Source organism: Histomonas meleagridis, assembly GCF_020186115.1.
Source record: "Histomonas meleagridis strain 2922-C6/04-10x chromosome Unknown contig_63, whole genome shotgun sequence".
NCBI lineage: Eukaryota > Parabasalia > Tritrichomonadida > Dientamoebidae > Histomonas > Histomonas meleagridis.
The window spans coordinates 1-144,179 of record NW_027150905.1 but is presented as its reverse complement, the minus strand read 5'-3'; the positions used below and the strand labels follow the sequence as shown (position 1 = coordinate 144,179).

Sequence of the window (144,179 nt, the reverse complement as noted above, 5' to 3'; positions counted from 1 at the left end):
TATTTACTAATTCAATTCTAGATAAATTATCGAAGATAGTATCTGCCGAATGTTTAAGTAATGTAATTTGTTTACTTCTTATTTCTTCAATAACTTTATAATATTCTTCATATTTGGTTGATATTTCATTCGAAATACGATTCTGGAAATCTTGATAAATCACAAGTTTTTTGACTGATTCTGGAAAACTTTCCATTTCATGAAATGCAGCATCACAAATATTTTGTTTAATTTCGATTTGTGGTATTTCAAAGAAGGGATTCTTTTTAAGTTGATCTTGTAATTCTTTAATTGATTTTTGAATAATACTTGTTTTTGATTCAATAATTCTATTGACATCGCCTAAACAAAGACGTTCTGCTGCTGATAATTCTCCGTTTTCAATTGCTTTCTGAACAAGTTGTTGAAGATCTTGATCTTCTGTTCTTTTAACTAAAGTTTCAAACATATTATAAGCTGATTCTGCATCAATAATACACTTTTGACGTGACTCTTCAAGAGAATTTAATAGTATTTTTGCAAATTCATTGAAACCATCGTTAAATTTCTTGTCCTGATTTAAAATATCATATCTCGGATCAAAGAATGGAAGAGGAATAAAATCTTGAAGTTCACTCTGCTCACCAAATCTCTTTCGCATGATTTTTGTAACTTTTTGGCGCATTTCATCAAATGGATCATCTTTAATTATATAATTTTGAACAACTCCTAAGAAATGCGTATCAACTGTTCCTTTTCGAACTTCTCTAATAATTCTAAAAAGAGTTCCATTTGCTTGGACTTCTTGTAACCTAATATTTTTATCCATTAATGTAACAAGTACATTTGATAGAGCTGCATATGGTGCAATAAGTTGACTCAGAAGGAATGTGTTTGCTTCGACATTTGTATCTCCTGTGTCAAAACCATTACATCCTTCTGTATCAACAAAGAAAATTTGGGTATCATTATCTTGAACTTCATCCATTCCAAACCTTTTCCGAATATAATTGTATGGAAATGGTCCATATACGTAAGCACCTTTTGTTTGCTCTTCCGAACCATTTCCAATTTCAACGCTTTTCTCTCCAGAAAGCTTTTTTATTGTTGATGATTTCCCAACCTGAAATGATCCGCACATGGTTATAAAAAGAACTGGTTTACCATTCGCTTCATTAAGAGCTCTTTTGAAAACATTAAGATCTGGTCGAAATTCAATGATCTTATTATCTTTCTTTATCGTTATAGTAGTTCCAAATTTCTTGTTCTTGTTATCATCCAAAGTTGTTTTGGATTTCCGTGAGTTAAAAGATTTGGATGGGTTGTATCCACCTGTAATTTGTCCTGTTGATGAAGATGATGGATTGTGTCCACCTGTGCTTTGTTTACTTTGCTGTGCAGATGGATTAGTACTATGTCCACTTGTAATTTGTTTACTTTGCTGTGCAGATGAATTGGTTATTGACGACCGTTTATATGTCAAGCCTATAAAAATAATTTCCATCTGAGGAAAACGAAAACGATTCAAAAAAGGTAACAACCAACCAACAAAAATAGTCACATATAACTTAAGTATATCATAATTAAATTGGGAATTTTTCCTTACCAATTTTGTAAATATTATTTCAAAATGTTATTTGGTGATATTTGTAAGTGAAAAAATACTTTTAGCACCACTCTGGATTGTTCGTTTTGGAATATCCACTATTTTTTAACTATAAAAAAGATTGTTAATCAAATCAAAGATAATATTTCTTAAAATGCATACAAGAAATCGAAGTTGGCTTGCTCACTTACTTTGTGCCAATATTGCTCAGGTAAATTAGTAAGGAAGAAAATTATTTTAAAATCATTTTTCAAAACCGTTTTGCAACCCTATCGTAACTTTACATTTCTTCGACTTTATACCTGAACTTAAACATTATATAACATTTATTAGAAGAAACAACTACAAAGCAAGTGAAAAAAAGAAATATTTATATTAATTATTATTTTTTTTTTTTGGTAATCATAATATTATTTTATATTTTGGTTTGAATATTGTTTGATATCATTTAATATAATTTCCTTAACTAACAATATGCATGTTCTTATATTTTGGTCCCTAAAATGAATTTGGAAAGCTTCAAAAGAGTCATTTTTCATAAAACAATAAATGCCACATCTTCAAAAAAATGCCACCTTATGATATGCTTGTGAAAATGATTTCGATGTTTTCTGGACTTGGGCCATGGCCCCCTACACGATAATGATAGCATAACCGAAATAATTTGTTGAATTTCAGCACAAAGTATACGTATTAAAATGCCATGCATTATTTTGTGGCATTTATTTTAATATATGCAGAAGCAAAGAGTACTTGTTATTGGTCCTTTGTATGAACAAGTCATCGGGTGTATTACACGAAAAAATAAAACATGCAAAGTCGACAATAGTTTTGAAGTTTATCAAAACGAAAGTTTTTCATATGATTTTGTGACATTTAAATATCATTTTTCACAAATGAAACAGAAGTATCCACTTCTTAATCCTAAATGTCAATTTTGTTTGTTTATTGTTTCTTGTAAGCCACCTTTTAATCTTAGTTTTTCGAAACAAGTTTACAAGTATGTTTCAGACGAAATGCCAATTATTATAGTTAGTCTTGGCACAGGCAAAGTTGATAAGTTAGAAGAAGAGTTAGCACAACAATTTGGTGTTCAAACGAAAGTGAAAGTTTTAAGTAGTGTTTCAGAAACATCACTTCAAAAACTTCTTCAAGAAATCAAAGTTCAAGATCCTAAAGCTCAACCAAATCCAACACCCAAGCCTTCAGCTACATTAAACAGTGGTTCAATATCTAACCCACCTAACCCGCCAATACAATCTCATGGATCTAAAACGCCACCGCCTTCATCATCAAGTGTGATATCTAATGATAGCACGAAAGGGATTCATCAAAAAGAAACGAATTCTAGTAATATTTATACGAGCTCATCACAAGGTGCATTTCATGGAGTGAAATTGAGACCGATTGACGGATCAGGTTCAAAACGACCCCCATCACGTCCTCCATCAGGACAATTCTCTACCGTACATAATCCTAATCCATCTGCACAGCATAACCAATTCAACTACAACAATTCTGGGTCATCAACATCAAGTGCGACATCTAATGATAGCACGAAAGGAGTTCATCAAAAAGAAACTAATTCGAGCTCATCACAAGGTGCATTTCATGGAGTGAAATTGAGACCGATTGACGGATCAGGTTCAAAACGACCCCCATCACGTCCTCCATCAGGACAATTCTCTACCGTACATAATCCTAATCCATCTGCACAGCAAAGTAACCAAAACACAGGTGGACACAATCCATCATCTTCATCAGCAGGACAATTTACAAGTGGATACAATCCATCATCTTCATCAACAGGACAATTTACAGGTGGATACAATCCATCATCTTCATCAACAGGACAATTTACAAGTGGATACAATCCATCATCTTCATCAACAGGACAATTTACAGGTGGATATATTCCTAATCCATCTGCTCAGCAAAGTAAACAATTCGGCTACAACAACTCTGGTGGATCTTCTCATCCATCTAATTCATCAGGCACACAAAAATCTTCTCCTCAAAACCAATCAATATATAATTTCACCACATGTTCTATTACAAACAAGGAAAATAAAACTATAGATTATGTTCAGGATCCGAAATTTTTCAAAAATGCATTAGCACCATCGAAAGGAAAGCGTGTAATTTTTGTTACATTATGTGGTTCTTTCCAAACAGGTAAATCATCAACTATTAAAAAGTTAACAGGTGACAGAAGTAATTCAATTCAAATTGGTGATGGAATACGTGAAACCACACGCGGTGCATTTGTTTATGGACCATATTCATATAATGGTATTCGAACGCGATATGGAATTGATGTCATGAGTGAAGATTTAGATACATATTTTGTAGATACTGAAGGGTGCAATGGCTTTTTAACAGGTGGTAATAATGCAGAAGCGAATACATTTCTTTTAAGTCAACTTATTGCACCTTATGCAGCACTTTCTAATGTACTTATTTCAATACTCAAAACATCAACGACGAGTCAAGAAGTGGACGCATTAAGTACGATGTATGGTATTATTGAAAGTATTCGACAAGGCACAGGAAGAGATGTCACTCGTTTAATGGGCGTTGTTACAAATGTTGCTGGATATGATCCACATATTAATTTTGAAAATATGCAAAATTATGTATCAGCGATGATGCGTGAAAGATTTAAGAAAAATTTGGATCTTCATGAAATCATTCCACTTCCTCAATTTAATATAAATAATGACATCTTTCATCAGTCAAAACAATTTGATGATGCTTTTTATATCTTTGCACAACATTTAATTCAACAAATTGATGAATCCCTTAAAACGTCGATTCTAGATGCAGAAGCTGTTTGTAAGATGTTTGAAGCATTAATTAAACGAACAAAGAAACAAAATCTTACGGAAATTGCCGAAAAAGCAATGGAAGAAGGAAAGAAATCATCAGCAGAAAGAATTTATTCAAGAGATGTTGAAGAAATAATTAACAACAAAATTAATTATATTCAAAATATCATTGATGATTGTCAATGTCATATGATTCAAGATTCATTTATTATTATTCCTTCCATAGATCAAGCCGCTGTTATAAAAGATGCAGTTCAAGAAATTAATCAACTTATACCTGATCAATTGAAGAAACATATTTTGAAAATATTTACTGATAAAGCTGAAAAATAAATAACATATAAATATAGAGAATTTTGTGCTAAAATAAGTGAAATTCAAAAGAAAATATTAGAAAATCTTCGGAAAATTATTCAAAATATTATATCGAGTAAGAAATTAGAAATCAAACAAAATTTAGAACAAAATAATATCAAAAATATAAATGAATTTTTAAATATTAAAAAGAATGAAATATATCAATCGATTATATCACAACTTTTACAAACAACTCCAATCAAAGATTTACGACTTAATAAAACTAATGAAAATGTTGAAGAAATTATTCAAATAATTTCACAACTTAAACTTAATAATGGTAATATAACTGAAGTTCGTCAATTTATTATGAAACAAATTTCATCATTTGATGATGAACTTCGCAAAAATATTCAAGCTGTCATAGAAGCCAATAAAAAGAAACAATATGAAACATCTAAGAAACAAGCCGAACAATTAATTACAATTGAAATCGAACAATTAAAGAAGAGAATTAATGAAAATTATCCTACACAAAAATTTGATATTGATAGTGAATTTAAAACAATCGAAAAGAAATGTGAAGAACAATTTTCAACACAAAATCTTAGTGAAGATATCAAAGAAAAAATCAATGCTTTAATTAAAGATCGATTAAATTCCAAATTGCCTGGTTTTAAGAATATGATGACTGAAAAAGAAAACACAGAAATGATGAAAGCACTTACTATAAGCTCAATTAAAACTTCGATTCTATCTCGAAGAAGTAAATTGGAAGAATCGATTAAAATGAGTACAGCAACTGAAACAACGCAACTATTTCCATATAATTCATTTGCTGAAGTCGAAAACAATTTGAAGAAAGAAATCAACAATAAGTTTTCAAATAATAATTCAGATAAAAAAGAATTATTGGATTATTTATCAAACCAAATATCAGATGTTAAATCTCAATTAAATGATTTAGCTAAAAAAGTTTCAACCGAAAATATTAATAAAAGAACTGAAATACTTAAGAATTATGCGCAATATATCATCAATAAAATTACTAGCAATTTAATAACAAATGTCGAAAACAAAAAAATATGGACTGATGTTCATGATGTTAAATTTTATGATAAATATCAAACAAATAAAAGTAACGCTTATGTAACATTGTTCAATAATTCAACGGGTAAAAATAACTTAGAACAATATATAAATAATAAATGGAATCATAAACTTGAAAAAGAAAATAAAAACGTGAAAATTTCGGAAAATATGAAACAAAACGTTAATACGTTTTTCAAATCATGTTTAAGCAAAACTCTAAGTGATACAATGAGAAGAATTTACGAAATAACTAAAAAAAACGAAGAAGAATTTACGAAATAACTAAAAAAAACGAAGAAGAATTAACTGATATAATGCAAAGAGATATCGCACAAAAGATTGAAGATATTCGGAATGCATATTCTGATATAATAGATGACAAAAAGAGTAAAAAAGAAGAAGAAGTTTATTCGTACGCTGAAGGGAACAAGTTTAAGAAAGAATGTATTGATTGTGCAAAGAAAATCATTGAAAGTGGGGAGGTAAATAACAAGTTGGCAACGAAATTGGAAACGTTCTCATCAAAAATTACAAATGAAGCACATTTGCAGCTGAAAGAAGCCGCAAAATTAAGAGCTTATAATAATCAATTGAAGTTTTGGAATAGCATTAAAGACGATTTGAAGAAACTTTTGACGAGTCTATACCAGGGATTCATTCAATTGGCACCAACATTATTAGGAAAAAGATAAAAAATCTTTTGATAAATTTTAATTTTTTTCTTGAATAGAAAATGAGGATAACCGCTGTATTTGAAAAAAAACAATCGAACTATCGGATTTTTTGTGATAAGTAAACTCCTCAAAAAGTGAAGAGAATTGAGATTATTATATCGTTATACAACACACGATATGGGCTAATTGAGCGATTTTTGATCGTATTATCATTCAAATTTGAATACAGACGCATCGTTAACGATACGGGCTAATTGAATGATATTGAAATTTGCCATCCTACCACCAAACGAATTACCTGTAACACTTAACTCATTATACTAATTAATTCCATCAAAACGAATGACATATGACAGTCATATCAAAACTAGTATGTTTAATTCAATAATGGCACTGAAAAATTATCAAATTTAATCATACCATTATTATAAATTTCGGATTTGGCAACTCAAAAATTTAAAGACCAACCCATTATTTCAAAATTACATCATTATAGTAATCAAAATTATAGGAATTATAACATATTTCCCTATAGATATTAACAGATGTATTTGAAAGAAGTCGATCATTTTAAACTCAAAAGTTACATAAACTATTGAATTAAAAATCAAAAAAAAATTTAAAATATCTTAATATATAATATATTCAAACATAATAAAACAATGTTTTTAAATATTACAGATATAGTGTTATATATTCATATATTATTTAAACTTTTTATTGAAGAAATATTCTTCAGGTACCATTAACGTTTTTTGACACACCACATTCTTTGTTTACAGAAATCTCAAATGATTTTGGGATATTTTTTTTTGCCCTGGGCATTAAGTCGATGGATCAACAAACCATCATACTCAAATTGAAAATTATTGGTTACTTGCACAAAATTCAAACGAGTGTATGATATATTAAAAAAAATTTATTGTATTGTTTGATTATCATTACGCATGAGATAAGTTTTTCGTTAATAACTAATAAAATAAGAAAAAAGCATCAATGAAGTTTGGTGCAAGCATCAAAAAAAATGTATTCTTCTATGTTTTAGCATCAACAAAACAAGCGCCGAATGTAATTGAGGAGAGTTTGGATATCCCGAAAAAAAAAATGAACAAATGGATGAAATTTATTTAAAATTTATTATACATTTTATGAAATTTGATTATAAATCAAAAGACAAAAATTAAAGTAATTGATCTTCATCATTCAGAGGTATTTGGTTGCTATCCATATCATTTATTATATGTTTTGCTTCACCATCATCTTTATCACTTGAATTTTTTACTTTTCTCTTATGTATTATTACAAGAACCGCAACCAATATAATCAATAAAACTAAAACAATTGCACAACAAATAATTGTTATTAAAACTCCTTTTGAAATTCCTCCGCCTGTATCAGTAGTAAGTGTATTCGATACATAATATGTATTACTTTGTGAATATGTATTACTTTGTGAATATGTATTACTTTGTGAATATGTATTACTTTGTGAATATGTGTTTGATTGTGTATATGTTTCAGAAGGAGGTGGAAGACATTCAGTAATCATATCTTTGCTTATATTTAATTGACCAAATGTTACACCTTCATAAAGTTCATTTATCATCATAGTATCTACTTGAATTTGATCAAATGCATATATATCAATTTGTGGTTCTTTAGTTCCATTATAATAAACGCATGTTAAATTGCTTTGAGAAAATGCAAATTCTCCAATATGATTTAAGTGATCACTGAAATGTACTTCATATAAATTTATACAATTTGAAAACGAATATTTTCCAATAGTTTCAATATCATTAAAATCAAATGTTATAAAAGAACAATTATAAAATGCAAATGATCCAATTTCTTTAACATTATTTGTGATATTAATTACATTTAAGTTCAAACAATTATAAAATGAATAAGGTGCAATAACTTCAATTGTATCCAAAAGTTTTATTTCTTTTATGTTTTTACCAATTGGATAACAAATGATTTCAGTAAAATTATTATTATAAAGTATTCCATCTAAAGTTGCATAATTCGAATTATTTGTGATTTCAATCGAAGCCAAATTAATACAATTCGAAAATGATCCATATCCAATATATGAAACTGAGTTTGGTATTAAAACATTATGAACATTACATCCAAAGAATGAAAGATCACCAATACTTTCAAGATTACTATTAAAAGTTATATTTGTTAAATATTTGCAATTATCAAATGCATGTTTTCCAATACTTTTAACACCTTCAAATGAAATCTCTTTAAAAATACAGCCATAAAACGCATAGTTCCCAATGCTTTCGACTGTGGCTTTAATATATAATTTTGGAACAATACATTCATAAAATGCATAATCGCCAACTGCTTGGTAAAGACTCAATGTTAAAAATTCATGTGATAGACCTTTTAAATAAAAAAGAAATGTGCTATTATGTACAATGATTGAGTTGAGATTGTTCATTCGATGGGGATAATCAACATCTGCTAAGTTATTACAATTAGAAAATGCTCCAATTCCAACACTTGTAATCGTACTCGGAAAAGCAAAATATTTGAAAGAACACCCAAAAAACGCAAAGTTTCCAATTACTGAAACAGAATTAACGTTGACACTTAATAATTGGGTACATAAATAAAATGCATAATCTGAAATTACTTGAACATTAGCATCAAGGTTGTATTCTGTCATTTCTCTTCTATTTGGAAAACTGACGAGCGTGTCTTGATTCTTATTGTAAAGAACTCCATCAGCAGTATGCGAATAATTTTCATTTTCGTTATCAACTTCAAAATTTGTTAGAGAGCTACAACAGGAAAATGCTGCATTGCCAATGCTTTGAACCGATGGCGGAATTCTTATTGATTCAAATGAGCAACCAAAAAATGCAAAATTTCCTATTGAAGAAATATTTTGAAAATTAATTGTTTGTAAACAAATACATTCATAAAATGCATAATTTCCAATTTTTTGAACTGAATTTGAGAAGGAAATTGTTGATAAATTAGTACATCCATAAAATGCATAATCGCCAATCACTGTAACATCTTCTAGAACAACTGACAAAAGTTGCTTCCATCTATAAAATAATTTGTTTTCAATGTTATCAATTTTAGAAATTTGAAGATATTTTGTTTGAAATTTGTAATTTTGAATAAACGGACTTTCTTCATTAAAGGACAAAGTCCCATTGTTATAAAAGGTATTTTGAATAGCAGGATTTAAAAAAAGATAAATGAGCATGGGATTTATAAAGTTGTTTGAAATTGTGATTTTCCCACAAATTAAAGACGATAACTATTTTCTGTGATGTTTTTGATCAAAAACGTTTCCCTATGAAACATGCCAATTTTGAATTAAATCAATTCACGAAAAGTTCGAAAACTGTTCACATGTGTCTTTGAGGAAATTGCCCAGTAATTACAAGAATACGATATCAAAATTCTTGGATGAAATAATCGATAGCAAAATTGTTGTGTTAAGAAACGAAGCTAAACATATAGCTGAAATAAACAAACAAAATGGTTCAGTAATCGGAGATATAATTGATAAACTCGTTAGTTTGATATCAAATTCAAAGATAATTACTGGAATTAAAAAATTCTTTTCAACTTAGTGTCTACTTTCCAATCATTAAACCTTTTCATTCACATTTGAATTTTTATAATTTTGGTTTTAAACAAATAATTTATTTATTTAGAAATTGATTTCGTATTAAAAAAGATGTTTCATTTTGCTATAACTTTTATTCATAAAATTCTTTAATTTTCTTTTGAATTTTCATCATGTGTTCGCTAAGTTCGCGATATTTTGGTGAAATTCTTCTTTGAAATTCTTCAGCAAATTTGGTGATTTCGACATGTTCTGTGGTAATTGAACGAAGTTCTTGAACAGCGTCATTTGTAATTGAGTTCATATCAATAAATGGAACAGTAATACTTGAATTAGTGAGTAAACACAACTTACAATCATCAATTAAACTTTGGATGTATTTCACCTTGTTATCGATTATATCTTGAACTTGTTTCGAATAATTTGTTTCTGATGATTTCTTTCCTTTAAATGCATTTCGTACGACTTCTGTAAGATCTTCTTTCGATGTTCGTTTAATTAATGCATTAAATATTTCGCAGGCTGAATCAGCATCAAGAATAGATGTTTGAAGGGATTCATCAATTTGTTGAATTAAATGTTGTGCGAAGATATCAAAAGCATCATCAAATTGTTTTGATTGATGAAAGACGTCATTATTTATATTAAATTGAGGAAGTGGAATGATTTCATGAAGATCGAAATTTTTCTTAAATCTTTCACGCATTGTCTGTGATACATAATTTTGCATATTTTCAAAATTAATTTGTGGATCATATCCAGCAACATTTGTAACAACTCAATCCATTTCCACAATTAATATCCTCTGCACAGAACATTTCGCACTCATTAAAAAATATTATTTTGTGTTGTGTTTAGGCTTTGATGTGCTCTCTGAGTTTGATACTCCAAGCGAACAAGACGAATGCCAAAATCGTTGCGATTCCTTCGATTGGCAACTTCATCACCAATTCGCTGATTGACCTTTCGATGACTACTCTCTGTGTGTAGATTGGCTTCTCGTTGTCGTCCTCTCCGATTCTTCTCAGCTCTATTCCGCATGCGCCATTGAGTGCCTCAGTGCTGTAACTCAAACGACTTCCCCTCTTCTTCTGCGTGAGTGGAACTACGTCTACTAAGTCGCCCTGCTTGTCGTAGATGTTTGCCTTCAATGCGCCGCTTGGCAACTTCTTGTTGTCGACAATTATGTTGTAATCAACAATTAAATATTTTGCGGATTCGATGACTTTGGACTTGATGTCGATGCTGCCGATGACTTTGACTTTCGATTGGTATAAACCTGACTCAGTGTTCACTGGAACGAGTTCTTTGCCTTTACGTATCATTATCGCAATGGTTATTTCACCTGACGGAATAGCACCGGTGATTTGTGCCTTAGCGTTATACTTGTCGTCAATTAATTTGGCCTTCTTCTCAAGTAACACGTTCTTAGTCTCTGGATTTAAGATGACAATGACTGGATATGCGTATGTTGACGTGAGTACTTTATCATTCTCTTTATCTTTGAGAACAAATTGTAACTTAAGTTTGTCGCCATATTTCAAGTCATTTGTTACAATTTTGTCGCCTTCAGCAATGATTGTTGTGCTTACTTTGATGAAGCATTCCTTCTCTTGCTGTAATAAAATTGGTTCATTTGATTCTGAGTTAAACAAGAAGTCAACTGTGAATCCGGTTGCGATATCTAAGTTCTCGTCAACATTACTTTCGAATTCGACATATAATTTCTTTTCTTTATCAACTTTAACATCACCGTCAATAGTTTTAATGACTGAATCGCCAACTTTAATACGCATCTTATATTGTTGTGTTTCGGATGATGTCTGTGGATAAAATGCTTCGCCTGATGCATCTGTTAATTCTCCTTTAATGATTTCTTCATTTTGGAATGGTACAAATTCTTGTCCAATCTCTAATGCCGGTGTCATCTTAACCTTAAGGACATCACTTAGCTTAAGATCTGTTGGTAATTCGACGTTAATTGCGGACATTGTACCTTCGACTTTATAAGAGAATTCTTTATGCGTATGAATGCCATTAACTTTATCACCGATTTCAATAATCACCTTTAAGTTACCAATTGGTATAGCTAATGATGGTAATTGGTATGTAAACTCAAGTTGTGTCTTGAAGTCTTCATTCTTATGGTATAAAATTGCGCCGGCGGAATCTGTGATTTGGAATGTGACTGCTGTTGTTGGTTGAACTTCAATTGAGTCATCGAATTTGCCTTCGATTTTAACATTGAAGTTAACTCCGGGTGAAACTACGCCACCAATTGGAATGATCTCATCTGCTTGGAGATATGCTTCGCATGAGACGTAGACTGGTAATGAAACATGCGCACGGACAGACTTCGTGATGACAAGTGGAATGCCCATCTCTGTTGTGAACCATGCAACAACATCAATTCCCATTTGGCCAAGTTTGTTAACTGATGCAAATCGTTGGGCATTGTAAAGACCGGTCTTATAATCAATTTGTAATGTTTCGGTGTATGGGGCTTCATCACCTAAGAGGGTGGTGACATTAACACGCATTAATGGATTGACAAATCGACCAAGCGATGTGACGGCAATGACTGGATGAATGACTTGTTGGACTTTGACGCCTTCTTTTTCGATATCAAACATGTTGCCTTCTACTGATCCACATAATACTTTGATCTCAAAGAACTTAGAGATTTCACCAGAGGCTGAAAGAATGACATTGGCATAGTATAAGTCGGCAAGTGAACCACTTAACTTCACTGCATGGACAAGTGAAATTGGAAATGCTTCTCCACCAAGGAAATAAAGGAAACGTGCACCAGCTGCAGCTTCTTCATTGTCAAGTTTTCCTTCTTTGATTTGGGAATTTAACTTGGAAATGACATATTCGGAAATACGATGATATGGAATTGAAAGAGAAATGAACTTAGCAATGGAACCTGCATAAAGCTGAGCTTTGATTGGTGAAACACCTTCGATTTCAAAATGATCTTCAACAAGGAGATCTGTAATGAAATTCTTTGTGGCAAATGTGTTGAGCCAAGTGGTATCAGAATCATGGAACCTTGAAAGAAGTTGGTAAGCATAGTATGTGGCTTCAATTGATGGTTGTGATTCTGGTGTATCCTTGAATAAGCCAGAAACCATATCATAGTTTGAATGAAGATAATCAATGATACGTTGGATATCAATTGACTCTGGTGCAATCATGGTGGACATAACAAAATATAAGTATGTGCCATAAATTGATGATTTGGATCCTGGAGTAAGTGATGCACCTCCATCACGATTGTGGAGAGTTTGAATCCAGCGGAAACAAGTTTTGGCTTCAATATATGGGAAAGCACCATAGGTAGCGGCAAGCCAAACAGCGCGATATGTATCACGCGCATTTGCTTCACGTTCGGTGTCGTAAAAGCCACCGGTTTGATGCTGGAAACGAATTAAATCAGTGATCTCCTTTCCCATTGTGTATGCATCGATTAGGGATGATGCAAGAGTCAAAAGACCAAAAAACATTTCTGTCACTTTTCACCGACCGTATTCAGTGAAAAATTGCGGTTTGTCGTCAAGAAGTAAATATAACGATAGCAACATTGAATTCAATGATTTTTCAATCATCAGCGTGTGGACAAAGATCTCATTTATAAGATTGTTCCATAATGCAGATTTAAAAAATAACTATTTTATAATGAGTTCGATAATTATTGAGCTTTCATTTAAACAGTATTGAATTGCTGTTGGGAAATGATAATCAATTTGTAATGTTGACGTAATGTAATAGATAATTTTTAATACTTTCGACAGATAAAACTGTAATTTCATATTAACTCTATCAATGATATATATAGTTGCTAAACTATATAGCAAAATCATCGTCACCATTTTTTAATAAAAATTTAGTGATACAAATTTTTAGATTCGTTTTTGGATTTGTCAAGCATTGGGAATTTGGTTAAATCTAATTACATATGATATGTATTAAATGCTTTCTTAGGTAGAAATATAATGTTAATTTTTATCTTTACAATAAATTTTTAAGATTAATTTAAGGATTCCCAATATATGCAAAGTCTACGTTTTGATCTGATGATTATTTTGCTGAATCAAATAAATATAAATATCAAACATTCGTCTGTTTATTTAGAAATATGACATTCTTAAGTAACTTCTTGTTAACATTAAGTATTAAGTTGGGAAATACATTCGCAAAGAAAATATTTTGAAAAGATGAATTCGAATTTTTTTCATTTTCCCAACTTCATACAAAAATCTGTTTATTTATTATTTATATCACAATTAACTTCTTTTATACACATGCACATTTGCGTTGTTCGACACCGCGATGTCATCGCCTCTCGACTCCACTGCGTGCACGCAGCATTCCTTTGCTTGCGACGACTTTTTCTTAGCGAAGAAGTTGAAGCTTGTTTTCGGCTTCTCCAAATTCTCTGTTGCGTACTTTGTCATACGCAAATTATTTTTCAGCGACGCAATGTATATTGAGCTCGCGTATGAACCAGTTGCGACGCAGTCATTGTTGACCCAGCAACTGCGGAACAGTTCGGAATCGCCGCAAACATCATGTTCGTGCTCGTGAGACAATGTAACGTTTAAAAGACAATTAGACGTGTTACGTAAGTCCCAAAACATGATGTATCCGAAGTGGCGAGTGAAAAATTTGGTGCCATCGGATGAAAATCGGCAATCTAAAACTGATCGAGGTTTCGTGGTAAGGACTTTGGATGGCATGGTACGTCGCGAAGGCACGCTCTGATGTGGCTGGATGCGTGTGTCAATGATATTTCCAAATCCAACTTCATCGCCAACAAGAATAACTTCGGAATCTGTCGGACTGTAGTCAAGACGTGTAAGACGGGCTTCCTCGGATGTGTAGACTTGAAGAGAGGGATTGAGGTGTTCAATTCTACGAACTACGATGTAGGTACTTTCGGTATATGAAAAATCAATTCCATTGGGGGAACATTTAAGTGAACTAAAATTACAGCCAATGCGTGGATTACAACGAGTTACTTCATTCATTGAAAATAATTGCTGAGTTTGACTGAAAATGGGAAATTCCATCCCATTAAGCTGGAAATCTTCATTAACTAGAGGGATTTCATGGTTAGATATACTAAGAATTCTAATTTCTTGGCTTCCAAGTGTAAGTAATAAAGGACAATGTCTTTTGATTGGAATAAAGTCTAAGTCATATACAGGCGAACGTGTAACATCTCTTATACGTTCATCAATAGAAAGTGATGTACCAACAATTTTATTAACTTGGCTCCAGCTATTTTTCTGATTGAAAAGTAGAATATCTCCTTTTGATGTACCCGCAGCTAAATAATCATTTCCCATGGAAAATGATAGACATGTTATATATCCAGTCTCTGGATCATTTTGAAATGTGAAGTTTGGGCTCCACTTCTCCATCCCAATTGGGAGAAGGGGTTAAACCTATCGTCCGGATGGGTTACAAACCGTTAATTCTATATGGGAAGCTCAAAAAGTTTTGGTCTCTAAAAAAGGTACTCATACAACTTTTAATTAACAAAAACAATGTTAAATAACCAAGCTCTTTCTATTAGTGTTGTATTGCGACTTACTCTTTTAATTTAAAAAAAACATTGATTAATCAATTAAAATTCTATTTTGTTGAAGAAAGATTATTTTAAAGAGTGAGAATTGAAAGAAAAACAAATTTACTCAGCGTTAAACTTGGCAACAGCTTTACCACCTTCTGAAACAGCATGTTTGGCAAGATCTCCTGGAAGAACAAGACGAACAGCTGTTTGGATTTCGCGGGATCCAAGTGTGTTACGATCATTCATATCAACAAGACGAGCTCCTTCACGTGCAATACGTTCGAAGATATCAGTGACAAAGTTGTTCATAACTAACATGGCTTTGTTTGAGATACCAATATCTGGATGAACTTGTTTAAGTACTTTGAAAATGTAAGATGAGAAAGATTCATTCCTCTTCTTATGACGTTGCTTCTTTTCCTTTTCAGTTTCAGCTGGGGCTTCACCATCAACAGCTGGCTTCTTTTCTGTTGGTGTCTTTGAAGCTGGTTTCTTAGTCGACATTCTAAAAAATGACCAATTTATTTTTACCTCCAAAAATGTTCAAAAATTAGAAATGTCGTTTTGATACAACAGTTTTTGTATTTAGAATATTCACTGAATATTAATGTCGTCATGATCCTATTAAATTATATAGAAAAAAATTGAATTAAATTCTCTCAAAAATAATGTCGTTTTGTTCCACTAAAATTTTAATGGATATAATTTATTTTAACCCCGCTATTATTTATTGTCGTTTTGCTCCCGCATTATTTGTGAGAATGAAATGCGCTGCTTTTTGAGTGAATAAAAAATCCATTATTTTTTTATGCCAGCCAAGAAAGGTGTTAAGAAAACAGTTACAAAGACAGCAGTTGATGGAGAACGTGCTCATCCAAAGACAAGGTCAAGTCGTGCAGGACTTCAATTTCCAGTTGGACGTCTTCATCGTTTCCTTCGTGAAGGTCGTTATGGTGACCGTGTTGGTGCAGGCGCTCCAGTATTCATGGCAGCAGTTCTCGAATATCTTACAGTCGAAGTTTTGGAACTTGCCGGAAATGCAGCACGTGATAACAAGAAGACAAGAATTTCGCCACGTCATATCATGCTTGCAATTCGTAATGATGAAGAATTGAACCAACTTCTTTCTAATATCACAATTGCATCAGCAGGTGTTGTTCCACATATCCACAAAGTTCTTCTTGGACAAACAAAGAAGAAGGAAGAGTAAATATATTTCTCGGGTATATTTAAATAAACTCTATTTTATCGATTTAATTTTTTTACAGAAGAAAATTGTTTTAACGATAGCGAATTCTGATGTTCATGCACTCAAAAAATCTATCGTTCAAAAAAAATTCCGAATATATTCATTTTATTGAGGTTAACTTCCTTTTTACAAGGATTCGTTACTTGATGGACCAAATGTAAAGTTTGATAATTGGAATTCTGGATCTTTTGTCATTAGTACAGAATCTTGTGGAGTTTCTCCTGTAAATGCAGAACAAAAGTTTTCCGGATCCATTTCATCAACAGCCTTAAAATCTTTTGGTTTAATTTCACATCTTAAAACCTTCTCCCAGTTCAATCCATGGAAGAATTGATGTGCTTTAATCTGATCACAGTCAGGTCTTTCGTCAGGGTTTTTCTTTAGCAGGCACCTAATCAAGTCCGAGCATGCCTTATGACTATGTTTAGGTATTTCTGGTTCCATATGTAATATATTGTCAAACATCACGTTTTGATTCTCATTATAGAAAGGAGTTTCTTGGAACATGATCTCATATGTAAGTATCCCAAGAGCCCACCAGTCTACTTTAAAGGTATAAGGCTTATGCAAAACGATTTCGGGCGCTAAGTACTCAGCGGTTCCGCAAAAAGTGTCGGTGTTTTCTGAGTCAACTTGTTTTGAGAGGCCAAAGTCGGTTAGTTTGATGTGGCCCTCTTTGCTGAGGAGGATGTTCTCGGGCTTTAAGTCTCTATAGATGATGTTGTTTTTGTGGAGGTGTTCTAGGGCAAGGATGATTTCGGCAAGATATAAACGAACATCATCAATTGGAAGAACACTAAGATTAAAAAGATGATGAAGAAGTTCCCCACCTGGCGCATATTCAAGACCAATGTAAAACTTATGAGCAGTTTGAAATGCAAATTCAATCCGAACAATGAATGGATTTGGTTCAAGTGAATATAAAAGATTACGTTCGGCTTGAACAGTGGATTCTTGTTTCATTTCAAGAATACGCTTCTTGTGAATGGTCTTGATAGCATAGAGTTTACCAGTGTCAAGTTTTTCAACAAGCATAACTTTCCCATAAAAGCCACGACCAAGAACACTGATGATTCGAAATTGATCCATGGAATATGACTTAGACGTGGATTTGCATGTCCTAAGTGCAAAGACCCAATTGAGAACTTCAGGAAGAATACCCGCAAGGACAATCTTCTTATTTGCTGTCTCAATGGTAAATTGAGATTTGTTATCTTCAAGTTTTATTTCTGTGTTGTCATCTATTTTTATAAATTTGTAGTGATCAGCAAAAGAATTTGTTTTTGAAACATAAAGCTTTTTGCCTTTTAACCAATAATAGCGTACACGCCAAATACCTAAAGCTCCTCTGGTCTTGAGTGGACCAGATATTCTTGGTTCCTCTTCTTTCTCTGCTTCATCTTTTTGCATTATGAATTCAGCAAAAATGAGGTTAAATTCGACCAATTTATATCACAAAAAGTAGATGAGCAGTTTGATTTTGTAAACTATTTATTATTGACCGCTCATCAACTTTTTCAATAAATGTCCATTCGAATTAACGTACAAGCTTTGTAAAGAAAGCTTTCAATTTTTTTGCCGATTGTACTTTTGTGAAGGCGAACGTTTGCATTTGAAAAAAACGTTAAAAAAATGAACAAAACAAAAAATCAATTGTCTAAAAAAAGAAGGATTTATATAAGTTTATTAAACATATATTAAATTTCAATCAAATCCGGCTTGAAATCTTTTTTTACGTTCAAAATTTCATTCTTGTCTATTGGGTTTACCTTTGGAAATATAGATCCATATCCAATCAAACAAGTTCTTACTCTTGACGATTCCTTCACGTCAAGAGGGGAAAAGCTATCCATTTCAATATTTTCGTTCTCATCTATCCTAACAATTCCTGCGTTGTTGTACTTTCCACAATAATCATAGGAGCTAAAGACAGTAATTACTTTTTGATCATTTCCAAACATTGCTTTGCAACCAGTTTCGCAGAATTCATGAGCTCTAATTACCCTAATAAATCCACAACAATCCAAGAAATGATCCAATGCATCTGATCCAAACACACATCCAACTCCTCTGGCATTGGGTTCAAACCCATCTACATCTTGAGATGGATCGCTCCACAATAAATCTGTTTCAACGCCATCGATTTTTTCAATTTGAACTTTAGATATCTTACTAATGTCCTCAAGAGAGTTAATTTTGTTTGAAATTCCTCCGTGAACACAAAATGTTTTTCCTATTATTGCACATAATGGAATATATTGAAAGCTTTGAATAAATGAATTGAATAATTGCTCGTTAAGCTTAACAGCGCACTCTGATGCAAATCCGTATTCAGCGCACATTGAGAGAAATTCGTGGTTTCCACGAAGCATGAAAAGATTGTTTGGAAAAAGAGCTTTGAGGGAATAAAGAAGAATAAGCACTTCGCATGAACAACTTCCACGGTCTATATAATCTCCCAAAAATAGATAAGAAGTCTGAGGTGGAAATCCATATTTTTTTAAGATATAAATTAAAGATTTTATATTACCATGAATGTCACCAACTATAACAAATTTGCCTTCTAAGTGCAAAACAGTTGGTTCTTTTTGAAGTATTTTAGATGTTGTATCAATTAAATTTTGAATTTCTTTTTGCGTAAATTTTATACATGTTTCCTTTTCTGGGTTTAGTAAAAGTATCACTTTGTTGGCAATCTCTATCAAATCTTTTTCATCCATTTTTAAAAACTGAATCTGAGTTCTTCATAAGTTTTTGAAATAAAATTTTCATTTGATCAAATTAAATTTTGGAAAACTTGAATTCAATACACTGAAAATCTTTCAAAAAGTGCATTTCTGTGGGCGAAAAATGACAGAAAAAAAGCGAAAAACTTTGGGAAAATTTGGAACGTTTTTCTTTAAACAAAAGATCAAGGAAAAACTTTTGATAAATCACTACCTTGCATATGAATAGATATATGGTTTGATTTAATTATGTACATTCTGATCTTAATGAAAAATCACAAAAATATATTGTAGTTGAGTTGTTATGGCTTTATGTAACCAACTCCAACAAAAATAACATTTCTTTAGAATGGAAAATTGTTTCAAATCTTTTGGATAGGAAAAGTTTGTGCAAATGCTAAGAAAACTTTTGATTTTCTAACAATTTTGAAACCTTCTGCTTGCACTACCCTAAACGAAACATCGTTGTTAAAGCCAATATTGTAACTTAAACTAAATACCAGTAGAGGCAAGATCCAATTATTTTAAACCAATCATGTAAATACATTTTGATGGTAAGAGAATATGAAATAAAATTTATTTTTCCATGCCTACTCACATTTTAATATTGAATCATATTAAACAAATAATAATATATGTTGTTAACGGGAAAATGCTAATATTATTTTGTTTTTACATTTGTATAATGAAATCTGAAATTTATTTTTTTAATTATTTAATGTCTAAGTCACTGCCTATGACTCGTCTTTTGATGAATTCTGGTAGACTTGCTTCATAGTGATCCACAATGATAATGCTATCCAATTCTTCCAAAGCTTCATTTATTTCCATTTCTTTTTTAAATTATACAATGAAACAAATTCTTCAACATTAAAATAACTTCTTTCTTGATTAAGTAATTGAATAATTTCTGTTTTATTATTTTTCTTTGCTAAAATAGCTGCTGTTTCAAATTGTTTCTAAAAATTCCAAACATAAATATGAAACATAAAATTAATAAAATAAAATTTAAACAAAATGAATAAAAATCTTTAACATTAATGTCAATATGTTTTTGACTAAGGAGCAACTTTACTATTTCGATATTACCATTAAAACATGCTTTCATGAGTGCTGTATCAAACAAAATAAATGAATTCCAAATATTATTTTGAAACAGGTAAAAATTATAAAAACAAATTTTAAACAAAACAATTGAATATTATGTGCATTAATATCAATTCCTTTATGTTCAAGAAGCAATTTAACTATTTCTGTGTAACCATACATAGATGCTAAGATAAGTGCTGTATCGTATAATAAAAACTATTTCCAAATACTATTATGAAATATCGTTTTATTAAAATAATTTTTTTTTGAAATAAACAAATATTTTTAATATTCACATTTATTCCTTCTTGTTCAAGAAGCAATTTAACTATTTTTGTGTAACCATTTGTAGATGCTAATATAAGTGCAGTATTAAATAATTTATATAATTTTCAAGCATTATTTTAAAATATCAATTTATTAAAATAAATTTTATTTGAAACAAATAAATATTTTTAGCATTAATATTAATTCCTTTATGTTCAATAAGCAAATTAACTATTTGACTGTAACCATTTGTAGATGCCAATATAAGTGCTGTATCATTGATTTAAAATAATTTTCAAACATTATTATTAAATATTATTTTATTAAACAAACAAATATTTTTAGAATTAATATCAATTCTTTCTTGTTTAAGAAGATATTCAACTAAATCTATATGACCATATAAAGATGCTATCATAAGAGCTGTTTCAAATAATTAAAATAATTTCCAAATATTATTTTGAAATACGAAATCATTAAGATAAACTTCATTTAAAAAAATAAAAATATTTTTAGTATTGATATCAATTTCTTTATTTTCCTTTATATATTTAAATAGCTCAATATTTCCTGATTCTGCCACGAACAATAATAAAACATTTGGGATCGAGTTTTCTTGAATAAAATCTTGGATAAGAAATATATTACCAATTCTTGCTGTTTCATTAATAATTTTATCATTGATTTCAATTCCTTCTTTTAATAAAAATGATAAAACTTCATAGTTATGATGTAAAACACATTTCTTTCCTAATTCTTCTAAATTAGTACTTTTATCCAGTTTATTTTCATAAATATATTTAAATATATCATTCCGATGAAACATAATTGCTGTTTCATATGCACTTTTAAAAGTTGAATGATTTTGTTCACATAAATGAATGATTTCTTCATTTCCACCTGCAATTGCATATTTACCTGTGTTATTTACTTTTGCATTATTCATAAGTAAATATTTAAAACATTTAACTGAAGAAAAAAATGCTGCATAATCAATTAATGTAACATTATATTGAATAAATGAGCATCTTTCATAAAGTGATGGTTCAATTGTTTGATTGAAATCAAAATTATTTTGTAATGATATTTCTTGAAGTTTTTCTATTTCATCATTTCGAATTATTTTCGATATTTCGTTTGGATTATTTCCTTCTTCAATTAATTGTTTATGAAGCTCCCAATTGTTCTTTGATAGTTTTTCATAATTTTCAATAATTTGTTTCATATAAACATTATTACTTAATCTTTGCATCTCTATTTCAGACATGTAATGAACAAAATATGGATTTGTTTGAATCTGCTTCGTTTCTAATCCACAAAAATTTCGTTCAATCATTTTCTCAAGAAAATAATATGATTCTTTAGTGTTTTTATTGAGGAGAAATTGTTTGCATATTGTAAAAATGTTGGGTCCGCCATATTTCTCTTCCCATTTCTCGATTTTTATTATTAAACTCAAATAAGCATCAAAATATTTTATATTTATTATAAGAAATTCATACGCCATTTGGCATACAATAAGGTTGAAAGAATAAATATAATCATAATCAATTATATCGATTAATGAATTAAATGACTGTGTGATATTTTCATTGTTTAAATTGAAAATTATTTGTTTAATAGATGTGAGTGTTTTCCATTCACTTTGTAGTTCATGGTTTATCATTTTTTTTTATCTTTTTATTACAATGTGTGAAATTTCACATAACATTTCATTGAAAGAGAATAACCGTCACAGATTTTGCAATTTATATAAAAATATTTGTTTATTCACATATCACTTTATTTCCAAACGTATAAACAGTCATGAATGATGGCTCGGAGTTATTCATCTCCAAGGTCAATATCATCAATTTGAAAATCATCAAACTCGTCAACATCAGATATTTGTTCGTGATCTATTTTCGTATTTTCCACATCAAAATCATCTTCGTTGTCAATTTCATCGAGTGTATTATGTTCTTCACTGTAATTTTCATGTTTTCCAAATGTTACAACAAAATCTTCTTCTTCGTGGTTTTTATAATGGAGCTCTACTGGTGACGCATTTGCTTTAGCAAACGGTTTACTTGCTTTTTCTTTTGTTTTCATAGGTGAATCGTAAGTTTTGATTGATTTGTTTCGACTTGGTAATATAGAGTTGTATGAAGGGTTATTTTGCACTTCGTCAAGGTGCTCTTCTTTTACAAATTGTTTAACTTTGGTATCAAAAGATTCTCTGGAGTTAATTTGTCGATGAATTAAATCCGCCAAAAAATTGGAAGTTTTTTGTGTTCCAATAAAACTGTTGTTTAAATTAAATTTTCTTTTTGCTGTTTCGCATTGTATAGTTTCGAGAGTTGTGTTCATTTGGTATTGTTGAAGATATTTTATTGCAATAATGAAAGCTGTATTCCATGAATTTGTGTTCCTTTGCTTGACTTGAGGTTGTATAGATTTAAAAACGGGATTCTTTGATCCGACAACATTTTTCGAAATCTCGCATGTATACATTGCTTGAATTGCATTACCTACTCCGCATTCAGCTACACGCTCTTCTGTTCTTTCATTTAGTTCTTCTTCAGGAACTTTTGGGGCAAATTTTTTGCCTTTCGGGATGTTTAAACGCTTCATTTTCTTGTTTTTTGTACGTTTAAAAATTTAACGTTTTTCATTTTATCAAATTTCTAATGTTTTTTAAGAAAAACCCTTCTAAAAATAAAAAACAATTTAAGGATTTGATATTTTGGGAATTTCCTTAGAATAAAAAATTTTGCTTTAAGTTCTATTTTTATTTACTTTGGTGTATATTGCTTTAAGAATTTGAACATTTCTAACACATTATTCAAATTTCCTTTATTCCAATTGCTTGCATCGAATTCATTAAAGAATTCATAAAAATCATTTATCTTTATATAAACAGGTTCAATTTTTTCATAAGTTTTTATTTGATCTGAATCTATATTTCTTAATCTAGCGAATTCTCTACAAGAAACCAAATCATTATACATATCATCAGGATTATAATTTTTTAATATATAAATCACATTATTGATATTTAAATCAGGACAAATATTTTTAATTAAATCACTATCATTTGGATCTTGCGAAATATTTGGTGCCATTACTAATGTTGAAATAATTTGTTTTATTCTGATTAAATCTATTTTTTTAAATGCCTCAAATGCAGTTATAAAAGAGTTCCATATAATCGAATTCCTAAATGAAAATCTTAATGGATTATTAAGAATTTTATTTGATAATTCCACGTCAAGAAGTGACATTAAAACTTGAAACAAAAAAATACAAAATGATTTTGTATATGAAAAAGTCATACAAATACTATTAATAACTTGTTCAAAGTCACATAGAAGTGGATCGACATCAAATTTAGCAGTACTAAATCTATTAAAAAGTATACGAAAGTTTGAAAGAAGTGGGCGAACAATTTCTCGAGTTTGATTATTTAAAAGAATACAAAGTTTATCAATAAAATAATTTACATGTTCTTGATTTTGGATTTCTTTTTGTGGGTTTTCTTTTATTAAATATATTAAAATTATTATGTTTATAAATCTCATTTCATCGCTACAATTTGTACAGAGTGGTGCATTTGATAAATGTGCAAAAAAGTTATCTGAAAATTCAATAAATTCATTTTCATTTGCAGATGGAAGCAAAACACCTGAATGAAGAATAAGAGAATATATAGGAAATACAGATGGTGGTATTTGTAAAGAATGTGATGAATCAATAAAAACAGGTTCATTAAATATTGGGAATTCAGTAGAGAGAATTTCTTTTGTAAGTTCAAAAAGTGTATTTAAATCATCTTTTTTGGGCTCATTTGGAATTGAACGGATTTGAGGTTGAGTTATATTGCTTTTATTTTGTTTATATCGATGTGATTTTCGGAGTTTAAGAAATTCCCCATCAGATGTAATTTCGGTTTGATCCCAATCAGAAAAATTTACTTTAGGAAATTGTTCGTCAAAAAGTGATGGATCATTTTTATCATTAGTTGGATTGAGAAATTCGGAATTAGGCACTATTTTATAAGTATATTTGAGAATAGGAGCAATTGAACGGCCGCTTTCCATTTCAACTTCTTCATTTACAACAACACCAAGCTGATAATTTTTGGCTAAATCAATTGCGATTTCTCCATAAATCTTACTGTTGTTAGGTGAAGAAATTCTGTGAAGAAGAATTTGCATCTTTTTATGACGAATTTTCTTTGTATCCTTATCTATGAATATTGTACACTTGATTTTAAATGTTTTGTCGAAGTGAAGACATAGATCTGAATCAGATTGAATTTTATTGGTTGAATATTTTGTTGATCCTCGTACAAAAGAAATATAAAATTTACTATCAATACTACGCTTTAGGTCGACAGTAAGAAATGTGAAGAATATATTCGCATTAATTTTCTCGTATTGTTGAAACATTTTTTTGGTGATTTGAAACAAACGGTTATAAACTCAAATTTCTGTTCGTTTTTTGCAGAAATCAGAGTTTTTAACGTACATTCTCTCAAAAGATTATATTGATTAATCCCAAGAACCCTTTTTTTAATCGAACCTTGTTTCTAAAGCAATTACAAAATAAAAGAACCCATTATTTCCTTAAAATTATTAAGAGGTATCAAGTTTTCAAATTAAAATTTTATGAACCTTGGGTACTAATAATTTCTATACTTATATTTATCATGCCAAAAATCTGAATATTATATAGAAAAATATTTAAATGCAAACGAATTTTTAACTCCACACATGCCTTTTAAATTTCATAAAAAAGTATTACAATTTTATTTATTCATTTGTTAAGAATTTTCTTAAGGAACGAAAAGTCTTTTTCTGATACTTCATTATATGTTGGAACTCTTCTGAAGTAACATTCTAATGACCTACATCTACAAGACTTTTTCATCATTGCATGATATCCGCATCCAACTTTTTCTGCTATTTTCTTTCCATGGTTTGTACACTCGCGTCCTATTGGTTGCATCTCTACAAGTGTTGCATCTTTAGACAAAAATAACCCATAAACCATTGTTGATAAATGACTACTTATAAAAACTTTAGCTGATGACATTAATTCTGCAATCTCAGCAACGTTTTCAGTTTTAGGGATTTTAACGACACTATAACCTGGGTATAATTGCTCAATGATGTTGGCATATTTTTTGTAACGGTCGACGACGATGATGTTTGACACTTTTGTGTTTGACGTAAATAAACTTCTGAAATGATGTATCAAATCTGGCTTCAAACTAAACAACCATTGATATTGCGAGCCAAAGGATTTAGATTCTGTAGTGTTATGACTTGAAACGTTTAGGTCAAGTGGAATGGATCCGGTTGAACGAATAAAATGACCTTCATCAAAACAACCTTTTGTATCATTTAACAAAATTGGTGATTGCGTAATTCTACCAATGCTTTGAAGAAGATGATTTTGGTTCCTGGTGAGATAGAGTTGTGGTATAGAATTTGTTGACCTCATAAAATGATAAATTGGTAAAAGAACATCAATGATTTGTCTCCATGGTTCTTTGTTGTTTGCTGTTATAAATAACGTAGGAACATGCTGTTTTGTGAAGTCTAGGTGTGTTGAAGCAAACACTTCTCTTGATGATTTGTCAACTTGAATTTGGATTGTGTCATTTTGAGCTGCTAAAAATGGCGCAAAAATTGCAATCGGCTGTGAGAAATAAATGATTGTATTGTTTGAATAACAAAAGTCTCTTAAATCTGCTATTGAAGTATTATTGCTTTTGAGAGATCTTGACCAACCAACAGGAAAAACATTCACATCATTGATAGTATGGTTAATTTCTCCAAGAACTCTTTGTTGACAAACAACTGATGAACGAACTTTGCCTCCCATTTGTGATAAGATGCAGAAAGAAATATTTTCAGTATCCGAAATTACATCCCAAAATTGTTCAGAATGATATTCAGATAAAGAAGAACCGACTAGATTAAAAATACGAAGTAATTTAAGAGCTGATGTTTTTGGAAATTGTGTGAAATTATTAACACGTAGTGATACATTAATTCTTGAGCCTTCTGATGATAATTTAACGAGTTCTATGTGGTTGCAATCGACAGTTGGAAATTGTGGATGAAGAGGCAATAAAGGTGGATCATTATCAAACACCAAAAGCAAAACAGCTATGACACCAACTATTATCATTGAGAGAGATGTTGTATAAAGATCGAGAAACCTGTCTAAATATGTTGTTTTCATTTGCTGCCGATTTGTATAAGAGCGGTTTTTTCATAAAACATTCAATTTTTGTTTGAACATGAATTGAACTTTTCGACGTAATCATGAAAGCAAAAAATAATGTCTAAATGCGATAATATACAGAAACGAAAAAATTTCAGGGAGGTACTATCAAATTACCATCAACCGCACAAAATTATAATCTTCAAAATTCGAAATTTTCCCTTATGCCTCAAGTATTTGACTTGAATTTTCATGTGATCAAACCCTAAAATAATAGGTCATTCGGCATATGTCCGGGTATGTTTGCTTCTCAAACAAAACAACACAAAACTTATTTACAATCTTTTTAGTGATGTGCTTGTTTCACATGTGATGGCGTCATTAAAATTAGCATAGGAATCTATAATTGACAATTTGTTATGATGACATAGCAGGGTAAGTTTATTATTCTTTTTGTAAGATAGTTAACATATTTTAAAAAAAAGTTATCTAATAATACATAATGTGCGAAAATAAATAAAAATTTACAAAAATTATGAGATCTTGGGAAAGTTAATCCAGAAGGTGCAGTCAAAAAAAAATCATGATTTTCTTTGCAAGTTTTATCTCATTGAGTTCGTAACTATTGCCACTTTTCATAAGTCTGGGAAATTTTCACTTTTTGAATATTACACTAAATTGAATATTTATTTGGGTAAATAATTATCGGTTTATTCAAATACAATTTTTCAATGCATCGTTTTTGCGCTTTTTGAATATGGCGCGCTGAAAAGCAAAACAGAACTTACAATGCTAAAACCCAGTGATAATACAACTTTGATATCAATTTTTCATCAATTAGCGATGACAGTGATTCTAGTTTGTAGTATTCATGCTTCTTATGTGATATATAATAAACATGAAATCAATTCAGATGTAAAATTTCATCAAATTCTATATAAAAAAATTACGAAGCTTATAGGAATACAGAACAAACATATGCCTTGTATGTTAAATAAATGGATATATCACAGAATTTTTTTTGTAACATCGAACATAGAGCACCAAACTTTTTACAAAGAACCTTTTATAATTAATGAAACCTTATATATAAATTTACATATTTATAAACAAAAGAACCTTATTTCATACATGCATTTCTTTGCTAGTTTTTCTTTCACAAAATTTATTTTGTTTTTATGTTCATCAATTTATATTTTGTTGTGTATACATAAATACATTTTCAATTTAATATCTTCAATGAATTATTCCAACAATAATTATAAATTTAAGACATTAATTTTTGTATTATTCTTTACAAATACGTTTCAATATTTTAATTATGAAACAGAAACACTTCTAATAACTCAACCAAGCGATTTTACAAATGATTATAAAAATGTTACCAAACATGTTACAATAAATAATGTACAAGAAATTAATGCCAGTGCATTTACCACATGGGCTTTATTAACAGCAACGATTGGAGATTCAGTCATTACAATTAATGAAAAAGCATTTTATCGTTGTTATCAATTATGTTATATTGAATTTGGGAATAATTTAGAGATGATTTCAAACAATGCAATTCAAGAGTGTACTTCATTAACAAATATTTCACTTCCAAGTTCAGTCACTAGCCTTGGTATGGGTGCATTTCGTGGGTGTACTAGTCTTGAAAAAGTAATTCTTCAAGAAGGCTTGGTTACAATTTCAGAAAGTGTATTTAATGGTTGTATTATGTTAAAAAGTATATCAATTCCAATTACAGTCACTAACGTTGGTAACAGTGTATTTAGTGGATGCACTGAACTTCAAACAGTAATTCTTGAAGAAAATTCGTTGACGACAATTCCTGATTCTTTTTTTGCTAATTGCGTTTCATTAGTAAATTTCACAATTCCTAAAACAGTCACTTCCCTTGGTCAGAATGCATTTTTAAGTTGTACTGGTATTGTAGAAATAACACTTGAAGAAGGTTTGGAGACAATTGGATTATATGCTTTCCAATCGTGCACTAGTCTATTGTATATCAATATTCCAAGCACTGTTACTAGTATATCAACAAGTCCATTTTCAGGATGCACAAATCTTAAATTTATTAATGTTAATAGTAATAATAAGAATTATGCTAATTTAAATAACGATGGAGTTTTATATAATAAAGATATCACAGAATTAATTAGTTATCCAGTAGGAAATTTAACAAAAACATTCAACATATCAAATACAGTAAATTCTATTAATTCACGATCATTTTTTTCAAGTCCGAATTTAGAAACAGTTTCATTTGGTGAAAGTGTTACTATAATTAATATTTATGCATTTTATGGAAGCACTAATTTAAAAACAATTTATCTTAATGCAAATGTTGATAGTATTAATGAACAAGCATTTGGAAATTGCAATTCTCTCACATGTATTTATTTTAGTGGAGAAAGTGCACCAAGAATAATAGCATCTGGTGCATTTACTGATGTTCATGCATCTAATGTTATGGTATCAGAAAAATATAGCGATGAAACATTTGGAATTTTTGATATATCATTAACAACTCTTGATGAATGCCTCCCGCCGACAATAACATTTACAGAATCAAAAACATTTTCAAACTCAAACACATTTTCAGAATCGAAAACTCATTCAAACACTTTTACTCAATCAAATTCATATACACAATCAAATTCATATACACAATCAAATTCATATACACAATCAAATACATATTCACAGTCAAATACATTTGTATTAACAGAATCATTTGATCTTGAAATAACTTATTCAAGTTCTTATATTTTAACACATAGTTTATCATTAACAGAAACAGTTGTTTACAGTTCGTTTTTATCAAATACATTTTTATTGACAATGAACGATTTGACGTATACTTATATTAATACATATTTTATTTATTATGAATTCACAGTAGTTATTTATTATTCTTATGTGGAATATTATTCCAACTTTTTCACTTTGTTTTATAAACAAGAAACGCCAAATGGAAATAGTAACACAACATTAATTATTATCATTGTTTGTGTTGTTATTGTTGTAATTATTGTTGTTTTGTTATTTATGATTTTTGTTATTATTAAACGTAATAAGAAACAAGCAAATGTCGAATCAAATAATGAAGCATGCGAAGTTGAACAACCTGATTATGAAATTAATCATTATAATAATAGTTCACTAAATAATATTGATGAAGATCCTTTCGCAGCAGACTTTAATGAAGATAATGTGTTGTCTAATATTTGAAATAGGATTATTTAACAAGTCATTCCAGGTGATACTTGAATTTATTATTTTGCTTTTCATATACCAAATAATAAAAATTGTATTTATTTCAAACTTTTCGTTTTGTTTTTAGTGAATTCAAAATTTGTGAATGATTTTTGTTTTTTAAAATCAATAGTTGGTTCAAATGCCTTATGTTTTCAAAATTAACATATAAATTCAATGACAATAAACAGAGAAAATATGTGAAATAACATATTAATACTATTATTGTATTTCATCATACAAAATATATTTATATATAGTGGTGTACTTTTCTTTGAAAAAAAAGTACTAGTAAGCTCTTCCCTATCAGTTTGCTTATTTATCCCTAAGTATTCTATATCATTTTGACAATCTGTTAATATTTCATCTAAATTTTGTGATAGGCTTATTGTTTGGAAAATAAGCCAGGAAAATATAAATGAATCAGTCGAATTAGTAAAAGGGTTGGTTGATCCAAATTTTCATCAATCGTTTATATTAATTTTAAGTAGAATTTTATATTCATCTTTTATTTCTCAAAAGAAAGACATCAATATATATATTCAATTTATTCAAACATTCTCAGTAAAGTTCTCTAAGCGAATAATCAATATTTTCGCAAATTTTCTTGTTCGTATTAAAACCTTTGAATCAGATTATCTTTTAGAAATGTTTATTGAACGAAATCATATCAATTCCAATTTTGTAAAAAACATAAAAAACTTATATTTTGCTCATTACAAAACAAATGATTTAATTCAATGTATTAAAACAGTACATTAGTTCTCTAAAAAATAATATTTATGATATATTATATGAAAAATTCTTTAGTAATATTAATGAACTATCAAAGAATGATTGGGAATTACATAAGAAATTAATTAAAGAAGGGCATAATCCAAGTGAAATTGCAAAAATAATTCGAAATGATGAAATAGAAAAACTTCAAGAAATATCATCGCAAACAAATTTTGATTTCAATCAAACAATTGAACGATCTCTTTATGAAAGATGTGATTTTATAAATCAAAGAAATGTTACATTAAATGATTATGCAGCATTTTTTTCATCAATTAAATGTTTTAAATATTTACTTGTGAATGGTGCAAAAGTAAAAAATACAGGTCAATATGCAATTGCAGGTGGAAATGAAGAAATCAATCATTTATGTGAACAAAATCAATCAAATTTTTATGAAGCATATGAAACAGCAATTAAATTTCATCGAAATGATATCTTTTATTATCTTTATGAAAATAAAATTAGTGAAATTAGGAATTTAGAAGAATTAGGAATTAAATGTGTAGCATCAGATAATTATGAAATACTTTCTTTTTTGGAAGGAAAAGGATTAAAGATGGATGATCTATTTTGTAATGCTGCTGAATATGGGAATATTTTTCTTTTTTTTATATATCTCTAAAGGAACACAATTTCCAAAACATATTTTAGTAAAAGCTGCACAATCAGGGAATATTGAATTTGTTAAATACATTCTTAAACAAGGAATTGATGTTAATATTAAAAATATATTTTTATGTTTTTTAAACTATATTTCTTTGGTTTATTGCTTAATAAATTATATTAGAAATTATTTTTTTAATTTAATACAGCTCTGATTGTTTCTTGTGGTGAAGGTTTTTATAATATTGTTAATTTTTTACTCAAGCAAAAAGGAATCAAAATAAATGGAAAAAATATTTTATTTATATAAAAATTAATTGTTTTTATTATTCAGAATTTTAAAGATATATTTAAAACATAATTATAAAATTTAATACAGCACTTTGATTAGCATCAAAAAATGGTCATACTGAAATTGTTAAATTACTTCTAAGTCAAAAAGGAATTGATGTTAATACTATAAATTTCTCTTTTTAAAATTGGATTTTTATTTTAATTTTTTAGAATTTTCTTTTAATCATTGGCGTTTTTTCAAATAATTTTTTTCAGCATTAAGATTAGCAGCTCAAAATGAATGTATTGAAATAATTAAATTGCTTCTTGTTCATAAAGAAATTGAATTCTCTTCTGGTGTTAAATTAGAAAATTTGATACATCACTAATTTGGGCAACAGAGTATGGTAATAAAGAAATAGTAAAATATATTATAAGTCAAGAGGGACTTGAAATTAATGCTCAAAATGATTTTTTGAATAAATAATTTGATGTTTTAAAATAAAACTTGGAAAATATTTTCATTATTTTATACAGCACTTATAAAGGCAACTGAAAAAGGTAATATAGAAATAGCTAAATTGCTTCTTGAACAAAAAGGAATTGATATCAATGCTAAAGATTTTTGTATAAAATTGGTTTTAAATATTTGATATTTCAAAATAATATTTGGTAATAATTTAGAATATTTTATACAGCACTTATGTGGGCATCTTATAAAGGTCATTTAGAAATAGTTAAATTACTTCTTGAACAAGAAGGAATTGATATTAATGCAAAAAGTATTAATTAGTTTTATTTAATATTTATTTCGATAATCCGATATTCCAAAATAATATTTAAGAATTATTTAAATTATTTAACACAGCACTTATTAGAGCATCTTTGAATGGTCATACAGAAATAGTTAAATTGCTTCTTGAACAAAAAGGAATTGATATTAATGCAAAAGGTATTTATTTGTTTTAGTTAATATTTATTTTAAGAATTTTATATTTCAAAATAATATTTGGAAATTATTTAAAATATTTTGGACAGCACTTATTTATGCAACTGCAAATGATAGTATAGAATCAGTTATATTACTTCTTGAACAAGAAGGAATTGATATTAATGCATAAGGTATTTATTTGTTTTGTATGATATTTATTTTAATCATTTAAAGTTTTATAATAGTTTTTGGAAATTATTAAAAATATTTTATACAGCACTTATTGAGGCATTTTCAAGAGGTCACATAGAAATATCTGAATTACTTCTCAAACAAAAAGGAATTGATATTAATGCTAAAGATATTTAATTATATTATATAAAATTTATTTTAACCATTTGATGTTTCAAAATAATATTTGGAAATTAATTAAATTATTTAAAACAGCATTTATTTATGCATCTGAAAATGGTTGCTTAGATTTCTTGACTTTCGAAAACTATAAATTACTTATTAGTCAGGCCAATCAAAAATCAAACAATGAAAGTTAATTGATTGAGATACATTTAACAACAAATTGGAACTTCAAAAATCAAAAATTTGATTGAAACAATACCTCAGTTTTCCCAGTAAAACAGAATTTTACTGAATTTTTTATTTAATCAATACTGAAAATCAGCAGACGCAAGTTTGGTAATGTTCAGGATTATGATGTGACTTCTCGACTTTTACAGCTGGACCAGTTGTAATTTTTCCTTCTTTTGCGGAATTAAATAATTGATGTGCAATTCTATCAAAAACTTCTCCAATGTTCTGACCTGAAACGGCAGATGTTTCAAGGTAATCAAGCATATTGGATGTGGCATATCCTTCAGCAGCTTCCCTTGTAACTTGTCTTTGATCTTCAAGATCAGCTTTGTTTCCAACCAATATAATTGATGCATTAGGATCTGCAAGCTGACGGAACTGGCCTAACCAAAAGGAAAGTTCATCAAAGGATTTTTGTTCGGTAATATCAAAAACTAAAATGCAACCTTTTGCACCACGAAAATATGTTTTTGCAATTGATTGATATGTTTCTTGTCCAGCTGTATCCCAAAGTTCAAGCTGAACACAATATTCATTGATTGAAAAAACGCATGGTCTATAATCGACGCCAACAGTTGTTTTAGTTTGTTCATGAAATTCATGATCGAGATATTGATCTACCATGGCTGTTTTCCCAGACCCGGCAGCACCAATTATGCAAACCTTGAACCTATAATCAGCGTTGTATTCCTTTACCATTTGTGAAATGATCGGATTTAGAAATTTAAGAGCGCATTCAAAATTTCTGTTGTTTTGATTGCTTTACAAACCTAAAAGTGTAAAAAATTAGCACCACCCCAAACGATGCGGTCATTATTTTTACGATACGATAATTTCAATTGTACAGATTTTGGTTCAATGAGGGATATTTAAATATCAAAGAATTTCCCACATATTCTTCCTAAAAAATTATACATTTTATCTTTTGTGATCGTATTATAGTTTTTCAAAGATATTATTGTACGTGTGATTCAAATTATGAATACACAAGCCAAAATCCATACATCACCTAAATTGATAAGCAATTCTCATTTTATAATATATCGAAATATTTTTAACAAGAAGATTCTCATCACAAATAAAATCCAATTGACTATAATTTTTACAAAGTAAAAAGAAATACTTAAACAAAAATAGGTTTTTCATATTTAAAACCTTTTATTTACCAACAATAACAACAATTTAATTAGTTTTAGCCTTCCTAAACACTCCAATGTCGCCATTCGAAGATCCAGCCACAATACAATTTAAAGGCTCTTGCACTGCCACGTCAAGGATTGGTCCCTCGCCGAAACTAAATCGCTGCTGGACTGTTCCTTCAGTCAGTTCCCATGCAAATACTTCTCCTGTTTCGGAACCAGACACGACAAGTGCTTCGTGACTTGCAAAATGTGATTTTATGTAATAGCTACTACAAAGATGACCTCCGTATGATGAAAGAACTTGTCCTTGCTGCTTAGTTACGAACAAAATTTGTGATTCGAGCGTTGTGATTAACATTGCTTGATGTTCAGATGTTAGTTCCATATGTACAATCGAGTTACATATATGGTCAGTGGTGAGACAACAGTTACGAATGTCATATATTCGAAGTCTACCATCAATTGAAGCAGTAAAGATTTCATATCGACTACATGAAACACATGTTATGGAGTCGGTAGAATCACTAAGAACTTGGACAGGACGTGAGGTATTGGATCGGCAATCCCAAATTTTGGCTGTAGTGTCTAAACTTCCAGAAACAACAACAGATGAATCTAAATTATAACATACGGAATTAACGCTTTCAGAATGTCCTCTAATTTTTTGAACCATTTCCCCACGTTGAACATCCCACCAACAAACAGAATTATCAGAACTCCCACTAAACATTTGTGAATCTGTAGAGTTTATTGCAAATGAGTTAACAGAATCGAGATGTCCTTGAAAGCAATTAATTTCTTTTCCTTTTTCTAAAGACCAAATACGAATTGTTGAATCTTGACTTGATGATATAATATAACGATAATCCTTACTAAAACGTAATGTTGTTACTGGGCCTTGATGTCCTTCAAACTTCTGTGTTAATTCTACTGTGGTCATAAGTAAGGAATTTGGTAATTTTGCAAAATTTGTCACTTTTTAGCTAAACAGATCAAAAAAATGTCTCTGAAGCTTGCTCGTCCAGATTTAGAAGCAGCTCTCCAAAAGGATGATTCTCATATTAAGAACGAAGTATTATCAATGATAGTTCAATATTTAGAAGATTCTGGATTGTATGCTTCAGCATTAAATTTAAGAGATGAAGTTAGACATAAAGTAGCAAGAAGTACATTAAGCAGAAAGCAGTTAGTAAAGTTAAGAGATGCAATAACTCTTGGAAATTGGGAAGAAATTGACCAAATCACTACAGATCTTTGTATGAAACCTACTCTATTATATTGCATTCTTAGACATCGCTTCTACGAGCTACTAGTTCAAGGTGATACAGTAACAGCTCTTCAATTTCTTGCAACCAGATTAAAAGAATTTCAATCAAAAGAAGATAAACCAGGCGATTTTGATCACCTCTGCGCTCTCCTCGTTGAAGCTTCATCTCCATCACAGTCAACACAACTACCAGATGTAGAACTTTCAAAGCAAGAAATTCTCAAAAAAATTGATACTGAACTCGGAAATCGAGCAGCTCCTTACATCGAAAAAACACTACCAGAACATCGTCTTATTGACGTTCTTCAACAAGCTGTCAAATTCCAATGTGGTGATTTTATTCCAAAAGATCCAATAGAATCACTTATCACAGATTTCCAACCCTCTGTCATTCCTGGTGGCCGTCCTATTAAACTTCCCATATATCATACATCCAATGTTAAAGCCTTAACTTTTGTTCCTGGGACTAATATATTATTATCTGGTTCTTCCGATAAGTCAATTCTGATGTGGAGTGCTGCTAGCAAGGAGAAGATAGGTGAGCTTAAAGGCCATCATGGACGCGTATGGGCTCTTGCAGCTAAAGAAGATTGCGCAGCATCAGCAAGCAGCGACGGGACCGTTAAATTTTGGACGGTTTCTCTCAAAAAGGAGGCTGCCAGTTTTTCGGGTCACAATGGGGATGTCTATAGCGTAGACATTGAAAATAGTCGTCAACACATTGTTTCTGGTGGCTATGATCAATCTGTTATTGTTTGGGATGCTTCTACTCAAATTCCAGAAATCACATTAAAAGGTCATACAGGTGCTGTCACATCTGTACTATTTAATCCAGATGGTAGAACAGTCTTATCTGGTGGAAACGATTTAACAATTCAATTATGGGATGTTAGAAGTTATTTAGCAATTGCACAACTTTCACCTGTCTTAGGAAGCGTGGCTTCTTTGTCAGCGGACTCAACTTTTACTCATATATTGGCAGCAACCAGAGATAGTACAAACAGAATTTGGGATTTAAGAAATCCAGATAATGTAATGGTATTAAAAGGTCACCAAAACTCCACCAGACACTTCGTAAGGGCTCACTTTGGCCCAAACGACAAGTCTGTGATAGGCGGATCCGATGATGGAAAGATATATTGTTGGGATGCATCCAACGGAAAAGTCATCGAAACGCTCGGAGCACATAATGCCGGAGTATTTGACGTGGTCTGGTCATCTCACGCGCATTGCTTTGCATCGTGCGGTAACGATACCTCTGTTTTACTTTGGGAAGCAAAGAAGTTTGAATAAGAAAATGTTCGAATTCAGAAACAAAAGCTAATAAAAATTTAAATGAATTATTTTTAGTATTTACTTGTAGTTGAAAATACTCCCTCTTCAAAACATTACAAGTTTCACTTGCAATTGCATATTTACCTGTATTTTAAACTTTTGCTCTATTCACAAGTATATATTTATTACATTTAATAGAAGAAAAAAATGCTGCATAATCAATTAATGTAACATTATATTGAATAAATGAACATTTTTCATAAAGTGATGGTTCAATTGTTTGATTAAAATCAAAATTATTTTGTGGTGATATTTCTTGAAGTTTTTCTATTTCATCATTTCGAATTATTTTCGCTATTTCGTTTGGATTAAGTTCTTCTTCATAAATATGATATTTTGCTTCATTTGTGGTAAAATTTGCCAAATGTTAAAAAAATCTTTTATTGTTCTTTTATTCAAAAACATTATCTTGATATAATTTAATAAATTATTATTAATAAAATTCTCAAAATTATTAAAAACAATTGTAAATATTTATTTTATAAAAAACAAATCAAAGTTTATTAAAACATCAATGGCGACAAGCTCCTATTTAATCTCTTTGTCTTTGGCGTTGTCACTATTTTCTTTGGCGATTCCATTTTTATTGAATTTTCTTTTTTCTTTCCGCGCGGTGACATTTCGCTTGCTATTTTCCGCTTCACTTCTGGACTCATTTTCTTAAGTCCTTCAGCAGCTGCAACCAATGAAGTGTTAAATGCTTCATCATAAAGTAAATCGGCTTCGGCAGATTTATTTCGACTTTTTGCATCAACTTGAAAATTCCTTATTAGACAACGAAGGTGTTGATGAAGTAGATCAAATTCCGCAAAGTGTCGTTTTGTCATTTGTTGATAACGTTTTGTAAATTCAATATCAATACGTTGTAACTCAGGTGTATTTTGTCCTTGTAAAAGTTGTACAGCTGAATCTTGCATGTCCTTGGCAAGTTGTGGTTGGTTACATACTTGTGCTAAAACTGATGCAGAAGAAATTGTTGTATTAGCTTGAGATAAAAGAAGTTCCGAATATTCTTGTCTTGCTTGCCTCCATTCATTTTCTAATTCATTAGCTTCATTTCGTTGTTTTTTCACGAGAATTTTACAATAATTTTGCCAAAGATTTGTAAATGTTAAAACATTTTCTTGATAATCTTCCTTTGCATTTACGATTTCTGTTGTATAATTGTTATAATTTTGTTCTGTTATAAATTCCAAATGGTCTTCAAATTTTTTTAATTTTTTAATATCATCTTTTTTTAAAATATTTTCTCTCATAGTCGAAGCTTCACTTGCTTCATCGAAATCAAAAACATTAATTGCATTTGCTTCTCTTAAATAAGTTTGATCAATTTTTCTTTGTTTTTTAGATTTCATTTTTTTTAACTAAATGTCATTACAATTTCAATGAAAAAATTTATGCCAAAAATTTGATGTTAAAATTATTTTGAAAACGCTTTAACATAATATTTATTAATGAAAGTCTTTTTTACCACCAAGGACACCATCCTTTATACATTAAACATAAATTTTTAGGATCCATTGCCGCCGACAATAATCTATGGATTTGTGCTTCTACACTTAACGGTTTTTCGTTACCGTATTCTACACCATTTAATTTATCCATAATTCTATCAATAATTTTTCTAGGTAATTCTTTATCTTTTTGTTCCCATTGTATTAAAGGGTCAAAAACGAAGGCCTCAAGGAAACCATAAATTTCAGTTTTTCTCTCTCTTAAAAGACTCATAATATTTTCACAACAAGTCTTTAAAGTACCTTCTATCCCCGATACTTCTAAAGCGTTTTGCATAATTCTCGTTAATCTAAATGGTACTTTTTCGGGGAACATATTTCTATTCATTGCTACTTCGAAACAATCACCGAAATCGATATGAATTAATTTCGATGTGAAATTATTCATCATAATATTACATAAATGTCGATCACCTAATCCTAATATATAACCAGCAATAGAAGTTATAGCTAAAGAAGTCGAATAATTTAACCTTCGATCAAGCCAATCATTTGAATCAGCTGAAGACATCAAAATAATTTTCTGAAGGTCATCACCATTTGATGAATTCAATGCCATTTTAAATGCTTCTAATTTTTCATTTAAAGAAAAAAATTCATATTTTGGATATTTAATTCGGATTATATCATGTTCTTTTTCTAAAGGTATTCTTTTAGCTTTTCTATATTGTACTAACAAATCATTTATAGTTTTACAATTATTTAACCAACCAATTAACCCAACTTTTGTAGTTAAAGGAACAACTTTATATGTCGTAATTAATAATTTATTATTTAAAGGGATATCTGAAATTGATATTGAATGAGAAATATAATCAAATAATTGCATTACACGTTCATCTAATCGAGTATCTTCATGTGCTTTTATTAAAAATGAATAAACTTTCCCATCGGAACCTAATATCGACATTTTTCGAGGTCGTTGTTTTGATTTAATAATTGGAAGTTCATTATTAATCGATTGAATGTTAACTAAATTCGATCCAAATAAATATGTTCCAGGTACTGTTAATTGACTATTATTTAATTTATATAAAGAAGGTGAAGCATCAATTAAATATAACTTATTAAAATTACTAATAAATGTTCGTGTTAATCGAAATATTTTTGTATAATAATTCCATGAATTATTAAAACATAAAATATTTCCATTTTTTATATATTCATTTAATAATTTTTGTCCATTAATAATTAAACCTTTATAATTAGTTATGAAATCAACTTCATATAAAGTTTCAGGTTTCTTTTTAATTGTTAATTTATATAAATTAGTAATTAAATTTTTCGTTATCAACAAATTATTCTCTTTAATTAAAGAACGTGATGCTTGATCTATTATCATATTCCATTGTTCCCAATATGTTGAAGCTATTCGAATTAATTCATTTGCAAATGTTAATATATCAGAAACAAATTTGGGGAATAAATTCATTAAATATTTAATAATTTCAGAAGAACGTTGATGTCTTTTAATGTTTTCACTATTATATGAAGCTAATATTGAATATAACACTGGATCTTTATGAGTTTTACTTATGAATAATAATAAGTCGATAATAATTTGTTTCATTTCATTATTATCTGTTTCAATTCGACTAATAATTTGTGGTAATAATGATAACCAGACATCAGAAGGTATTAATTTATAAGATCTTATAAAGATTGGAAATAAATTCGAATTATTATTTTGGAATAATGATGAAATGATACGTAATGTAAAAGGAAAATAATTATTTGTTGATTCAACTTTAAGTCCTTCTATTGAAGCATTAAATGAAACTTCACAAAAATTTGATGATTTAGTTTTCTCATATAAAATAGAATTAACTGATACCCATTGTAACCAAACTTTAGGATCTTTCGGATTTAATTCTGTTAATTTCTTTAAAGGTTTTAATGCTTTTTCATATTCACCCTTTTCATAATATAATTTTCCTGCGATTTTATTATATTGTAATGAATTTGGATTCCTTTCTAATAAATCTGATATATTATTAATTGCTTCATCTTTATTTTTATTATGATATAATATTAAAGTTTTAACATATTTAATTTCATCAGAATTATCATCTAAAAATGATAAAACATAATCAATTAATTGTGTTTTACCAAATTTACTACTATATTTTAGGAATTTAATATAATAAGGTCGTAATTCTTCTTTAGTTAAATATAATGATAATATTTTAATGGTATCATACATTTGAATTGGTGAATCTTTTAATTCATTAAATTTTATTTTCCATTGATTTTTAATTTTATTAATTTGATTATTATTATATTTCATTTTCTTTATTTGTATTATCTCTTCAATAATATATAATAAAGAAGATTTACATAATGTATTAAATGCTCGATCATAATCTTTAGATATTAATGGGAATATAATATTTTCGAAACTTTTTTGTAAATCTTCAATTAAACATTTATTATCATCCAAATTATTATTAATAATATTTAAAATAATTTTATAATATTTAACTTTTTCTTCATTATAATCATTAATTTCATTCATTATCTCTTTAAATTTATTTAGATCATTTAATCTCCAAGAACTACTTAATGAAAATAATGAAATTTCATCTTTAGACATTTCATATAAATCTTTAAATTGCATTAAAGCTTCTAAACATCTCATTTTACCTTCTCTAAGTTTATTATCATTTGGCGATTTCTTTAATTTCTTTTGATATGAATGTAAAGCTTCTTCCCAGAAACCCAAATCTTCAGCTAAACTTTCATGATATTTTAATAATTTTTTATCTTGAGCACATTTTAATATTCCTTGAGCACTTAAAGGTAAACTTAAATTTTGGTTTAAGAATATTAAATTCTCAGCAACTTCTGAAGATTTACTATTAAATAAAATATATTCGTAATACCGTAATGATTGTGCATATTCACCAATTTCCATAGAAATTAAAGCTAAATCTTGGTATTCAATATCTTTAATATCATCACCAGTAATTTCGAATAATTCGATTACATACAAAAATTGTCGCATTACTTTAATTGGTATATTTTTAATTTTGAAGAATTGTTTAAAGAAGTTATAATTTTCGATGTTATTCTTAATTAAATATGAATATGATAAAGGAAATAATAATGAACGAATATTAAAATTACGTTCTGCCAAAATTTTACATGATTGGATATATATTAAAGGTGATTTACTTAATGTTAAACTCACTAATTCATCAAACCAAAATATCCAATCAATAGAATCAATATTTTTACCATTTAAATTCGGTGGCTTTAATATTAATTCATTAGGAAATTCATTATTTTTATTATTATTATTTGTAAATATTATTGTACGTTGATCTAATTCAACTGGTAATAAAATAGGAGACTTTAAATATTGATGAACAAATTTATCCGGTGTACGAATTCCTAATTTATAACATTGAATAAGGATTTGATATTCAGTATCATTTAATAATTCGAACTTTTGTAAGATTAATGGTAATATTAAAAATATTTTATCTTTTAAATGTACAGTAATTACAAATATAATTTCTTTAATTTCATTCCATAAATTCTTATTATGTTTATTAATGATATTTAACGTTTTAATTATTTCAATGAAATATTTATCATTTTGACAATTTATTAATATTAATTTTAATATCTTTAAACATTTATTAGAATAATTTGTTTCATTTAAATGTAATTCTAACCAATTTAATATCGATGGTATTATTAAATAATCAACAGAATTAATATATTTACCAAATCTTAAAAATGTATCGAATACTAAAATCGAAATATTTAAATCTAAAATCGATAATGAATTAATTAATAATCGTGTAACTTTTGGTATATATTTAGAAAATATTTTTGGTATTAAAGTTGCCATTTGTTGAATTATCTTTAAGAAATGTTCTTTATTACCTTTATACCATTGTTGACAAATGTTTTCGACTATTTTTGGTACTAAAGGTTTAACATCATCACCGAAATAAGAAATTAAATGTGCGAAATAATATAATATAATTGAAGAAGTTTCATCGGAATTTGTAAGAATTGTTTTTAATTGTGAAATTATTAACTTATTATAATCTAAAGAATATTTATTTAAATTCTCGAATATATTCAACAAAGAATTTATTGCCATAGTATGTAATGAAGATAATGAATTATCATTAAGTGTTTCTAAGATAATTGATATTGATATTGATTCAGCAGATTTTATTAAATCATAAGAAAACTCGATTCGACGATTTGGTTTTTTCGTTTCATTATTCTGATATAATAATGAATGGAATTTCTTTTTTCGGATTGCACCGATTTGTGAAAATATTAATAATAATTTCCTTAAAACTAATTCATCTTCAATCCCTTTACTTAGTTCTAATAATCGAATTATTATTGAAGTTAATCCTATTTTAAAGTCCAAAATTTGTATTGATATTGATAATAAATTTAAAGCGGAGAATATAATTTTCGATGTTGATTCAATACGTAAATATTTTAATATTAAATCTTTCAATAAATTGATATTAATTGTTTCTGAAGTTTCTGGTATTACTATACTTAATAATAATAATGAATCAGAAGTTTGCGTATTAAATGATAATAATTGTTTCGATATGGAATTCGAAAATGGAATTATTAATTGGGGATAATATTTATTGATAATACATAACGATTTACATATTCGAATATTTAAGTCAACACTTTGATTTAATTGTTCAATGATTTCAATTGTGTAATTACTAATTATTAAAATCGATTGTTGAATATGACAAAGTTTATGTAACACATAATATACAATTTCATTCTGTTGATCATATAACAATGGATATAATGAATCAATCATTGACTCATGAATCAAATGAATTTGTTTCAATGTTTTCAAGCGTAATTTTTCATCATGTTCTGTAGAAATAAATGATATTAAAATATTGGTTAAAATTGGTGAATTCGTTTGTTGCGTTAATAGAAATTTAGATGACGATTTCCGTATTTTATATTCTTCGTCATACAAAAATTTACTGAATTGAATTATCAATGGCTCCGATATGTTTTTTAATGGAACTTTCGTCAAATAATTAAATGAATTAATTATCGTTTCTGTATCATTGGCAGAATATATTTTATGTGTCAAATATTGAAGAAATTTCTCTTTCATAACGTTCTCCTTTTCATATTTACAACAATATAAACAAATCCCATTAATTACTATTGAATTCATCGTGGAATTATTGAATATTTTATCAATGAAAGTATTCAATAGTTTATTCGTCGGATTGATTAAAGATAACAATGCAAAAATACATTCCGGTTTCGTGATATCTTTTGTCATTATCGTGGAAATAAGACGTTCACTTTTCATTGAAAATTCTGTTTGAATTCTGTTCCCAATCAAAAATGATAACTCGCCGATCGTGCAAAGTACTGAATCAGCCATATCGTTGTTCTGCTTAACCATGACATTGAATAATTCATAGAGACCGTTTATACGCGACGATGTAAACAAATCAGGTGAACAACGATACGCTAACGGGATTAACCGTAAATTCTCGGTTGAGTTTAAAGCAGCAAAAGGGACTTCTTTGAAGTTAAGATATGGCCCAAACTCCGGCGTTTGAGTTACGATTTTAGATATAGAATCAATTGTTGATACTGAAAAAGATGCTTTTCGATCATTAAGTCTTGTGGACAATGCGTCGATAATACCACGGATATGAGTAGAATATGCAAAGTGATTAAGAAGTCGGAACACTGAATGATATAACTTCACTGTCATCTTTTGGATTGATGGATAATTTGAATCAAGATGGCGAAGCAAAAGTGATCGTAAACTTTCGTAATCTGAGGATAAAAACGAAGGGAACTTACGAAGGAATATGTCCGTAAGCATTAACGAAGATAATGTCTTTTCTTCAGATTGAGCATTTGCCCATTTCCATATGTTCTCTCGAAGCGGCTGTAATATGTAATGAAGGGATATCTTGAGAGATCCTTCGAGCCAAACCAAAATCGATTCGAGGAATTTAAAAACTCGTTTATCACCAGTCGGAATAATTTCTAATGTCTCCTTGGCAATGCTTTGCGCCTTCTTGATGTTGCTTCCAAGATCTAAGTCGATTATTAACGTCAAAAAGAGTAGATGATGAAATATGTTATTGTCAAGTGATTTCATTGATATGTTAGTAAATATCTCTTTGAAGAAATTCCCTTCCATGTTCACTGTTGTTTTATGTTTGTATGTGGTTTGGACATAATCTTTAAAAGAATTTGCGGCAACGCGGAAAGAAATGCTGTGCATATCGTTGGAGTACTTTCGTACATTGTCAATATGCTTTTCGAGTTTGGACTTCTTTGAGATTTGTTTTTCGCCGCTTTGGCTCTGGCGCTTTTTCCCCATATTGGATGAAATGTTATATGAAAATTGTGAAAAACGAGGTAAAAGATGTGAATTGAGCATTTTCAAAAAGTTGTATCGTGCATCTATCGTTAGGTGTGTTATCGGTTGTAACGGGAAATGAATACTTTACGTCATCATAAAGTCACTTAAATATGCTTGAAAGCACGCAAAAAGTCAAACGTTTCCCTCACAAAATGAAGTGTTTCCATATATTATATCGAAATATAAAATATTTAGGGTAAGTTTTAAAATAAATGAGCATTTTGAGGATATGTATCAAATCTTAGACAAAATATGCAAATCTTTTTTGTTTAAAAAGTCATTTATCTATTTCTGTATCAGTGCTGATTAAATGAACACCTCAAAAAAAATTGTTTTTTAAATAAATCAACACAATATAATTCTTAGGAATTCCCTTGTTAATAAATTTCCGTAAAATATTGGGAATTAAGAGATTTTTTTAATAAACTTTTTTAAAGGATTGGCATATGAGATTTCTTTTATATTTGAAAACATCAACTCTTGATGACAAATTTATATTCCAAATATAATTAATAAAGATTAAATATCAATTGAAATAATTACAAAATCTCTTCCAAATATTATTTTGAAATACAAAATTATTAATAAAAATATTATATAAAATAAATGAACATTTTTAGCATAAACATCAATTCCTTTTTGGTCAAGAAGTAATTGAACGATTTCTTCATGATCATATTCAGCTGCAATCATAAGTGCTGTATCAAATGCTTTCAATATTTTCCAAATATTATTTTGAATTACAAAATTATTTAAATAAGTTTTGTTTTTGATATTAATATCAATATCTTTGTGTTCTAAAAGTAATTTAACGATTCCTATATTACCTTTGGAAGATGCATGAATAAGTGCTGTATCAAATAATTAAAATAATTTCCAAATATTATCATGAAATACCAAATTATTAAAATAAATTTTAAATAAAACAAATAAATATCTTTAGCATTAATATCAATTCCTTTTTGTTCAAGAAGTAATTTAACTATTTCTATACAACCTTTATTAGATGCTAAAATAAGTGCTGTTTTAAATAATTTAAATAATTTCCAAATACTATTTTGAAACATTAAATTATTAAAATAAATTATAAATAAAACAATTCAAAATCTTTCGCATTAATATCAATTCCTTCTTGCTTTAAAATATATTCAACAAGTTCAATATTTCCTAATTCTACAGAGTATACCAAAATATTGTTTGGAATTGGATTTTCTTTTAGAAGATGCTTAATCAGATAAAGATTTCCAATTTTTGTCATACTATTGATAATATTTTTATTGAGTTTCATACCGTTTTTCTGGAAAAACATTAAAATTTTATTATTCCAAAACATAATGCTTAGATCACATAATTCTTTGAAATCATTAATTTCAACAATTTTATTTTCATAAATATATTTAAAGATATCGTTCTGATGAAACATAATTGCTGTTTCATATGCATCTTCAAACAATGAATGATTTTGTTCACACAAATGATTGATTTCTTCATTTCCACCTGCAATTGCATATTTACCTGTGTTATTTACTTTTGCACCATTCACAAGTAAATATTTAAAACATTTAATTGATGAAAAAAATGCTGCATAATCAATTAATGTAACATTTCTTTGGTTTATAAAATCACATCTTTCATAAAGTGATGGTTCAATTGTTTGATTGAAATCAAAATCACTTTGTGATGATAATTCTTGAAGTTTTTCTATTTCATCATTTCGAATTACTTTTGCAATTTCATTTGGATTATGTCCTTCTTTAATTAATTTCTTATGAAGTTCCCAATCATTCTTTGATAGTTCATTAATATTTGCTCTGATTTCTTGAAAAGAATAAATATATTTTTGAATTTCTTCTTGAGGTATATAATGGATAAAATATGGATATAACTTATCTTTTAATATATTTAGATCAATAATATTATGTTCATACATTTTCAAAAGTATATAACTTATTTCTTGACTCTTAAGAATTCCTGAATGATAAAGAAAATTAGTAAAAACATCAAAAATTTTATATTTGACTTTATTGGTCACTTGAAATTTTTCAATTTCGTTCATAAAATTTAAATATATATCAAAATCATTCTTTGATATAAAAATACAGATAACAACAAAATGACTTATAACTACATTAAAAGAATAAGGATAGCTATAATCAAATATAGATGTAATTGATTGAATTGATTGAGGAATATTTTCCTTATTTAAACCAAATATGATATGTTGAATTGATTCAATGATTTCCATTCCTTTTGTTCTTGAACTTTGGTTATTTGAAGCAAAAATTACTGTGTCAGTTTTAACTCCTTTCAAAATCAATTTCTAACAAAACAACTGTCATTTTTAGACTTTTATAAATTGGCATAGCAGATATAAATCCACTTTTAAACAGTTTTTTTGACTGTTATAACATTTTCCACGAGAAAGATATTATACGAAATTTGGTGCTATGTAACTATATTATTTGTTACAATAAATAACACTTAGAGAAAAAAATTCAAATCAATCGATTGTTTCTATGAAAATCCAATGACAAAAATTAAAAAATGTTACAGCTTATAAGTTGTTAGTTAATCTTTATTTAGAAATTCCTAAAGTACGAAAACAAAAGTTATAGTAAAAATTTTACATATAATAAATAATGTATATTTAATTCGAAAATTGATTTTCTTTCTCTACGTAGAATGACAACAATACAAATACGATATATAAATTGCTTTCAGGTATAATACAAGTGATGACTTCCATTTGATAAAAAAGGCATTGGGCAGAAAGACAATTTTTCACCTTATATGGAAATAAAGGAACCACTTAAATTTCTCTACACTAAATCTTATGGAATGATTTTAATACTACAAAGTATCACAAGTCTTATACTTCGAAAAATATTTTATAATTTTTAATTTAATTATATACTTCAAAATTAACTGAAGAGCAGAAAAACCAATTAAAGGATCTTTTATAATAATGATTTTTTTTATATACCACTTGTAAGCATTTTTATTCAAAAGGCTTATAAATGTATACATCTAATATATTAAAAGCATTTGTCATAATGAAAATTTGAAAAATTACTGGATATTTGGTTAATATGGGCTTTTTTATATCTTTCAATTTTTGAGATATGTTTATTCAAAATTTCTGGGCATTACAAATTAATTGAACGTTCTACTGTAAAAACTGTATCGTTCGACCGATGGCAAATGACAGTGATAATTATTCAATTTATTGTCAATTCCGGTTTTTGACATTATGCTTTTTCTTTGCTTGCTATCAGAACCATTAGAGTTCCACCAAAACCATTTGGACCAACCCCAACAAAACCAATCAAGAAACCAATTTTCTTTTCAAAATCTGCCCAAGATAATGGTGTCATATCTGATCTCATTAAAGATGTCAAGAAAGCTTTAGAAACATCTACAGTTGTTTCCAAGGCCCTTAAAGATATTCCAAAGGTTAATGATGCTGATGAAGAAGAAGATTATGATGAATACTATTATACAATTGAAGAAGCTCCAGAATTAGGTGATAACAAGTTCAGCCTCAAGAAGATCTTCAAGAAGCTCGGTAAAGTTGTTAAAGTTGTTACAAAGGTTGTCAAGATCGGATCTCAAATCATCTCAGTTATCAAGAACGATGCTAACATTGTCCCAGAAGACATTCCAGATGTTTGCAAAGTTTGCAAGAGATTCAGGTCTGTCAAGTGCCCAGTAGTTTGCTATGCAAAGTAAATAACATTTGCAATATATTTTACAATATATTTGAGATATAATTGTTTAAAACAAAAATACGATCAAAACGTATTGAAAAAGATTCAGAACGATAAGACATTTGATTCATTTACATATTAAACGGTTTCTTCAAATCTCTCAGATATTCGAAGTAACTTTTTGTACCGCAGCTTCAATCGATTGGAAAGATTCCAATTGGAAATTAATTGTATCAAAAGATACATTTTTGTTTTTGTAATGGAAGTAAATTGGGAAAAAAGTAATTTGATTTTGTATCAGCTTCAATTCCGATGTTAAAATTATTTTGAACTTTTCAGGTTTTTTCATAGTTTTGATTGATCTCATTACTTCGAATTTCGGACTTGGAGAACCTAACAAGTTAAGTGTTGTATCGCCATAGTAATCATTGGATTTAATATAAAAGAAAACCATAACTTCTTTCGAATTGAACTGGCGATTTAATTTGTCAAGATGAATTCTGATAACATTAGTAAGACCTGTTGGTCCTAGAAAGCTATCATCGTTTGGGGAGCTACACCAGTTTTGATTAATGTTTAATGGATAACATGAAATCGTTTTGTCAGCTGTCATATCAACGATATAAGCAACTAAAGAAGCTGGTGCGTGTTCGCTACTAACAGGCGTTTGGTATGTAAGATATGAATAAATGACATTATAGTCCTTATGAGATGGGTCAGTTGGGAAATTTGTGGTTGGATTGCAATACCTTAATGTAATTGTGGGTGGTCCCTTTGTTTTATTGTCTCCAACATCAACAGGAAGAGTAAGGTTCTTTTTACAGTTTTTATAATTCAGATCAAGTTTAACACAACCAAGATAATCATCAGCTGCAACATCTTTATCAAAAATCTTTAATAATAAACTATTGGCACATACAAATGGTATTTTAAGTGGTTGAATATAATCTGGATCCCATTCTGGATCTAATGTTTTTTTAATGGTTTTTGTTTTGGTATAATAAACTTCACCTCCCCATGTAGTTGACCATAACATAGTATATGGATCTGAATATCCATTCAAATCTGCACTCGGAAGATTAGAAGCAGATGAAATGTAAATTTCCAGCATTTGTGGGAAAGTCAGAAAGAAGGTTTCTATATTGAAAATTGATGACTTTTTGATAATTTTTTCATGAAAAAAAAAAATTTGAAAGGGTGATGATTACAAAAAGAGCTTTTTGCTTACGAAATGATCTTTTCCTTATTGTTAATATAAACCGAAAGGGAAAACGAATAAGCACTTAGAAAATTCTCTAGTTAATGATAATATGAAATATAACAAAGTTTGTATATCTATTTTTAATTAAGGAATTCTGGTTATACAAATTTCATATTAATTCGATTCATAATCTTCATAAAATCATCTAAACTTAAGTAATATTAATAAATGTTGATTTCAGCTAATCATTTTTGTGTGTTATAATTGCTGCGTTTAATAGTGTTTGTTATTCTTGCTTTTTTGTAACACAAAAAACATTATGAACAATGTTTTTAAAATTTACTCTTTCTTTGATATAAATATTCGAATCATTAAATCTAATGAGAATGAACATTTCAATTTGTAGGTGATACCAAACACCAACAACTGTAACAGTAATGTTGAACACAATGTCACCAATTATCTTAATGGATGCATCACAAGACTTCAATTGTTACATCGAAAAAACAATTAAAGAATTTATTTTTTATTTTTATGTCGAGCTATAATACATAACTCTATTTGGATCATCGGCCATTACGTATCCTTCGTTTTGTCTTCTGCATATCATTGCTCTAAATGTGGTCATAATAGCATCTCCGACACTGCTCCAAAATTCCTCATTCGGTAATGCGATTGTACCCTTTAATATGAATCCTAATAAAGTACCAACAGACAAATACAACACAAATATCAAAAACACTATCAACAAAAATACTGATCCACCACTTACCTTAACTTTATCCGTAGGCTTTGGTGCAATCGTAGGCGAAGGAGCATAAGTTTCAGTGTATGTCGTAGTGTAACTTTTCGTATGGGTACGACTCGAACTTGATGTTGTGGCCGATGCAGTAATTGTATGGTTTACTTTGGGGCAGGCGAACGATGCACGCGCATCAACATGAAATGAGCCGCTGTCGCTTAAGTAGATTTCATTATCAAGGATTAGACTAGTCGCAGTGTCATCACAATTAACAGTAAATTGCGTCTTATAGTTAGAATATCCTTCGATTAAATATGTGGTAGAATCAAGAAATTCAGTTGAAAACAAATCGATATTATATTGATGATTAGCAATTGGATAACAATGTTCCATGAAACAGATCCAGGCATCAGCTGTGTCACTGATCTCACAGATACTTGTTGGACATCGTTTTGGATAAAATGGGTAATAACTGAATATGCCTTGAATCGACTTGGTTCCACTTCTAATTGTGACATTGTATACATTGCCTGCTCCCTCGAACATGTCACGCATGTCAAACTCTACATATTGACCATTCTTCTCGCGATGTATATAATATCCTGGTGCTGGCGCTGGTGATGGCATTACTGTTGGCTTTGGTGTTGGTGGATACCAGGGAGGCTCTCCTACGCATAACTCATTTGCATACGCTGTGATCTCCAAATTTGACCAATTGATAAGATTGACATTTCTGTTAATTCGTAAGTTTTGTTTTGGCTGCAACCAATCGCATGTTACAATCAAATCCGAGCTAAGCTTATGTCGTCCAGATTCACTGATGTAATGGATCTTAATACCATTTTCAATTCCATCATTTGTCAAAATAGTAATTTGTTCTGCAAAGTCTCCGTATGGATCACAGTTGCTTGCTTGTCCTCCATCGACTGTACATAGCCATACAGTAGCACCATTTGGATCATCGCATTTGGCCCCGGGGCAGTTCAAACCGCCGCACGGTTGTAAAAACAAATTGTGTTCAGAACCGGTCGCGCTTGGATTGAGTTGAATGTTACGATAGATACCGTTTAATTTGTTAAACGTTCTGATGTCAATTGTTTTTTGTTCACCTCCATAAGGAAATGTTGCAGAACATTCTGCTGGATTAGGTGTTGGTGATGGTTGCATACATAGGTCAGGGGATTGTGCAACAATATAACCTTCTCCATGTTGATCAACTTCAAATTTACTAATATGAATCATACTACTAGTTGTGGTTTCAGAATGAAGTTCAAAATCACAAGTGAGGTGCATGTTTGAAGCAATGCTTTGGCCACTTTCAGTTATATGAGGATCATATGATACAATAATTCCTTCATCAGTATTTTCGGTACGTTCTGCAATACCAATGTGTTTACGTGCACTTCCAAATGACATGCATGTATTATCACTAGTACAAACCCAAATTGAAGCATCTGTAGAATCACATGTTTTACCAGGTGGACATTTACTAATGCCACATGGATTAACAAGTACAAAAGAGGAAGAATTTACTTGATGAGGAATTCCATATGGTATTGCATAATTGAATTTGCTTAGATCGATATCAATTGCATAAGGATAAACAACTTGTGATTTGGCAAAATATGTACAGTCAGTTTCAACTGTTGGATCTGGGTCTGGAATATGTCCTCTTCCTGTTGGACATCCATATTTGTTGGAATAATGAACTGAGATTGAGAAAACTCCATTGTTATCAGCAGTGGTAATTGATTCAACAGTGAAGTCTGTTTTTGTTGCATCACATTTAACAACATGAATTAATTCAAAAAGATTGAAATCTTCATCTTCATTGTAATTTTGTGCTTTTTGAATCATTGTAATTCCATCATTTGGTTGTGTCTCTGAAGTTACGAAGTCATAGTCTTGTGTTGAGTAATATGAGATTACTTCACATTCGGATGGATTTGAAATTTTGCAACGAAATCCTGAGACACCATACTGGTATGAGAGGCCTTGAGGAAAAGATTCTTGTGGAAGTTCTCCGCAAAGTTTAAATGTATATTTGTAATCATTTAAGTTATCATTGTAAACGATTGGATCTAATTCACTTGAGTCACTCAGATTGTATAAATAACTGTAGAGATTAGCTCCACAAGCATACCGCTCTTTAAGACTTTGAATCCCCAAAAAGAGAACGGCTACAAACATCTGACAAAAGTCCTGAACGATGATCACGAGAACGATAGAGAAATAGGGGTGGCCCATGTTACAGTTCTTTGCAAAGAAGTAAAATAAAACATATGAATTCTTGCGATTTTTTTTTTAAAATACCTTAATACATTGATTAACGTGATTTATATACGTTAGATATTATGCTTGTTGTTTCATGAAGAGCAAAAGCTTTTTTTCTATTTCAAGAACTTGTTAATGGCAATTCTTGTGGCGGTTTTAATATTCTGTAGTTTACGAAAAAGGGAAAATTTGTTTTCTGCATTCCCAAGAAATACTGAATGATTTAAATCATTAAAAATTATTAAAATAAGGAATGGAACTCGATTTGCTTCATATAGAATTCAATATAATAGTGATTTTTTTGTTACTAAATCATATGAAAATTTTAAATTAAATGATTCAAAATAATATCAATCATAGTATTGAATATGTTGTCAAATGCTCTAGGTTTTAGATCATTTTTAAAATCTTGTTCGCCTGTCATACTCTCAAGAGAACATTAAAAAAACAAAATTGTTTTGAATTATTGAATTCAGTGAATTATGATCGGCTGACCGAGTTAAAAAAGTGACTTGTATCGGGCATACAATCGCCTGTAACTATTGGTAATTATTCATCTTTTTGGTTAAAATCATGGTTTTCTTTTCTTTCATATTTTCTCTTTATACTCCAGAACCAAGTATTTCTTTTTCGAAATGCAATTCGAGCATATTTGAATTAGAAAAATTTTTTCATTTACCAACATGGAAAAGAGGATATCGAGAATGTACATCACCAAAAAGCGAAATTAGTTGTTCTTTATTATTTCGTGCCTATGATACAATTATTGCTTGGGAAAATGAAGTAAAAGACATTCAATTTATGGATAATAAAATTGTTGATGTTTCAATGAAGAATGGTATGGGAAATGCTTTTTATCATCAAGTTAGCGGTGCTGTCATGGCTCTTGCTCTTAATCGTTCCATTTTTAGTCGAATCAATTTAACTGATTCTGGATTATTATTTCCTGAGTCTCTTAAAATCCAACCAATTCCTGAAGGTTATACGCGCAAATCCAAAAATGTTTTTACATTAGAACATTGGATAGATTTTAATTATCAAAAATTATTAGAATTAGAAAAGCCACTTAAAGCCACGTTAGTATATCCATATTTTCTTCTTACAGAGTACGACATTAATAAGTTTGTTCGTACCCATTTTGGTGTTCATTTTGTATATTTTTTATCCAATTATTTTGCATATTTTAGTGAATCCACTATTGACTATGTAAAAAAGCAATTCAAAGCAATACCTAAAAGTTCGAAGGTTATAGGAATTCATATTCGGAAATTTGATGATGATCAATGTTTCACAAATAACCTTGATTTTCTAAAACGAGTATTAGTTCCATTTTTAGATCATTATATCATAGAAGAAAAGCCATATATATTCTTCTCATCGAATAATGGCGGATACACATATTATTTCCAACAAAAATATCCAGATCGTTTATTCGTTTCTAATACTACTAAAGTTACAGATGGAAAACGAATTGACGCTTTACGTGATATAGCTTGTTTGACAATGTGCGATATATTAATTGGTACATTTAGATCAACTTTCTCCGGAATTGTTGCAGCAAGAGCTATGACAAATGCATATTTTTTATCAGCGGATGTAGATTATGTTTTTAGATTCACTTCTTCACAATTGAACATGTTCTCTATGATTTATGACACTGTTGATTGGAATTATATGTCTAATACAAGGATTTTGGCTTCAGAAAACTATGAAAATGGAGCAAGAGCATTTTATTATTATTTTGGAATTTGACGTGTTTCGGTTTTCGATCATTTTCAATTCAAATATCAATATCGGCATATTCATCAAAAATGATTTTACAACATTAGATAATATCATTTTGTTTTCTAAATTTAATTTCCAAAAATCGGTAATAATTAAGACATAAAAGTGTAACATTGTTTTGTTAATATTAATTTTGGGTAAAATGTATTTTGTTTTCTGGTTTTGATTACTTTTTTTATTGCATTCACCGTTAATAATAACTTTAATATGAATAATGAAAAGGCGTTTCGAAATCTATTAGAAAAATATGGTCCTGGCTTAATATATGGGCAAGACACAATACAAGAATTTTCGGAAGAATTAAATATAATTGATAATGTTACATATAAAAAAATATTTCATATCAATGAAAGTTCGTTTGAAGAAGAACGAATTCATGATATAGATGAATTAAAAGATATAAATGAAATACGTACTATTTTAAAAGAATATTATAAACATACTTTTTCAAAATCGCAAAAAACCTTTCCGAAAGTTGTTAAATATTTTATACCAGAATTAACGCCACCATTTTTCATAGTAAAAAATGTGTTTATTCCAATTATCGAATCCACTTTAAAACATAAACCTGAATTAATAATACAAATAATACCGAAATTAACACAATTTTTAATACATAAAAAGCATCCGAATATGTGGGATGTACCACCGATAACAGAAAAAGTCATCAAATGGATTTATAATGCTACGCCATATTTTAAGAATTCTATTGAACAAATCAATATAATTTTTGATTTTTTGTTTACTTTTTTAGAAATTCGTTCTAGAACAGAAGATTTGTTAGAAATATCAATGATATTAACACAAATAAAAACTACGGACTTTATAAAGAATAAAACGAAAATGTTATTAGAAAAAATTAATGAAAAAATACCAAAAGTTTCATTTTATTCATTTATAAATACATCAACAAAATATAAATTCTCGTGTCATTTATTACGAAGTAATTGGTTAATACCACAAAATCATGATGATTTTACACCACGGAAAATTGCTTCATATTGTGGTATATTATATATATTAGATCCATCAATTGGATTATATAAAATTGGTACTGGTTTATGTGGTACTACATTGAGTTCTATTTTAATGATAAATGAAAATTTTATGTCGAAAATACCTATGTATATGACAATATGTAATAAAGAATTATATATTAAATTCGAAAATGAACAATTTATCCAAATAATTGATTTAAATTCATTGAAACTTGTGGATAAAATACAAATTAATGAATTAAATGATAATCCTTTTATATGTTTTAAGAATAAACTTTATGTAATATTACAAAACAAAGTTTTAATATATAAAATTAAAAATAGGAAAACAATTTTAATAAAAGAATTAATGTTAAATTTTACTTCTGGTTCAAGAGAAGGATTTATTAAATTATTAAATATTAATTCATCAATTGATTTAATTTCGGATGAAAATTTAATAATTTTATTCGATAGAAATTCAAATATTTATACAATTTCAAAAAATAATGGAACAATTGATTCGTTTCATATATTATTTATATCGAATTGTGTAACATTTGATGAAATTAGTGAATCATTTATTCGAATTAATGCTAAAGATAAAGTTATCATTTATCCATATTTATCATTTTATAGACTAATTACAATAAACAATAAAGTAAAAACAAAAAATAATTTCATTAAATTATTATATAAAGTTGGAATTAAAATTACTTATGATGTATTATTAACTAATACATTAGATATGAATTCGGAATATACTATTATTAATCGAAATTCACTTTTGTCGTTAATTCATTATTCATTATTAAATTATAATAAATTTCTTGAACCTTCTTTGATATTAATGATAATACATTATAATTTACATATGTTTCAAGAAAATGATATTGATTTAGATTTCGATATTATATTAAAAATATTAAATTGTAAAAAATTACCTTCTTATATTAAAATCGAATTTATTTCTTCATTATTATTACAAAAGAAAAATTATTTCGATACATTAAAAAAAGTTGATTTAATTTTATCCGAATTAAACATAAATGAAATTTTATCAATATTTGGAAGAGGTTTTAATAATAACTTTTTATTTTGTACAACGATTTTATCGCCAAAATATTTATATATCATTGAAAACGCTGTAATTAAAAACAATTATCGATTTTTAAGTTCATTAATATATATTATTAATCAAGGAATATTTTGTGAAGAAATTTATTCTTCGTTTTATATATTACAAATTTTACCATATTTAGAAAGATGTAATGAAACTGTTTTGTTAATAATCATTCCATTAATTATATATCCATTAGAGATTTGTATTTCTTCCAATATAATTGATAAAACTTTTAATGACATTGTTATGCCATTTTTAAATGTAATATTAAAATATACATCTGAGTTAAATTTAAAAGATTTTGCTAATAAACATAAAGTCGATAGAAAGCCTAAAGTTATTAAACATATGTATATCGATGAAATTAAACGTCCGAATGAATTTAATGGTACATATAATAAAATATATAAATTTTCTAAAGCAAATATTATAACAATTGATTTTGATCCACAAACTAAAAAAGGTGAAAACATTATAATATATTTAGATTCGAAAATGACGAAACCTGTTTTAGATAATTGGCAAGAACATATGATATTCAATTCGAAATGTATAGCTATAAAATATAAGAATAATCATAAAAAGAATTGTTATGGTTATAAAGCTACAATTACTTCAACACAAATACAATCATTACCTTATTTAACTCCTTATTCTTTTTATGATTATAGTAATATATTATTTGAGTGTATATTTAAGAAAGCATTAAAAATTAATAATATGAAAAAATATATTTCTCTTTTGATACCTGAAAACGTTTTGAATAAAAAAATTGATAAAAATGAAAAAAATGAAATTCTTTTACAAATAAAAAAAATTTATAACTCGAAAAATGAAAGAAATTTCATTAAAAAAATATTTATATCAAATTCAATATCGAAAAATGTTTTTATTGTTATGAAATATATAATAAATTCGAAAGTTATTTCTGATTTAACATTTAATGAATTTATAGATATAACAAATAGACCACAAAATCTTATTTCATCTTCAATCAACAAAATAAAATTCTTTAAACAAATTGGACCTTTGTTAATATTTCATCCAATTTCACATATAAAATATAAAAACTGTAAATTTATCATTGAACTTATTAAAGATTTAAAGCAATCTAAAGAATTTATTAAAAAAGTTATACCAAATTTAAGTAAAAAAGTTATTTCTGATAATAATTTGTTATTACAAGAATACGCAGAAAATTTTTTATTAGCATTAAGATTTAATGTTAATATAAACATTAAAACTTTAATGAAATTTTATCGTAAATTTTCTTTGTTAACAATTCCTTTAAGTAATTTATATTCAGAAGAAATTATAACAAAATCATTAAAAGTGTTTAAGAATTTTCCTGATGAAAATAAACTTTTTTCATATTTTGTAACAATTTTAGAACATAAAAAAATCAACTTAACAACAATACAAATTCCTTTTTTAAATTTTGTATTGTTATCTACAAAATATATGAAAAGAACTAATGAAATGTTAACAAAATTGAAACATTTAATAATAATTTTATTAAAGTTTAATCAATTAAACTTATTTTTACATATATTACAAATCATTGATTACTTTGAATTAAAAGCTAATGTTAAAGAGTTAATTGGAATCGAAAACGCATTAAATTTAATTGGAAATGATTATTTAGAAGAAATCCAAAACAAAAACGATAAGAAAATGAATTTTATGTCAATCTCAATTATTAAATCATATATATTACGTCTATTAATTCAACCAAACTCATTAACAGAATTAACAAAATATATTAAAAATCAAACAAATGAAACACTTGGAGCGTTATTAATATTATCACAAAGATTTATGCCATTTCATTTATATCAATCGATTCAAATTATGAATGATAATGAAACATATCGAATTATTGGAATTGATTATTATAATTATTATTTCATTACAAAATATGGAATTAAATTTCATTTGCCTTCATTAAATAGTATACATATGAAATATTATAATACGCAATTCGTACCAATTTTACCCGATTTTATACCTTCTCAATCAAATAACTTAATTGAAGTAGTAAAAGATTCATTAAATGGACCATATTCTAAAATAGCTGAATTTGCATTAGTTGAATTAAGTATTAATAATAATATTAATATACATAAAATCCCAAAAATTAAAATAAAACAAAATTTTATAAATTTAATTTTCGATGGGAAATTTATTGGACAAAAAACTAAAAAGAAAATTTATCTTTTAAATGATAATATTTTAACATTTAAACCAGAGCCAAATTCTTTAATAGGATTTATACAAAAGTCAAGTTGTAATACATATTTTATTCAACTTGATAACACATGTAGTTTTAAATATGAAAACAAGAAAATTCCAATAAAAAATGGAATCATAACTTTAGGTTATATTAAGAAACTTAATCAATCATTTATAAAAACAGGTAATAAAATATATTTTTTGAAAACAAACTTTTCCATTTTTGGTGAAATAATTCCTTTCATATTATCAAGGAATCCACCATTAATCATTAAAACTAAATTACCTTTATTCTTATTAAATCAAAACAATTCGAATTTTTCACATTTATTAATTGATAATAAAATTTATTCAATACGAAAATTCAAGCAAAATAATTATTCGGCAAATGAATATCATTTTTTACCAGTAATTAATGTGAATAAAAACAAATTTTTATATTTCGAAATGATTATTGATTCAGGAAGTTTAGTGATTAATATAATAAATAGTATTGATACTAATTGTATATTATATAACTTTAAATGTAATACATTTAAAGATCAAATAATTTTAGGTATTTATATTTCATTTAATGAAAAGTTTGTATTTATAACTAAAAATGGTTTAATTATAAAGGAATCAATTAGAAAAGTAACTTTTCAAGATTATATTTCAATAATATTAAAACCATTAAACTTAAAGAATATTAAAATTAATATTGGCGATTTTCCATTTTTATATGACTTTAATAATAAGATTAATGTTACTTCAATCGAAAGATTTGATATTAATTGGAATAATATAAATAATTCACTTGAAACTATTTCGTTTTTTAATGAGATAATTGATTTGGATTCATTTAATTCACAAGGATTTTTGAAATTGTTTCGTTTATCATTCGATAAAATCATTGAAAACAAAAAATTATTTGATTTGAGCTTAATAAAGTTTAATATTAATATATATCCACAAAAAATTTCAAGTTCTGATACATTAATAAAATATTTAAAATCGATTTTAATATTTAATCAAGCATTAAATAGAATACAAAGAACAATTCCACAATTCTTAAATGTGAATTTATTTAATGAAACTTCAAATAAATTATTTGTTGAGTCAATTAAAACTAATTTTATTAATTCTTTTTCTGATAAATCAAATTCATTATTATTAATTACCAAAATAATTAATGATTTAGATCAAAATGAAATTAAAAATTTATCTTATTTAATCGAAACAATCCCAAAAATATTTTATATATATAAAAGTAATCAAACAATGAATGGTAATTATTCGCAAGAAATTAAACTTTTTGCTAAAAATTTAATAAAAGTAAATTCCTTATTTAAAAAACTTATCGAATTATCAATAAACTCTTTAATAAACCCTAAAATCGAATTCGAAAATAATGTAATAATTCCTTCTTTAAAGTCAAATTCTTCTATTGATATTGAAAGACCTTTTTCTGATTATATTTATATAAAAGTTAATGAAATTTCACATATTGAATCAAAAATACAAATTTTTGATTCTGAAAATTCGAATTTCTACATTAATAAAAATAATTTCCAATTTACTTTTACTGGCGATATAATAACATTAAAGAATATTGCAAACAACGATTATTTATCACTTAAAATTGCATCCATATATTTATATGAAAACAATTTCGAATTTACAATACAATTTATTAATTTTTTGATTGATGAAATTATTATAACAAAAAATGAAAATTTACAAAATGATTTACATCAATTTATATTAATACCTTTATATAAACATATAATAAATAATGAAATTATACTGTTTCCTTATGTTTATTCTGATTGGTATTGTAAAATAACATCAAATAATATAATAACAAAAATACAAATGAAAAATTATATTAAATTTTTCTCAATAAATTTAATTAATCAAATTTCAAATTATATTTTATGTATTTCTATTCTAACATTTTCGATTTATTGTTATTGTAATATAACCAATGATTTAACTATAATAAAAAATAATTTCATTGATTTAATTGAAATACTTTTATCATATGATAAAAATAGTTATTTATATAAATACGCGAAAAATCTTTGTTTACAATTAATTAATCCAAATCAAAATAAAATAAATTTTTTAGGTAAAATTAATGAGTTAAAATTACCAATTATAACTTCTTTTGTAGTTAATAACATTTATAAACAAATTTCCGGAAAAATTTTTGTCGTTCAACCTGAAAATCAAAATGGCGAATTGAAATTCTCAAACATGAAAGCTGAAAGTTATCATATTTATGTGAAAGATTTTCCACAAGGTTTTATCTCCGTAAACAACAAAGAAATTCAAGAAAAGTTCATAAAAATCGAATCCAATTCTATAACTTTAACATTCCAAAACAATATAATTCCATTAAGTCCAATTATTGTCATACAAAACTCATTAAAAATATATCCGATTAATAAAATCACCAGTGAAATTAATAACATATTCAAACAGTTAAAAGAAAATCTTACAATAGAATCTAACTCACATATATATTATATTTCTTGTTTATTAAAACAATTTAAAATTCCTTCTTCATTAATATTTGAAGACAAACTTTTACATAAATTTTTCAATATATCACCTAAATCAATTCGATTTCTAATACAATATTATTATATATTAAACAAAGATAAATCTTTAAACATTAATATCCCATCAAATGATTCATTCTCTATTTTAAATTCGTTTTTATATCCAATGAAATTAAAATTAGGAAATCCTTTAGATTTTATTGATGTTAAATATGATAACGTAAGGAATTTATTTGCTAAAGTAATAAATGTTTATGATATTACTAAGTTTTATCGAGAATTTTATAATTTGTTTCGTTTTATTTGTCCAAATATATTAAATCATTATATAAAAAATATTAAAATAGACTCAAATTTAATACCTATAAACACGTTTATTAATAAATTACGTAATAATTTATTTGTATCAACTGACACAAATAATAATAAAATTCTAATTCCGAATAAAAAAGCTAAATCTATAAATGAAATTGAAGCTTTTACTGGATTTGGTACTCATATGATATGGTCTTGGTTAACTAATTCTCCTTTATTTATCCCAATTTCACGTTTTATAATTCGTTATGCTTTTGGTGGTAAATTAATTGCTGACGATTTCGAAGATATTGATCCAATATTTGCAAATTCTTTTCCTTCTGATGAAAAAATCGCCGAAAAAATTCGACCATTTCTGTTACAATTGAATGCAATTAAAATCGGAGTTACAAAGTTTCCGTTTAATTTGCATCATTTTGACGCAAATGAACCGATTTTCCCAAGGAATTTTCAATTAGTTCCGATTTCGAATGCACCAATTTGTTTGCCAAAGTCTTTGTGCTCACCATTGATACTTCCATTGTTTTATAAGAAAATGTTCGAACAACAATTAAATCAGTTTCAAAATGATATTTTTCAAGCAAAATTTATGGAGATTTGTAATGAAATCAAAAAAATTATTGATAAAGAATAAATTCATATTTCTTTTTTGAGTAAAATTATTTTTGGAACTAAAATTAATTTAAGGTTGGTCAGAAACGCCAAAGTCTCAACTCGATGAATTAATAAGATATTAAATTTGTTTTAATTCCATTTTGTGCTAATAAAAATTTTCTATTTAACTATCAAAAAAAATTATGTTTTATTAATTATTCATGAAAATCTTCATATTAATAAAAGCATTAATGCTTTTTGTCAAATTTTTCTTAACTTCAAAAACTTTTTATATATTTAGTATTTTTAATAATCCTTCTGTAATTTTTTAATTTTTCAAAGATTATGTAGATACTTTTGGATTCATTGAAGATACTGATGTAAGTCTTCTTAAATGATGATTGATTTTACAATAACGCAAAAAATTTAGAAGAGTTTTAAACCAACGTCATATGATTTGTCACTTTTCACTCAATTTTTGAAACGCCAACTTCAAATTTTCCATTTGTCATGGCAAAATAATAATTTTTAACTGTCACAATTTAATAGAAATATTTTGAATGTGAAACCTCAAAACGGGCGGTTTGGGTACAAATTCATTAAATGGAAGAACAAGAAAAAATTATCAACTCAAGGCAAAGCATAAATGAAACAATTCAAGAATGGGAAACTATTCTTTGTCAGCAAACAAATTTTACAAAAATTGAAGATCTTTTAGATTATCTCAAGAAAAAAGAATCTAGTAAATGTCAAGTATATTGGAATGAACGCCATATAGCAATTTATTGCAGTGATTGTGGGATAGAAAAAAATAGTTGTATTTGTCTTAATTGTTATTTAAATGGCAATCACGAAGGTCATTCAATATATGTATCAAGATCTGGTGGCGGAGGTAATTGCGATTGCGGTGATACAAGTCAATGGAAAGTTTCAGGCTTTTGTAAAATCCATGGTCAGCATCTTCAAAAAGAATTCGAGATTCCTACTTCAATTTCTACTTCTCTTTCTCAAGTATTTGACTCATCATTCTCCCGTCTTCCAAATTTATTCAAATCTAATCCAGATGATTCAATTCAATTAATGAAATGGCTAAGTAAATTCTGTGAGACAGGAGATATATGTCTAAACTTACTTGTTTCTTCTATAGAGAAAGGTAACGTTGTCATTGATCTTATGGATTCATGTTTTAATACCAGCGCATCTGTTATTTTAGAGTTTGTTAACTTAATTAGCCATTTTTTTGTTGAGTCTTCCTTTAAAGTTGTTTTTAGCCTTGCTTTTTTCACCAAATATTGTGATTTGTTAAATTGTAATTATCAAGAAATTATAATTGACAAGAAAAAATCGAAATTTAAGCCTTTGCTTGATTTAAGTTTCCAATTTGAGTTTGATTATGTTATAATTCCATGTGTTGACAAATATAATTTTGATTGGTTTAATTGTTTTTTGAACATAATTAAAACTAATTTAAAGATTCAATTCGCATTAGCATCTTCAACATATGATATTAAGGATCTTTATTCCAATTTTTTTTATGTTTATAATTTAATAAATGTAATTCTTTCGAATGAGTATTTTGAATCAGATTATCAACGCTTAATAAATGAACTTATTGACATACATTTTGATAAAAGCTTGAACGTATATACAAATATACTTCAACAATCTAGTGAATATAGATATTTTTCATATTTTTTATGCGATAACAATTTTGCATCTCTTACGGAAGAACTAGGAAAATGTAAAAATATAAATATTAATAATAAGTTTAATATAATTTTGAGATATTTCTTAGATACTTATAAAGATGAGGAATTAAAGTGTTCAATATTTAGTGGATGTAAAATTTCGTTATATCTTTTACCATTTTTCTTATTAAAGTCTTTGTTTATACAACAAAAGGATAATATGAAAACAATTTTAAAGAATAATATTAATGATGCAGATAATTTATTGTTATTAATATCTATAAATCTTCAACGAGTTTTAGTTTCTTATGATTTTCATTCCCATAAATTATTAGGGAATTGTTTTGGATATCAACAAATATTAAAAAAGTTACAATTTGTTGATAATTTTCCACATTTATTTTTATTGATGCAATTTTGTCTTGGATATATTCAAGATAAAGAAAAAATTGTTAATACAATTGCTTATACAATTGGAATATTTGATGAAGATAATAATTATAAAAATGATTTAAAATATTTCATTTTTATACATTTCATTTCATCATTAATCTTTGATCGATTAGAAATTAATCAAAATAAAGAAGAAAGAATTAATCAAAGATTAATATCTAAGTTATTATTTAAGCCAAAATTATATGAATCATTAAATACTGTTATTAATCGTTTTGAAACACAAAACATAAAAATCATTAAAAGTCATTTAGATAAAATTTCTACTTCTTCTTCTTCATCAAAAGGTTTAATGTTTAAATTGAAATCAATAGATTTATGGGATCCATTATCACCTGTTTATGAATCGAATAAAATTTTATCGATTTATTCGAAATATATTTCGAATCATCCAAATGAATTAATGCCTTTTAAACCTTTTAAAGAAGAACCATTTGGAATTGATTTGCATTCAGTATTATTCTCTAAAACATTATTAGCTATTGAGTATTATATATTATTATGTAAAAACTCTCAAGAAACAAATCAACTTATTATTAATCTTTTATTAACAGCATCGAAATTTTACACTAAAACAAGTAAAAATTTAGAAGATACAATTGTCGTTAATAATATCGAAGAATTAATTACAAAAATTCCAAATGATTTCGAATCTTTAATGTATCAAAAGTATCAATTCCAAAATTATCCGTCGAAATCATTTGTTGATTTAATAAGTGATTTGGGAATAATTGGACAAAATGCACTTTCGCAAATGAATATTTCATATTTTCATATGAAAACTAATGAAACGAAATCGAAAAATAATAAATCAAATGATTTAAAGTCAATGATATTACAAAAGTTTAATATGAAAATCCAACAATTCGAAGAAGGTAATAACATTGAATTCGATGAAAATGATTTAACGCAACATGTTGAACAATGTTGTTCATGTAAAACTATACTTAATAATGGTGAAGAAGTTATTTGTTACCAACTTTACATATATAATTCTACAATACCTCTTCAATATGATACATATGAAGAAACTGTGAATTATATAAAATGTTATACTTTATGTACACATTTAATACATCAAAAATGTTTAACATTTTTAAAATGTCCAATCGATCGATATCTTCGTAATAATTGTTTACCGAAACTTGATAACAAAAATGACTTAAGTCAACAATATATAATTGATGCCGTGAATATATTTGAACAACAATTCGATGATGTTCATCAAATTATATATTCATTTTGTGGTGTTATTATATTATATGAAGTCCGACTTCGATCGAATTTATTAAGTTTAGAACCTAAAAAATATTACTTATTAGTACGGAATTTATATTTAAACTTGAAAGTAATTCTTGGCAAATATCAAATGGTAAAAATCGAAAAGTTTTCTGTTTTCCAACGATTTATTGTTGATATATTATTATGTAATAATCAAAACGAATTAAAGATAAATGAAATTGTTAACAAATATATCAATGAAATTAAAGATGAAAAAGAAATTGTTTTGTTTTTAAGACGAGTACGATTAACAGAATTTTATGCATTAGGTGAAAGTGATGATGAACTTATCGATTGGAAATTAGAATTATCGAATAAAATGTTATGTAAAAGATATAACTTAAAATATAATGAAATCGAATATGTATTCGATCCATTTAAATTTATCGAATTGCCGAAAAATTTCTTACACTTCGGTAAAGAACCTTATAACTTATATGATATACTCAACACATTTAACAAGGAATATTTGATTAGTTTCCATAACGGAAATTTAATCGACTGTAAATTGGCCGATTATTATATAAATGCAAAAAATGACTTGCACATTGTAATGGATATAAATCTGGATAACTCAAGAACACTTTTGGTGTTCAGATTTAGACAAAAAATTTTACTGTTTAGACTCCCATCGGTTTATTTGAACTTGCTTGGAAACGAGGGAATTGGTTTCAAGAATGGGTTCGAATTGTTTTTGTCTGAGGAAAGACTAAATAATTTAATTGACGATTTCTTATCTGGAGAAATATTGAAATACCCTTTTTAAATCAAGTCACTGAAAAATTTCTATACGACGATAATATTTTCTGAAAAGCATTCAATTTGTCTATCGGTTAATGTTTTTAACGATTGTTTGATCAAACGCTCTAATTTTTTTTGAAGATAAAATGATATATAACTTCTAACATCAAAGCAGAGTTTGTATTACGAATTATGTCATGATGTTTCTTAAGATGGAAAAATTTAACCATAAATGATGTTGAGTTACGTTTGATCGGAAACTGTTATAATTGTTCAAAAAGTGAATTTAAAAAATGTCAAAATCAATTTTTGCCATTAAAAAAGTGACAGTGAATTTGAATGGATTTATGGCGACCGTTAACAAACCAAAATCAAAATTACAGACCTAATTAATTGCGACGAGTTTAGTAATGACCCAAGTGAAGAAGAAGAGCTACTTGGCAGACGTGATTATACAGATAAGATAATACAACATCAGAAAAAAATGACAATTATTATTATATTTGCTCTTGTTCTTTCAGGAATAGTAATAGTCATAGCTCTGAGGATAGCAAGATAGTGTTTGTATTATGTCATGATGATTTTGATTATCGAATCAATATGGGATTAATCAGAAAAATTTTTCACAATATTTTTAAATAAAATGTCATTCTCTGATTTTTCTTGAATTTGTCTGATTTAAAATTTGGGTTTAAACATTTTCATTTTGTGCTAGAGCATGAGCTCAAAAAATGGGGGTACCCCATCCTTTTGAAACTTTTTCATTGATGTAATATTGACGATAGAATCTGTCTGCTCACAAACAGCTCATGGGTTCCAATTATCTACCAGACGAAGTCACACAATGGCTTTATGATAACCAAGAGCTTACAAACTTCTTAACATTACAAACAAGGTTATCAATGGATCAAGATAAAAATTTTGAAATCAATGCAAGATTAGAAATGAATAGACAAGCTCAAATTCTTCATTTCTCAAAAGTACTTGAAAATACAAAAAATGAACTCAATGAATTACCACCTCCAGAACCATTTGAAAAAGCAAATCTTGATTCAGCAAACAAATGCGTTTGGTTAAACCACTTTCGTTATTTTGTTAAAGTTAAGCAGCACAAAATCAAAAAGAAAATATTGATAAAACTGATAAATGACATAGATAAAGTTATACAATTTTTTCGAATTCCAGATATTCCACCGCATATTGATATTTCATTTGATATGGAAACTTATTGTAATGTAAAAAAGAAGCTTCCACCTCATTACTACTCACTTGAATCATACATTAAAAAAGTTAACATAGAATATGGCAAAGGAGTATCCGCAATTCCTACACTTGAACAAGTTCGAAACATACTATTCAAAATTCTCGATTATGCAAGCAAACAAATTGATCGAAGCACATTCTATTTTCCGAATAACAACATCCAACAACGTTTCGACCAACTCATAATGTCTAAAACGTTTCCATTTATTCAGGACGTCCATAACATCCTCAGCACATTCACAGAAGAACCGAAATCTAAGTTCACAAGTGACCTGCTCCAACTATTTGAAAAAATTTCGCACTTTTTTGGCATAACGAATCCCATTCAATATTCATGTTGTTTTTTAATGCTCTTCCGCTCGATGTTTTCTTATGCATATGGTCGGAGCCCATCATATTTCTATACTAATACTAGTGATGGGATTCGTACCATTTCTCATAAGATCACATGTAATTTCCTAGAATTACCAGAAGAGATAATCCCAGAAGATAAAAAGAATCTTTTGGTTACCGACGTTTTTAAGAGTAATGAGTTCTTTAAAAGAGGAGGAATGCATTTGGTTTTCTCAACATTTTATACAAATCCAATTGACGCATTAAATGAAATAAATGAAATGATACACTACAACGAAAAGGGAGTGTTGAAGGCATTCAAGAAGAAACCAAGCTTGTTCAGTTTTGAAGTTAATTTCGGAACTTTTCTTGGAACAACAATCGCAAGCGATTTGCCAAATTTCGAGGATTTGGCGTCGTTCATTGCAAACTTCACCCCAAAGGATGTGTTGTGCCCAGAGTTCCAGTTCGCTGTGGTGATAACAACTGCGGCTTTAACATTTTGCTCAACGATCAAAAGTAATTTCTCATAAAAATATTTTGTGTTTGAACCTAATATTAAAAGTTATGATTAAATAATTTTGTTTTGTTTGAAAACTTGTTCATGAATTTTTTTTGATCAAATTATCAATTTAAAAAAAAAATGAAAAACAAACCCATTTTACTATTACTTATGTAAACACAAAATATTCTTAAAGCCAAATAAGGCAGTTTAGGTGAGAAATAATTTTATAATGAAAGAATGATATATAGATATAAAATCATCTTCATGAACACAAAATCATAATAAAAGACTCTAGGCTTAGAGTTGCTTTCTTAATAATTATAATCCAATTATAATACCAATTAAGCGAGGTTAAAAAAACACCAAAATTAAAGTGAAGTGTTTATTTACAACAGGGGTGCCTCGTAATTGAATCAAAATTTACGGTTGACCACTATTACCAAATTTATGTTCCAGTGCCCTGGTGAACCAGATTTTGTTCTATACGAAGTTGACGGCATGACATTTCGTGCTAATCAAGGTGCATTCGGCAATATAACTTTTGTGCCAGATGAATCAAAAGAACTTACCCAAATAGTTGATGTTGCTAATATCCTAGCACCCAAAGTTTTTGGAAAGAAACGTGTTAACATTCAGCAAGTAAGGCAATCCACACAATGTAAGATCATGATTTCCGAAGATTATGGTGTATCACATATCATAATTTCATCATCTGACCAAGAATGTCTTTCTAACGCAGTAGCTCAAGTTCAAAGGCTCATTGAGAATGCTAAAAGTGATGAAAAATACACGCATTTCATTGCAGTTGATTGTTCCACAGATCCAGCATTTTGTCAAAGTGTTCGTAAGTTTCTTCAATTTGTCCATAGCTCAACTCCTCTTAAGGAGGATGCTTTTGATAACATTGCTCGTCTTCATCTTACACTTGCAATGCTCAAATTAGATACACCTGAAGAAGTTACAAAGGCGTCAAATGTTCTCAAAGACGTTGTTGGACATTTCAAGTGGAAAGGCGATGATAAACTCGAAATTATGGGCATAAATGCATTTAGTGGAGCTGATACACCAAGAGTTCTTTATGCACAACCAAAAGGAACCGACACAAAACTTTACTTAAAGCAACTTCAGGACGTATTAGTCGCTAAACTAAAGGAAAATGGAATAGATAAACTGGAAGCAACTGATATATTCCACATTACACTGCTTAGAAATATTTGGTTCACATCAAAATGGGGAACACAAGCGCAGCTACAACAAGCGTTTGACTTCAAAATGGAACCTGCGCCTTTGAAGGAAATTGCATTGTGTGAAAGATTTACTGCTATGCCAGGAACATTTTACAAGAAACCTGCTTCGTGCGAGCTGAAAGCAATTCCAAAGAAATGACTTAATCGTAAAGAAGACGAATATGTGTTCTTGTTGCTAATTAAAGTTAAAATAAAAAGTCAAATATATTAACGGTCGTAACAAGCGGTTGTTTTGATTCAATTTTCTTGACTTTTTCAATTGTCAAAAAGTGTCAGATTGATATTCAAAGATTTATGGAAATAATCTTTTGGAGGAATACCAAAAGTTAAATTCAAGCATTGATTTCATTCATGAAAATCAAAATTCTGAATCAGAAAATATGTTGAGAAAAAGAAAAAATTCAATTGAAGTGATATAAAAAATTTTTTTTAATTTGCAAAGAAGGGTTTATTCATGAAAAGATTTAAACTTTACATGACGGTTTGCATTCATTTTTTTTAAAAGTAACCGTTTGCTATCGTTCCACCCCATTCAATTACTGAATAACCGCTACGTTCTTTATGTAAACTATTCAAATCTTGTTCAGGTAATTCCATATAATGATTGATATTTTCCATTAGCATAAAAACACGTATAACAGAATCAGGTTTTGGAAGAACTTCAAGCTTAGCAACATTTTCATATTCATCACTTAAAAACTTTACTTTAGCAAATTTACTTCTTTGCATTTGTGGAAGCCAATATTGAATAAAACTCGTAATTTCTTTTCCACGAAGACCTAAATAAAACAACTTTTCTTCTAAAAACTTTGCAGCTTTTTCCCTTGATACTACAAAACCTTGATCAAATTTAAAATCATTTTCATCAAATAAACATTCCCAAAACAAACTATCATATTGGATTAAATTTTCATCATTTTTACAAATTAAATTCCCATTAACATCTGCAATTACATTCCAACCATCATCAATATTAAATTTAGGATAAATACAAGTAAATTCACCTTTAATTTTAACTTTTACATTTACATCAATTTTTTCTTTAGGATATATATAAATTACAGGTTTTCCACCACAAAGTCGAAGAACAAGATGAATAAGTGAATCATTTTTAAGATGATAATATTCAAGTGTATTTTCATCTTCCATATGTTTACCTTTAAAAATAAGTCTTTGTTGCATAGGAAATATTCCTTCTGCTAAAGCAACTCTTACTTTAAAATCTTCAACCAATTCATTTAAAGATGCTTTTAATTCTATTATTTTTCCTGTTAATGTTTTAAGTTTAATTCGAATTAAATTTGATTGAGATGAATTTGGAAAATAATAAATATTTGAATTTGGTTTAATAAAATATTCACCTAATAAATGTGGATCTTCTAAATCAGAAAGTATTACATCGTCTGAAAAAGCATTACATGTTCCATTGATTGGAACTTGACCTTGTTTTGAAATCTTTTCTTTTAAAGATAGAATTGTTTCTGAAAATGTAACTGGAATTTTAAGTCGATTTTTTCCAATAATTTTAACATTGACATAAAATTGATCTAATGGATATTTTTGAGTTCCATCTTTAAAATCAAATACCAAATAGAAAGTATAAATAAATTCACTTGTACAACCTGAATCTTTAAGTGTCATAGAATCTGAAATATATCTTCCATTAAAAATTAGAAGTTGATATTCAACTGGAATTCCTGATTGTTGAAAGATTTTTTCTTTAATATTTCCAAACGTATCATTTGATGTAGCAGTAAAATAAAATTTCTTTTTGCTAAATGTTTGAACACCAATGAGAATTGGATCTTTGAGTGATGAACATTTTTTCGTGGGTACTGGGCTGGATCTTTTTTTAAGCACAACACAGGCACAATGTTCAACACCATTTTCCCACAATGTGAGTGAATCATCCATTTCATTTTCGAAAAGTATAAGTCGTTGATTCTCAACAGGGATTTGAGTTTTAAGTGCTATTCTTTCTTTGAAGTTCCTTACAAGTTCATTTGGTGTGGCTTCCATATTTCCAACATCACTCACATATATATTAATTTTCTTTGAAGATTTGGTTAAACATCCGGTCATAATTTTGAATTTTGATCTATGAGTTAAATTAATTGTAGAACCAAGTTCAATACCATAATCACTCAATTGATGATTATCTTTCATGTTTGTTCCTGAAAAAATAAGTTTTTGATCTTCAACAGGAATTCCTTCTTTCTTAGCAAGTTTTTCTTTTAAATTTTTGACTATTTCAGTTGGTGGAACATTAATTTGATAGATCTTTCCTGTTGAATTCTTTACAAAAATAACAATTTGATTTGAAGATACTTCTTGGATGTCATTGTTATCAAAATAGATTCTAGATAGTTTAACTTGATGTTCGTGATAGTTATTTTCCATCTTCCAAATAAAAATGTGAACTCAAAATACGGAAAGTTTCAAACCAGTTAATGCATGATAAATGGCAAATTCAGAGTTTTGAAAAAGTGGATTTTTCTAAGCTTTACATAGATTCCAACGATAACTGTGGCATTTTTGCGCTTCAACTGCTGGTGGCAAAAAATCAGCACGGTTTAATGCACTTTTATCAAAACTCTGAATGTAGTTTCGATGTGATACATTTGTTCTACATTCTTATTTGTCCTTAACAAAACAAGAATCAAGTCTCACATCTGAATGGTTGAGAAAAAGTACGAATGAACAATGAGAATTCTTAAGAATTATGATCGATGAATTCCAGTAAAAATTTGGTGTAAATTTGCATGGACCATTTGAAATTGAAATTAGAGCATTTCCAAAAAAAAAAAAAAAAAATAGTTCTGTTTATTAATATTAGAAAGAATTCAAATCAACTATTCATGACTAATGAACACTAAGAGAAATCAAATTGAACATAAAATGAAATAAATTTTTAAACTTTTGGTTCTCTCCCGTAGTGTAATGGTTAGCACATGGGACTTTGAATCCCGGGACGGAGGTTCGATTCCTCCCGGGAGAACTATTTTTACCATTTTAGTGGGATGATTTTATCGTATTAATTTCAATTAAATAAGTCATGCATGATGTGAGCTGACCAATTTTTTTGTCGTGTTTCATGCTTGGTTCTTTCCACACCAGCGAAAAATCTATTTTCCGAAGGTTTTTTGCTAACCAAGCTAAAGAATCTCCAATCATTGGTATTGATCTTGGTACAACCAATTGGTTGCAACACATGTGTTGCAATTGTGAAGGTGGAACTCCAAAGGTTCTTACAAATGCTGAAGGTGCTCGAACAACACCATCAATCGTTGCTTTTACAAAAGATGGTCAACGTCTTGTGAACATGCCAAGCGCCAGATGGTCACAAATACCAAATCAACTTTCTTTGCCACAAAACGTCTTATTGGAAGAGAGAGGAATGGGTTATATGGTATAAACATGAAATTCTGCTGTTTTATAATATATGAAATTATAATTCCGATCAGCATATTGAATGTATATTCGATTTGAAGTAAATAGGCTCTTTGCTTTTATTCTCATTCACATTTATAATCTCATATTTTAAAATAAATATTTAAAATAAATATAATATAATAATTACCTACTGTCTGTTATTATAATTTTATACATTGTATTAACATTTATTTAATAAAATTTTATATAGAAAATTGCATTCTAAAAAAATTGATTATGAAGTATTATTTTCTATATAAAAATAATATATTCTCAATCAATGAGAGAAGCATAATGAATTTTTTTATAATTATCCATATATCAAAAATATTTTAGTTTTTGATTTTGAATGATGTCATTGTCTATCGGTGTTTTACAACAATATTAATTGAATAAAAACACAAGCTTTGATTCATTTAAAATCTATACATCTAACCCATGAACAACAAATTCTAGATTTAAACATACACTAATTGCATATTAAAGTTGAATACGATACAAATGAAATTTAAAACTTAGATAATAAATCATAAGGAAAGATTAAAAAATAAAAAAATAAAAAATGAAACATACTAAATATCGAATTTGAGGATTATTTAGTTACATCTAAACGATGCTTTAGCAAATGTCCCATTACATTTTCAAATTAATGTTTTTAATGTAATTAAATATTCTATCGGATCGAAATTTTCGGTATGTGGGAAAATTCTCATTTAATTTTTAATTTAAAAATTTCTTATTCTAAAATAATATTTGGAAAATATTTATAAAATTTTTATACAGCACTTATATCAGCATCTAATTTTAATTGCATAGAATCAGTAAAATTACTTCTTCGAAATGGGGGAATTGACATTAATGCGAAAGGTATTTATTTTATACAATATTTATTGTGACAATATTATAATATTATATTTGAAAATTATTTAAAAAATATCGGACAGAAACATCCACTAAAAGTTATACAGAAATTGTTAAAATACTTCTTGAGCAAGGAATTGATATTAATGCTAAAAATATTTATTTGTTTTATTTAAAATTTATTTTTATATATATTTCAATAAAATATTTGGAAATTATTTGAGTAATATGTAACAAGTTTCCGAAGAACGATCAAATTTCAAACAAAAAGTTAAAGTTATCATTTTATGGTGATATTTACGTTATTCTGAAAATGAAACCGAATAATAATAAATTATTGACTTCTGATAGCTCATTTATAATTTAAATAATAATATAATTTAAATTCGATAAAATGTTTGAATATGTGCATTTTCTTTGTTGTTGCAAATTTAATTAAATTTTAAATTGATGAAATAGCACTACACTAAAATCATATGAATAAAATCTTTAAGTTTGGATTTCAATGGTAGGAGAAATGGAGATTCAAAGGCAATTGATACCAACGTTTTACCGTTGGAGAAATTTGAACTCTTCAATGATTGACTGGAGGTTAAAAAAATTTATCTTTCAAATTTTTCTGGCAAATTCAATTTCATACCGTAAAGTATTCAAAACAAAGCAAACTAAAGATGACAGTTCCAACTTTTAAATTTCTTCTCATTGGTAACACAAGCGTTGGTAAGACTTCCCTAATTAATCGCCTTTGCGAGGATACTTTTGTGGATAACAAGACCCCTACAATTGGTGTTGATTATCAGACTAAAGTCCTAAATATTCGTAACACCGATGTAGTTCTCCAAATATGGGATACTGCAGGCCAAGAAAAATACAGGTCAATCACTAGACCATATTACCGAGATGCTGTTGGGGTTCTTATCGTTTTTTCAATTACTGACCATGAATCTTTCGAAGCTATAGGAAAGTGGATAGCCGATGCTCAAGAACTATGTGATAAAAACGTAAAAATTTTGTTAATTGGAAATAAGATTGATTTAGTTGCTGAAAGGAAAGTTACAACCCAAGAAGCCCAAGACTATGCAACTACCGTCGGATTGAAATACATTGAGTCGTCAGCACAAAACAATACAAATGTAGAAGAAGCTTTCCAAATGGTTGCACGCGATGTTTATGATGCATACGCTTCTGGAAAATTCACAACCCAGCCTAAGCCTTTTGAAATAGAAGATGAAGAAGGAAAAAAATCAAGTCAAAAGGGTTCATGCTGCTGATAAAAATATAAATATATATCTATATTTAGTAAACTTTTCAGTTAAATCTTAAAATAACAAGAACTCGTGATTAACAACAAAAGTGTGTGGAAAACATAACAAAATTAACATTTTTCGTTCAACTATGAATGCAATCTTATTGATAAAATTATTTTGAGCAATTACAAATGTTAGATAAAATGCATCTTGTTTAGCTTAATTTTATTCAAGCATTGGGAATAGTGCGTTTTTTTTTTTTAAATTTCCATTTTGGTATTTTCACATAACATGTCTCCATTATAATGAATCCAGAAAGAGAAATGGTTCTCGAAGATACATTGCAGCACACGCTAATGGAAATGAAAAGCCATACCTGGGCTGCAATAGAAGAATTATCATCAATAAATCCGAACGGAAAATTTATTCCAGAAGAACATCAAACAATTTTTCAAAAAGCTGAATATGATTTTCAACACACCAAAATGCTTAATTCTATGCTTTCTTCATCTAAACCTGTTGAAGTTGATTCTATTAATCATCAAAAGTGTGAAGATGCTGCAGCCTTTCGTCACATACAAAGTTTCTTCCAAACCAACACAGATCGTCTTTTAAAAGCCACACGAATTTATACATTTGATTTTAATGAACTCATTCCACAAATATCAAATCTTGTTTCACAAGAAATCATATTATATGATGAAATATTTCCACATTTTTCCATTCGCGTATCACCTTTTTTTGTCGTTTGGTTTATCTTTAGTATTGATCATCAACTTTTATTTTTATCTGTTCATGGCACATCAGAAAATAAATTTCCAACCGAACAAAGTGAGTTTCGGGTCTATAGAGCACTAACTGTATACTTCTCGCGCGCGCTGCCCGACTTCATGCAGAAGTATCATCAAAGCGGACTCTTAGAGTTCATTGTTTGGTTGATGTCGTACGAAAATTTTTATTCAACGCGATGTCAAAAATGCGAAAAAATATTCGAAAGGGACTTGACGGGGGATTTACTTCCGCCAATTGTGCGAACTGTTGCAGAATGCCACGCATATCATATTAAGTGTTCACCTTTCGAAATTGAGCTTCCAGACTTCGGCTATGTGACGCTTATGTCCGAAGACCAAATGCAGGATAAAATTGCGCACGCAACAAACTGAAAATGATTTATTTTAATAAATTGTTTTTTTGATGAAGTCTTTATATTTGCGTTATACTTCGGTAAAGTAACTCACTCAGTGAAAGCGTTTTTCTTATGAATTGTTAAAGGTAATGAATCATCAATGATGTAATGATCATTTGATAAAATGTGTTAATATCTTTTTAAATGATGTGAAGCTTGATTTTACAAGACATCTTGCAAGAGCCTATGCTGAGAGGTAAAAAATTAAGTTTATAAAAATATTTACTTTGAATCTGAAAAAGATGTAAAACACAAACATATGGAAAAGGTCGTGCCAATGTTTACTGAAGGATTAGGCTTAAATTTTATGAAGTGAACTTGTCGTTCATGAAGTTTTTTTGTATCCAATTAGGTCATTTGCATTCGTTGTCTAGACTTTAATCAGATTGGTCAATTTGTAATTAAAGTCGAAAATGATTTATTAACAAAATTTTTCTTGCAGCAAAATCGCAAAGTAATGTGAAAATACAAAATTGATTCAAAAAATTCTCTACAAAAAAAAAGTTATTAGTCATGCCAATTTACTTAAGCAGATTAGTTTCTTCTATGGCCAAAACCTCCATGGTGTGGGTGTGGTCTTTTCCATGAGAAACGTGTTCTTGGTTTTTCTTCGTTTGCAGCACCAATTTGAAGGTGGAAGGTGATCTTGTTGCCGGATGGGTTCTCAAGTGTGATATATTCAGCAACATCATCATCATTTAATTTAACATCAGTGATTTCGTAGTCACCGAATGTAACTGTGTCATCTTCAAGAGCAAGTTCTTGTGTTTGGAATAATTTGGAAATGTATTCAAGAAGCTTTTGGATTCCTTCCCAGAATTTAGCCCATGAGAATTCACCAGTTGCTAATTCCTTGATATCAGCTCTGATAACAAACTTGTTAACACCATTATCAAGTGTGACTTCCTTTGGTCTTCCATCTTCGCCAGCAACAACATCTGTAACTTTGTATCCATTGATGTATAATACGTTTTCATCTTCATCAAGGAAGATAAGTGCGACTTGAACAATAGTTGTGATTACTTTGAAAGCTGTTTTGATGCCTTTCCAAACTTTGCCCCAGTTGATTTTATTTGATTCTGGTTTGTGTTCCTTATGCTTAAAGCGGAGCTTTGGATCTTTTATTAATATATGTGGCTTAGTGAGAGCGCGTAATCCAAGTAAGAGAAGTAACATAATACTTTATGATGTGAAAAGTCAGATGACAGTAGGCCTCTCAATTTTGAGACAAGGCTTGTCAAATGCCAAACTCAAGGGCACCTTAGAAAACAGTCAATCAAAAGTGAAAAAGTTAAAAATCTTTTTTCCAAATTTCAATTCTGGCAACTTCACTTCATAAATAAATTTTATCGGAATTGATATTATCAATAATTTCCTGAATATTTTTATGATATATTGATACACACATCCTTTATTCTTGTTAACGAACCTTTTTTTTTATTCAGGAATATGAGATTTTATATAAGTTTTAATCTGTTTCATTTTTGCTTCTAGCCTGCGGCGCGGACGTTAAGCATCACTTCACCTGTTTTACAACATCGTGACGCTGGGAAATATTTAAAAGCTCACTACTACTTCAATATTCAAGAATATTTATATTAAATATTGAGTATTAAATAAAATATTGAAAAGTTTTCATATAAATAGAACATATTCTTTTATTAAATTATTAAAATTTATTTTAAATAAGGTAAGCTAACATCATTAACATTAAAATCTTTTTGATTAAGAAGTAATTTAACAATTTCTATATGACCTCTTTGAGATGCATTTCTGAGCGTTGTGTCGAATGTATTTTCAATTTATCTTGAAAAATTTTTGAACACAATTTTGAAATATTGAATAAAATATATAAATATTTTTAGTATTGATATCAATTCTCTCTATAAGAAGAAATTCGACAGTTTCTACATGACCATTTGAAGATTCTAAAATAAATAATGTATCAAATAATAGAAATAATATCCACCTATACATTTGAGGTTGCACTCTAGAGTATACTAGTATATTGAATAAAAATGATTATTTTTGTGATTTGTAAACGGTCGCTGCCGAAAAAATTTTAATAAATTATGATACACATATAATTTTTATTTGTAAAACAAAAAATATCAATTATTTAATAACCATCGCAACAATATTCAATTTGAAAAAACGGTTTTTTGAATTTTGAACCCCATATCGTTTTTAGCGAGAAAGAACGCTCTTTCTTCCTCATAAAAATCAATTTCTGGATCATGTTCTTCATACTTGCATTATTTTCCCACCAAACAACATTGAGTGAGGCTGATGAAACTCTACATCTAACTAAAGAATACAAAGATTTATCAAAATTCAAAAGATTCACAAAATATCTCCATATTTCACGAAATGTTAAAAAAATTAACGACAATGAATTTTCATACTGGGATTCACTTGTAGAAGTCAATATTTCACATGTAAATTCAATTGGTGATTATGCATTTTCATTTTGTTCGAATTTAACTCGTGTTATTATTGATGAAAATATCAAGTCAATTGGAGGTTATTCATTTTCATCATGTCCGTCTTTAATTAATGTTGTTATAAATTCCAAATTCGTAATTTATGGCCACAAATGTTTTAGCAACTGCAGTCAACTAAGTCATCAGTTCCTAAATAACTTAAACATGTTTTCACGTTCACCAACATGTTTGTCTGAAAATAAAAATAAATTCATGCAAGCGAAAGAAATTACATCTACATCATCATTTACATTATCTGTTACGAATGTTCAAAGTTATATTAATATTAAAGAAACCATTGAAACTAACACGAATTCATTTCTATATTTTAACACGACAACATCGACATTCATTTACACGATGACGAAATCTATTACATCATCACCTTCTATGGCACGAACAAATTCACACACTGATTCATATGTTAATTCATATATTGACATCCAAACATCAACATTATCATACACATCAGTATACACAACAATTCAAACATCATTATTTACAAATATTATAACAAATATATTTGTGAACACTATGACTACTACATATACAAGTATTCTAACAATGACTTCTTCACCATCAAGTAGCATTTCATTAGGATACACAACTACGCTTGTGAATGGAAGAACGACACTTACAGAAACATATGTTACTACAGTCACACATACATACACACTAACTTCTACATATGGATCAGTATTATCTTATACATCGGTACTTTCACCTACAACAACAATATCAAATATTATCACAAACACGAATTCGTTAATATCATCACAAATATATATTCCAATTACGACAGGATCATTAACACAAACATTAACGAAAACGAACTCAGAAACGATAACACGAATATTTAGTGAATCAATCACAGAATCAAAGACATGCACATTAATTGAAACGAATTCCATTTTTTCATCATTAACATTAATCACATCGGAAACATTGACAATTATAACATCAAACACAATATCAGAAACATTTATTATAACGCAAACACATTCATATATAGAAACAGAAATACATTCACAAACAGAAACACAAACATTTTCATATATAGAAACAGAAATTGAAACAGAAAGGAAAACACATTCATACACAATTTCATTATCGAATACTTTAACACATTCATTAATAATTATGAATACAATTTCTATTAATGAAATATATCTTTCAATTACGATCACATTCACAGGAAATTCTGAATATTTTGGATATATTATAAGTGAAATTATTTATTATGATTATACGATTCTTATATATTCTACATATATAACATATTATTCTAATTTTTATCATATTTATCAAATGAATGAAGGAAATGAGAATGAATATGAAAATGAAAATGGTTCGAAAACGATTTTAATAATCGGAATTGTTATTGGAATTATTTTATTTGTTATTATTCTTATTACTATTATTATTTTAATTGCACGACGACATCAAAAGAAGAAAGAAACAAATTCCGAAAATGAACATGGATATGAACATGAACATTTAACGCATGAAATGAATAATTGTAATGTATTAAGACTTCAAGATATTGCTGAAGATCCATTTGCGAATGATTTTCAAGAACAAATTTTTATTCCGAAACTTTAAAATAAAAATATTTGGAAACTTAAATATAAATTTTTAATATTATATTAAAATCAAAATGATTTGTATTGATTATAGTATAACTTATATATAAACTAACTATCATTCTTACAGTATTAATATATTCATAATTATTATTAATGATCATTATCTTCAAAATTATACATCTCAAAACAAAGGGTATTACGCCATCACTCGATAAAAGACAACAAAAAGAAAATCAGAATTAATTTATGATGGTTTTAGATTTGCTGACAAAAATGATCAATGACAACATGTTGTCCAGAATTTTTCAAAAACACTTCAATAAATGAATTATTAATGGACAAAAGGTGATTTCTTGTTAAAAAACTCAAATAAAAATCATTTATAAAACAAAATTAACCAAATAAACTATAAACAAAAGAAATTAATTTCTTTCTTTTTTTTCTTATTTTGCTTTTTCTGTTAAATATTCGAATAGTTATAAATATATTTCCTGATTTTATTAAACTTTTCGAACAATATGTTGAATCACTATCAAATTTTGGACTGTTTTGTGGATAAGCACAGTTCAAATTAAACTTTTATAGTCAAAAAATTTTCGGTAGGATTGGAATGTGTTTATATAGTCACGATTTCCCATTGCTTTTTATCCATAATTTGAAATTTTTTTAATCACTCAAATTTTTTATCATATTTACTCATTCAACGATCGTTGACTTAAGATTTACTCATAAGCATTTAATTCAATATTCAATGCTGCCTTGATGCCATTCCCAAATGAACTTAATTTAACTGTAACTTTCTTTAATTTTTCACTGTTTCAATTCAAATGATCGTAACAAAGAATACTATTTGTGCATAAACAAAATCACACATAAGCAACTCGTTAAAAGTTTATTTTAGAAGGTCAATAATGCTACGGAGGGGTTCGAGCTGATTGGCTGGGATTAATTGAAACTCGTTCGTATAATACATGAAATGTCTAAACGACGAATTTAAGTTTTCCTCGATACCGCATGCAATAACGTCTTCGCGATGGTGGTGGTAAAGATGTGCATAAATTCGAAATAGTCTTTTGAAAATATTTTGAACAATCTTAAGGAAATCTTTGGGAAACGGAGCATTGGGATCAGATGGGAAGATTTTTTCGTCGTTTAAAAGACTTTCAACCCAGATCATCACTTTTGTGATATATTCATTTGCTGGAAGCATTGTTGGCTTTTTATATTTGTCATTATCTTGCCAGTAATATTTGAAGCCTGGTCCAGCTGTCATCTCGGGACACTTCTCAGCCGTACAATATCCAATTACAGGAGCAACAAGACAGCTAAGCTCGTTGAAAAAATCTACAACACTCACAGCAAGCCAGTCATTTAGATTTTCGCCAGCGGGGAGCTTAACTGCGCCCCTGATATCTCCTGCGCCTAATGTTGCATGTGAAATTTCTTGAAGTTTGTAAGCTCGATGTTGTTTTGGGACTTTTTTCATAGGTCTAAAAGTTCCTTTATCTTTTCGGCTAGGGGTTAGAATAAAAAACATACAAGAAAGAAAACATTATTTGGAATTAACAGCCCAGACAAAGAAATATTTAATAACGTTTTGAAAAATCGAAATTTCAATAAATTCAAGTAAAAGTGACGTGATTATGTAAATTACCGTTTACTTTTTCAGCTCTAAAACGAAAGATTTCAAAATTCTTCTCAAAATTTTAATGAAAAAGAAAACAAATCTGTCTAAGATCATTCTTTATTTTATATAGACTATTATTGGAAATCAAACCATAAGAAATTATAATTAATCTACTAGATGTGGGAATATCCTTTCTTCGAGTGCTTATAAACGTAGAGTTGAGTTTTTCAATTTTTTATGTGAAAGTGTCTCTTTTTGAAAACAGCGGGATTTCTTCTCAAAAAGTTATTAAAGAAACAAGATTTTCATGCAAAGCCAATTTTTCGCTCCAAACTCTAACTTTCGTCTTCAAATACCCGAACCACGAGCTAGCCATCCAGGTAAAAATATTTGCTCCCACAAAAAACCTAAGAATGGTAAAATTAGACACACAGCCTAATAATACTTATGTTTATGACAAGGTTTTACAAGTTTATAAAATCCTAGTTGTACGTTTTAGTAGTGGTGTTAGCATATTTGAGCTGAACAGCATTGCAATAATTTTATCAAATCTTTTAGGAATTCAACCACCTTCAAGAGAGATGAAACGTAACTTTGAACGTCTTCTTACATGGTACGCAGATAACTGGGAAGTTATCTATCCTGTTCTTCCAAATATTAACTTGATGGATGAAAATTATCACACAATAAATTTGGAAAGAGAGCAATCTGAACACAAAAGGCATAGGCCAAGGCACAGGAGTTTATATTTTGATATAACTCAATATAAATAATTTTATTTTATTCTATTTTATTCAATTTAACTAAAATTCATTGTGTAATGAATAAAAATGTTGCACGTGAATGTTCCCAATAGACAATTCAAGCTTATGTTGATATTTCTTTTTTGTTGTTGTTGCTTTGATGTAGACAATCCAAATATCTCTATATAGATATTTTATGTTTGCAAACATAAGATGCTTACAATTTTATGAGAGAAACATATGGTTACATGGAACTTAGGACTGCACATCACATGCATAATGAAATAAATATTTTATTTCTTGCATAAAAGAGGATTCCGCTGAAATAAGAAAATAAACCATTAAAAACACACTTTTTAAATAGTTTACAAATCCACATTTTTTCTCGATTCATTAATCTGTTGAAAGAAAGGAAATATTATCCTTTTAAATTCCTCTATATCTATAATTGAGCTCTGATCCCTTATTACATCATGGCACTTTATTCTTTCACACATGTTTTCCTCTCCCAAGATGCAATCGTTAATTCTGCTTTGAGGGATATTCGGATCAATTTTTGAATGATTTACATCTTTAGTGTAATATGCAAAGTATTGAATCCTTGCCATGTTTGCCAAGTGGTTGTACCACTTTCTACAAGTATATCTATAAGGGAATATCTCATAAATCCCTGTCGGTAGCTTTTCAGTTGAAGGCTTCAGCCAAATTCCATGGGTAAGACCACTTCCATGCATTCCAACTAAAAGTGATGCATTATGTACCAAAGAAACTTGCCCAACTTTGTTGCGTTCTTGCATGTCTACAATTCTAACATCACAAAATGGGCATAGTTCTCGTATTGAATTAGATACATTTTCAATGTTTATTATAGAACGCTTTAAGCTTGATCCTTTTCGTTTTATTATAATTATTAGCGGATTCTTTATGTTCGGAAGTTTATTTCCAGTGACATTTATTGTATCAAGAAAATACTCTCGAAGACCTGAAACACCAGAAGGATCTATTTCATACGGAACTGTTAATTGTGATGAATAGCGTCGTTGAAGAATTGGATTTTTTTCAGTTTTACGAAGACCAAAATTAATTTGTTCAAAACATCTGATTTTGGGTCTAAGAAAATCTATAGGACTTGAAGATAGATAACGAATGTAAAAAAGTCCGTAAATCGTGGGATCAGAAAAATCAAGTATATGCCAAGAATGATCAATGTGTCCATATCTTGGATCAGTTGAATCCCATAAATTATTTGTAATACATGCGTAATTGGAAGACATAGTCCAATACGTAGGAACGACATAATCCATAAGATTATGCCATATCATTAAATGATTAAAGAACTGACTTGTGACCTGAAATGGATCAGTTTCGAATTCTGATGTTGGAAATTGACTTAAAATTGAGATTTGTGATGAAAGAATTCTGTTTTTTTCGATGTCATTAGGTGGTGCTTTAGATCCGGGTACAACAAATACTTTCTCGAATGTGGCATTGAATGGAAATGAAAAAATTATTTGTGATCCTTGGAGACAAACTCGTCGAAGTCGACACCACCGATTAACAAAAGAATCGCCAACACAGAAAATTTGAGTGTATTGATAATTATCGAGAAATGGTTGATTCATGACTTTTATAATCTCATTATATATAATTTTATCATTATAAAAAAGACTTACATTGTACTCGGAATTTATAGGAATCGTGAACGAAAAAGAAATGATATCTTTAGTTGTTTTGAGATTTTCAAGTTGATTTGAATTAACACTAATGTTAACAAATGGTGAGTTAAGGTACATATTAATATTATCAGAAGATCTGATTTCACGTGTTTTAGGAATTTGAATAATTAATTTTGATAATTGTTGATCAAAATTAAATAGTATAGTTTTGCTAACGTTAGTAATGGGATGTATCGACTGTAGAGAAGATATATTTAGAAGAATGATTGATAGAAATGAAATTTTTAATGAAAGCCCGAGAAGTTTCTTCTTTCTTTGTTTCATTCCTATGTTTTCACAAGCTGTAACTGGTTAAATTGTTTCTTATCGAAGATATATGTAAAGTTCACAAAAAAAGCAAAAAAACGAAACATCGAACCCCGCCAAAACGTCAGTGACAATTTAAAACCATAAAATTTCAATTAAACCAACCCACAGTTTTGGATGAAAAGTGCTGTTATTCATTCACAAAAAATCCGTTAATCAAGATTTCTCTAAAAAAGCTAAATAATCCATTCAAATAAAAGCACTTTTTGTTAGGAATTGAATGAATATTCAAACCAACAAACTTGCGGGTTTAATGAAGAAGCGTTCAGCGAAACCAAAAAATAATAAAGCTCGTTTTCCTATACGCAAAATAAAAGGCGAAAAATCCAAGATGAACGCTATAAATGAATATTTAAGTGAACATTTTAATTCTTATAATAATTTTGTACCATCAGTTTCTAAATTAAAATCAAAGGCACAAAAATCAAATTTTGCACACAATGCTGCTCCTGATGGCGATTTCAGGGAATTCAAAGAAAACATTTCAGAGCAATTATCTAATGTAAAAATTAATAGGAAGAAAACTTTAATTCCAGCTGATACACCTGAAGTTTTACAATTAGATGATTCTTTAAAGTTAGTTTTAAAGCCAAATTCAATTTCATACATTACAGACACATTTCCTTTAAGTGCAAAAAATGTTCTAGAAAACATTTCTACAAAAGAACGAAATTCTCTTGTAGCTGTTGCACACCTAATTAGTGGTAAAATGGACAAAAATGAGGTTGTCAGCTGGCTTGGATTTCATCTTGTTCCCAAAAACTGGCATAAGAAATCATCAGGCAAACAAGAAGTAATTCTCTGTGGGATTTTTTATCGTTACAAGAAGATATTCAAAAACAAAACCAAGTATTGGGTAATTATAGATAAATCAGATCAATGCAAAGTCTTGACTATGGATAACTTAAAAGTTGTAAACAGCTTCCAAGTTGACCATGTTGACCGCTCCAATAAATCCAACACAATACGAATTTGGAAGGAAAATGAAGTTTGCGAACGTTTAGTACCACTTTTTAAGATTTCTTATGATGTATGGACCACTCAGCCGTATCTATCACCTCTATCATTTCCATATCCACCTGACAATGTTCCACAAGAAATAATTGATTCTTTTCACCAAGCACTTGTTTCACCTGATACATATCTTCTTCAAGCTCTCTTAGATTTCGACATTATTAGCATGAACGTTTCACACAAAGCTATGCATGATCTTTTTACTGTATTTTCATATGATAAACTTGTTCATCGATTTATATCTACAGTGTGTGCGGTTGAATTTGCTCAACCAGCACTCACTGAAGGTACAGTACTACGACATAACTCACACCTTACATTTCTTTTCCAAGTATATTATGATCTTTTTGCCGGAGATTTTTTAAATAATATACTCAAGCCAATAATCAACAAAATAGATGATACCGGATATTTAGGAATCCGAGAAAATGACATCAGCAAGATAAAAAAAGTATCCAAACTTCTTAATTGGGTACTTGACAAATTTGTATCAGGCGATAAATTCATCACTCCACAGATTCGACACATGGCAAATGTATTACGGTCACAAGTATCTCTTGTTTTAAAGACCAAGCATGCAGTTTTTAATGCACTTTCCTCATTTTTCTGTTTACGATTTTCAAATGCGGTAATTTCAAATCCATTTTATTATGAAAAAAAAGGCCGAACAGACATTGAAATACATAAAATATCAGTACAGTTCACACAATTGCTACAATTGCCATTTAACTTTCAGCTTATTTCTGATCGATATGAATATCTTCAAGAACTTAGTGAACAAATCGTAGACAGATTTGAGGACATATATAACTTCGTCATAGGGATTTCCGACTTTAAAGTTACAGAGAAAGTTAAATATCCAAAGCCGCGTAAAAAGGAATGCGACGAAGCAATAAAAAGGCTGATGGGATATGCTTCGGCAGGTAAGGAATTGTTGGTAGAAAGATACAGAAAATTGTATGATGGAGAGGAGCAAAGAGCTGCTGCTTCGTTCGCAGTTTCGAATCTCCTTTCAAAAATGTTCACCAAATAGTAAAAATAGTTTCACCCTCGAAATTTGATGTTTGATTTCAATGAGAAATGATCGTTTCCCTCTGAAAATATTGTCATTTTGCTGTAAAACTATCAATTTACATTAAAAACTTAAAAAATGTTTTTCTATATTTATTTAAAGATATTTCATCGTACTATCGATTCTTATCAATAAAAATAACGATTATTGAAATTCCTCTTTCAGCAGTTAATCTTGGAGTATTAATTCAACTGAGACAATACGAACTTGTTAATATGACGAACGTTTAAGCAAATATAATAATATAATATAAATTTATTCAAAAAGTGTTTTGTATGACATTTTTTGTAAATCCATTCCTTGCTTAACTTAGTTAACCACTTTTGAAATAGTTTCAAAAATTTTGTATTTCAATGATTCGACTTTTAGCAAATATTGTTAACTTCAATACAAAAAGTGTATTTTGCTTCATATCATAACAATACATAAATATCTATTTCAGAAATAAAATTAATCAATAAAATGTTCAACATAAAGCTAAACTTTTCAATGAAATCATAATTTCATTTGGTAAAACATATTTGCATAAGAAATCGATCCAAATTGACTTTTTTCCGATTTATCTCTTGAACATCAATTGAATTGTCCGACAAACTTTTAAATGTATTCAATATTTCAAAACTTTATAAACTTTTTGCAATGGGCGACTCGGGAGAGAAAGTTTCCTATAGCATTGTAGTTTTTGGTATTGCAGCAGTTGGAAAGTCAGCGCTTTTGATACGCTTTGTTCATGGATATTTTGAAGAAGAGTATGATCCAACAATTGCAAGTGATTATAGTAAAACAATAAAGCTCGATAACAAGTCTATAATGCTTAAATTACTTGACACTGCTGGACAAGACGATATTAGGTCAGCTAGAGATAACTATATTAAGAAAGGTGATGGATTTATTATTGTTTATGCAATTGATGACGAGCAATCATTTGAAAAAATAGAAGAATTCTATGAATCAATTATACAACTCAAACCAAACCCTTGCATTGTACTCTGCGGAAATAAGGCAGATAAAACTGATGACCGCAAAATCACGCAAAAAGAAGGACAAGAGCTTGCAGACTACATGCACGCATCATTTCTTGAAACATCTGCTCTTACAGGACAAAACTTAGAAAACGCATTTATCGAAATTTCTAGAAAGATACGGGATGAAAAAGAAAAGAATAAGCCTCAAACTCCACCTGCAAAGAAAAGCTTCTTTGATAGGTGTGAATTACTTTAAATAGCGGAATTTTTAAGTGACATTAATTCTTTCAATACTTTCCATAAACGGTCACGTCATATTTTACTTTTTCTATACTTCGGTTTTGATCGGCATTTTTTTGAATAGATTACAAAAATGTTTCCAAATATGAAATATTTTCACTTTGTGCTCGTTCAAGAGTGTCAAGATATCAAATTAAATTTGTGATTTGCTATATTTCTCTAAGAATTCATTAAAATATTTATTGGGTAATCATATTTATATCCTATGAATAAGGAAAAAAATAATCAAAACATTTAGATAAAAGTGTAAGTTATATTACTTTATTTTGCAAAGATACATCATCATTATTTTCAAGGATTTCTGCCGGTGGTTGAGGGTAATCATAGCCGTTCTTTGTACCCTTCAGAGGAATCGGAAGAAACCAAAGAGGAAGCAAAAAGACTGGTCCAAAAATCTCTTCAAAGTTTTTGATCACTCCTCTGTTGTATACATTTGGAAAGCCAAAGCGGCTCTCAACATATGTGTAATTTTCAACAATTCGTTTTACTCCTAAAACTAATTGCTGAATATGATATGAAGCAAACAGGCCAGTTGTGCAAAAGGCCAATAGGTAGAGCCAGAGTTTTTTGAACGAAAATGTGGGATCTTCATGATAAGCAATATAAGATGTGATAAAAACATAAATTAAGTAAATGGACCCATACATCGTTGCAAGTAAAAAGTATTTGAGATTATGTATACCAACCCATTGATCAGCAAAAAAGCATATATGTTCGGCACGAAGAACTGCAAAGCCATATGAGTAAGAAAAAAATGCTCGTGGAGGTAGTTCATGATCTTTTCCCCATTGCTTTTGCTCGGGAGTAGTGGCAATTCCACTTTTAATCTCATTTGAAGAATAACGTGTTCGACGAGTTTCTGACCAATTCCAAGGAATAATGCCAGGATTAACAAAGTGTGTAAGTGTGTAATTTATCATCGCTAAAATAAAACATATTGTAAGAATTGGGAAAGTTTTTGATTTTAAGCTTTCAGAAAGATAGGGGTATGCAAAATTATACCAATACAAATAAACCAATGCACTTAGTAAAATGAGGAAATAAAATGGAAAAAATCTTAAAATAGTATAGCCAAATCGAATTTTTTTTTCTCCTTTGAAATGCCAAAAAATTGGGCAAGCACTGTAATATGACCATTCTGTGGGTAAAGGAACTTGTTCTATTTCTTTTTTCTCTGGAACAGTTGTTTGTTCTTCCATTTGTTTCCTTTTTTGTAAACGGTCATATTTTTTTCTTCCTTTTTTTGACTTTTCTTTCTTTGTTGTCAATCAATATCAGATTTAACATTAATACACTCACCTATTCTATGCATACTAAAAAGTATTAAAATTTAGTTAGTTGAGATTTCAATGTAAGATTGATTATTATAATTTTAAGAACATAGAATTCAACATATTAGATGATCAAATAATCTCAACATAATTACAAAACACGCTTTATATTCATGAATATTATAAGATTTGTTTTATTTTGAATAAAATCAAAACGTTTCCGGTTTATTTCAATCGCTATTTGGTTGCTGATTTTGATGACAAAACCGCCTTTTAACGGTTTCAACAATGTCTAAACCAGCAAAAACTACAGTCCATCTTTTAGGAAATGGACTCCCAACCATCAAAAAAAATACATATGCCTGCGCAGATACAATGACATGCGCCAAGATCATTACAGTGATTCGAAAACATCTTGCAGGTCAAATTTCAGAAAATGATACTTTATTCCTGTATTTTAAAGAATTCGCAATATACCCCGACACAACAATAGGCGAAATTATCGAACATGTACCAGGAACCAAAGAAATTGATATCAATTATAGTTGTAGGCCTGCTTATGGGTGAATCACACATTATACAACGAAAAGCCTCATCTGATGCGCTAAAAATTCTTTATATTGATTTTCATCTTTTTCTATTTAAATCAATCCGATAAAATTTCTCAACACTTGAATATATTGTTTGAAATATCTTAAAGCAATGAGGCTTATTATGTGTTTAAACTTCAAGAAGACGAATTATTCATGTTTTTTTGAAGCTGATTTTCTTGAATTATTTTTCAAAGGTTTATTTGCGTTATGTGATTAGACTGACATGTGATCTGAAAATAGGGATATCCCAATACCAAATGAACAACACCATTACTTATGACTCTGTTTTTGATTACGGTGAATTTATGTCCAAAGATTTCCAAAACAATGGGATGATTACTGATTGCACTTTGATTATTGATGGTCAACCATATCGATCACATACAACTATTCTTGCAAATAGTTCTGTGTTTTTTTACAATGCTTTTACAAGTGGTATGCAAGAAGATGTTGAGCGCCAAGTTCCAATTGATGTAAATCCTGGAAATCTATTTCTTGATGTATTGAGATGGTTTTATACAGGAAAAATACAAATTTTACCAGAAAATGTAATGTGTATATTTGCTATTGCAAGGTTTTATGGAATTGGGCTTCTTGCTAATGCAATTGAAAATATTCTCAATTCTGGCATTAACGAAGAAAATTTAATTACTTTGATAAATCAATGTTACGAATATCAACTGAATGCAGAGTTAAGGTACTTAGCTAAATATATTGCAGAATTTTACTTTTCAAATAGAATATCAATATCAACTTTATCCAATGTCTTAGATATACCAACATTTTGTCAAGTATTATCAACACGTAAGTTACAATTTCGTGAGTTACTTAACACATTAAATGAATTTATTGGTGATTATAATTGTACCGAAGAAGAAATTCAAGCTATTAAATCCTTGTTTGACCTGAAGGACAAACAAGTTTTGCAAACTTTGAAGAGCCAAAATCTTCCATGGATGCCTTTATAAATTTTTAATCTTGGATAATTTTTTTTTCTTTTGTTTGTTTGTGATAATTATTCGAAGGCTTTTTATACCGTTTGTTTTTTCATCTTATTTTTCATAATTTTAAATAATTAATTTTTTTAGATTATATCAATTTCTTGACTTTAAAAACGACTTGAATTTCCTTGTTATTTTCATCTTGTTTTAATTCTTATTTTCATTAGTTTTGTTTAAATTTTTTTTTTACAGTTTATATCCTGTATCTAACAGGATCACTTTCCCGTAAGATTATCAAAAAGTTACAAGTTATACAAAGACAATGGATAAAAAGTGAATGCAACATGAAGAATTGATAACTTTACAGATATATTTGAAATATTTTTTTTTTTTGGTTTATTTCCACGGCCAGTAGTCAATTGCTTTGGATAGAAAAAGTGGAATGTCTTAATCAAATTTTTTGGCGAATGTCTGTTCCTTTCATTACACTTCATCGCCAAGTATTACAAGAAAGACAACTCACCAACCTACTTAGTACAGAGATTAATCGTCAACGCGATTTCATCGAAACTTCACTACGAGGTTTAATTTCTGAATTACGATCGTTTGCGTTATGCGACATGTGGTATCCCAAATTATCAGAAACAGATGTTACAACATTCATCAACTCATCGATTTATAAACGAGACATTAGTCAAATATTTGAGACCCCATCATCTTTACCATTTAGTACATCCATCACAGTCAAGATCAACAATTTTATGAAAGGGATTCCACAATATTATCCATTATTAATTAAATGTATTTTTAAATATTTTACAGATTCTTCGTTAACAAATCGACCAAATCTCAATTACATCCCATCACCTTCCATCTTATTTTTTGCATCCTCAACGTTTCCTTCTTTATTTGGGTATTGTTGGTGTATTGAACAAGGTGTTGCATATGTTCATGCATTATGTGAACTTATTGACATGCAAATCAAATCCTGTGGCTCAGTTACTTCAGCCCATTTCCGTAACTCATTTATTCGTGAATTGATTCGACAATTTTTACATAATAATGGAATCCAAAAATATCTCCAACTTGCGTTATCATCCGACTTAAGCATCATAATGAACGACGAAGTCCTTACCTCCATGCAGGAGAGCTCCTTAGAGTACATTGAGATCCTATTAAAGTATGCCGTCAAATTAACCAACGAGTTAATCTATTGCATTCCCAAAATCCCGAGCATCATTCGGTACTTCTTCTCAGAAGCGTTTAAGGTTGCGTTACGGAACTTCCCAGAACAAACCTCCGAAGCATATCAATTAATGGAATACTTTTTTATTAATATCATTTTACAACCTGCGATGTTGAATCCGAAATTGTTTTGTTTAGTGACAGAGACAGCCGCTATCACTCGCTCTAATCATTTTACCACGTTAACGAAACTCTTTCGATGGAAACTTAACCATAAATTAATACCCGAAATGTACATTGAGAAAGGGATATTATGTAATGACACGTTCAAGCAATTACGAGTCTTTGAGATCTTAGAAAAGATTGGGATTTATGATGGAGGTGTTGAAGGTATTTCAGCGAAGAAGCTTCAAAAAGTAACGAAAGTTATGTCACATCCATTGTTATTATCTGTCAATGACATTTTATATTTAACTCAATTAGTTAATGACACAATAAATTTAATTGAAGTCGACTCAAGTGAAAAAGCAGCGCGATATAAATTTAAAGAGTTATGTAACATCGGAAATGTAACGTTAGAAAATGATGAACTTTTAGACTTTTGGTTCCAATCATTTAAATTACCGACAAATAACATGACGAATATTAACGATGATGAAGAAGAAGGAGCAAAAATTGTATTACCAATCATTAACAAAATTAGTAATAATAATAACGGAGAAGAGAGTAAAGAAATCGAACAATTAATTGTTCACTTGATTAATTATTTACAAGGTATACATCCTGATCCGAATGCGCCAACAAATTTAACAAAGTTCTTACAAAAGCAAATGGAAAAAGCTGAAGATATATCATCAAATGAATGGATAACTCGAACGCAAGCAATACAATCGAAGATTAAAAGATCACATAAAAGTGATGACGAGATATTAAAGATATTACATAACACTATTAACAAACGAATATTTGAACATTCTTCAAAGTTTTCCATTTCATTTAAACTCCAAGAACGTGGTCAAGAATTAGAAATGTTATATCAAAATGCGAAGAATGCGAATTTGCAATTAAAGCCAATCGTTTATCAGGCAGTACTTAAGTTGTTCTTGTTAAGGAATGACTTAGTCGAGAAGGACATCGGAAGTAACATATTGGCATTAATGGTGAAGGATCAGGACTGGCTAAGTTTCTTCTCTTCAACTGCTGACTCACTTTTCAAGTTCGCCGAGCAAATCGGTTTGGATAGCTCGAGTAATATGGCTTTAGCTAGGCAATTACATAGTGGATTAGTTTCCAAACTACCGATGAAGAATTTCATGATCGTGAATCGAGAGTTAATGCAAAAGAATAACCAAGTCGTGGATTTGACCGATAAAGCAATGGCACTTTTCATGAAGGAAACTCACTCACAAAATCTGACGAAACTTTTTGAGAACCCAAACTGCTTCGAGCCCGTTTATAGGATATTAAGAAATGGTACAATAACTGGCGCACCTTTGGAAAGATTGGCTTACATTTGTGACGCAATGACTGCACTCCAAAATATTTACTTGTTCGAAACTGGTGAGGCATGCGCTGGAGATGACTTCTTACCATTGGTGATTTATACTTTGCTTGGTGCAAAATTACCAAATCTTGCTACACTGGTGAAATATATTTCACATTATTTGTTTGCTATAACAGAAAAATTAAGGGTTTTGGAATCAAAGGAAAAATATGTCGCAACAACATTCGTAAGCGCGGCAGATCATATATTCGCTTTGATCGAAAATCTTCAAAAAAAAGATAAATAAATCGAACTCAATTTCGGTTACATCGGCAAAAATAATAAAATCAAATTTCAAAATTTTTTGTTTTGATATGTACAAAATCTTTTAAGTTGAGTACAGTTTTGAGAGATCATTTAAATATTAAAATGCGTTTTAATGATTATTTTTATTGTAATTCATGAAATAATCATTTGATAAATTATGAATTTTTTTGTGAATTGAATGATAATATAATAGAAGAAATCTAAAGTATTTCTATTTCTTTTGTAATTTACATATTTTTTTTGATATTGATAATGAATTTTTCGGGTTAAAACAAAGGAAGAATGTGAAGTCAAAATAAACACCCAAATTTTGCTCTCAATTTGTGGAAATTTTCATTCAAATTTGAATCGCAATTTTCAAGTACTTTGTTTAAATATTGATTTTGAAAAGAAAACTGTTTTAACATTTCACTTTTTTTAATGTCTGATCAATTTTACGACCCAAGAACCTTCAAGAAGGTTCCACCACCTCCTGGTTCCGTTGCTGCTAAGAAGGCTGCTGGACAAAAAATCCCACGTCCAAATGCCAAAGCAAGAGCAATGAACGAAATCGATAACAACACAGAATGCTTCGAAGTTAACACAGTTGGTTTCGAATTCGCTAGCAAAATGAAAAATCTACGCAACCAAAAAGGTTGGACACAAAAAGATTTAGCATTACGTGCAAGTGTTAAAATCGATGTTGTTCGCGACTATGAAAATGGTACAGCTATTCCAGATAACAGAATGATCAAGAGGTTTGAGCAAGTCCTCGGTGGAAAGCTGCGTTAAACTTGATTATTATTCTTAAATAAAATTTAATTTGCTCATTCTATGAAAATATCTTTTTGGTTCTTATTTTGTCCGTTCCTTTTTTGTTTTAACTTCAGCCAACTTTAATAAAAAGTAATAAGATTATTAATAATTGAACAATAAAAGAAAAAGTTTTGATTCTTCAAGTTGCATATTCAATGCAATATCGAAAACTTTTTAAGAATTAGATAAAAAAACCATTTGGCCCAAGTGACTTAGATGAGAAATCGCAGCCACCAAAATATCCCTTTATAGAACAACATTACCAAAAATTTTTATATGTTGCCATGAAGAATCCGGAATGTGTTGATCACTCTATGAAATAAGATGCAAAAAACAAAGAAGAAATTTTAAAGTCAAAATTTCCGTGTGTGGCTTATTTTTATTGAAAATACAGTGACAAAATTTTGCATTCCTCATTCAAATTTTTCATCGTTTTTTAACGAGTTGCATATGTGTGATTTTGTTTATGCACAAATAGTATTCTTTATTACTATCATTTGAATTGAAACAATGAAAAATTAAAGAAAGTTACAGTTAAATTAAGTTCATTTGGGAATGGCATCAAGGCAGCATTGAATATTTAATTAAATGCTTATGAGTAAATCTTAAGTCAACGATCGTTGAATGAGTAAATATGATAAAAAATTTGAGTGATTAAAAGAAATTTCAAATTATGGATAAAAAGCAATGGGAAATCGTGACTATATAAACACATTCCAATCCTACCGAAAATTTTTTGACTATAAAAGTTTAGTTTGAACTGTGTTTGTACACAAAACCGTCCAAAATTTGATAGTGATTCAACATATTGTTCTAAAAGTTTAATAAAATCAGGAAATATATTTATAACTATTCGAATATTTGACAGAAAAAGCAAATTAAGGAAAAAAAAAGAAAAAAAAAAAAAAGAAATTAATTTCTTTTGTTTATAGTTTATTTGGTTAATTTTGTTTTATAAATGATTTTTATTTGAGTTTTTTAACAAGAAATCACCTTTTGTCCATTAATAATTCATTTATTGAAGTGTTTTTGAAAAATTCTGGGCAACATGTTGTCATTGATCATTTTTGTCAGCAAATCTAAAACCATCATAAATTAATTCTGATTTTCTTTTTGTTGTCTTTTATCGAGTGATGGCGTAATACCCTTTGTTTTGAGATGTATAATTTTGAAGATAATGATCATTAATAATAATTATGAATATATTAATACTGTAAGAATGATAGTTAGTTTATATATAAGTTATACTATAATCAATACAAATCATTTTGATTTTAATATAATATTAAAAAATTTATATTTAAGTTTCCAAATATTTTTATTTTAAAGTTTCGGAATAAAAATTTGTTCTTGAAAATCATTCGCAAATGGATCTTCAGCAATATCTTGAAGTCTTAATACATTACAATTATTCATTTCATGCGTTAAATGTTCATGTTCATATCCATGTTCATTTTCGGAATTTGTTTCTTTCTTCTTTTGATGTCGTCGTGTAATTAAAATAATAATAGTAATAAGAATAATAACAAATAAAATAATTCCAATAACAATTCCGATTATTAAAATCGTTTTCGAACCATTTTCATTCTCATATTCATTCTCATTTCCTTCATTCATTTGGTAAATATGATAAAAATTAGAATAATATGTTATATATGTAGAATATATAAGAATCGTATAATCATAATAAATAATTTCACTTATAATATATCCAAAATATTCAGAATTTCCTGTGAATGTGATCGTAATTGAAAGATATATTTCATTAATAGAAATTGTATTCGTAATTATTAATGAATGTGTTAAAGTATTCGATAATGAAATTGTGTATGAATGTGTTTTCCTTTCTGTTTCAATTTCTGTTTCTATATATGAAAATGTTTGTGTTTCTGTTTGTGAATGTATTTCTGTTTCTATATATGAATGTGTTTGCGTTATAATAAATGTTTCTGATATTGTGTTTGATGTTATAATTGTTAATGTTTCCGATGTGATTAATGTTAATGATGAAAAAAATGGAATTCGTTTCAATTAATGTGCATGTCTTTGATTCTGTGATTGATTCACTAAATATTCGTGTTATCGTTTCTGAGTTCGTTTTCGTTAATGTTTGTGTTAATGATCCTGTCGTAATTGGAATATATATTTGTGATGATATTAACGAATTCGTGTTTGTGATAATATTTGATATTGTTGTTGTAGGTGAAAGTACCGATGTATAAGATAATACTGATCCATATGTAGAAGTTAGTGTGTATGTATGTGTGACTGTAGTAACATATGTTTCTGTATACGTCTTTCTTCCATTCACAAGCGTAGTTGTGTATCCTAATGTAATGCCACTTGTTGGTGAATAAGTACTTGTTTGAAGACTTGTATATATAATAGTCAAAGAATTCACGAATGTATTTGTTATAGTATTCGTAAATAATGATGTTTGAATTATTGTGTTTACTGATGTGTATGATAATGTTGATGTTTGGATGTCAATATATGAATTAACATATGAATCAGTGTGTGAATTTGTTCGTGCCATAGAAGGTGATGATGTAATAGATTTCGTCATCGTGTAAATGAATGTCGATGTTGTCGTGTTAAAATATAGAAATGAATTCGTGTTAGTTTCAATGCTTTCTTTAATATTAATATAACTTTGAACATTCGTAACAGATAATGTAAATGATGATGTAGATGTAATGTAATTTCGTGTTCTTCAATGATTTCATTTTCATTATTTAAAAGTATTGGTGAATATGTAAATATCGAAAAATTAGAATGTAAATGTTTCATTTGATTTGCAGAATTAAGTTGAATTTGTTTATTAAGTCGACTGCAATTCGAAAAACTTTGAATACCTAAATGAAAGGTTTTAGTGTTTATAAAAACGTTCGTTAATAATGGACATGATGAAAATGCATAATCTCCAATAATTTGTATACATCAATAATGACTTTATTCAAATTCGAACAATAAGAAAAACAATAATCTCCGATAGAAAAAACAGATGAAATATGAACTTCTAATAATGAATTCCAATATGAAAATGAATATTCTGTGAGATGATTCACATGATCATAAACAAAAAGATATTTCGTAAAACTTTCAAAGTCTGATAAATTTTCGTTCTCTTTCGTAACTTTAAGGATAAAATTAGTTTCATTGAATGATGTTTGATGTGAAAATAAATTTCAAACAAAAACAAATGATAAATATTTCCATAACATTTTCGAAAATGTTTAATATGTTGAAACAAGCCAAATGTTGATTAAACGGTCGATAAAAATATGTTTTTTTATGAAAATAATTTTGATTTTTTAAAAATGCTTTGGAAAGATAATCAAAAAATAATATAACTATGCTCACATATTCGATTCCAATCAGGTTTTATCAGAGAATTAAATGTAATTTGATTAGAAAAGAAATTTGGCTTAAAGAATCAAACCACTGCTTCTTCAGAAGTCGTTATTGAGTATAAAAAAACGATTAAATTTGATATATTTAAGACAACGATAGATCATCTATCGTAAGCGTTCTAATGATTTATATTTTACAATTGCATAAAGTATTTAAACAAAATTGAATGTTTTATTTACAATTGAGTATTAGTTTACGGTTTTAAAATTTAGTTACATTTATCCGAAATGTTTGGACACAAAATATATAAATTCCCTTCAAAAGAAAACAACTTAAATGGCTCACCGAGAATGAACTGATCACCGGTTTCTCTGATATGCAAAACGTCCGAACTTTTAGCAATTAAATAATATTCTTCTTCATTTAAAGCTTCGATTTGTGACTCGATAACTTTTGCCTTGATGACTCTTGAGTAGCCATAGTACCACAGGTCCAAATCGTCAGTTTCATCAGATACAAATTCAAATGTTACAATATTTCGTTTGAAGAATTGGCTTAAGTTTTCTTCGTCAATTTGTTCGCCGCCGAGGGGATGGCGGAACGAGTCCGCCGAAAAGAATTGCGAACTTTGACTTGAGATCGGATCATATACAACATCTTCATCATTTTCATTGATTTGCGATGAAATTGGATCAGCTTCAAATGCTTCGTTTCCTTGTTTGGTTATAACTCTTCGATTTGGTTGTGTAAAATAATTTTCGGCTTCTTCATATGATTCAATGTCTTCCATAGAATCCGGTTTGTTTTGCTGCTGAGGTACATATGACGAATCGCTGTCCTCATTGGAGTCAATAACTTCAAAGGATTCGGTGGAATTTGAGTTCGGCGTATTGTGTGATGATATATTTGTTGAATCACTTTCATCTTCGATTTCTTCGATGTACTGTTGGGATGTTTGGGTTGGATTTGGTTGAAGTCGTCTGTTTGTTTTAGGCTTTCGACGTGTAATTATTTGTGGTGGAAATGAACTTTCACTTTCATCAACAGAATCAACTTCTTCAATTAGCTCTTGATATGGGTCATTTGAGTTAGGAGAAAAATGTTTTTGTATGTCAAGTTTTGGTCGATCAACTCGTTGATATCGAATTCGATTCGAATTTTTGTTGCTAGTGACATCAACAACACCAGCTGGAGAACTGATTTGTAGTGTAATTGGTGGAGGTTCATGTTGCGAAATGAAAGACTTTTCTTGACTTGTAGTATTTGGCGAAAAACTTTGAAAATCATCACTTCCAAATCGTGTTTTTGATTTTGCTTCTGGGGATTTAAGTGTTTTTAGTGAGCTTACATTTTTTTTTGGTGGTGGTGATAAAAATTTTTGAGATTTTTCAGGTGATAATATTGTTCTTTTCAAGGATAAAATTGCTTCGCTAGTATCATCCTCCAGATAATCTAGTGAATCGATATCCATTGACTGGCTTAAATATTCTTCTTCTGATTTTAATACATCAATATTTTCAATATCTTGATTTTCACTTGTACTACTTAGCCATTGAGATGTTGACTCAGAAGTAGTATTTGCATTTGTTCTTTTCTTCATTTAATGCAAAAATAATTTTTCTTCACCAGTGAAATACGATAGAACGATAGAAAAAAGGAAAAATTTTGGCGAACGAAAATTTAGACGAACCACCATTAGCTGTCGTTGTATCGAATGACTCAGCAGATTCTAGAGAACTCCTAATATCATTGTATCCAGATCAATCCATTGATTTTAGTGAACAATCTGATATCTTGATTCCTCAACCAAATAATATTATTTTAGATGAAAAAGACATAATAGAAGCGTATTTATTTCAAACTCATGAAGAAGGTGGGAAATTATATCTTTTTTTAAAGTTGTTGATTGATGAAATTTTTCAAACAATTTGCATTCAAATTCAAGAACCTAGATATTATTTGCAATTTTTACCAATCGAAGGTAAGAAAGAAGAATTAATTGATGAAGTAAGAGAAATCGCAATTAAATGTGGTGGTAAATTAATCGAACCAAAAGATAACAAATTTTACTTTTATATGAATTATGCATTTAATGACCCTAATATTCCAAAGGCGGCCGAATGGTTATGTGCCTCTTTTTCAAGTGATTGTAATCTTACAAATGTTCCTTTAATTGGTGAAAATTATTCCAATGTTTTTGGTCTTACATCCACATTATCAGATTGTTTCCATACCAAGAACCAAATCAAAGGTCCATCATGGGTTCAAATACGAAAACTTCAAAATGTTGATCGATCAATTACAACTGTTCCAATGTTTACATTAAAGAATCCCAAACACATCACGCTCATAAGTGAAGAACGGAAGCCACCCAAATTCAACATCTGTTCCTTTTCATTACGAACATATTTTGAAGAAGAAAAGCAAATTCATCATGTTCTAATGCTATCGGTCCGACTTTTTAAGGATTGTGATATTGAATCATTTGAATCGAATTCAGTCAACGCCACCACTTTTTCAAAAACCTCTGAAATCCCAAAAAGTGACAACGTCATTTTTTGTAAATCAGAGATTGAATTAGTTACTGAATTTTTTAATTTTATACATGAACAAGATATTGATATTTTATTCTCATATGGTTTACAATTTGATTGGAACTTAATATTTAATACACTTCAACAAGAAGAAGTCTTCGGATGGTGGAAATGTGGACGTATTCGACGAGGATTTTCATTACCGAACTATGAAATTTCTCCATTTTTTTATCTTTGTGGACGAATTTCATTTGATTTACGTATCTTATGTAATGAATTCTTGAATAACAAAACGAATTCATTATCATCGATAGTCAAAGAAGAGTTTGGACAAGAGCGTCAATCGCTTGAAGGCATTTCCATACTTAATGAGATTGAAACTCCACAGCGCTTAAAGAATTTAATTCAATACACAGAACGTGATTCGTATTATGTATCGAAACTCGCCGAGAAATTATGTGTTATCCCATTATCGATACAATTGTCGCAACTTTCTGGATGTCCATTACGTAAAGTGTTTCAAGGTCTTACGAACTTGCGATGCGAATATTTGTTTTTACATACGTTTTCAAACTTAAATTATTTGATACCCGAAAGAACATTAAATAAATCGATAAAAAGAGAAGTGCAATATGAAGGAGGACTTGTCCTTGAACCTAAAAAAGGGTTTTATAATGAATGCGTTATGTTACTTGACTTTAATTCGTTATACCCTTCAATCATTTGCGAATACAATTTATGTTTCATCACGTTGAATAGAACAGCACAAAACGATCAGGAAAGAATTCAAATCGCAAACGATGCAAAGGATTTGAAAGTAAAAGGAGTTTTGCCAATGATAATGGAAGACTTGCTCAGGGAACGTTTAAAGGTGAAGCAAAAACTTATTGAATCAAACGATAAGCTGACGAAACAAAGACTGTCAATTAAACAGTCGGCGATCAAAATCCTCTCAAATGCAATGTACGGTTATTTGGGATACCCCAATAGTCGGTTTCCTGCAATTTATATTGCTGAAATTATTACTTGTCTTGGAAGATATATATTACAAAAAACTGTTGACGAAATAACAGAGAAACAATTCGATGTGATATACGGTGATACTGATTCAGTGATGGTGATGAGTAAAACAAAAGATTGGAAAAGAGCAAAAGAAATTGCAATACAAATAGGAAAAGAAATAAGTTCCCAATATAAATACTTGAAACTTGGCTTCGAAAACATTTTGTTACGACTACTTCTGACAAATAAGAAGAAATATGCAGCATTAATCTTTGAGCCGCATAATGATAACGAAGAAATTAGTTTTGAAACTGCAGGTGAAAAAGAAATACGAGAAAATTCTCGAATTGAAATCAAAGGCCTTGAAGTTATTCGAAGAGATTGGTGTGGCCTTTTGAAATACTTAGGAATGTTTGCACTTGATCAGTTTATGTATTCGGATACAAAGGTCAACGCAGCTAAAGAGATCCTTCTCGAGGTCAAACGAATTGCTGAAATGATTCGCAATAACGGTCAACCGGTTATTTCAATTGAACCGTCGTATTTCAAGAAGAAAACCGAAATAACGCTGAACGATTTGGTCATAAACAAGTCAATTACAAAGCCGATAGAGCAATATGACCCATCAAAGAAAGCGGTCAATGTTTCGGTAGCGAAATGGATGATGAAACATGGGTATAAGGTAAAGGCAAACGATGTAATACCTTATATAATGGTGGACAACAAAGCAAAGGATTATGATTTGAAAGCTGTTCATCCAGATAATCCATTAATATCAAGTGTTGATGATGCTGACGTGGAATGGTATTTATCAACGCAAATAGTACCCCCTATTGTTAGACTTTGTGAAGTGTTTGGTATGCCAACTAAAGATCAATTAATGGATATAATCAAAAAACCGAAAAACCAAAAAACTAATGCAAAAACAAAATACTGTTATTTGATCGAACCATATTTCTTTTGTCCTTATTGTAATACAGTGATTACCATCAAAAAGAAAATCACTTTGAAATGTACAAAATGTAAAAACGATTTGAATTGGAAGACCGTTTATAACCGTCTGACCGAATTCATGTGTAAACTTCTCAATACTTATCTGTGCTGCGGTTACGGTTGTAGCTGCGGTTATTGGACGGTTCAGCTCCCGATGACAAACATTGAACATACATCACCTTCATTAAATAAGTGTAAGGGAATGCTACAAGTGAAAACAAGAAGTGTTGAGGCATATAAAGCATTAAAGAATTTAATGACAATATTTAATGCTGATGCGGCTGTGGGAGACGCAGCAATTTTGTGCAAACATATGAAAGACTATATCGAAAACATTGTTGAATCACATGAACTGTCGCGAATTAAGTTCACGACAATTTTATCTGTTGGTGAATATGAATAATAAAAAATTTTTTGTTTTGCTTCAAATCGAAAATATGAAATTTCCTTTTGGAGACTGTATAACTTTCTGTTTTAACTTAAATGGAATGTGATTTTTTACATAGAAATGAGAAAATCAAAAATAGAAATAATAACACTTTTGAGTAAAGTATACAATATGGTTTGATCGTTCAATAAACTTTTTATATACTTTATATATAATTATTGTCGAATGAATCAATTTCACTTCAAAATGATTGGGAAACATTTGTGTGTTATATTTATTATGCAGCATTTTTTGGATCAATTAAATGATTTAAATATTTAATGTTAAATAATGCATTTCTTATCTTTACGGGTGAATATGCAGTTGCAGGTGGAAATATTGAAATATTTTATATATGTGATCGTTCAGTGATTGTAAATGGATATGAAATAGCAATTAAATTCCATAGAAATGACATCTTTAAAGATGAAAATAAATTAAGTAAAGTCGAAAATTTCGGTGAATTAGGAAAGTTATGTATTTTATATCATAGTTTTAACATATTTAGAAGAAGAAGGTATGAAAATTACTGATACCATTATTAATGAAGCAGCAAGAAATGGGAATATGTTTCTTACCAAATATTTCCTTCAAAATCATCAAACTCCAAAAGATATTATATATTTTGTTTTTTTCGCGGAATCAGCAAATACTGAACTCGTCAAATATTTTAATAGAACAAAAAGGATGTAATATTAGTAATGATAGATATGTTTCAAAATAAGATTAAATGGCAATTATTCAAAATATTTGAAACAGCACTTATGAAAGCTGCTGAAAATGGTAACACAGAAGTAGTAAAATTACTTCTTTATTACCTTATGCTTTTTTGATGAAATATTATTTTTTCTTTACTCAGTGATTCATGTTCATTTCATAAAATGAAGAAAAGACTTTCTCGAAATATAAAGAAAATCATTAAATATTGCAAAATATTCAACAAATTATTTTTAATTCAGCAACTCAATGCATTTATATAAGTACATTTAATTCTTTGAATATGTTGATTAGAGGAAGAAAGATTTCTAAAAGAATGGATATTTATTTATTTCATGCCAGTCATTTTATTTTTGCCATGAAGTAGAGCAATAGAAGTAAATTTGCTTCCTCAAACAGTTTTTTAATTTGTGACAAAACTGGAATGTTTTGTCACTTCCCGCTTTTTGAATTATTTTTGATCGGTATAGAAACACTAACACATTCGTTTTTCTGTTATACACAATAAAAATTCAAATGGAAAATCTTTGTTTTTCTATGATAAACTTCTTTTTCCATTGATTTTTTTGAAAGGATACTTGGTTGAACAACAACGTTTCTGAGCAAAATTTTGATTCATATTTTTCATGATTACCGAAGTAACATATAAAATTTCCAGACCGATTAATGTTCCTCAAGCTCCATTTGATATGTTTTCATATCAAACAAAAAATTTACCACAAGCTTCAGTATTAAATATTCAAGATCAATCAATATGTTCAATTATTAAAAATTTAAGTATTAAAAATAATTTATCAACACGAAAAAATGCATTTCTTGAAATGATAAAAGCAGTACAAAAAACATCAGATCAGCGAATGTTTTATTTAATGATTAAACCAATTTGCTCGATTTTCAATCAAGAAGTCACTGACTTTTATCAAGAAGCTCGACTACTTTCTTTAAAATTAATTGATCAAGTATTTACTCGAATTAAAAAAATCAAAAATTCAAATGACCTTTTAGTATCAATATCAAAATTAATTTACCCTCCACTTTTAATTCTTTCATATGATAGTGATTTTGAAGTTTCTAAAGCAGCCAAAGACATTTTTGTTGGATTTTTCCCAACATCAGAAATCCAAAATTCTGTTATCTCAAAAATGCGCCGTGAAATTTCTCTTTGCCTTAAATCTGTATTTAACGAATTAAAGAGTCCTGATTGGCCTCTTTCGGAGAAAGATAAAAATGATAATTGGGAACGAGTTTGTACTGCAGCATTAGAATTAGCTAATCATGTACTTACTGCATGTCATTTTTCGAAATATGTCTATACATCCTTTGGTGAAATTCCATTAGTTCAATGGATGAAACTAAAGAATGGACATTTCGAACCAAATGTAACACCAACAATGCGAAGTGCAGCTTATTCACTTATCGGCTTTGGTATTCAATGCGATTTGATCCGACTAAACGGCCCCAAGGAAATTGTGGAGTTTATTTCAGCCGATACGTCACCAATTTCACAAATGAAACTTATAGAGTTAACAAAGATTTTAATACAAAAGAAACTTGTAGACGTCAAAGACATTCAAGATGCATTATTAAAATCATATGAATTATTTTATGAACCTGAAATGATAAATTTAAATTCATTACTTATCTTAATAAAAGATTCGGAATTTATAGAAAAATCATTAACAAAAGTTGCATTATTTAAAGATTTAAATACAGCATCCAAATTATTTGATTGTATTTTTAAATCAGAACCAAATATTTCCACAAATTTCTTGATCGAATTATTAAAAAATTCCATTTCGTTAACTCCGATATCAAATTTTTATTCACATTGTAATCTTAAATATTTTGTAGCATTAAAAGATAATGAAAACATTGATGAAATATTAAAAGAAGGAAATGAATTACGCGTAATTGAGTATTTAAATTTAATTGATAAAAAGCATACAATCATTTGGCTAAAGTCACATCTAAGTTAAGTTTCTTTATCTGCTTAGTGATGAAAAAAAAGAGAAATAAGTAAAAATTATATTTCTTTAAAAAATTTTTAAATTTCTAATTCATGTCCATTTAATGCTCTTTGATTTTGTCCATTACCAACATCCCTAAACCCAACAAATATGAACCGTAATTGAATTGCTGTTGGTGGCCTTGCAAGGCTAAATGCATTTTTCTGTTTCTTTCAATAATTTATGGTAAATTAATATTTTAGTTTTGTCAATTAGTGCTTGTTCTTTTTGTGCAACCCTATCAGCAATGTCGCTTTGTTGTTCAGGGAAAATTGAGCTTAAATCAAAAGTAAAAGAGAGCGATGCAACCTTTTGCCCATATTTTTGGATAATATTGTTATATTATATTATAGTTAAACTATAGAAATGAGTTCACTTTTGTTTCAAAAAAGAGGCCCTTTAGGGTCCGACCAGATATGTATTGAAAGCGTTTTTGCATAGAATATAAACTCCTCTAAAATATGATAATATATTTTTACACATATCAAAAGAAATGTCGAAATATAACTATTCATTTATATGGCAAAATAAAATTGATATTTATTTTATATTATCTGATTTAATCGATTAGGAATATATTTACGAATGATATTCGACGTATTCCGATTTATCGTTTTTTGTATTATTTATTTGTCTTCTCGTTATTACCCATCAATGATCATTTAATTTGGATGAAAAAAATGGTTGACAGGGAATTCAGAAGTCATTCAAATCATTGAATTTTAAAAAAAAAAAATGGGCAAAAAATATCCCTTGCATTCAATATTCTCAAACTTTGTTATTTGAGTGATTATTATATGAAAATATTATTAAAATTTGAAATTTTAAAAAACAATTTGAGTAAAATATTTATTTAGAGTCATATTAAAAATTGATATTTTATTTTCTATTTTATACATGCAGTCCTTAAATATTTATTTAGAAAAGGAAGGTCTGAAAATTGATTCCATTATTGAAGATGTTGCATTAAATGGCAATACTTTTTTGATGAAATATGTCGAAAATATACAAATTCCAAATGCAATTTTAACATATTCAGTTAAATCAGGAAATATAGAAATAGTAAAATTACTTTTAGATAAAGGAATTGATGTTAAGGCAAAAACTATTCATTTGAATAATTTAGAATATGTTTTAATAATTTTTTATATGTTTTAATAATTTAAAATATGTTTTAATAATTTAAAATATGTTTTAATAATTTAAAATATGTTTTAATAATTTAAAATATGTTTTAATAATTTAAAATATGTTTTAATAATTTGAAATATGTTTTAATAATTTGAAATATGTTTTAATAATTTAGAATAAGTTTTAATAATTTGAAATATGTTTTAATAATTTGGAATATGTTTTAATAATTTAATATATGTTTTAATAATTTGGAATATGTTTTAATAATTTGAAATATGTTTTAATAATTTGAAATATGTTTTAATAATTTGAAACAGCACTTCATATAGCAGTTAGAAATAATAATATAGAAATAGTAAAATTACTATTAGAACAAAAAGATGTTAAATTTAAAGAAAAAGTAAATTATTTGAGATATTTTATATTTATGTCAATATCTTAAAGGCGCTTTATTAATTGCTTCAGAAAATGGTTACGTTGAAATAGTCAATTTTTTAAATCATTTAATTAGGAGTCATTGATAAACTCATTCAACATTATTTGGTTCTGATGATAAAAAAAAAGTGATTATTGTTAAATAATTGAAACATTTGATATTTTTTGAATTTTGAACCAATAAAAGTTATGAGACATCAAATTTGGTGTTATCTTTTGTGAATCATTGAACTCTATCTAATTAGATAAACCTTTTAGATTTAAATGAAATTTTTCACAATCCAAAATGTAAGATTTTTGTAAATATGATTTGGGTTCTGTATTTTTATTATTGCATCGAATACATTATATTTCTGTAGGTTCTCATAAGAGATTTAATGGAATCTTCTAAAGTTATTGGCTCTGAATGAAGGAGTAATCTCTTTTATCAGTTATCAAAAAGTGTTTTGAAGCAAAAAATTATCATAAGGGTTTCTGCCCTTTCATTTTCTGGTAAAACAACAAATGCAAAAAAACTGGCAAAAAAATAAGTGTAGAATTTTTTAGCATTCCATTACATTTCGAAAGTTCTTGTTTAAAAATATTTTCGCAATGGTTACAAAGCATTGAGTTGCACAACATAAGACAAATTAAATAAATAAAATATAACGTTTACAAATCGTTAAAATTATTGACGATAATTTCCTTATTAATTCTTTTTGTGAAAATCGATTATTTTAATATATACAAAAATAAATTATAAATTTTATTAACATATACATCATAATGCATTTCAAATTATCCACCAAGCGTGGAGAAGCCAATCGAAATGATCTTCTTATAACTTGGTAGGACTGCTTGGCAAATAGAAATCCCAACAGATATCAAAGAAGCTGTTACTGCGCCAACTGTAGCTCTTTTAATTGACTTCCGAGCAATTTCTTCGGTATCTGTATTGGTAAATAATTTCATGGCAGCTGGATATATTGTCAATGAAGAAATAAAAGTAGAACCATAAGCTCTGCCAAGAACAACTCCTAGTGTTGTCATGAAGCTTTCGCTTGGTATATAACCATAATATTTGGATAATGTTGATATTATCCCTTTACCGATTTGATATGAATTTTCAACAGCAATTTCTGATTTGAGTCCATTGAATATTTGGGGAAAATTTTTAGGATCTGTGTATTGCCTGATGTAAAAGATATCAATCGGAACATTAGGATCTTTTCGTGAATCATATTGCTTTTTTAAGTTCCTCTTTGCCACAGTAAAAATTGATCTAGAAGTTCCAATTAAACATCCTCTTACTGCTGTTTCAGCAATTTTTTTCATTAAATCGCCCTGTAAAATTTTTCTTTTTCCGTATTTTAGATAACTTTGTCTTACTGATTCGAAGGCGGGTCTAAGGAGTGAATCATATAGTTCAGAAGTGTATGGTTCCACATTCACCAAATGAAACTTTTCTTCCATCGATTTTAGGTTTTGATAAAGTTTTCAAAATTCTACAAAGCCGTTGAGGAACCAAACAAAACTCGTTTATTCATTTAAAATTCAAACAAAGTTCGTCATTTGTGTTGGGATTTACTCAAGAACTACAAACCATTTTTTAAATTTTTTTATTATATAAAGATTTTAACCCAACAATTGCTATTTTGTCAATCAGTTTCGAAGTATTTAGTTATGAGTGATATCCAAAAGAAGTAAAAATAAATTATTTAAGTTGGGCATTAAATCGGAAAACTTTGGAAATTTATGTTTTCATGTGAAATTTGTATCATGTATTGCCTCAAGTATAGTTTTAATGGAAACAATGGTATATAGCAAAAATTTCAAAAATTATGATGCAAGAAATGAGAATTAGAAATATTTCTCTTGATACTGAATTATTTAATTCTTTTGTTTTTTTTTAGGCAAATAATAATATTAGTTCTTATTTATGAAATTTTTCTTATTTATAGGGATAAATAAGCTTTGGAAGACATTTAATAGATTAAAAAAAAATTAAATGAAACTAAATAAACAAGTATAGACTGCGATGAAAAATCTGTGGACCAACACCTTATTATAACCCACGTCTACACTGTAGCATTATTCATAGAGAACATATATAGTAATATATATTTAATAATTTTTTTCGATTTAATTTTGTAATTTTTGCAATATTCCTATTTTCACTCACTTCACTAAGGAGAACGATGAAAAAAAATCTTTTTTCTAGATTTTCATTTACATATTTTAATTAATTCATATTTTTGGGGCTGAACATATGTTAAAATTTCTATTTTCTAGCAAATTTTTTTAAAATTAATGATTTATGTAGAATTTTGTTGTCGGTCTACATGTTTTTCACGGCAGTCTATAAAAATAATGTGAAAATGAAACCCAATTTTTACTGATAAATAGCTATTTATAGCGTGTGGATGATTTTCTTTACACATTCTTTGAAATATAATAATAAGATTGCCTCAAAATAATAATTGGAACAATGCCTCCAACAGCAATAGGAGTTGTATAACTTTTATTCCAATTATTTTACTTCTATTTCCATTACTTTCAGTATTTGTGTAACTAATTGTATTTGTGTAAGTAATTGTATTTGTTATTGTTTCTTGTGTGCATTCAGGCATTGATGAAACTTTAGTCACGTTTACTTCTCCAAATGTTGTACCATTGTATGATTCCAATACGTAAACTTTTACTGGACTTTCGAATAAAATATCATTGCGTGGTTCTTGTTCACAATATAAATAAACACATCTCAAACTCACACATCTAATAAACGGCAATGACATATATTTGATACCTTTTCCCAAAGAAATTGTTGTTAAATTTGTACAATAGAGAAATGCTTCAGAATATATCTCAACTACTGAATCAGGAATATCAATATTAACTAATGAATAACAATAAGCAAATGCAGATTCATAAATTATATTCACGTTATTCCTATGATAACTGTTTCTAATTTATTACAATTCATAAATAAAGTGCTATCTATTATATCAAGTGGTTGAGGAAGAATTATTTTTTGTAATGAAATACATGAAAGAAATGCACTATAAAGAATTCTTTTAATATGATCAGTTAAATTAATGTTAGTTAATTTATAACAATTTTGAAATGAATTTCCACCAATTTCAACAAATGATTCTTGGAATGTTATACTTGTCAATGATTCGCATTGGAAAAAAGAGCCTCTTTCAGTTTTTGTTAGATTTTTTCCAAATATAATATTTTCTAACTTAGTGCAACCACCAAATACCCATTCTCCAATCGAAGTAATTGAATCAGATATTGTGAAATTAACAAGCGAACTACATGAATTAAATGCATTCTTATCAATTGTCTTTGTTTTATGACTATATATAACTTCAATTAATTTGGTACAGTTATAAAATATTTCTACAGGAAAACTTGTTATAACTGCATTAATATTAACTTTCTGTAAATTAGAACAATTATAAAATGCATTTCTTTCAAATGATACAAAATTCCCATTTATAGTAACTTCTTCTAATGAAGAACAATTCTTAAATGTAAAATCACCTATTGTAAGATTGGAACTAGATATAATTAATCTCATCAATGAGATGCAATTATGAAATGCATAATGTTTTATTGAAATTATGGTATCAGGAATGTTGATAAATAAATACAATAATAAACGGTTTCTATAGATATGATGATCCCGAAATTTTTCTTGTGGGCTTAAGGGCAAGCCATAAACATGCATAAACTAGATGGCTCAAATTGACCTATTTAGCTTTTTTCCCCTCCGCGGGGTATATCCATATTAAAAATTTTTAAGTGCATATCCCCCCCCCTCCCCAAAAAAAAGTACGTTTGGTATTGCAAAAATTAACTTCACAAAAACTGGAGATGGATTGTTGGAATATTTGGCATGATAAATTGAATTGATTTAGTTGACATAAATAATATTTGTCAAATAATTCAGAAAAATTAACGGTTTGGTCGGCCTTTCTGCCCGATGTCTGCAAAGATCATCAAGAACTCATCTTACTTTTCACGCTACCAAACCCCATTCCGCAGGAGGCGTGAATGCAAGACTGATTACGTTCAACGTTCATCTTTGATCCAACAAGACAAAACAAAGTATGGCGCAAAGAAATATCGTCTTGTTGCTCGTATCACAAACACAAAGGTCATCGCTCAAATCGTTTATGCAGAACTTGATCATGATGTAACAATGGCCCAAGCCCAATCAACTGAACTTGTTAAGTATGGAATCAAGCTTGGTCTTGCTAACTATCCAGCAGCTTATTGCACAGGTTTACTTGTTGCTCGTAGACTTCTTAAGAAGCTTGGCCTTGATGAAATCTTCAAGACAGCCGTTAATCCTGAAGAAGAAGATGAAGATGCTCGCCGCCCATTCAAAGTTCTCCTTGATGTTGGTCTTCGTCGTACAACCACAGGTGCACGTGTTTTCGGTGTTATGAAAGGTGCTGTTGATGGTGGATTATTTGTTCCACATAGCGACACTCGTATTGCTGGTGGTGAAAAGGAAAAGAAGCAAAGGTACTTCATCCTTGGTGGTCATATTGTTGATTACATGAAGAAACTTAAGTCCGAAAATGAAGATGCCTACAAGAGACAATTCTCCCGCTATATCAAAGAAGGAATTGCCCCAGAAAATCTTGAAAAGATCTACACAGAAGCCCACAAAGCCATCCGCGCTAACCCAGATCCAGCTCCAAAGGCAACAACACATTACCAACTCAAGAAGCCACATGCAAAGAGACTTTCACCAGAAGAACGTAAGAGACTCCTTAATGAGCGCCTTGCTGCTGCTGGCCTTCCACCACGTAACTAAATAAAGTTACATTTTGACCACTTTTTCAAATATTTACATTTCGGTGAACTGTGATTTTGAAGAAAACAATTTCTGAAATCACCAAAGTTTTCGTTATTTTGCTCATTAGCACTTATTTATTCGGTACCTTCAGCATGCTGTTGCAAAGTCTTTTTTGATTTCATTTTTAAATTTATGATCATTGTTTGAATATTCAAAAAATTACTTGGTTATACATGCACGCGTGGGCAACAAATGTAGAATGAAAACAATTAATCAACTTCAACTTGTTACATCAAATTGATTTCAAAAATATAAGTTCAATTCAAAACAAAAAACAAAATTCACTTGAGCATATCCTTTATGTTATTTCCCATGCGTTTAACTCTAGCTAAAACGCCTGGTTTTGAGTTGACATAGTCGATCGCTTCAATGAGTTGGCCCTTAGTTTCAGAAAAGAACCCTTTGTTCTTACTAACAAACTCACTGATACGGCTCAGCATCAAGTTTAGGTCCGAAACAGGTGTTTCCTTGAGGACTTCACTGACTTTTGGTGCGAATTGCTTGAGAGTATCTGGCTTGTCAACGTTGTTAACAAGAGCTAAAAGGAGGCCAAGAGCATGTGGTTGGAACTCTTTCTTCTCGAATCCTCTTGTCATGATAAATAAAATATCATCTGCATAATTCTCAAAACGAATAATTCGGAGGCTTATGCTACCTGCAAGAACAACAAGAGCACCGAAGTTCACTGCAGCACGACCTGCACTGATCAATTTTGGAACATAATCGTTCCATTCACCACGAAACAGGTATTTGGCAGCTACACCTGGTATAACTGAAGCAAGGACAGATAAGTCGTTCTCATTGATATCACGTCTTTGAAGTGTTTCAAATAATGTGTCTTGAACCATTTTCTTAAAAGCACTATCGCCGATTTTAGATATATCAAAAACTACTTTTTCCGAAAGTGCTTTAAGTTGAAGGAAAGAAGAAGCAGTAGTTTCATGGAATGGGTTTGTTTTGAAGTTTTGCATTATAAGTGTGATGTATAATTGAGGAGTGCGAATCCTAACATCATCAAGTTGCTTTTCTGCCTTTGAGGCAACAGCTTGGTTATCATCGATTGATTGCTTGATAAGTTCTTGGTATTGTTGAAGATTCATTTTTGAACTTTCGGACAAAATCAAATGTCACCTAACATTTTAACGGTCGAATAAAATCTTTTATCATCATTTTCTCTTGAAATAAAACACAAAAAAAATATTTGTATTATGCCTGCAATTTAAGTATACTTGTGTAACACAAGTAAAAAATTCATAGTTTGATATTATTTAAATGATATAAAATAATTGATCAATTATCATTACAGACTTATTTTCTTTTTACATCAAAGCAATTACTCAAAATCAGCAATTTATATCCATAAATCGATTCAGTTGAAAGAAATTTTCTAGCAGAATTTTAAGTGATTCCAAAACACTTAAGTTTTTGAATATAAATCCGATGATTTTTCATCGATTTGATTCTATCGTTGACTAACCACTTTAAAAATTTGATTTATTGTAACAATCAAAGGAAATTATTCCTTCAACAATCAATAAAAAATTCAGCCATTTATTAGGCTGTGTCTATTTAGTTGCAATGAAAGAATTTCTTTCATTCTTAAGAAAGGTAATTATTCTTTCCTTCAACAGAACATTAATTAAAATGCGTCACCACTCCTTGGGTGTGCAAGAAGGAGGGTAACAACCATCATCAAGCGGTGCTTGAATGATGAAATAATAAATTCGTTTGAACAGGGCGCCCGGCACGTACCGAGCGAACCGCTGTCAAGCGATTCAGAACAGATACTACACTTATTCATAGCGAATCGCCATGAGTGCAACAATAATAAAGTTATTTTTTTACATCGTTATAACTACTGATTTTAACTGCAACAAAATTTATCACATAACCGACTTCTGACACTTTTGAATAAATTCAATGTTTCGAAACCGTTTACCGCCCACCAAAAAATGAAACCACAAGTTCAAAACTTTGTTATTGTTAAAAACAAAGATAAACCGCATGCTCCAAGTAAAAAAGCACTAATACCGAAAACTATGTCTTCTCTAAAGAATACAATTTCACGACTTCTTATCTTTTCAGAATCACATCCTCTCAGAGTAATTTATAACGAAAATGGGAAGCCAATCACATCAATTAACGAAGTAATTCCAGGAAGCACTATTTATGCATCTTCTCAAGATCCTAAAGACGATTTTGTTTCAATTACACAAAAAGATTTATCATCAAGCAACACCGAAACTGATGATGAAGATGATTTGCATCAACAACCTCAACATGAAGAAGAAAGTGAAAACGATCATCAAGATCAACCTATTCCAGAAGAAAAAAAATCAACTCAACCATCACAAAAAACTAGCCGAAATGAGTCCATACAATCATTTATTTCAGAAGGTAATGAGCTCCAAATCATCAAAAATCCAATACAAGATCAAGAAAATGAAACTCAAAGTCATGAAACAGGTTCATCTCATGATGAAGTTGAGGACCAAAAAAATGAAGCTGAAGAAAATTACAAATTAGAGCAACAAAAAATTCATATTGAAAACATTCAAAACCTCGTTAAGAACTTACCAGAGCCAATGAGGACCTCTGAGTCCATTCATAAAGCCATTGGCGAGAACTTTTCCCCTCTTGTTACTGAATTTGAATATTCATATCAATCTCTTCAAACTCAACAAGAAGCCAAACTTCTATCCAGCAAGCATATTCTAAACACAAAGATCCCACCGCATTCCGATGAGCTTGATCAAAAAGCGATTGACATCATCAAATCTTCCACCTTTACCACTTCATTTGGTTGCTATTCCTCTCCGCGTATTGCAATTGTCGGTCCACCAGAAAGTGGGAAATCAGTTTTCCATCAACTTTTATGCAACAAAATGGTATCATATTTAATTTCCACCGGCCAATATAAGACCACTTTTATCATGCGCTTTGACATATCTGAGCTCATCGATGTCATTCAGCAACCCATTTTATTGTATAAGCGATTTGTTCGAATGATCTTCGAACGCATCACATCGCAACGAATCATCTTCAAACCATTCTGCGAGACCCTTATACAGTATTTCCAACAACTTCCGACTGTCCAACATTTCCCAATTCTTCAAAAGAACTTCAGTTTATCTGAAGATTTCCGAAAAACATCACAACAACTCAAAACTGTTTCTGAGAATTTGTACAATTGCATCAAACAACATTTTCCATTATCCATATGGCTTACTAATGTGTTAATGTTACCTAAGTTAATATCTAATTCTTTTGGGTTTGAACGTGTTTTGTTTTTGATTGATCATTTCGATCTAAGTGATGTTGATATACCACCACAAGAACCATTTATAGGTAATTCATCAGCATATGTAACGTTATCTGATCATATGAAGTTTATGTTGAATTCTGAGAGTTTTATCATCGCGTGTAAGAATGAGGATAAGTTATTCGATGTGATTGAGGCTTCGACTTTCGATGATATCGATTTGTTCGAAGGTACTGAGTTTGTATCTGTTGTCGATACTGAGTTAAATGGACATAGTGATGAGTTCGAATTCGATATATTCGTTGATGAGAATGATGAGCCATTGAGATTAAAGCTGAGCGATTGTGGCGGATGTCCAGCGTATTTGAGGAAATGGGACGAAATAATAAAAATAGCAAACGAAATTGTGTGGAATAGTAAAAATAAAGAGGAAAAATTGAGGTTGTTGACATGTATAAGGGAAATGGCTCCAATGCTAATTGTAAGAGTGGACCCACGAAATTTAACATTGGAAAAAATTGGAAATATGATAAACGATGTAAAAATTATAAAAAATTAATAAAAAATTATTTTCTGTTATGTTTAAATTGTTCGAATTTGACGTATATTTTATGCCAATGATATATAATTTAAAGATTAAAGTTTAGTGTTGATATTCAGTATTAAAAGATATTAAAATTTTATGCCATCAAAGGATTTTTATTTTAATCATATATTCGAACCTCACTATCTATTGCAATCCAAGCAGAAAATAATGAAATTGTGAATTAAATTATTAAATAAATGATAAAATATATATGGTAAATGTTTTGATATTGAATCCTTTATGAAATTTATATTACTGATTTTTTGTTTTAAATCAATTTTCAGAATTTACATAATATGTTTTGTGATAAATTTCATTATCTAGCACAAGGAAATAATTTTGGTCAAACATTAACATGGAATTGAGTAGTTTTTGTGAGATAAGGAAACAAAGTATTTCAAGGGTTCATTGTATTGGAGATATCTCAGTAATAAAAAATATTATTGTCTTACAATATTATATTTATTTCATCAAAGTTTGTGAAATATCATAAAAACGTGCCAAATAATAAAAATATTTACGAATAATTCTTGATACAGAATGTGAAAACGTTTTACAAATCATTTTCATCAATTTCACTTTCTCATTTATACGCATTTTATCAATAAATTAACTAAATAAACTTTTTATTGATCACATGTACAGACATCAAATCCATTGATCCTTTTCATCTTCAACATATTGAAGATATTCATTTGTATCATTTGCTTCAAATGTTCCTTCTTCGTTTCCTACATTTACATCCGAATTTTTACTGCTTTCGCTGCTTTTGCTGCTTTCGTTGTTATTCCTAAACAGAAAAACAACAATTCCGATAATAATAACAACAATTACAATCGATCTGCAAATAATTCCAATTAATGCGCCTCTGCTGAGCTTCGTTTGATTGCTTTCGTTATTGTTCACAAGAGTATGGAAACTAATTAATGTGGAATAGCCAATGTATGTCGTGTACAGAACATTGACATATTCATAGCCCACAAACTCCGACACAACATATGTGTAACCATTGCCAAACTGTGAAAGAATGAGCGTGCGCGAAACATATAATTCGTTGACTGATATTGTGTGCGCGTATGTGAATGAAAATGTTAATACGTTTGAATACGTGTAATTGTCGCGCAAATAATTCGTTCGCGCTTCTGTTTCTATATATGAATGTGTTTGCGTTATAATAAATGTTTCTGATATTGTGTTTGATGTTATAATTGTTAATGTTTCCGATGTGATTAATGTTAATGATGAAAAAATGGAATTCGTTTCAATTAATGTGCATGTCTTTGATTCTGTGATTGATTCACTAAATATTCGTGTTATCGTTTCTGAGTTCGTTTTCGTTAATGTTTGTGTTAATGATCCTGTCGTAATTGGAATATATATTTGTGATGATGTTAACGAATTCGTGTATGTGCTAATATTTGATATTGTTGTTGTAGGTGAAAGTACCGATGTATAAGATAATACTGATCCATATGTAGAAGTTAGTGTGTATGTATGTGTGACTGTAGTAACATATGTTTCTGTAAGTGTCGTTCTTCCATTCACAAGCGTAGTTGTGTATACTAATGAAATGGTACTTGTTGGTGACAAAGTATTTGTTAGAATACTTGTATATGTAGTAGTCATAGTGTTCACAAATATATTTGTTATAGTATTTGTAAATGCTGATGTTTGAATTGTTGTGTATACTGATGTGTATGATAATGTTGATGTTTGGATGTCAATATATGAATTAACATATGAATCAGTGTGTGAATTTGTTCGTGCCATAGAAGGTGATGATGTAATAGATTTCGTCATCGTGTAAATGAATGTCGATGTTGTCGTGTTAAAATATAGAAATGAATTCGTGTTAGTTTCAATGCTTTCTTTAATATTAATATAACTTTGAACATTCGTAACAGATAATGTAAATGATGATGTAGATGTAATTTCTTTCGCTTGCATGAATTTATTTTTATTTTCAGACAAACATGTTGGTGAACGTGAAAACATGTTTAAGTTATTTAGGAACTGATGACTTAGTTGACTGCAGTTGCTAAAACATTTGTGGCCATAAATTACGAATTTGGAATTTATAACAACATTAATTAAAGACGGACATGATGAAAATGAATAACCTCCAATTGACTTGATATTTTCATCAATAATAACACGAGTTAAATTCGAACAAAATGAAAACGCATAATCACCAATTGAATTTACATGTGAAATATTGACTTCTACAAGTGAATCCCAGTATGAAAATTCATTGTCGTTAATTTTTTTAACATTTCGTGAAATATGGAGATATTTTGTGAATCTTTTGAATTTTGATAAATCTTTGTATTCTTTAGTTAGATGAAGAGTTTCATCAGCCTCACTCAATGTTGTTTGGTGGGAAAATAATGCAAGTATGAAGAACATGATCCAGAAATTGATTTTTATGAGGAAGAAAGAGCTTTCTTTCTCGCTAAAAACGATATGGGGTTCAAAATTCAAAAAACCGTTTTATCAAATTGAATATTGTTGCGTTCGCTCAAAAAACCGCTACGATACGAATTCTGCGTCGGTTCTGTAAAAAATTAGTCAATAATTTCTCTTGAGCAAAATTCTTAGTATATTTTAAAATAGCTTTATGTATTTCAGCCTTTCCACGAAAATTTATGTTATTAATCTTGGGCAGATCTCTGCATAGACAAAGGGTCATAAAAAATTTCAATATAGAAATCCCACTGAAATTATACCGTAGATAGAGGAATAGACCTACCTATATATCGTAAACAAATTGCTTTGGGATTCCTCTGTCCGTTTTGGAGAAAAAGTAAATTTTATGAAAAATGTAGCTCTCGTGATTGTTAAAAGTTTTTAGAAAAATGATACAATTTTTATAAAGGAGTTAATTTTAGCAAATCTTGCTATATCCTATTGATAATGAGATAAACATTCCTTTATTTTAAAGTAATAAATAAAAATATTCAATACTCTAGTTTTTTATTAAAACATATTATTTATGATCTAGAAAATTATTTGTTTATAAATGGAAATCAATTAATTTATCATTTTCGACAAACACAACAGGTAAGATTTTCAGTATAATGAGTATTGACAAGTTATTTCAATAGAATCAGGTAAATAATATAATATTTTACCAAGTGGATAAGTTATGATTTTTGATATATTTTTATTACAAACAATCCCATTATTATAGATTTTGATTATAATGATGAATATAAATTTATTTAAGAGAAACACAGTTATCAAAAGCATCAGGAAGTAACACTTGAACTGTTTTTGGTATTTAGGTAAATTCAATTTGAATTAATTTAATAAATTTAAAGCATGGTTATAAGCAAGATTAGGAATGTATCGTTCAAATGGACTGCCCCCAAAACAATAATGTCTTCTTTTTTTACTTTAACAAATCTAGATTACATATATGAAAGATCAAAAAAATTCAGATTCAGCAGTTGCGCATTATACGGTGATTATGCAGCTTTTGGTAATTCAGCTGGATCAATACATATTTTTTCTCTTTCTCAGAAATCTCCTCCAATTATCATATCAATTTCATCTCTTATTAATAGCGTAGAACTCCTCTCATTTAGTCCATCAGGAAAATGGCTTGTTATGGGAGATTCAAAAGAACTTCATTTCATAGAAGATCCAACAGGAACAGCTTCTTTATTTTTCTCGATTGATTTTAAAGGAGGGAAACCCACAGCTGTTGTATGGACATCGGAACCACCTGGGAAATTAATCAGAACACCATTTCTTATTGCAGGCGATAGTAATGGCCAAATTTGGCAAATCAAACATCAAAGCTCCGATTTAATTGCCTCACTTCCAGGTTCAATTATTCAACTATCAATGATCAATGATAACATCTTAGCAGCGACAAGCAATGGCACATTTATTATTCAAGAAAACACAATAACCACAGTTGGCCACCGTTCACCTGTTGGTGAATTTGGGGCTATATATGCAGATTGTTATAATGCAATATGTCTAGCAAGACCTGGAGGAAAGCTTTCATTTGCGACCACTGAAGGTAGAGTCAAAGCTTCCCTTCCTTTTGCACCATCAGAGCCACTGAAAGGAGCTACAAATGAATATTCGCATTTGATGTTTTGCCAACCGTTTCTCATTTCATCGTGGAAAAAAACCGTTTGTTACATTGTCAATTTAACATCTGCGTCACTTATTCATTGTACCACTGATTTTTCTGATCTTATTGATTGTTCTAATGATCAAACACGAATATTATTTTTATGCAAACAGAAAATTGTCTTATTTAAAGTTTGTGCAACTGACATTGAATATATTTCATGTTTAATATCATTAGATACTAAAGAATCGTTAACAAAAGCACGAGAACTTACAATACAACTTGAAATTACAGACGAAGATATATTAGAGAAACTTAAAGGTGTTGAAACGCCATCATTTGATGATTATCTCGAAAAAGTTAAAATGAAAGATCAACCGAAACCAATAGAACAAGCTAATGCAACATTATATCAAAAGTTAATTGAAGAAGATATACCAACAGAAAAAACAATGAACGAAGTTAATGAATTACGTTCATTTCTAATTATCGATGATTTTCTTCTTGAGAAAATCGAGAAATATGTTTTGTCGAATCCAAAAGATTATGAAAAATGGATAAATGAACTTAATGTCGATAAAATTGTTCCGATTCTTCATCAAAAAGAAGAAACAGCACAATATGCAATATCGATTTCTAAATATGGGAAATCTGATTTGTGTAAGCTATTACAAAGTATAGATACACTTCCACTTGATTTTTGCGTTGCTAATTCTCCTCCTCTTTATCCATATGATTTTGTTGGGAAACGAAGACTCGAATTTGAGGCCAAGCTTCGTGAATATGATATTTTTGCATCTGATGATAATGAAAAACAAAAAGAAGATGAAGAAATATTACATGAATCGTTTTATGCTGAATGCATTGAGAAAATCGATGAGAATAATATTAACGAAGAAAAAACATTTTATTTGTTGAAGTTATATAATTGGGAAAAACAAATAAATGAAACAATCGAAGAATTAAGATCAACAGTTAATATGTTCTTATTAACAAAAGATATTAAAGGAATCCCCGAATGGGTAAAAGTGTTGTTGGATAATGGTAAAAGAATAGAAAAAGATGGAAACGGTAATTGGGGAATCCCAGTGAAGTTATCTGTTTGTCCGATCTGTGGAATGAGTCATAATCTCGGAGAATCGGTGTGCAGTGTTGCCGTCTTCCCTTGTAATCATATTTGCCATGTCTCTTGTTTGCACACAAGATGTTGCCCAATTTGTTATTCTAATTCTTTGAACTAATTATAAAGTTATAAACGAAATTATATTTTTTTTTGAAGTGTTTTAATGCGCATTGGAATTTGAATGCAATTTGATCGTATGCTTTGAAAAGTGAAATACGATAAAAACACTAAATTTAAAATTGATTTCCTAAAATGGATGGAATTGAAGATCCGATAAACCCAGACCCAATTTTGTCACAAGAACAAATAGAAGATTTTAGTGATATACAAATTCCAGCTGATTCAGAATGGAATAGATGTTGTGCCATTTGTGGTACTTTTGAACATTCCAAAAGAAAGTTTTGTTGTTATTGGGAGATAAGTCCAATAATGCCCATTTTTGTTACTGTTATTATGGCATTTACATATATAATATTTCTTGTACAAGTTGTCCCATACCTTGCAAACAACACATTAAAAATAGTCTCAGTAATTCAGGTTTCAATTGGAGTTATTTTCTTTTATTGGTCATACTTTAGCGCAGTTTGTTCAGATCCCGGTTATCTTCCATTCAATTGGGTCAAAACTAAAAAAACGAAGTATTCGTGGGACGAACTTATGGCGGGCACAGCTTTAACGTCGGAACAACTTGATTACGTTAATTCTGTTAAACGTCCTCCGGGGTGCTCCTTTTCCAAAAGCACCGGCCGATACGTCATTCGCGCCGATCATATTTGTGGGTGGATCGCAAATTGGGTTGGGAAAAGGAATCATAAGCAATTCATTTTGATGTGCATTTGGGGATTTTATTCAGCTACATCTCTCTTTGTTTGGTCCTTTTTCAAGAAGACGAAATCATCGGGATTTTTATATATTTTGGAATTGTTTACTATAATCATTGAAGGAATTTTTGCTTTCTCACTTTTATGTACTGCACCTTCTTTCATAGTCGAAATAACAACACCACAAACAAGAATACAGAAATATAAAGGTGAAGAAGCTCAAGAAAAATCGAAAATTGACGCAATGAGAGAAGTTTGTGGAAATCAACTAATGATTTGTTGGTTAATCCCATTCCATGCATTTCCTGACGAGTTGGAATTGCTTGATGATCTTAATCAGGAAAATAATCGGATGGTCATGTGATTTGTTTTAAATAAATATAAATCAATTACAATCTATTCTTTGAAACAATGGAATTTTGGCATTAAAGTAATTTTTTCAGGATTCTAAATTTAATCTGTTTTGAGTTTCAGTGAATTTTAATAATTTTATATTTCAAAATAATATTTGGAAATTATTTAAATTATTTGCTGCAGTACTTATTTTAGCATCTAAAAATAACAAAATAGGAATAGTTAAGTTACTTCTTAAACAAGAAGGAATTGATATTAATGTTTAATATTTATTTTAATAATTTATTATTTCAAAATAATATTTGGAATTTTTTAAATTATTTAGAACAGCACTTATTTATCTGATTATGGTAATATAGAAATAGTTAAATTACTTCTTGAACTCAATTGAGTTTTTTGTTTGAAAATTCTTTAATTCATTATTTATAGTATACTGATAGCTTATACCAGTCTTTAAGCATTAAATATCTTTAGTACTTCGATAGCAAAAATGATTTTTATAAACGAACACAAATTAATCTTTAAAACAGATTTAATTTTAGTATAAAGAGAATTTTATTTCCAAAATTACTTAGCTTATGCATATGAAAAGATAGGACTATACCAATGGACTTCTTGTTGGCTATTGAAGAGAGGGTCAAGATTTGAATCGATTTCGATATCGTCTCTTTCGAAATCTTTCTGAATTGGACATTGTTCAAAAATAAGTGTCATGTACACTGCATCTGGGCGAGGCGTAGTGAACGTGTAATACTCTTGTAAGACAGCACTAATGTTAAATGCGGCTTTTTTGTATAAAGATATTGCTGGGATATTAGTTCTTTCTGTATGTAACGCAATTTTATCGCACTGGTAATAATGCTGAATTATGTAACATGATGCTTTAAGAAGAAAAAAACCTATTCCTTTTTTTCTATATTCTTCGGAAATTCCAAAAGTTGAAATGTAAGCATTTCTGGTCTTTGAAAAGTATGAGTTCCAAGCCCTTCTTATAATTGATACTCCAATAAGCTTTTCATTCTCAACATCGAAAATACCTAAATCTAAGTAATTATTTAGAAAGGCTTCTTGATAAAAGTTATCGCTGTATTTGATTGGAAACAAATTGTCTTGAAGCTCCTTTACTTTATCTTTATCACTAGAACTCAGTTGCCTGAGCAGGTATTTCATCAAGGAATCGGTTTAATAAACTATTCAATTCAATTGGCTTTTTTTTCCAATTCCAAAATTACTGACCAATTTCGTAATCAAATGATTTTATTGTTTTAAAAATAATAGATTTTATGAAAAAGATCAGTGAGAGCGACGGGACATTTCACAAAAACACGTATTAATTGCATAATTCTATTGCTTTCTTCTTGTTTACGCAGTGATTCAAAAATTGAATGAAAAACAATCGTTTGCTAGTCAATTTCCCTATCATCATTCAGACAGAATTGTGCTATTACAAGAAATTTCTGAGTTTAAACTCAGAAAAACTTAACAAAACACACATCGCTTTCAAATTTTGTTTGCTTTTTCGAGGTCTGATTACACAAAATGCGCTTTTATATCAATTTTCTGAGCTTATCTGGCTGCAGCCTTTTTCTTGTACCTGTAACACACAAAAATTAACTTATACCGTATTATGTTTACATTCTTTTTGTTTTTATTAAAAATTCTTTCTGAAAAAAGCAGTTATTCGATAATATACATTTATTTACAAATCTGGGTTCAGTGCGAGTGGGCTATTGCTTGGCTTCGGCGTTTGTCCTCCGTAGTTACTTTGGATAATTTTTTCCAACGGCGTATACACGTTTTTGAAGTAATTTTCCCATTTCGGCACCATCTGCGGCTTCAGTTGACTTTCATAGTTATCGATTAGCTCTGAGATCTGATGCAAATGTCCCCAATACGACGCCATTATTTGGTTCTTCATGTCCATTACGTTCAAAATCCTTTCTCCCAAATTACTTTTCTCCATTACATCTGAAAACAAATCTGTGTACTGATAAATCGTATTAATGATTTCAAGTGTTGAATTATGAAGAAACGACAAAAAAGGCTTTTCGAAGAACAAATCGATCATGAAGACGACAGTATTAATTATTGGAGCAGTATCTATAAATTCACCGATTTCTTCTTCTTCTTCATTTTTATTCATTTCTTCTTCTTCTAAATGATTATTATTGTTATTATTATTAGTTATTTGTAATGAATTATCTGATTCATCAGGTACTTCGGCAATGGAAAAACATAAATTATTTGTGTTACAATTCGAAGAATCAAATAATTCACTTGAATGTGTATGTGATATTATTTCTTCGCTATGTTCATCAGCGTTTTTATTGTTCAAGTCAAAGTTATGGAATGACGAAGGATACAAATCATCTTTTAATGAACGAGTGATTTGATTCTTAGGTATCATTGATACTAATGAATATGAACGACGTTTCGCGAAACCATTTTGTGTAATGAATTTCGATTTAGGAAATTTCTCAACTGGCGATTGATTTAATGTTTGATAATCATATGAATCATATTCTTCATCATGATCATCTTCATATAAGTCATCAAATAAGTCATTCTGCGATGTACTAATATCACTTTTATCACTAAAAAAATTCGACTGATTCTTCGCTAATAAAATCGCCATAGGATTATCACAAAGTGTTAATAACTTAGATGTACTATTAGATGATCCATCGTGAACTGTCGTTGGTTTACGCTGTTCAATTTGTGCTTTATTTTTTACGATCGCAGTCGATAATCGTTTAGTATTCGCTGGTTTTGGTATCGATGGAAAACTTACATTATTATTGTTGTTCCGTTTCGTGTTTTTCGCAATGCTGTTAAAAAACGTAGTCGTCGTCTGCGCAATAGATGCAGGAGGCGTAAATGAAAATCGTGTTCGTGTTATTGGCTTCTTAATCACTGGCTCCGAAAAATCGTCGTCTTCTTCTTCAAATGGCGTCGAACTATCGAAGTTGTTATGATGGAATATTGGAAATCGTTCATCGAATTCTACATTATCATCTGAATCAGTTTCATTCTGCGAATTATATAAATCTTTTTCTACTTGCGTTTGCGAATCTGAGGATGTGCCTGCGGGTTTGATCTGCTCGAGAAGTGGATTTGTTTTATGATCAGAGGCGTCTGATATTGTCTCGGATTTAAATTTGGATTTATATGTTTTCGGTTCTTCAACAAGGTCAAAGGAATCAAAGGACTTCTGCGCCTCGATTTTGGATATTGTCTTAAGTGGCGTTGCGTCTTCATGTTCGCTGTTTATGTCGAATGAATCATTGGAATGTTGGTGATCATCTGAGTGATTTACTTCTTTGGTTTGGGTTTCTGTTTCATTTTGTTTGTTTTCGTTTTTTGGGTTTTCTGTTTCTGTTTTTATTTCTATTTCTTTGTGCGAATTTGGTGAATCTGTTTCTTCTTCTTCAATGATTTCAAATGTTTCGTCTATTTTCTGTTGTTTGTCTGTTTCCTTTTGCGATGTTTCGTTTATTGGTTCTGGTTCTTCTTCAATGATATCAAATGTTTCTTCTGCTTCTTTTGTTTCTTTTTTGTCTGTTTCTTCGTTTATTATGTCAAACGTTTTTTCTAATTTCTGCTGTTCTGTTTCTTCTTTGTTTATATCAAATTCTTTTTGTGGTATTTCGTTTGTTGTATCGGGTTCTTCTTCAATTATATCAAACGTTTCTTCTATTTTCTGTTGTTCATCTGTTTCATTTGTTTTCTTTATTATATCAAAACCTTCTTCTGTTTCTGCTTGAGGTGTTTCGCCTATTGGCTCTGGCTCTTCCTTGATGATATCAAACGTTTCTTCCAATTTCTGTTTGCTATCTGTTTTATCTGTTTCCTCTTTGATTATATCGAACGTCTCTTCTGGTTTCTGCTCTTCTTTTGTTTCATTTTTTGTTTCTGGTTCTTCTTCAATGATATCAAATGTTTCTTCTAATTTCTGTTTGTTATCTGTTTCCTTTTTGATTATATCGAATGTTTCTTCTGGTTTCTGTTCTTTCTTTGTTTCGTTTATTGGTTCTGTTTCCTCTTCAATTACATCAAATGTTTCTTCTAATTTCTGTTGTTTGTCTGTTTCCTTTTGCGATGTTTCATTTATTGGTTCTGGTTCTTCTTCAATTACATCAAATGTTTCTTCCAATTTCTGTTTGTTATCTGTTTCCTTTTTGATTATATCGAATGTTTCTTCTGGTTTCTGTTCTTTCTTTGTTTCGTTTATTGGCTCTGTTTCCTCTTCAATGACATCAAATGTCTCTTCCTGTTTCTGTTGTTTGTCTGTTTCTGTTTCTTCTTTTATTACATAGAGTGTTTCATTTGTTTCTTTTTTCTGTATTTCATTTTCTTTTTCTTTTTCTTCTGATTTCGTTTGTTTGTCTATTTCTTTTAGTTTGTTTTTATTTTTCACGTTATTTTCTATTTCTGTTTCCTCCTCAATTACATCGAATGTTTCTTCGTTTTCATTTTTCTCCTCTTCGATTATATCGAACATATTTTTCTGATCTTTTTCCTCATTTTTATTACCATTTTCTTTTAATGGTCCCAAATTATAGAAATCGATTGAATCACATAAAATGTTATTTCTCAAATTGTTCGTATTTTTGTCTTCTTCTTCTTCTTCAGAATTTTCACTCGAATCGTCCGGCGAAAATACGTTATGAATTATCGAGCATAACAATGAGCACGCGGCTTGTTTACCAGAATCGAAATCTTTCGACGACATTAAATATTCAGCAATTCGATTCGAGTTATTATTTATCAGTTTTATCGCAACTTTGTCAAATCCATGTTGACATAAATATATCGACAAAAGGAGTTCAAGACCTGATTGAGCTGCTGATGGTGACTTTGTTGTTAGTGAGAAGTTAATGAGTTTTTGTAAATTGTCGGGATTAAATAATGGTGATACTATTGGCGATGTCATAACAACAGATCGTGTAAGAAAAAGAATAAGGGTAATGTATTGCTCTTGTAGTGTCTCTGTCTCAAATAGTCCTTTAAGAAGTAATGAGGTAAGATTTGATTTCTCAAAAAATCTGAATTTAGAACTGGTTTGGGTAGATACAAAATTAATCATAAAGTCATAAAATGAAAGATATGTAAGATTGTTGAGAAGAGATTGTAGAAATTGAGGGCCATTAACAATTTGATCAAGAAAATCAAATTCTGAAAGAAGAATTAAATGTTCAAGAATTTTGCAATAAAGGCCACGGATACGAAAGGTGGAAGTAGACGCCCTTAAAGGAAAATCTATTATTAATTTAAGGATTTCAGGATTTGTATTTAATATTTGTTCAATTTCAATTGCTTGTGAAAAAACTATAAGTGAAGAAAGTTGCGTAAAGGTCCTAGATGCATTTATTTTTGAATTTAATAAACATTTCATAATAACAGACATATTTTCATTTAAAAATTTTAAAAATTCCGGGGTTGGTGATTTTGCTAGAGTTTTGATGTCGTTTTCTTCAAGATAGCTTAAAATATTCGGAGGTACTTCATTTGGGCTTTCATCCATTTTGGATGTTTGGAGGATCGGTTTTCCGTTGTTTCGATTTAAAAAGAGAAATCAACCGCTTTTTATCGGAGTTATTCGAACGATAGGAGAAAATAGCCGCCAAAAATATTTACGAGGCAAAACTCGATGTTAATATATTTTCGTTATTATAATCAACTAAAAATTCAGCCGCCTAAATCCTATATTTACTAATACTTGGAGGTTCTTTCTGATAAATATTATATATTATGCATAAACAAAAAAAATATACATTTCTTAACGATAGAATTAAGTGAATGAAAAACTATCGTATTCACAATGAAAAACTGGTGATGGCCGAATTCAAATTTATGGGTTTGCTTCATTTTAACGTGCTTTCTCAATATGATATGAACACTCTTGTGCCGCGAGTTGTACCTGAAATAGTTGTTGATAACTTTACCAATATTTATAAATCTTGATGATGTACATATGCTTATTAATAAATGGTTTATATGTTTGATAGTGTCCAACCTCAACCCCAGGTACTACCGCCAGATGGAGCTAGTGGTTCACCTTTGTTGCTTACAAAAGTACTCCCTGATGCAGTCCAACTATTTGTTGGTCGTTGTTGAGTACTGGGAATGATTGATGCAGCCCGATCACCATGTGGTGATGTTCGATAATTTACTAAAAGCATTTTCTGCTTTCCAAATTCCACATTATTTTGATTATTGAAGTTTACCACACCCCAATAATTGTCTGAAGATTGATTAATAATTTTACCACGTTTGTTATTTAGATCTTCTTCCTTAAGGGAATAAACAATTTGGGAATTTGAATTTTTAGACGCATACATTAGTGCTGTTTTATGTATTTTAAATAATTACCAAATATTATTATCTAATATTATGAAAATAAAATAAACCACATATAAAATAAAATAATATCTTTGGTATTTTTATCGATTCCTTTTTGCTTAAGAAGTAATATTGCTATATTTGTATGACCTTCAACACAAGTATAAATCAATGCTGTTTTAAATCATTATAATAAAAATCATATATTATTTTGAAACATAAAAAACATAAAACAAGCGCATAATATGTGAAATATACATCCTTTGCATCGATATCACTTACTTCTTGTTCAAGAAGTAATTTAACTATTTCTCTATAACCATATCTAGATGCAAAAATAAGGGCAGCACAAAATAGTTTATATTATTACCAAATATTATAGGGGGGACGGAAATGTTTTATCCTAAATTTAATAAAATCGAAATAAAAGATTTTAATTATTTTTTTTAGGTTTACTTATGATAGTAGTTACCTTTGTTCTTTATCACCCATTGACATCTTTCAATCCATTCTTCAAAAACTTTTGCTAAATTATCCTTTGAAATTTCACACAAAATTTCAGTTATTTTATCGTGCAATTGTTGAAAATCATCGAATTTTTCTCCTTCTAGTTGATTTTTTAAAAAACCAAATAAAAAGAAATCTGAAGGAGCAAGATCTGGTGCATATGGTGGCTGTGGAGCTCTTATAAAACCATTATCAACCAAAAATTTAGTTGAAGCATTAGAGGTATGGGGAGATGCATTATCGAAATGTAAAACATATGGGTTTTCATTGGGCTTTTTTCTTTGTGGGTATACAATTTGCTTCAAGGGTTTAATTATATTATTAATAAAATACTTTGATTTAAATTTTTCACCATCTTTCATAATATCAACTATAAAGAATTGATCAATATTCCAAAAGATAGTTACCATATATTTTATCATGTCAATTTTTGTATCGATAATTTCAGGTAAATTATCTCTTGATTGTGACCACATATGCTTGTGATCATATGATAAGAAAAACCATGATTCATCCCCGATTATGATTCTATGGAAACCTTTTCTCTTACTAACTTTTAAGATATCAAGAAGCTCAGTTGCTTTTCGCACTCTTTCTTCTTTCATTTCACATGTCAGTTCATATGGAACCACTCTTAAATTATTATAATTATGGAAGCCTAATTTATTGAGGTGATCATTTATGGTGGATCGTGGTATAGATAAGGCTTCACTTAATGTATATGTCGAATGAAATGGTTCCATTCCGAGTGCAGCCAAAATTTTTGAATCAATGAAATCAAGTACTGGTCTTCCTGGATCTTGAATGTTTGTTATTTCAGATCTCCCTAATTTAAATTGATGCACCCAATATTTTATGGTATTAATATCAAGTGCATCTTGGTGATAAACATCATCTAACTCTTGTTTAATTTGGCTGAGTTTAAAGCCTTTTCTTTTCAGGAAAAATATGACTTACACACACACACACAGCACAACTTCACTTCGTTTCATTGTGCACTTCGCTCCGCTCGGTGTGTGTTCTCAGCTCACTCGCGTTCGCTTCGAAGAATAAAGTTTACTTTCAAATAACAACAATTTCAAATAAATAATATGTTAGAAATGTAACTGTTACAAGTTACATATGTGCTACGCACAACATTCAAATGGTAATAGGAAAACCTCTAAAATTCCTATACTTTTGTAGTGTAACATTGTAACATTTGTAACATGTAAATAAATCAATATAGATAATAAAGTATAATAAAGTATAAGGGATTTCAAAAATAGACGTTACAGACGTTACAAAAGTTACACTAATAATAAAGGAAATAATGATGAAATTTATAGTACTTTTGATACAAAAATAATGGTAGCTACAGGTTACAGAAGTTACAAGCTACAGGTTACAGAAGTTACAGAAGTTACAGAAGCTACAGATTACAGAAGTTACAAAAATAATCTCAAAATAATTTATGAATAAATGTATCTCCAAAAAAGTATATGTTTATAAAATTTTAACATTATTTTTATTTGTAGCAAAAGATATGACAACCGTTACAGAACAAAAGTTAACATTTGATGACGTTAAAAATACTACAATTGATATAAATGATAAATTAAATTTAATGGATATTCGTAAAAAATGTCCATATGATTTAAATAAATTAGATGTATTAGTTGATATTAAAAAATGCTTTGTAGTATGCGATTCAACGCCAGAAGTCTTTATGTTTAAAGATTATGACGGCTTAAATAATTGTGTTAAAGTTAGTTATACTAATGAGAAAATTGCTATGAGTAAATTAAAAAAGATTATTGTCGGCAATAGAATTGAAGGCAAAAAACAAAATCAATAAATGCTCGGGATTTATACTTAGAAAATACATTATTATTTACTGTTAAAGCATTAAAATTTTATAGTGAAGACCCAGAAATATACAGTTATTTTAGAGGTTATGATTATAATAATTTAGATGAAGTTAAACAAGAAATTATACAACCGTTTTTAGATCATGTATTAGAAGTAATATGTGATAATAACCGAGAAATTTATAAATATATATTAATATGGATAGCATCAATAATATTACAAAAACCCAATTTTAAAACAGGTATAGCTATTGTTATACTCGGTAATCAAGGAGTTGGAAAAAATACATTTTTCACTGATATTATTTGTAAATTAATGGCCAGATATGCTAATAAAAATGTTACTAATATTGAAAATATTGTCGGTAAGTTTAATGCTACATTAGAAAATAAGAAATTATTAGTATTAAATGAATTACAAAATATAGATACTAATAAGTTTTTAAACTCTGATGCATTAAAATCAATTATTACTGATGATACTATCAATATTAATCAAAAAAATGAACCTATAAGAACAGTTGAAAATGTGGCTAATTTCTTTATGGTTTCTAATAACGATATCCCAATTAAAATTGATAATGATGATAGAAGATATTTAGTAATTACAACTTCAAATAAACATAAACAAGACTTTTATTATTTCATCAATTTATATAATACATTTACTCCTGAGTTCTATGAAAACTTATTTACATTCTTTATGATGATGAATACAACTAAAGTTAATCTCAGAAATATACCTAATACTGAGGCTAAAGACAATATTAAAGAAGCCTCTATGTCATCATATGAAATATTTGTTAGAGATAATTATGATAAAAATTAATAATATCACAGGACCTAATTTATTTAAATTATATTGTGAATTTGTAGATCAAAATAGATTTAATAGTTGTTCATCTAAAACATTTATAGCTAATATTAAAAAATATACTGGTCAATCTATTTGTGTAAGAGTTAATGGTAAAGTAGAAAGAGTATATTGTTTAAAGGGGGAATATTATAATGAATATAAAGCTTATCATGATAAATTAGTTGAGTCCTGCACAGAAGAAATTAATGATGATTTGTATATTGCACATAAACAATTAGAAGAGTTAGTGAATACTGAACTATAATAGCATTAATAATTTAATCTAAAGTTATCGTAATTATAAAATGTTCAAAAATAATATGTCAAAGTATTATTTTTATAAGTATTGTTTTTATAAGTATTGTTTATAAAATTTTTTAATTTTTTTTATTCTACTATATATCATGAGTGCTGATGGCCAATGGGTTAGTTGCGTTGTTGATTCTGATTACGAAATATGTAATCAATATCCTTATCAAATAAGAAGAAAATCAAATAAAAAGATTATCAAAGAACACTTGAATTGTGATTATATCAAATGCTATTTAAATAAAAAACTATATTTGAAACATAGAATAATTGCATTACAATTCATACCAAATGATGATCCTGACAATAAATTAGAAATTGATCATATTAATCATATTAGATCTGATAATAGATTAATTAATTTACGTTGGGTTTCTAGTAGTGATAATAATAAAAATAAATCATCACATAAAGGATATGAATATGTTGATGATATTGATGACGATTGTATTTTAGTTGATGTATATGGAAAGTATAGTTTTGAAAATTATTATTATAATGATAAAGAAGATGTATTTTATTACTATAACGGAATCAATTACAGAAAACTAAAAATAAATTATACAAAATATAATAAAGCATTTGTTTATGCAAGAGATATAAATAATAAGCAAGTAAAAGTTTATTATTCAATTTTTATAAAAGCAATATAATTTAATCTAAGTTATTAATATATGTCATAATTAATATTTTTCTTCGCCTTCTGCGACAATTATTTCATTTTTGTTTGGATCAAACATTAGTATGAAACGTCCTTTAGATATATTTGTTAACGGTTCTTTTATTTTTATATTAATATTATCATGTATATCATACGGGTTTAAACCTAATTTTTTAGACTTCTTTGATGTATTACTTTTAGCAATTATAATATATTTATATATCACTAAGTCCTCAATATAAAAATTGATTAAATCATCGTGAAAAAATATAACCTAAAAAAAGTCTCAAAATGACCATTTTGCTCAAAAGTGACCATTTTATCTGGCAATGTTGCCGGATCCGACAATGAACAAAAACACTATAAAAATAGCTTAAATCATCGTACTTCTAATACATACTCTTTATATAATCATTTAACTAAAACACTATATAAAACTAAATTTTAAAAACGGCTACTGTATTATTATCAATTCTTGAAGTAATTTTTCCTATAATCATACTGTTTATTTTTGTTGTTAATACAGTATCATCATTCAAAATACTGCCGTCATATAAAACTATGTCACCTGTAGTATATTTACTGCTATCATTAACTTTAAAATAATAATCACCATGAGTAGCAAAATCAACAGTATCTTGATTAATACTAATATCTTGTTTTATAGTATCACCTATTTGAAAAACACTGTTAGCAATATGTTTATCAACACATATTACTATAAACTCTTTATAAGAACCTGTACTTTTTAACTGAAGGTATACAGTTAGTAGAATCTGTTGTAGAAATATACTTATTTTTGCCGTTTAATTTATAAACATAACCTGTTATAAATACAGGCTTTCCGACAATGAAATTATCAATATTTTCATTTTCAGAAATAGGACTGTTATGTATAATTGTTTTATTAATTTGACCTCCTCCTGAACTGCTAATAATTGCTTTTCTATATATATTATTAGAATAATGCCAAAATCCTAATTCATTTTGATAAGAAGTAATTCTCCAAGTATATGTTCCGGGTGCTTCTGTTGATTGATCATGATATACGAAATCTAAAAATCTACCTGTTCTTAATACAGCATTTTGATAAGGAATTATATCATTTGGTTCATGAGTATGACTTGTTAATGCTAAATTATTTAAGTTAATTCAGTTAACAGTATTACAATTTATATTACCGTTACTGTTAAAAGTAATTGATCCAGAACCTTTTCTTTTAAACTCTAATGAATCAGCAGATGTTATTCTCCAAGAGTAATCACTGTTAAATTCATTATTATCATGAAAATCTATATAACAACCTACTTCCATAACACCGTCTGATTTAATAGTAGCTATACAAGGTAATGTGTTTAATAAATTATTTGCATTAGAACCGTTATTCAAATAATAATTATTAATTTTACCGTTAACAGTTAAGTCGTTATTTATAGTATTATGAGTATGATTTTTTAAAGAATATTTATCGTCATGATTATGTGTTGTTAAAGAGAAGTTATCAACAGGTATATAATTAATATAATTTACTTCTAAATTACCATATATTTTTAAATCGTTATTTATAGTGTTGTGAGTATGATTTTTTAAAGAATATTTATCGTCATGATTATGTGTTGTTAAAGCATATTTTTACATCATGATTATGAGAACTTGGCGGAAAAGTTGTTGGTTTATCAGTAATATCATTATAACTATGAGTATGATTTATTAATGAATATTTATCGTCATGATTATGTGTTGTTAAAGAAATATTATTAGTATTAATACCGTTAATAGAATTACAACTAATATTACCGTTTTTATATATACTTACATAATTACCGTCACAAGTTTTAAATCTTAAACAAGTATCAATATTATCATCATAACCTACGTAATGTTCTATTACACTACAATCATCTCCATACGGTAATACACCTATTTCCATTCTTATAGAATTACCTGTTACTGCATTAGCTCTATAAATATATAATCCTGAATAAATATTTGTATCATCTGGATATTTGCTGCAATCAATATTGATATTACGTTTTGATGTTAATATTCTACATGAAATATCATTATCTACTAATAAATCTTGTTCAACCTTTGTTCAAACTCCGTATTGATTATATGATATTCCTGTTAAAGCCTTATTAATATCAGTTAAACTTTCATTAGTTAAATACTGATTGTGAGTATGATTTATTAAAGAAAAGTTATCAACAAGTATATTGTTAACAGTATCAACTTCTATATTACCGGTACTAAATAGCACTGTCAACAGTTATATTACCGTTGACTTTCAAATTTTGATTAATATTAGTATACTTTTCACAGATATCCTCCTCTTCAATAGTTTCTAATAAATCCTTATTATAACTAATTCCTGTTAACTTATTGTTAATGTTAAATATATCATTACTAATAACAGATAATTCATCTGAATCAATGCCGTTAATATTATTACATATTATATCACCATTTATTTTTAAATTTTGATTTATATTAGTATATATTTCATAAACATCTTCTTCTTCTTCATTTTCATTAATAATAGTATCAATTAAATCTTTATTATAAGTGATTCCTGTATAATTATTTAAATCAGATGCTATTAAGTATTGATCATGAGTATGATTTATAAAACGTTTATATATTTGACAGTCAACTAATGACACACCTAATTCATTAGTTCTTTGTCCTTTAGAAACATCCTTATAATAATATTTTAAATTCTTAAATATAGTATTCATTTCAGGAAATAGTGTTATCAAATAGTTATATTCATTAAAGTTATTATCGATATCAGTATCGTCAGGACCTTCTAAATCATCTAAATTTTCATCAGTTGATATATCATATTCATCAAATACAACAGATCTTAATGTAGGTATAGGTATATAACCCCTGGCTCCTGTAAATACATTTTTTAATCTGCTAATTAATGTCATTGCCCAAGAACTGTTTTTAATACTGTTATATACTTTACTTGCCAGTTCAGCGAATTCAGCTAATGACATAGCAAAAGAAAAAACATCTAATAAATATTCTAGCCAATTCTTTTTGTATCCTTCACCATCTTCTCCAGGAGCTCTTGTCAATAGTTCTTGTATTTCATCATCATCTATAATCATTTGTTTTGTTAAATAGTATTCTGATGTTAATACTCCGTCAACATTAACTATTCCATAAGTATGTCCAGAATCTTCTAACATAATACTATTACCGTTTGGAAAATTAATTAATAAATTGTTTTCGACAGTTCCTTCATCAGTTGTATTATCATAAGTTGATATATTAACGCCGTTATCAAATAATATTACGTCATCAATTGTTAAAATACCGTCTTCTATAAGTGCTATATTATTAGTATCAATTTCGTTGATTTTACCGTTAACAATAAGATCTTGATTAATTAATGTATATTTTTCATAAATATCCTCTTCTTCCTCAATAGTTTCTAATAATTCTTCATTGTAATATATACCAGTAGTATTGTAATGAGTATGATTATTTAAAGAGAAATTATCAACAGGTATATTGTTAACAGAATCAACTTCTATATTCCCGTTTATTTTCAAATTTTGATTAATATTAGTATACTTTTCACAGATATCCTCCTCTTCAATAGTTTCTATATAATCTTTGTGATAAGTAATTCCTGTTAGTTTATTATTAATATTATCTAAATTAGCAATTGTTCAATAATCACTGTGAACATGATCTATTAAAGCATATTTATCATCATGATCATGTGTTATTAAAGAAAAACTGTCAACAGATGTATTATTTATAGAATTACATTGAATGTTGCCGTTATTATTAAAACTAATTGTTTTACCGCCTTTTGCTTGAAAACTTAATGTATCAGTTATAGCTCTAATCCGCCAAGTATTATCTTTATTATAATCATCTCTATAATGAAAATCAATGTATTCTCCTACTTCCATAACGCCGTCATTTTTAACAGTAGCTATACAAGGAATTGTTATTGTTGAATTAGATCCTCCTCCTGTACTGTTTAGAATATAATAATTATTAATTTTACCGTTAACGATAATATCATTATTAAATATATTATGAGTATGATCTATTAAAGAATATTTATCGTCATGAGTATGATCTTTTAAAGCGAAATCTTCTGTAGAATAACCGTTAATAGTATCTATTAAAAGATTATATATACTGACGTTATTATTATCAACATTTATTTTAACAAATTCTTTGTATAAATCTAATACTTTATCAATATCACTAAACATTTGTTTTGAATAAGCATTATTCATAATATTGGATCCTGTAATAATATCACTTACTAATATATCATTTATTAAAGTAATGTTTTTAATACTGTTATCTAAAGGATTAATTATTATATGATTTCTTCCGTATGTAAATATAAATGATTTATCTAAACTGTTAATTGTTAATGAACAAATTCCGTTTGAAATAGTATCTGCTGTTTTACTGTGATTAGAATATATTACACTGTTTTTATTTAATAATGATTTTACAACGTTTTCAATTCTGTCAATCCTATTATTTAACATATTTTATTATAATTAAATAATGTATAAAAATGAACGTCAAATGAGCACTAGTGTATCACAGTTACCTGTAGAAGAAATATATACAAATTTTGATATACAAGAAAATGAACAAAATATTGATACACTAGATAAGTATAAAGGTTACACATTTCGTTTTCCACAACGTTGGATTGAGTATCCAAGTCAAAATAAAATTATCAGTTTAAGACGTTTAAAAATAACACCTACAAGTCATACTATTATGTTAAAAATTTGGGCTAAAGGTCCGAGTCAATCAAGCGGTCTTACACGTAATGTTACTTTATATATTCAATCAAATAATACATTACGTGAAATATTATTTGATATGTGTAATCAATTTAATGAACAGGCGACAAATTATATATTATTATTCGATTTAGATGAAAACAATACATTAAGGTTATTTTGTAAATATAAATCTGATACACAAACAATAAATCGATGCAATTTTTGTTTTCAAGATGTCAAAAGCACTTCTAATGAAAATCTAACAAATTTCTTGAAGTTTTTGAATCAAGATACTTCACAAGCGAATATTAATAAATTAAAAAACCAATCTAATACATACTTACAATTTGATAATGTGTGGGACCGAGAATATATTGAATTTAATGCTTCATTTAGTGATAATAAACGCAGATTTATCGGTTTAAATAATGATTTTTATAATAAACCGACTGTATTATTTAATCCTCCAACAGACGGTAATACTTTTAATATAACGTTTTCAAACAGTAATAAAAAATTTATATATCCAAGGTACTGTAAATTTATTATACAATTAGTATTTATATATAATTATCGAAATGCAGTTACATTGAAATAACCCCGTAGGCTTAGACTTTTTCAAAAAAGTATAATTTGTTAATATCGTTATCTTAAAGTTATATATTTTTAAAGTATTGCTTTTCAATATTACTCATTATTTGAGGAGTATTTACGCGTAAATAACTTATTGGAATGATATCTTTATAAGGTTTATCTCCCGGTACTTTAAATAATACAGTATATTTATTTTTATTCTTATCATAATTAAGTATTTTAATAATTTCACCGTTCCGTTTATTAGGTATTGTATTTGCAAATATAGGTTTATGATGATAATTATCTACAATAATTAATTGATATCTGGGTTTGGTTATAACAGTCCCGTCTTTAGCAATTAATGTATACATATTACCTTTGCGGTCATCAATTTTATACATTTCTCAGCTAATTTGATAACGTTTTTTATGAATACCGTCATGTCTAGGTAATATATATCTTCCGACATAAATTAATAATAATAGAAGATATGGGAACAAACAACTCAAAGATATTGGTGGCTCATCTTAAGGTCTGGGCTGATAGGTACTGGTTTGCTGGAGAAATTAAAGGAGGTGCAATCAAGATTAATCCATGTAAATGGTTCCTAATTATAACGAGCAACCATAATATCGAAGAGTCTCCCGATAACAAAGAAGATATCAATGCAATAAAAAGAAAATTCAAAGAAATAAAAATCGATGGGACTAATGACATATTCCTACAAAGCCAACTAGATAAGAACATTTTGACTCAATGAAAAGCCTTATAAAATTATTTTTTAGGTACCAGTCACTTTTTGAGATTCCACTTTTTCTATATGTATTCAATTGGTCCAAAAATATATTTCCACACCAGGGTAATAAGATCTTGTCTGGAGGTACCAACTCACGTCCTCCGCAAGATGAATTAGGTGTGGAAATATTTATATTTATTTTTAAACGTACTCGAATAACGGTCGAAATTGAATTAAAAATATTTAAACCTAACCCCCACCCCTAGTACACTTTATACTGATCACCTGTCTACGCCCTTGTATAAAAAAAGTGCTCCGCGGAGTCGGGCTACGGCAGGTTTGTGATAAATGCACTCATTCGCCATTAGGGCTCTCTTTGGGGGAGGGGGTACCTTGGTTTAAAGAAAAAGAAAAAAAGAAAAAAGTTCTCAATTGCCCATAGAGTGAACAAACTTTGTTATTATCACTTATGTGCTGAGTCGAAAAGAGAAAAAAATTAACCAGAAAAACCGATAGAAAAAAGAAAATATCTTAAAAATCAATTGAATGGTTTACATTTTACAATTAAAAATTAAATGAATAATTAGAATTAGGAACAATTAAAACACTGGGTGCAGATACTTCAAAATTGGTTTCACGAATATAAAATACAAGAGAATTATTAGATGTAAAAAAACCAACTGTTCGATTATTAACTGATGGATAAGTAGTACCAAAATCATATAAATAATAATAATAAGTACCTGAACTAGAAATAGATGATTGATGTAAATAATTGACATATATCTCAGTATATTCAGAATTGGGTTGATTAGGTTCAATTTGAATAATAACATAATAATGTGTTGGATCTATTGTCTGATTTAAATTAGTGATATAAGTAAATTGTGATAATGAAATAAAACCAGGAATATCTGAAATAGATATAAAAGATATTGGTATAATAACCTTAATAGTAGATCCAATTTCATAAGCAATTCTTTTAGTACTAGAACCACCAGGATAATTAACAATGGTATCTTGAATAGTATAATCAGGAATCCTACCATTGTTCTTAAGAACTTCATAAGCACGATCTAAATCATATTTAGTAAGAGGTGGATTAATAGGAGGTACCAACTTACGTTGTATAACACGTCCCTTATTACGTGAATAATAAGATTCACTAATAGGTCCAATACGATGTGGATCAAACATAAAAATAACAGTGGGAAAATTTTTTATTAATAAGTAATAGCATAATTTAATTGAACCCCTAAGAACTTATCGGTGATTTCAGTACCAGGAATGGATACTTTTAAACATAAAACAATACAATCACCTGAATTCAAATTACGTGCTAACCTAGTACGAAATACTTGAGTCTGTTGAGCATTAGGGGTAAGGTACCCTGACATTATAACATTTTGATTGGGTTCATATAATGAAACAGGAGCAGCAGGGGTACCAAGTGACATAGATTGAGGAACTGTACCATCTGGAACATATACTAGAGCCCATAATAAAGGAATATCAACATCTGTAATCATTTTTAAAGTAAAATTCTTTACTTTACGCATACCTTGGGTAGCGACGGCAGTGATAAGAGTGGTATTTACTTGATCACCTACGGCACCGTCACCGGAGCCTGTATTAAATGTAATGTTTCCGGAACAATTATAAGTCTCATTAGAATACTTTACAGTCTTTAATGGACGTCCACGTGAATAACTACGTCTACGTAATCTACGAGGCATAACAATAAAAAATTTAATGTTGTGGGAGATTTATTAATTGAGGGTGAATTAAATAGGAAGGAACATCCTTACGGCGACGATCATATCGGATGGCACCTATTGAGATGATTGGGAGAACAATAACCCAATTCTCAACCAACTGAGGATTCTCCTTAATAAAACCTTTAAGAAGTCCAACATTACTAAAATAAATGGACTTAACTTGTCCTTCGGAATCTGGCATAAGACATGGAGCAGGGGGAGTAAATACTGGAGGAGGTATTGGATACGGTTTTTCATCGTCTTCCGAATGTAAGGATTCAGGATAAACATTATTAAAATCAAAATCATTGTCACTGAAGTTAAAATTATCAAATGATTCTTCATATTCCATTTGTTGAAAAATAAAAATGATATTCCCACATAGTGTCAAGTTAGGAACTTGCTTATGACATGTTACATGAAAAACTTTAACTTTACAACATGTCAATTGAATACTTTATTTAAAAGGAATAAATTGAATTGGAAAAATTCCAACGGTTAAGAAATGTATAAGATATCAATAATAGAATAAATTTTTAATAAAAAATAAACGTCAAATATTAATATCACTTTATAATAAATGGGAGCCAAAAAAGGTATCAAAAGAAATGAAACCAAACTACCAATTGATGGAAGAAGAGAGACAAAACCAAATCCAAGAGCAAAGAGGTGGGTGTTTACTTGGATGAACCCACCAAACAATTGGAAAGATACTTTACAAACTTTCGGCGGAGTAAAATACATTATAGCAGAAATGGAACATGCTCCTACAACTGGAACTAGTCACATACAAGGATATATAAGATTCGATAACCAAGTATACAAAAATACTTTATATGCTAAAATTAACTGTTATTGGGAAATAGCCAGGGGATCAGAACTGGATAATTACAAATATTGTACGAAAGTAAATGGAGATAGATATGAAAGTGGAGAAATGTCAACTGAGGCTGAAAATTACAAAAATAGAGAAGAGAGAATGAGCCAGATGCTAAAGGATGTACTTGTTATGTCTTGGAATGATTTTGAATTAAAATGGCCAGTGCAGGCATTTTATCACCAAAAAAGATTAGAAAATTATAAAATTTCGCATATGAAGGTAAATGAAACGTGGAATGGACAGTTGGAAAAGAAGAATATTTGGATTTGGGGTCCACCAGGAACAGGGAAGAGTCACTGGGCAAGGACAAGAAGACCCTTAGAACAAATTTATCCAAAAATGTGTAATAAATGGTGGGACGGTTTCCGACCAGGAGTACATAGACTAGTGGTATTTGAAGACTTCCCACAAGAAGGACGACCGTTTGTGCAACTAATGAAGATCTGGAGTGACCGTTACTCATTCATTGGAGAGACTAAAGGAGGAGAGGTTATGATCGACCCAGGGACGTTTAATTTGATAGTAACAAGTAACTATCCAATAGAAACAGTTTTTCCAGGGGACGATGGTTTGGCAATTAGAAGACGTTTCAAGGAAATGGAAATAAAAGGGCCGGACGACATGAACTTACTAAGGGACTTGGAACCGTTAAATGAATAAACAATTCATTTGACAATTTTATCCTAAAATGTTATTGAAGGTACCTAAAATTGAATTGAAAAATATCAAAGGTGAAGTGATGGATTAAAAATTTCATCGTCAAAAAACGATCAAAATGAATTGAATTTACATCATAAAGTATTCAATTCCGAGCGCCAAAGGTGGAGTGATGGATTAAAATCCAATATTTTCGCTAGGGTATTATGATCTAGGTCGGAGGTACCACTAACGTCCTCCCCTAGATGGGTGCCCTAGCGAAAATATTTTTATTTTTATTTGTCCTATAATAACGGTCGTCCATCAATTTAAAAATTTAGCCTAACCCCCACCCCTAGTACACTTTATACTGATCACCTGTCTCCGCCCTTATATAAAAAAGGGCTCCGCGAGGTCGGGCTACGGCCAGCTCGTGATAAATGCACTCATTCGCCATTAGGGCTTCTTTTGGGGGAGGGGGTACCTTGGTTTAAAGAAAAAGAAAAAAAGAAAAAAGTTCTCAATTGCCCATAGAGTGAACAAACTTTGTTATTATCACTTATGTGCTGAGTCGAAAAGAAAAAAACAAAATTAACCAGAAAAACCGATAGAAAAAAGAAATTATCTTAAAATCAATTGAATGGTTTACATTTTACAATTAAAAATTAAATGAATAATTAGAATTAGGAACAATTAAAACACTGGGTGCAGATACTTCAAAATTGGTTTCACGAATATAAAATACAAGAGAATTATTAGATGTAAAAAAACCAACTGTTCGATTATTAACTGATGGATAAGTAGTACCAAAATCATATAAATAATAATAATAAGTACCTGAACTAGAAATAGATGATTGATGTAAATAATTGACATATATCTCAGTATATTCAGAATTGGGTTGATTAGGTTCAATTTGAATAATAACATAATAATGTGTTGGATCTATTGTCTGATTTAAATTAGTGATATAAGTAAATTGTGATAATGAAATAAAACCAGGAATATCTGAAATAGATATAAAAGATATTGGTATAATAACCTTAATAGTAGATCCAATTTCATAAGCAATTCTTTTAGTACTAGAACCACCAGGATAATTAACAATGGTATCTTGA

General features: G+C 28.8%; 40 protein-coding genes across 40 annotated transcripts in view; 18 read left to right on the top strand and 22 right to left on the bottom strand.

Annotated features, from left to right (window-relative positions):
* Positions 1-1,483, bottom strand: part of GO595_008263 (uncharacterized protein) — a gene marked incomplete at both ends in the record, with an annotated part of 2,138 nt that extends 655 nt beyond the window's left edge. The window contains one exon of the mRNA XM_067921818.1: positions 176-1,483. Within this exon, the coding sequence (XP_067771604.1) occupies positions 176-1,483 (1,308 nt within the window). The remainder of the gene's footprint in view (positions 1-175) is intronic.
* A 1,118-nt stretch (positions 1,484-2,601) lies between these two features.
* GO595_008262 (bifunctional 2',3'-cyclic-nucleotide 2'-phosphodiesterase/3'-nucleotidase) lies at positions 2,602-4,746 on the top strand (the record flags this gene model as incomplete). Its single annotated transcript, XM_067921817.1, has 1 exon — positions 2,602-4,746. The coding sequence occupies one exon, from the start codon at positions 2,602-2,604 to the stop codon at positions 4,744-4,746; it is 2,145 nt and encodes a 714-aa protein (XP_067771603.1).
* A 6,188-nt stretch (positions 4,747-10,934) lies between these two features.
* On the bottom strand, positions 10,935-13,589 carry GO595_008261 (uncharacterized protein; the record flags this gene model as incomplete). The annotated part of the gene is made up of 1 exon (XM_067921816.1): positions 10,935-13,589. The coding sequence occupies one exon, from the start codon at positions 13,587-13,589 to the stop codon at positions 10,935-10,937; it is 2,655 nt and encodes an 884-aa protein (XP_067771602.1).
* Positions 13,590-14,369: 780 nt separating this feature from the next.
* Positions 14,370-15,509, bottom strand: GO595_008260 (uncharacterized protein; the record flags this gene model as incomplete). The annotated part of the gene is made up of 1 exon (XM_067921815.1): positions 14,370-15,509. One exon carries the CDS (start codon positions 15,507-15,509, stop codon positions 14,370-14,372), a length of 1,140 nt encoding a protein of 379 aa, XP_067771601.1.
* A 269-nt stretch (positions 15,510-15,778) lies between these two features.
* GO595_008259 (Histone H2B) lies at positions 15,779-16,165 on the bottom strand (the record flags this gene model as incomplete). Its single annotated transcript, XM_067921814.1, has 1 exon — positions 15,779-16,165. The coding sequence occupies one exon, from the start codon at positions 16,163-16,165 to the stop codon at positions 15,779-15,781; it is 387 nt and encodes a 128-aa protein (XP_067771600.1).
* A 304-nt stretch (positions 16,166-16,469) lies between these two features.
* On the top strand, positions 16,470-16,871 carry GO595_008258 (Histone H2A; the record flags this gene model as incomplete). Its single annotated transcript, XM_067921812.1, has 1 exon — positions 16,470-16,871. The coding sequence occupies one exon, from the start codon at positions 16,470-16,472 to the stop codon at positions 16,869-16,871; it is 402 nt and encodes a 133-aa protein (XP_067771599.1).
* Positions 16,872-17,036: 165 nt separating this feature from the next.
* Positions 17,037-18,320, bottom strand: GO595_008257 (AGC family protein kinase; the record flags this gene model as incomplete). Its single annotated transcript, XM_067921811.1, has 1 exon — positions 17,037-18,320. The coding sequence occupies one exon, from the start codon at positions 18,318-18,320 to the stop codon at positions 17,037-17,039; it is 1,284 nt and encodes a 427-aa protein (XP_067771598.1).
* Positions 18,321-18,607: 287 nt separating this feature from the next.
* Positions 18,608-19,282, bottom strand: GO595_008256 (Ser/Thr protein phosphatase; the record flags this gene model as incomplete). Its single annotated transcript, XM_067921810.1, has 1 exon — positions 18,608-19,282. The coding sequence occupies one exon, from the start codon at positions 19,280-19,282 to the stop codon at positions 18,608-18,610; it is 675 nt and encodes a 224-aa protein (XP_067771597.1).
* Positions 19,283-25,789: 6,507 nt separating this feature from the next.
* On the bottom strand, positions 25,790-27,226 carry GO595_008255 (uncharacterized protein; the record flags this gene model as incomplete). Its single annotated transcript, XM_067921809.1, has 1 exon — positions 25,790-27,226. One exon carries the CDS (start codon positions 27,224-27,226, stop codon positions 25,790-25,792), a length of 1,437 nt encoding a protein of 478 aa, XP_067771596.1.
* A 6,505-nt stretch (positions 27,227-33,731) lies between these two features.
* On the bottom strand, positions 33,732-34,343 carry GO595_008254 (Ras-related protein Rab-4B; the record flags this gene model as incomplete). The annotated part of the gene is made up of 1 exon (XM_067921808.1): positions 33,732-34,343. The coding sequence occupies one exon, from the start codon at positions 34,341-34,343 to the stop codon at positions 33,732-33,734; it is 612 nt and encodes a 203-aa protein (XP_067771595.1).
* Positions 34,344-34,826: 483 nt separating this feature from the next.
* GO595_008253 (WD40 repeat-like protein) lies at positions 34,827-35,726 on the bottom strand (the record flags this gene model as incomplete). Its single annotated transcript, XM_067921807.1, has 1 exon — positions 34,827-35,726. One exon carries the CDS (start codon positions 35,724-35,726, stop codon positions 34,827-34,829), a length of 900 nt encoding a protein of 299 aa, XP_067771594.1.
* A 60-nt stretch (positions 35,727-35,786) lies between these two features.
* GO595_008252 (WD repeat protein) lies at positions 35,787-37,346 on the top strand (the record flags this gene model as incomplete). Its single annotated transcript, XM_067921806.1, has 1 exon — positions 35,787-37,346. The coding sequence occupies one exon, from the start codon at positions 35,787-35,789 to the stop codon at positions 37,344-37,346; it is 1,560 nt and encodes a 519-aa protein (XP_067771593.1).
* Positions 37,347-43,236: 5,890 nt separating this feature from the next.
* Positions 43,237-45,275, bottom strand: GO595_008251 (PIKK family atypical protein kinase; the record flags this gene model as incomplete). Its single annotated transcript, XM_067921805.1, has 2 exons — positions 43,237-43,243; positions 44,284-45,275. The coding sequence occupies 2 exons, from the start codon at positions 45,273-45,275 to the stop codon at positions 43,237-43,239; spliced, it is 999 nt and encodes a 332-aa protein (XP_067771592.1).
* Positions 45,276-48,511: 3,236 nt separating this feature from the next.
* GO595_008250 (uncharacterized protein) lies at positions 48,512-49,046 on the top strand (the record flags this gene model as incomplete). Its single annotated transcript, XM_067921804.1, has 2 exons — positions 48,512-48,524; positions 48,604-49,046. The coding sequence occupies 2 exons, from the start codon at positions 48,512-48,514 to the stop codon at positions 49,044-49,046; spliced, it is 456 nt and encodes a 151-aa protein (XP_067771591.1).
* Positions 49,047-49,184: 138 nt separating this feature from the next.
* Positions 49,185-50,135, bottom strand: GO595_008249 (C2 domain containing protein; the record flags this gene model as incomplete). Its single annotated transcript, XM_067921803.1, has 1 exon — positions 49,185-50,135. The coding sequence occupies one exon, from the start codon at positions 50,133-50,135 to the stop codon at positions 49,185-49,187; it is 951 nt and encodes a 316-aa protein (XP_067771590.1).
* A 622-nt stretch (positions 50,136-50,757) lies between these two features.
* GO595_008248 (uncharacterized protein) lies at positions 50,758-53,157 on the bottom strand (the record flags this gene model as incomplete). The annotated part of the gene is made up of 1 exon (XM_067921801.1): positions 50,758-53,157. One exon carries the CDS (start codon positions 53,155-53,157, stop codon positions 50,758-50,760), a length of 2,400 nt encoding a protein of 799 aa, XP_067771589.1.
* A 14,628-nt stretch (positions 53,158-67,785) lies between these two features.
* On the top strand, positions 67,786-69,105 carry GO595_008247 (uncharacterized protein; the record flags this gene model as incomplete). Its single annotated transcript, XM_067921800.1, has 1 exon — positions 67,786-69,105. The coding sequence occupies one exon, from the start codon at positions 67,786-67,788 to the stop codon at positions 69,103-69,105; it is 1,320 nt and encodes a 439-aa protein (XP_067771588.1).
* A 419-nt stretch (positions 69,106-69,524) lies between these two features.
* Positions 69,525-70,463, top strand: GO595_008246 (activating signal cointegrator 1 complex subunit 1; the record flags this gene model as incomplete). Its single annotated transcript, XM_067921799.1, has 1 exon — positions 69,525-70,463. The coding sequence occupies one exon, from the start codon at positions 69,525-69,527 to the stop codon at positions 70,461-70,463; it is 939 nt and encodes a 312-aa protein (XP_067771587.1).
* A 2,955-nt stretch (positions 70,464-73,418) lies between these two features.
* Positions 73,419-73,739, top strand: GO595_008245 (chaperone DnaK; the record flags this gene model as incomplete). The annotated part of the gene is made up of 1 exon (XM_067921798.1): positions 73,419-73,739. The coding sequence occupies one exon, from the start codon at positions 73,419-73,421 to the stop codon at positions 73,737-73,739; it is 321 nt and encodes a 106-aa protein (XP_067771586.1).
* A 1,549-nt stretch (positions 73,740-75,288) lies between these two features.
* Positions 75,289-75,888, top strand: GO595_008244 (small GTP-binding protein; the record flags this gene model as incomplete). Its single annotated transcript, XM_067921797.1, has 1 exon — positions 75,289-75,888. The coding sequence occupies one exon, from the start codon at positions 75,289-75,291 to the stop codon at positions 75,886-75,888; it is 600 nt and encodes a 199-aa protein (XP_067771585.1).
* Positions 75,889-76,187: 299 nt separating this feature from the next.
* GO595_008243 (mediator of RNA polymerase II transcription subunit 27) lies at positions 76,188-77,027 on the top strand (the record flags this gene model as incomplete). The annotated part of the gene is made up of 1 exon (XM_067921796.1): positions 76,188-77,027. One exon carries the CDS (start codon positions 76,188-76,190, stop codon positions 77,025-77,027), a length of 840 nt encoding a protein of 279 aa, XP_067771584.1.
* Positions 77,028-77,584: 557 nt separating this feature from the next.
* GO595_008242 (uncharacterized protein) lies at positions 77,585-78,226 on the bottom strand (the record flags this gene model as incomplete). Its single annotated transcript, XM_067921795.1, has 1 exon — positions 77,585-78,226. One exon carries the CDS (start codon positions 78,224-78,226, stop codon positions 77,585-77,587), a length of 642 nt encoding a protein of 213 aa, XP_067771583.1.
* A 3,785-nt stretch (positions 78,227-82,011) lies between these two features.
* On the bottom strand, positions 82,012-82,605 carry GO595_008241 (Mob1/phocein family protein; the record flags this gene model as incomplete). The annotated part of the gene is made up of 1 exon (XM_067921794.1): positions 82,012-82,605. One exon carries the CDS (start codon positions 82,603-82,605, stop codon positions 82,012-82,014), a length of 594 nt encoding a protein of 197 aa, XP_067771582.1.
* Positions 82,606-86,426: 3,821 nt separating this feature from the next.
* GO595_008240 (GTPase-activator protein) lies at positions 86,427-87,578 on the top strand (the record flags this gene model as incomplete). The annotated part of the gene is made up of 1 exon (XM_067921793.1): positions 86,427-87,578. The coding sequence occupies one exon, from the start codon at positions 86,427-86,429 to the stop codon at positions 87,576-87,578; it is 1,152 nt and encodes a 383-aa protein (XP_067771581.1).
* A 678-nt stretch (positions 87,579-88,256) lies between these two features.
* GO595_008239 (small GTP-binding protein) lies at positions 88,257-88,838 on the top strand (the record flags this gene model as incomplete). The annotated part of the gene is made up of 1 exon (XM_067921792.1): positions 88,257-88,838. One exon carries the CDS (start codon positions 88,257-88,259, stop codon positions 88,836-88,838), a length of 582 nt encoding a protein of 193 aa, XP_067771580.1.
* A 295-nt stretch (positions 88,839-89,133) lies between these two features.
* Positions 89,134-89,802, bottom strand: GO595_008238 (DHHC zinc finger domain containing protein; the record flags this gene model as incomplete). The annotated part of the gene is made up of 1 exon (XM_067921790.1): positions 89,134-89,802. One exon carries the CDS (start codon positions 89,800-89,802, stop codon positions 89,134-89,136), a length of 669 nt encoding a protein of 222 aa, XP_067771579.1.
* A 1,249-nt stretch (positions 89,803-91,051) lies between these two features.
* On the top strand, positions 91,052-91,714 carry GO595_008237 (BTB/POZ domain containing protein; the record flags this gene model as incomplete). Its single annotated transcript, XM_067921789.1, has 1 exon — positions 91,052-91,714. The coding sequence occupies one exon, from the start codon at positions 91,052-91,054 to the stop codon at positions 91,712-91,714; it is 663 nt and encodes a 220-aa protein (XP_067771578.1).
* A 947-nt stretch (positions 91,715-92,661) lies between these two features.
* On the top strand, positions 92,662-94,662 carry GO595_008236 (uncharacterized protein; the record flags this gene model as incomplete). Its single annotated transcript, XM_067921788.1, has 1 exon — positions 92,662-94,662. One exon carries the CDS (start codon positions 92,662-92,664, stop codon positions 94,660-94,662), a length of 2,001 nt encoding a protein of 666 aa, XP_067771577.1.
* Positions 94,663-95,102: 440 nt separating this feature from the next.
* On the top strand, positions 95,103-95,453 carry GO595_008235 (Multiprotein-bridging factor 1; the record flags this gene model as incomplete). Its single annotated transcript, XM_067921787.1, has 1 exon — positions 95,103-95,453. The coding sequence occupies one exon, from the start codon at positions 95,103-95,105 to the stop codon at positions 95,451-95,453; it is 351 nt and encodes a 116-aa protein (XP_067771576.1).
* A 3,646-nt stretch (positions 95,454-99,099) lies between these two features.
* GO595_008234 (uncharacterized protein) lies at positions 99,100-100,302 on the bottom strand (the record flags this gene model as incomplete). Its single annotated transcript, XM_067921786.1, has 1 exon — positions 99,100-100,302. One exon carries the CDS (start codon positions 100,300-100,302, stop codon positions 99,100-99,102), a length of 1,203 nt encoding a protein of 400 aa, XP_067771575.1.
* A 605-nt stretch (positions 100,303-100,907) lies between these two features.
* Positions 100,908-103,763, top strand: GO595_008233 (DNA-directed DNA polymerase; the record flags this gene model as incomplete). The annotated part of the gene is made up of 1 exon (XM_067921785.1): positions 100,908-103,763. One exon carries the CDS (start codon positions 100,908-100,910, stop codon positions 103,761-103,763), a length of 2,856 nt encoding a protein of 951 aa, XP_067771574.1.
* Positions 103,764-108,856: 5,093 nt separating this feature from the next.
* GO595_008232 (uncharacterized protein) lies at positions 108,857-109,531 on the bottom strand (the record flags this gene model as incomplete). Its single annotated transcript, XM_067921784.1, has 1 exon — positions 108,857-109,531. The coding sequence occupies one exon, from the start codon at positions 109,529-109,531 to the stop codon at positions 108,857-108,859; it is 675 nt and encodes a 224-aa protein (XP_067771573.1).
* Positions 109,532-112,049: 2,518 nt separating this feature from the next.
* On the top strand, positions 112,050-112,892 carry GO595_008231 (putative 60S ribosomal protein L5; the record flags this gene model as incomplete). The annotated part of the gene is made up of 1 exon (XM_067921783.1): positions 112,050-112,892. One exon carries the CDS (start codon positions 112,050-112,052, stop codon positions 112,890-112,892), a length of 843 nt encoding a protein of 280 aa, XP_067771572.1.
* Positions 112,893-113,215: 323 nt separating this feature from the next.
* Positions 113,216-114,034, bottom strand: GO595_008230 (uncharacterized protein; the record flags this gene model as incomplete). The annotated part of the gene is made up of 1 exon (XM_067921782.1): positions 113,216-114,034. One exon carries the CDS (start codon positions 114,032-114,034, stop codon positions 113,216-113,218), a length of 819 nt encoding a protein of 272 aa, XP_067771571.1.
* A 939-nt stretch (positions 114,035-114,973) lies between these two features.
* On the top strand, positions 114,974-116,755 carry GO595_008229 (uncharacterized protein; the record flags this gene model as incomplete). The annotated part of the gene is made up of 1 exon (XM_067921781.1): positions 114,974-116,755. The coding sequence occupies one exon, from the start codon at positions 114,974-114,976 to the stop codon at positions 116,753-116,755; it is 1,782 nt and encodes a 593-aa protein (XP_067771570.1).
* Positions 116,756-117,430: 675 nt separating this feature from the next.
* On the bottom strand, positions 117,431-118,582 carry GO595_008228 (putative serine/threonine-protein kinase clkA; the record flags this gene model as incomplete). Its single annotated transcript, XM_067921779.1, has 1 exon — positions 117,431-118,582. One exon carries the CDS (start codon positions 118,580-118,582, stop codon positions 117,431-117,433), a length of 1,152 nt encoding a protein of 383 aa, XP_067771569.1.
* A 1,578-nt stretch (positions 118,583-120,160) lies between these two features.
* On the top strand, positions 120,161-122,110 carry GO595_008227 (uncharacterized protein; the record flags this gene model as incomplete). The annotated part of the gene is made up of 1 exon (XM_067921778.1): positions 120,161-122,110. The coding sequence occupies one exon, from the start codon at positions 120,161-120,163 to the stop codon at positions 122,108-122,110; it is 1,950 nt and encodes a 649-aa protein (XP_067771568.1).
* Positions 122,111-123,743: 1,633 nt separating this feature from the next.
* Positions 123,744-128,574, bottom strand: GO595_008226 (uncharacterized protein; the record flags this gene model as incomplete). The annotated part of the gene is made up of 2 exons (XM_067921777.1): positions 123,744-123,936; positions 124,871-128,574. The coding sequence occupies 2 exons, from the start codon at positions 128,572-128,574 to the stop codon at positions 123,744-123,746; spliced, it is 3,897 nt and encodes a 1,298-aa protein (XP_067771567.1).
* Positions 128,575-140,069: 11,495 nt separating this feature from the next.
* Positions 140,070-140,985, bottom strand: GO595_008225 (uncharacterized protein; the record flags this gene model as incomplete). The annotated part of the gene is made up of 2 exons (XM_067921776.1): positions 140,070-140,180; positions 140,737-140,985. 2 exons carry the CDS (start codon positions 140,983-140,985, stop codon positions 140,070-140,072), a joined length of 360 nt encoding a protein of 119 aa, XP_067771566.1.
* Positions 140,986-141,011: 26 nt separating this feature from the next.
* GO595_008224 (Cap protein) lies at positions 141,012-141,524 on the bottom strand (the record flags this gene model as incomplete). The annotated part of the gene is made up of 1 exon (XM_067921775.1): positions 141,012-141,524. The coding sequence occupies one exon, from the start codon at positions 141,522-141,524 to the stop codon at positions 141,012-141,014; it is 513 nt and encodes a 170-aa protein (XP_067771565.1).
* Positions 141,525-144,179: the final 2,655 nt, after the last annotated feature.